At 51.2% G+C, this 139,246-nt stretch overlaps 5 protein-coding genes across 8 annotated transcripts in view; 4 read left to right on the forward strand and 1 right to left on the reverse strand.

Moving 5' to 3' along the window:
- The window catches only part of TMEM184A (transmembrane protein 184A), a 7,730-nt gene extending 6,622 nt beyond the window's left edge, over positions 1 to 1,108 (forward strand). The window contains 1 exon segment of the mRNA XM_050905945.1: positions 1 to 1,108. This exon segment is cut by the window's left edge and continues 570 nt beyond it. The gene's annotated coding sequence lies outside the window, so the exon portion shown is untranslated.
- A 3,106-nt stretch (positions 1,109 to 4,214) lies between these two features.
- On the reverse strand, positions 4,215 to 14,879 carry MAFK (MAF bZIP transcription factor K). Of its 2 annotated transcripts, none has more exons than XM_050905947.1 (3): positions 14,871 to 14,879; positions 10,312 to 10,391; positions 4,215 to 9,107 (listed from the first exon to the last, which is right to left on the reverse strand). In XM_050905947.1, the coding sequence occupies exons 2-3, from the start codon at positions 10,345 to 10,347 to the stop codon at positions 8,673 to 8,675; spliced, it is 471 nt and encodes a 156-aa protein (XP_050761904.1). In that variant the 5' UTR covers positions 10,348 to 10,391; positions 14,871 to 14,879; the 3' UTR covers positions 4,215 to 8,672. The 2 variants fall into 2 exon arrangements, with proteins under 2 accessions (XP_050761904.1, XP_050761903.1); XM_050905946.1 differs by lacking the exon at positions 14,871 to 14,879 and adding an exon at positions 11,347 to 11,392.
- Positions 14,880 to 22,364: 7,485 nt separating this feature from the next.
- Positions 22,365 to 31,959, forward strand: LOC127022380 (lysosomal alpha-glucosidase-like). Its single transcript, XM_050905935.1, is given in 20 exon segments — positions 22,365 to 22,892; positions 23,099 to 23,244; positions 24,213 to 24,378; positions 24,891 to 24,987; positions 25,997 to 26,044; positions 26,047 to 26,115; positions 26,378 to 26,496; positions 26,564 to 26,695; positions 27,475 to 27,585; positions 28,406 to 28,519; positions 28,684 to 28,768; positions 29,131 to 29,248; positions 29,611 to 29,744; positions 29,868 to 30,019; positions 30,260 to 30,408; positions 30,499 to 30,640; positions 30,840 to 30,938; positions 31,065 to 31,229; positions 31,310 to 31,456; positions 31,698 to 31,959. Coding segments are annotated over 20 exon segments (2,784 nt in total). The 3' UTR covers positions 31,761 to 31,959.
- An 870-nt stretch (positions 31,960 to 32,829) lies between these two features.
- On the forward strand, positions 32,830 to 62,343 carry INTS1 (integrator complex subunit 1). 3 transcript variants are annotated; one of them, XM_050905824.1, is made up of 47 exons: positions 32,830 to 32,888; positions 33,024 to 33,314; positions 33,901 to 34,097; positions 34,329 to 34,466; positions 35,208 to 35,367; positions 35,719 to 35,824; positions 36,112 to 36,298; positions 36,437 to 36,582; positions 36,889 to 37,030; positions 37,384 to 37,560; positions 37,804 to 37,912; positions 38,505 to 38,625; positions 39,298 to 39,375; positions 39,899 to 40,056; positions 41,256 to 41,352; positions 41,771 to 41,862; positions 42,198 to 42,258; positions 42,642 to 42,839; positions 43,099 to 43,228; positions 43,416 to 43,595; positions 43,688 to 43,837; positions 44,421 to 44,600; positions 44,790 to 44,894; positions 45,765 to 45,932; positions 46,291 to 46,402; positions 46,859 to 47,020; positions 48,228 to 48,374; positions 48,784 to 48,882; positions 49,263 to 49,387; positions 50,088 to 50,342; positions 51,042 to 51,201; positions 51,833 to 51,973; positions 52,385 to 52,565; positions 52,649 to 52,778; positions 53,311 to 53,429; positions 54,490 to 54,577; positions 55,201 to 55,427; positions 56,428 to 56,551; positions 57,031 to 57,164; positions 57,563 to 57,755; positions 58,020 to 58,147; positions 58,644 to 58,756; positions 59,348 to 59,461; positions 60,366 to 60,436; positions 60,988 to 61,079; positions 61,196 to 61,305; positions 61,730 to 62,343. In XM_050905824.1, the coding sequence occupies exons 1-47, from the start codon at positions 32,831 to 32,833 to the stop codon at positions 61,843 to 61,845; spliced, it is 6,570 nt and encodes a 2,189-aa protein (XP_050761781.1). In that variant the 5' UTR covers position 32,830; the 3' UTR covers positions 61,846 to 62,343. The 3 variants fall into 3 exon arrangements, with proteins under 3 accessions (XP_050761781.1, XP_050761779.1, XP_050761780.1); XM_050905822.1 differs by having other exon boundaries at positions 52,649 to 52,772; XM_050905823.1 differs by having other exon boundaries at positions 46,862 to 47,020; positions 52,649 to 52,772.
- A 9,623-nt stretch (positions 62,344 to 71,966) lies between these two features.
- On the forward strand, positions 71,967 to 97,032 carry MICALL2 (MICAL like 2). The gene is made up of 17 exons (XM_050906223.1): positions 71,967 to 72,130; positions 78,545 to 78,593; positions 82,221 to 82,362; positions 84,827 to 84,987; positions 85,654 to 85,775; positions 86,147 to 86,818; positions 87,028 to 87,203; positions 88,072 to 88,147; positions 88,466 to 88,581; positions 89,105 to 89,254; positions 92,034 to 92,089; positions 92,599 to 92,722; positions 93,324 to 93,414; positions 93,803 to 93,876; positions 94,221 to 94,335; positions 95,318 to 95,364; positions 95,456 to 97,032. Exons 1-17 carry the CDS (start codon positions 71,988 to 71,990, stop codon positions 95,551 to 95,553), a joined length of 2,412 nt encoding a protein of 803 aa, XP_050762180.1. The 5' UTR covers positions 71,967 to 71,987; the 3' UTR covers positions 95,554 to 97,032.
- Positions 97,033 to 139,246: the final 42,214 nt, after the last annotated feature.

Consider the following 139,246-nt stretch of genomic DNA (forward strand, 5'->3'; position numbering starts at 1 on the left):
ATGCCAGGCAGGGAGGGGAGCTGGGCTGCAGGACGGACCAGCCGCCCTCGCCCTCCTCTTACCTCCAAGCAGCGCTGAGGCCTGAGAGAAATGCTTTTCTCAGCACGGTTCTGCTCTAGTTTCTCCCAGTTTGAGTAAAAAATGATCTCCAAGGGCCCCGTGGAGAAAACCAGCCCAGGAAGGTGACTTCACTTCACCTCAAAACCCGGTAACGGTTGAAAGACGTCATTCCTTATTTTTACATCTTTTTGCCTCTCCTTCTCCCAGAAAAGCCTATGGAGTTGTGCAGAAGACCTTTACCAGGGAGGAAGAGTAAGTCATCCTCTTCTCCCTCCAGATGGGGATGCAGCTGTCCAAGCAACTCCCCCAGGAGCAGCAGCAGGACCTCAGATGGGGCTAACGCAGGGTCTCGCAGCTGCATTTCTGAGAGCGGTCAGTGACAGAAGCACTTGTTTATGTCTAAACCAGCTTATCTCTGAATGGATCAGAAGTTAAAAGAGATTCCAGCTTCCTTATCAGAGTCTTTATTAGGGAACCAGACTGTGACTGGTGGTGGTAGGAATGTGCTTACTGGGAACTGTCTGTTCCTCCTAACCCTTCGCTATTTACCGTCCCTGGGCTTTGCCCAACCTGTGGGAAGGCAGGCGGGAGCTGAGCCTGGCGGGTGACGGTGGCGGGGATAGAGAGATGCTGGGGGATGCTGCTGCTTGGGGCAGGACCGCTGGCGGGGGAAGATACTGCATGGAGGGATTCTCCTCATATCAGTGATGGAGAGCGCGCATCCTTCTGTTAAACTTTCTGGGTTTTTTTTCCCCAATTTTTAGTCCAATTTCTATTCCCTTGTTAATCAGATGATCCCTGGGAACTTACTTAGGCACTGGCTGGGCTGTTGTTTGGGGGTGGGAGCTGGGTAGCGAAAGGATGAAGGCAAGTCTACAGCCTCAGATTTGCAGTCGCGTGGCAAACAACCCAATGGGTAAGGCTTAGAGCCATTTTACACACAACTCCTACCAGGTGTTTTTTTTCCCTGCTCTTAAGCTGCAAAATGTAAATCACTACATGAAATTATTTTATTTATGAATTTTTTTCTAATAAACAGCAATTTCTACCATGGAGTGAACAAGTGTTTTCACTTAGCTCAGCAAGCAAAGCCCATGATCTGCCTGTTCCTGCTCTAATGCTGATGCTCTTAAGCTCAACGTCCTCCCTGTCCCTCGATGCTGGCCCAGCAGAAATACCTGCACACGCAGCATCCTGCACATTTTGGCATTCCCATGGCATTTGTGCTCATCTTTTTCACTCCACAAAGAGTGTGTGTGTCCCCTGCTTCCTCTCCTTGCACTGCACCTCTTCCAACCCTCGCCTAAGCTGTGGATGCAGCAGTTCAGAGCTGCTGGATCTGCTTTAGCCAAGCTAAGCCCAGACTCCAGCACCAACAAGACAACCTCTATTTATTGTTATTGGAGAAATCTTATCGTGCTGGAAGCCTGGACTCCACACGAGCAGCCTATAGCTAAGCCAATCTTGCAAGTCCCTCTGCTCCAAAGCACCACTGCTTGTACCTGCTTAGCCAGTGAGATCGCTGCCACTTTTCCTGCGATGAGGTCCATAAACAAAAGCCATAAACTCTGCGCATCCAGGCATCCATCCAGGGTCCTGCACATCCTGGGAGCAGGACCCTCCTTGCCCGCAAAGTGCAGCCTCAGTGCTCGGGGACGAGGCTGCTTGGCTTTGTAACACAGCCAGCACTGAAGCAGGGACATCTCTCAGCTGAACATCTTGGTCTTCTCCACCCCTCTGGGAGAGGGCCGGCCACAGCTGCAGGAACGGAGGCTGCTTCGGCTCCTGGGGTGAGGACAGACTGCAAAGGTGATGATGGCACATCTGTCAACGCACTCGCGGCCGCTGAGATAAAGACTTGCACAAGAACACAGCAAGAAACGTAGTTGTACTTCATTGCACAAATGATCGACTCCGGTGCATAATGGGCTGCATTCATTGCTCTTGCCAGCAGGTGCAATTCCCACTGCAGACAATAACATTTGCCTATTTATGTCAAGCCCTGATTACTGTATTATATGTAAAACAGGTCTTTCTTGCAAGCAAAAAAAGCGGGGGGGGGAAAGTCAGCTGTGACTCATCCAAGTCAGCAGTGTGATACCAGCCTGAAAGAGCCGTGCTGGGCTGGACACCAGCTGGCTGCTGCGCCGTGCACCAGCAGGCACTGCTCCCCTCTCCAGCAGGCACGAGCTTGGCCTCCTGGTCGTCCTTTTTCTTGGAGAAGGGAGAAAGGCAAGAGCTCATGGCTCAGGCTGGGTGCCGTCACGGCCCTCAAACCGTTACACTGTCAAAACGCATCCACGGGGAACAGAAATACCAACGGTGTTGTAGGCTGAACACATTCCCCAGCAGACACGGTCCTGTGCTCCTCTGCTAACGCGTCTCCTCCACCTCTGCAACAAGGACGTGGGGAAAGCTGGCGGCGAGCACACGGCTGACCTACACAGGAGCCCGGCGGTGCCTGGAGCCATGCCAGCAGGCAGCTTGGGAGGAACAGGCTTTTCTCGCTGCCAGCAGCAGGCTCCGGTGGTCGGCAGATTTGTTTTCCAGTTGTCGCTTGTCCTCGGGCTTTCCCCAAGGACAAGGCTGGGCTGGGGCTATCGGTTCTCCTGGTGGTTTTGGGGCTTGGATCAGGCAGGTTTACAACCTGCTCGTGTCGGGGATGCATCCTCACGGGGCACAGCCTGCCATCACACCCGCAAGAGCTGGGGCCGACCACACTTCCTACGAGCGGAGGGGAAGGAAGGCGGCCGCTAGCACCACAGCAGAGCCAGTGCTCTCACGCAAGGCTGCTTGCCTCGCAGGGCCCAGTCGGAGGCAGGGCGACTTCTTTTTTTGGGTGCTAGCTCCTACCAGCGAGTCCCTGGGCCCAGCTGCTGACAGGCAGCAGACTGCCAGACCTCCACTGGAGAGCAGGATTCATGCTTTTGCAGCCCTGTTCTCAGAGACTCTTCTTCCCCCAGCTCTAGGACTTTCTCCTCCCCTAAGCATAGTGAAGGTTGAGTTTCCTTTCACTGCGGAACCTCCACCTGGCCCATTCCTGATGCCCTTTTCCTCCTGAACTGATGCTCCTCCATCCCTCCAACAGACATGACTGGCTCCCCTCCCTCTCTTCTCCTCTCCATCGTCACCAGCTCCTCGCTGCCATCTTTCCAGGCAGGAGCTGAAGCAGCTGATCATGATTTTCTTGCTCAGCACAGTGACTGCAATCGCCCCCCCCGACTTCACCCACATCCCTGCTCAGCCAAGCCTGCCTGGCCCCACCTCTGGCACCTAATGACCATCCATTACCTGCTGACACACAAAGCCTTTTCAGCTCCACTTCTCTCCACTTTGCCCTACCTCTAATTCCAACTTTGGCCAACGCACCCATCTGCCTCCAAGCTATTGCCTCAACCTGGCACAGGCCAAGCGTTTTCCTCCTTCAGCTGTCCCCTAAAGAAAATCGACCACTTGGAATAGATCAAAGCTAACATGGCCCCTAAGAGCTCGCTGGCACAAGGTACCACCGCTTTAAAGCCCAAACAGGGAAAAACAGAAAGATGAAATATTGAAGCATGAAAAATTAAAGCAGTTTATTCACAAGCAGTCGCATAGGAAAGCGGTGAAGGGATATTTCACAACCCAGAGGAGAGAGGAGCATCTCTCTCCAGCACTGTGACCTGTCTCACAGCAGAGGGTCTCCAAGCCCAGAGTGGCCTTGCACACCCAGCACTCAGCATCACGACTGCAGGCAGGTGCCTGCTGAGCTATCAGTCCCTGCTTGTGCTACCATAAATACCCACTGAATATACACAAAGGTGCAGCCCAGGTTAGAACAGATAGACATGGTCTGAGCATGGGACCTACCAGCCAAGCAGCTTGGATAAGAGCTATCCCTTGAGCACGTTCCAAATACACCAAGGAAGCAGCACAGCAAGGCCTGGAGATGGGTGAGCTGGCTATGTCAGGCTGGGTCAGATGCTTTGCAAAAGCCCGAGCAGCCATCACACTCGCCTTAGCCCAGCCTGCCTCCTAAAAACACATCGCTCACCAGCAGCGTCGCAGCCGACAGTCAGCTGTATGCCGCACCGGGGACAGGCAGGCAAAAAACCCAAGGAAAACCCTCCACTGAAGATCAATTCAAGCTCCAAAATGCTGACCATAGACCAGGGCAAGTCTGAAACCAGAAAATGCTTTATTGGAAAGGTACAAAAAAAACCAGTCACTGCAGCTAAATTTACAGCAATAAATTACGTTGTGGCTGTCAAGAGAAAGTAATGGACACATACACAGGGCTATTCGCCTTACAAACAGGAATCCACATTGCTTGGTATATCAATAATTTATTTTATAATAAAAAAGCAGCACAAAAATAAATATTGAAATGAAATTACTGAGTAACCACAGAGGATAGAATGAGCTGGTGATAAAAAACAACTTAAAACAGAAGACTTCTATCATTAAAAAAATGAAAGCAAGTATCCACCATCTACAGAAACACCCCAGCAGACTGAAATACAGACGAAGGAAAACAAATCCACGTTACAAAAGTTTTTCATTTTTGTTTTGTTTCTTTTTTTTTTTTTTAAATAAAAACAATCATGACAATGAAGTTTAAATGATTCGAGAGAGAAAAAAAATGCCACCTTCTCCTCCTCCCCGGGTCTGAGCCATCCAGTGGCCTGACCGCTCTGCGCTCCATGGCATCGCGCCCGGCCCTGCCACAGCTCCTCTGTGCCAGCTCACCCGCCAGCACCGCGTCCCCTCCCTGGCCATCCCCGGAGCTGCGGTGTCACCCAGGTCTCTAAGCTTGCGCTTTGCGGTCTCCTCCGGCAGACGGTAGAGTTGGGCAAGAGCAGAGACACTGACTTGCTTCAAAGGGATCTGGAGCTGCCCTGGAGGGAAAGGTTCCCCACTCCCAATAGAGAGCACAGCAAACACGTCTATAAGAACAGAGATGTCCCTCCCAGTCCCTGCCCAACGCTTTCGTCTTCTCCTGCCTCCCACCCAGCCCGCGGTTCCCACGTCACACTGTGGATGGGGAGCAACCAAAGAAAGGCCAGGCCCAGGGGAGAGGATCCCAGCACTCAAATCCAGAGCCCCCGCTCCTCAGCAGGGCCGGGGGGGGGGGGACACGACAAATTAAGAGGGGCAGAGAAGGGAGCCCCGGCATCCAAACTACTGCAGCAAAGAGACAAGCGAGAGGTACGGCTGCGGGGGAGCGCTGCCGGAGCTGCCTGGGCAGCTCTGCAGGCAGCAGCCAGCTCCCCACGCGGCGCTCGCCCTGGGTGTCAGGCTTGCAAGTGCAGGACAGAGAGAAAAAAACAAAACAAAACAAAACAACACAACAGAAACAAACCAAACCCCAGAGGAATGCAATGCGACAATCCCAAGCTGGAGGGCCCTCCAGGGCGGAGGGTGGAGGAGCTGGGTCTCCAACGCGGTCAACAGCTTTCGGGTCATTCCTCCCTCCACGTTACCTTGCAATTCTGATCCCTCTGTGGAAGTTTAGCCAGGACATTTCATTCCCCTCCAGGTCACCACCCAGGGAGCCCTGGACTGGCAATTTCTTTTAATAAAGATTTACAGTATCAAACTTGGAAAAAAAATTATTTTTTTTTTTACGAAAAATCTGTACGATAAAATGTATATAATTATATATTTATATATATATTTCTCTCTCTTTAAATATTTCCACGTGGTCCTTATGGATATCCAATATGGATTACCTACCATGGCTATGGTATCAACAGCTTTAACAACACCCAGGCCTCTTGTTCTTTATCGAGTGACCAGAGATTTAAGTGCCTACCAGCACTAAACTAGCAATCACTTGGACAAGCCTTTGGCACCCTTCCAAGAACTGGAAAAAAAGAAATACTTGGCCGCAAGGGAAGTGCCACGTAAAGATATGTTTCTCAACTCATTCCAACAGCAAGAAGACCCCACGGAACAAAGTTTGACCTCCGTCCCCCTTGGTGCGACTGGTCTGATTTCCCCGGCGGGGGGTCAAGGGCAGCCAGAGGGTGTTCCTATCTAGCCAGGAATGTTATGGAGCTCTGGAGCTGTTTTAAAGACTGGAAGCATTTGGGCATTTTCAAGTCAACTGGCCTTTTTCATTAAAGTTTTAATCTAAAGCCCCAACAGTGCCAGGAGTCTCCATTTTGCCTGTTTTCGGAGGCACCTGTAAGGTCTGGGAAAGTTTCCAATGTCTGTGAGCTGGAGAACATGAGAGGACCGGGAAATGACAGTAACATCTTTCTCTTCCTCAGCTTCTGCTGTGGGAGTCAATAACTGGTACTGATACACAGGACATCAATCTGCCTGTTCGGAGATAGGGAGGGAGTGGAGGAGAAATGAGGTAACGCTAAGTGTCATCCAAACTCTACGTGTTGGAAAATCACTTGAAGGAAACTCCCTGCTCCCCTCCATAACACGTGGATCTGGCAGGGGTAACGAGCCTTCAGGAAGCGTTTCACTTACACCCTTTCTGGCTCAGTAAGGTCACGGATGTCAATGTTGAGGACTGAACGAGAACCAAGTCTGAGGTTTCTCTTTTCATTAACCTATTTCACAAAGGACCCTCCTGGGAAATCCAGAGACTCCGATGACAAGGTGAAAAAAAAAGAAAAAGCAAGCTAACAACTTCTTCCAAAGACAAGTAGGGCTTCACTAAATTTCTACAAACTTACTGCCATTCAAGGCAAGACAAAGCCTCAAACAACAAATTATACTGGGTGTCAGATGCCAGTTCACTGTCCCCTTTGCAACAATGGTGGCACTTGATTACTCTCTTTCAGTCCAAAACACTCGTGAATTCTCCGTGATCTTTGTTTTCTGTTCTGGAGCCCAAATCCTCTAAGCTCTTCTCCTCATCTTAAACTTCAGCAATCTCATTCTCTTCTCACCTGCGTGACAACAGGCATCGTCCATTCCACAAGTCTCTGACCTGCCCTGCAAAACTCACAGTCCCTTTTCTTTCCTACTTCAAAAAGGAAAAAAAAAAAACAAACAACAACAAAACACACAAACACCAACATAGCTATTTTTTTTTTTTTACAGTGACCTGGAAACATTCGTCTTTTCAGCGCTGCTGTGCAACAGCAGAATCTCTCCTCTCTGCTTCCCACCTCCTGCCCATTGCCGAGCCAGAAATCCCTCTCCCAAACCACTGCTCAGAGCCATACAAACGACTTCTCGATCCCAATTCTTCTGTCCCCTACACACACCAATTTTCCATCCTGCCTCCGTGCGCCTCTTGAGATAATTCACCCATTCCCAAGAGAAAGCGTCAAGTTTCAGGGTCACATTCACACAGGTTGTCTGAACACTGAGGGTTGTTCACTGTACTCTTTGGATCCCAACTTCAGCGCCTGACACGCTATGGAGAGGAAAAGACTCTTCCAGCTCCCATCCGACCTCCCCATAGCCCTTCTCTGGTCATCAAAGACTGGTGAGCCCAGCTCTCCAGCTGGGACGTTCATTGCTAACCTACCAATGCTTTTGTCAAAGAGGAGGCTCTACAACTTCTCTCCTCCCGTCTGAACGCTATTGCTCTCTAGTTACACTTCAGTGCTTTAAAAACATCTTTCCGAAATACTCTGCACAAACCCCTTCTCATAGTGCTGATCCCAGCAGAACTGTCCCACCTTCTCGCAGCCAGTTCTGCCCCCACCTGGTAATACTTGCAGCATTTTTCCTCCTCGTCTCCCCTTCTCCTCCCCGTCACACAGCTCTTCACAGCATTTACTGTGCCTCCTTCCCTTAAGCTTCAGGGAATCCAGAAAAAAAAAAAAGCTGATACTTCAAGACTGCGGATCATTTGGAAGAAATAAACTGCATAAATATACCCAATTCACAGGCACACCTTAGGGAAGGAGCTCTTGGGAAACTTGGGCTTGGAATAAAGGAGGCTGCAATGTAGTTTTTATAGGCCACACAGGTAATGGGGCATATTAAAATATGTAAAATATATATATTTCCATATTTTAACAGCATGGATTGAAAACAAAAGGTTATTCCTAATGGGTGTGGTCAGACCAAAGCATTAGTCTCCATCGTCCTCCCGCTCCCATCCACTCATAGCAGGATGAAATCTAATCCAAAAAGCCTATATCCCTGCCCGCGTAATACCAGATGGAAGCGGGGAAGGTAGGGGAGACTCTTCTTACAGGGAGTAGGACGCCACTAAAGGAAACTCTTTTTTCCATACGTTCATCTCACATGATGATTTCTACAGTCCATCTGTTTCCTGGCTCTTGAGCATCATTCACGAAGATTCCGGAGGCTCCTCAGGTATCTTCTCCCAGCTGGAAAGCTGCCCACGGCTGAGAGGGGTTTGGGGAGGCAGGGGGAAGGAGGAAGCAGATCTTGCAATTTGTACTGCATACAGAGCTCAAATCCTGGACACAAGAGGTTGATGGAGCCACTGAGTCCAGACAGAAGCAGCCAGTTAAGTTCCCTTTGTAGGTCTGGGCGGTTTTTTTTCTTTTCTTTTTTTCTATTTTTTGCACTTTTGGAAGAGAATTGTTAAAATGCCAATTCTTGACGTGACCAAGGACTCCGGAACAATGCATAAGAGCCTTTTCCCCTCCCCTCTGAAAGGCTGCTAGTTCCCCCCACCGAGGACACTAGGACGCTGCTGAAAACGGCACAGAACTGGATGAGATTTCGGCTGATTTCACAATGGTGATGACACTGGTGGTGGCAACTTTGGTCGGGGTAATAGGCCCTCGCGCCACAGTACGAGCAAAGGTCTGGAGTGCTTCGTACTTGGAGCGCAAGGCGTCCAGCTCTAGCTTCATGCTGCTGTTTTCTCTGGCCAGCTTCTCCACCTCTTGCTGCAGCTCAACCCGCTGCCTCTCTAGCTCCTCTTTCTGAGTCACACGCTTGATGCGGCAGCTGGCAGCGTAGCCCCGGTTCTTCAGCGTGCGCCTCCGCTGCTTCAGACGGATGACCTCCTCTTTGGTGAGACCCCTCAGGTGCTGGTTCAGCTCCCGTACGGACATTGACACGAGTTCATCATCACTCAGCACTGGGGCATTCTCTCCTGACTCCTCCTTTACCTGCAAATACCAACAGCACAAGGGTAGCAGCAACCCTACACGAACGGATGTTCTGGACAGCGAAAAGAGACAGGCCACCCCTCCAGCAAGGTGACACCCCTACCTGGAAAACACCCCCGAAGCACTGTAGAGAGCACACGCTCCACTAAAACATCTGGGTAAAACATGGCAGAGGTCTGAACACTGCTGTCATCTGGGTTTGGGTAACTCTCTTAAGTCAGAGAAAGCAGTGAGCCTTATGCACCCAGTGTGAACTGAACAGTAAGGTTTTTAAAGAGGTAAATATAAAGCAGACTGAAGCCCTTCGTGTTCCTTTGTCAGGACCCAGAATTCATACTGAATGCTAAAGATGACACCTTTTCCCAGCATTATGCTGGGACACCAGTGCAGCATCTCAAAAGCAGAATAGCCACTTGTATGCAGGGTTTAATTCAGCATTTTGTGGCTTTTTGTTGAAGACTGCTCATCCAAGTAGTGAACAAAACCAACCCTGCTTGGCTTCAAGGACCACAGCCTGATTTGGCTTTCCTGGCGCACAGGCCAGACTCTGAAGTTACGTGAGAAAGACACCAAGGCCTTGTGCCTTTCTCTCAAGCAGGCTTGCTGCTGCAATTATTGTCAGAATCATAGAATCATTTAGGTTGGAAAAGACCTTTAAGATCATCGATTCCAGAACCTTTAAGACATCATCTTTTTGTCTCTTCAGAGACTACAGGACATCTGGAATGAAGAGCTAAGACACTGGAAAGAAACTGCGACAACGCATGCACAACCCACGTGCAGACCGCCACCAAGCCAGTATGTCCGAGGCATTTACTGTCTCATGGATCTGAGAGACACCAGCTGAACACATCCTTTCCCCAGTGCCTCCCAGTCCCGAGAGTAAAAGTACTTCATTGACAGGCCTGGGAACACTGGTTTCAGGATGCTGCCAATACCTGCTATAGTCAAAAATCTCTTGGATAGCAACTGGGATACGCTAGCCTCCATACCATCCCAGAGACTTTTGACTTCTTTCTGGGTATCGTCAGTATTCTTCTACCCTAACCTTTCCTGTAGATAGTGGGAAACTGTATTGGCACCCATTTGCAAGAGTCTCTCAGAATGAAAAAGAACAGTCACGTACGACTGACATCGCACGGAGCACGGTTCTGCGACAGCCTCCCCTGCCACCCAGCATTGCCCACTCAGCTTTCTTCCCTACCTTTAACGCCTTGTTCGGTTTGGGATTAGTCGTCATAACCTGAGCACAGTCTTCCGGACAAAACTGCTCAGAAATTGCAACTGGAAAAACAAAACAAGATTTTCAGGTTACAGTAATCTCAGAGACGAAGGTAGGCAGAAGATACCCAATACATGGTCCAAACCCCCAACTCAACCGCCATTAAAAGAAATAACCACACAGTTGTTTAAAATACTGGGATGGATTCAGAGATCAGTTTACCCCGTTCAGATAGCAGAAAAAGAAATTTGTGTTGACAAGTGCATTGCTTTTTAAAGCAAAGACCTCATATTTTGCTATTAGTTACACTAACATTAAGCAGGGAAGACAGGGCAGGGAGGGGGGAAAAAGGACACCAGCTCCTGTCTGTAAACAACAGTTACGCTAACCACCATACACCGCCTTGCAATATGCCACCCCTTCTCAAGGGGAGCACAGAGTGCGGCCTCCCAGGCCCAGTCACTCGCTCACCTCCCTCCGGAGGAATCCCAGACGCTCAGAATGGCCTATTAGGGACTGAATTAAGAGTTACCTCCGCTCATAAAAGGCACTGAAAAGCCACAAGACAACAACTCCCTTCATTCTTATTTTGCTTATTATTAACCCGGCTCGAAATTGAATCAGCAACCCAGAAGGAAGCTGCCTGGTTTGTAACCTGCTTTCAGTGCCGTCCCCACCCAAAGGAGACACTACCAGAAAATCCAAACAACAGAAACAAAAGCCCCCGATAACAAAGCAAGGCAGGAGTTCGCCTCTCCCAACGCACCAAGACTGTTGCTTCCCGATCCTCTCAGCCCCAGGCTGCGAGAGCTGACCTGCCTGATATTTCTAGTGACGTGAAGGCATGTCCACCGACAGAGAGACCATCCCCTGCCGAGACGCTGCCCTTCACTCTCACCTTAGCCGGCAACTACACCCCTTCGATCAGCGCCTGGCAGAAAATCCACCTGCCCGCACCTCCACCCAAAACCTTCACCCCCGCGGTGACGGCAGCACGGCGATCCATCGGGTACCTACTGCGAGAGAGGTGACCACAGCCGTGCCACCATCACAGCCTCTGCCTATCGCTCCCCCAGCGGGGAGGGTGCGAGGCGCCGGTCCCCCCCTCTCCACGCACGGCGGCTTCGAGGGTTGCACACCCAGCAGCACCGCAGAGCGCGCAGCCTGTCTGGCGGGAGTCCTCTCTCTCTCCCTCTCGTTCTCTTCCCCCCCTCCTCTCCAGCCCAGCCCAACCCCTCCCCATTTCCACGTCTGCATCGTGTCACACATCCTAATCATTCATGAAAAATCCAGCCAAAGCATCCCAAGCATGATTCCCTTCTGATAGTTGCCATGGTGACCTTGGGAAAGTAGCCAAGCCGGAGACAGTCGCCATGGAAACAGAGAAGCCCAAAAGCAATAATGACTTCAGGTCATGTCTGTGCAAAGACATCACGAGGTCGTCGGAGAGTAAACAAACTCATTCATATCTGCAAACGGGGGGTGGCGGGATTTGAGGGGGTGCAAAGGTGGGGTGCAGGGACCAGTGGGAGCCACGTGGGTGAAGGTGCTGGCTCAGCCTGCGCTGCTGTCACTTGAATTTTATCAGTCGAGACACCTCATCATCACACGACTTACGTAAAAATCAAGATGAAGAGCCGGGGGGGGGGGGGGGAGAAAAATCCTGTAAATGCAAAGCTGCGAGATACTATCCTAGATATCAGGGAGTGTATTTAGGCGCCTCCTCTATTTTTAAGCCCGAGACAACACAGCTCTCCATGTCTGGAGGAGGGACAAGGACAGCCGCACAGCGCACAAGCCAAGATGCTCCGTGATGAATGGACCACTTACAGCAACTGGTGTGCGCTGCATTTTCTAGAGCATCACCAAGTCCTTCCCTCCTCTCCTCCAGCACCGAACCCCACCCCAGGCACACCTCCAGCAGCCCCTGCCTCACCAGGGCCGCAGGAGCGGGCTGGGCACGGGGCAGGGGAGCAAGCCCCAGTCCCCAGCAGCCGCCTCTGAGGGACGGGGACGCGCCTGACCTCTGGCTGCTGCCACACCGCGCGTTTTGCACAAGGGCTGACTGCAGGCGGGCAGGATCTCCTGCGAGCACAGACGCCTCTTCAGACCCCAACGCTGCCCTTTGGCCGTCCATCGCTTCCCCTCCACGCCGGGCGTTCGCCGCCCACCCCTACCTCCAGGCCGGAGGCGCAGACGTAGGCGCTAGCACGGAGGAGGAGGAGGAGGAAGGAAAAAGCTCCTCGTCTCAGCCAAACGGTCCCGGCGAGTTCAGGAGAGCAGAGGCGCTTGCCAGTGCGTAAAGGAAAGGGCCGGCAGCCCCCTCCCTGCAGAGGCACAGCGCCGCGGGCCGCGCAGGCAGTTGGTGCCATAGTTATGCAGTGAGTCACCAGCTGTTTACAGAGTTTGAGAGCTCACATTCCCACAGCATCAGAAACTCTTCCTTCCCTCGGCATCCCCCCCCCCCCCCCCCTCGCCGCCCCCATCCCTACAAGGAGAGGGGCACGCTGCCGTCCCGCTGGCGGCACTCCGCGCGGCTCAAACCGGAAAAGGAAAGTCAGAACGGAGGGGGAGGCCGACGACAGACCCGTCACACCCACCCGCGACACAAAAAGCCTTTTGATCCTCGCCCAGCCCGGCTTCAAAGCGCTTTCTACGCCAGCCGATGGAAAAACTGAACAGGGCCGCTTGGCTGCGTGGAGACGGAAAGAAATGTAAAATATCGTGGAAAACAAGAGCGGAGGGGCGAGGTTGCCTCCGGTGGGGGTCAGCACGCAGGCTCGCCTGCCACCCCGAGCAAGGCTCCGGCTCCGTGTGACGAAAACCCTTCTGGTCACCTGTTGCTCCGTGTCGTCAAAGCAACATCTCCTTACCCTGCACGTTCCTTGGCGGACAGCACAGACGCCCTCCCGCCCAGTACGGGGTCTTGTGCTGCACGCCTGTCTCCCCCTGCACACCAAAGCACCCTGGATGGGCCAGCATCCCTCCAAGATGGGCTGGGATCCATCCTATTGCACCAGGGGCGATGTGCCAGAGCCGCTGCTGGCACAGCGACGAGCAAGAAGGTTCAGGGCACCGTCAGGAATCGTGACGCCGGGCCCTCTTCAAACAAGGGTGGGAGATTGGGGTCTGCCCCGACACTAAGGGCAGGATTTGGTAGCGCAAGTGGAAACACTCAAACAGGCTCAAGTCTTGCACTCAGACACAAGTGCCAGGGTGAGTCTTATCGCTGCACTAGGTGAACCCGCAGGTGCGGTCCGGGCTCCGCTCGAAACCGATACACCACCACTCGCAACCTTCACCAACAGTCCTCCGGGGCCTCGGGCTCCCGTCTCCATATCCCCACCTACAAAATCCTTCCCATCAGGACTATTTGGGACTACTCAGCTACCAACAACAAGCAACTAAAATCAGCATGGCATCTCCCACAGTCAGAAGGCAAAACCCCACAACAAAATCATAAACCATCCCGCAAACATGTCATCTCCAGCAGTGTTCCCTAAACATGCTGCACAGGGGTCTTCTGGGACCTCGCCTGCGATTTGATTATTAGAACCCTTTTAGTCTTTACCCTATTCCTGCCCTTCTTTTCTTAATTGCGTTTGCAGCATCACATCTAAAATTAGGAGCTCAGCTTTTTGGAACAAGGACCACGTTACATGTCTATTCTGTAAGCAGTACGACACACTTTGAACGCTACATAAATAAGCGGCAAGTAGTAATACACCAACTGTAAGGGGCAAAGGCTTTTCCAGTGCAACTCCATGCTTGTCTTTAAAGCAAGTGCTTTGACTGTTACATAAAGAGCCCTTGTAATTCTGCAATAAGGTTACCCATTGACAGACCTGCCAACGCCCTCTCCCCCTCTCAGACAACTCCTATGCCTCTTGCAGCATCCTCCCAAAAACCTGGAGGTCTCCGGCTGACATCCCAAGCCTGATGGTCTCAGCTTGGACCATCTAGAAATCCCCAGTTCCTTTGCTTTGAAAGGGGAAGACAGCAGAAAGCCTGACTCAGGCAGAGGTAGGACAGAGCCTTCCACACAAGGCTTGCAATTAAGAAAGAAAACATGCCAGAATGAGATTTCAGACTTTCCACGCTACAGGGCTTTCAAAGTGCGTTACGCATTAAGGAATTACTATAAAGTCGCTGCCGACACCCAACAACTGCAGATGAACTCAAATTTTAAAACTCTTTCTACAGTGAAAGACAACCCCGGCCAGAACATGAGTGCCTGGCAGACAGCCCTGCTGGTGTTTAGCTTCCATCCTCAGACACGTACAGCAAACTGAAAACATGCAACCCTCACCGTCAGCCAGGCCAGCAACAACTTCCAGAGGGCAGAAAAACACCGTAAGGTTCAAGCAGCGATGGGGATCTCTGCCATCGCGTCTCAATTCAGCACCGGCAGTTATGCAGGGAACACTCTACTCATTCCCAAATGCGGCGATTTAATTCCCAGGCAGCTGTTTCAGTTAAATTTCTCGTTTATCCGCAAGTTATTCCCAGCTCCAGAGCGCTAGCCAAACGGATGTGCCTACCAAGGATAACATCTGAGCTGACAGGTGAAGGGAACTACGGATGCTTAAATCTTCGTCGCCGTGCCTCTGCCGCTCGGAGGCATGACACGGATTTCCAGCACATTGCAGCATGGTAGGCAGAGCACCATCCCCCTCCCCATCATTCAAAAAGCCATTCTCCTGCTCTGACAATCTTCACACATCCTGCAAGGCAGACTGACGCTTGTCACTCATTTGTAATGAGAGCGGGGAGGGACGGGCTGGTGGTGTGAATCAGAGAGTAGAAGCATATGCGAGGCAATATATTTGACATGAAGAGAGAGAAGACACAAGGAGGGGGTGAGTCACTGTTTACTGTTCTAGAGGCGCTCCACGCAGCCCTCGCCCAGCTGGCCAGCTTTCCATTTCCCTTATGGATCGGAACCAGCATCCAGCAGCAAAGAGGAGATTCAGGAACCTTCACAGCGCATTTGAGAGCTGCCAGGACACGGCTCTCTGAGGCGCTCTCTGGGGAAGCCTGGACACGGATCAGACAGTCTTCAGTGGTTTGGTAAACAACCTAGTCAGATGCTGCAGAGAGCCTGTGGTTAGGGAGCAGAGGATACGGAGTACCAGGAGGGTACGCTTCTGTGTCACCTCAGAAACTTCATGGAGGAGGTAGCTGAAGGGGAAAGGTATGCAGCAGCCAGCCCCGGTGCTGACAAGCACACAGCACTTTTTCCATCACACGCTTATAAAACGCAGTGACAAAGCTACACCAGAATTACGCCTCAGCATCACTAGCCCAGAGATGCACCTCCCCGACAGCCAAGCTGAGCCACCGAGCAACAAATGACTTGCTCAGACGCACAGCCAGATCCTGGGGCAGAGCTGGGACTGGGATTCCTAACTTCGCTGCTCCTGACCCCAAGTGCCAGCCATCGAGTCGGACGTCTTCACCGACTGCTAATAATGGAACATAACGGCATTGCTATTCAGGGTCCTGCAATATTGCAAAGCAGTGGGATTTGCTACGCAACCTGTCCCTCCGCTTGGGAGCTTAGTGGCAGTGTAATCGCTCTCATTACTGCCTTTTCCCCCTCAGTTCTTGTGTTGATGGTCACAGAGCACTGCATCGCTTGTGCTTGCTTCATGCTTGGAAGACTCTCTGCCCAAGTTTGAAGATAGCCTGAAACAATAGCTCAGACAGAAGTGGAAACTGCCAGTTCATCTCTACAGGGTGCTGAGCCTGAAACTTCCTGATAATTGAAAGTGCTAGCACCGCTCAAGTATTTCACAGCTGGATGTTTACAAAAATGATCAGCGAGCAAGCTTATCCCACAAACCCTGACTGCCGCGGGGGCCAGCGCTCCCAGCTGTCCTTTCCCTGCTTCCCAAACATCTCACACAGCTAGAGATTTTCAATACCAAGTTCTGCAGCGCATTCCACGCCATTAATTATCTTCCAATGTTGATGGAAATACGAGCGTATCAAGCTGATCCGTATTTTTCCCTTTCAGGAGGCACACAGCGGTACTGAACTCCTTGCCGCAACAGATTGCCGAGATGGGCGACGGCGCAGAAATGACATAAAACATGACAAAGCATGCTGTCCTTGACAGACAAGCAAAAAAAAAAAAGCTAACAAATTTCTGCCTCTGGTTCAGAAACACTTGCGAAGCAGGGTACAAGCCTGGCGTAATATAGCTAGGAACATTTAACACGGCTCCAGTGCAAAGCCCTGACAAGCTCAGAGCCCGCAGAAGCGGGCAGGGCGTCCTGACAGCGAGAGCCACCGCATGCCCCATTCTTGCGGCAATCGCCGGACCACCGTCTGGCACCTCCGCCGGGTTTGAGCAGAGTTAACTCCGGTGCCGCGCAGAACTGCGTGCTGCCATTGGGCAGCCGCGGCATCCATCACCTCTAGGAAGTGACTGCACGAGGAAGGCTTCTCCGCAGGCAGCACCGCGTACACACGGAAGGAGAGAGGGAAAAGCGGAGGAACGCGCGCCTGTTTCATCAGTGGGAAAAATCACAAGGTAAATTCGTTTGCTGCTAAAACCGTGACAGCACCACGGCGCAACGTGCCGGGCTGGGGCGCAGGGCTGCGCTTCTCGACAGACAGGGCTTGTAAAGACCGAAAGTGCAAGAAAAAGGCGTGCAGCTTTCCGGGGTAACACTCTCCTCTTACCAGCGGCCCCCACCTCCCCCAGTCCCAGCTCAGCTTCAGGACTATGCTGGTGAAGGAGGGAGCGGCCAGGTGAAAGTAAAAATGGAGGCCTTTCCCTTTTCTGTAACAACTTTGCCCAAAGGGGGCTCGTTCCTAATTTGAGACCTCATGGCCTGCTTTCAGCAGAATCTGTAAAAGAAATCCTCCACGGAGCAGCCCACGAGGGAGGGGAGCGGGCTCTCAGCCTGAGGAAGAGGAGGAGGAAGGAGGTCTTTCTCAAACAGACCCTGACACACTGTGAGAGTTCAGAGATCTCAGTTCCCCTCCCTCATGGCCTGGATGTTTCCCCAGCTTATGCCACTGCCTTCACCGGGAGCTCCGAAGAGGTTCCCCCACCCACCCCATTTCTGACTAAATCCCCAAACCGTCCCGCGCCCACCAGACAGTCACGCGGCAGCACCCGCTCCCAGAATGTCACCGTCCCCTTTCCTCCCACCGGCATGTCCCCGAGCAGCCGCAGAGCACCCCGTTTTCGGGGCTTCCCCCCCTGCACACGCATCCCTCCCCACAGGCTCCGGGACCAGCCCGAACACACCACACGCCTCTCCCCCTCTCGACCCAAAAAGCAGCCGTGCTCGGGGGAGATAAGCCCCCCCCCCCTCAGCCCTGATGCCCCCCCACCACCACCACCCCCCCCCAGCCCATCCGACGGGGAGCAAGGAGCCCGGCCGGCGTTTCCCGCCGGCGGCTGCTCCCACCCGATAACGCGGGGCGGAGAGCGGCTCACCGAGGCCGCCGCCACGCCCGGCCCCACCACGCTGCCCGGCACCGGCTGCGCCCCGGCTCCCTCCGTACTACAAAAGCAGCTATTTTTAGACGGCGGAGCGCGCGGCGTCACAACAGGTTTCCTCACATGTATTTTAAGAACCATTCAAAGGCAGAGGCAGGCTGCGCGCTCATCCTCGGGGGGGGAAAAATAAAAATAACAACAAGAGAGAGGGAAGCACCCCCCCCAGGCGCAAACCCGCCGTCCCCTCCCGAGGGCACCCCGAGCCCCGCGTCCCTAGGGGCGCGGGGGGGGGGAAGCCGCCGGCCCCGTCCCGCGGGCGACTGAGCAGCGCCGGCCCCGCGCTGGGTTTGAGGCGGCGGGGAAGGTGTGACCGCGGGTCCCCGGGGCCCGCCGAGCCCCCGCCCCACCGCCGCTCCCCGGGCGCTTCGAGGCGGCCGGGCCGAGGGGCCGCTCGGCAGGCGCGGGCAGCGCTCCCCCCGCTGCCGCTCCCCTAACGCGGGGCTGCCGCCCCTCACCGCCGCCCCGCCGAGGCCCACGTGCGCGCCGCCCGGCCCGGCCCGGTGCGAGGGGCGGCGGCACCACGTGCCCGGCGCGGTGGTGACTCAGCACTTTTACCTCAGCCGCCCCGCCCGCCCGCGCCCAACCGGACCCGACTGGACCCAACCGGACCGAGCCGCACCGGACCGAGCCTCCCCCCCCCCCCCCCCAATCGGCGGCAGCTGGCGGCAGCGGGCGACCGCTCCAACTCCCCCCCCCTCCCCAGCTCCAACCTCACCCCCCCCCCCCCCGCCCCCGCCCCACCGCGCCCGGGCGGCTCCTCACCTGCGTGCCGGCGGGAGCGCGCGCGCGCGCCCGGGGCGGGGGCGGCGGCGGGGGGCGGCGGCGGGGGGCGGCGGGGGCGGCGGCGGGGGCGCTGCGCGGCTCCCTCCCTCCCTGCCAGCGAGTCCCGCGGACAACAACAAGCGCGGGGCGGCCCCCTCCCCCCCGCCGCGCCGCCGACCAACCAGCGCCCCCGCCGCTTCCGGCATGGCGCGTCACGCCGCGCGTCACCCCTCACGGCCCCGCCCCGACGGCGACGCGTCACCCCCCCCCCTCGGCCACGCCCGCGCGGTTCATTCATGGGGAAGGGCGCGGGGAGGGGGCGGGGCGTCGGCGCCGCCGTCACGTAGCGGGCCCCTCCCCCCCCGGGGTGTGCAGCGCCGAGCATCGCGGCCCCGGCTGCGTGCGGGCCCCGCTCCGAAAACTCCCGCTTGCCCGGACCAGCCCCAATGGAGCGGGGCGCGGCGTGGCCGTGGGGTTTGGCACCCTCGCGCGTGGGTGGGTTTGCAGTGGGTCGGGGCAGGCGGCGGCGAGGGAGCGTGTCTTGGGCACCGTGAGGCTCTCGGGGGTGCTCAGGGGCTTTTTTTGGGCCCGGGCTCCATGAGGCAGCTGCAGGCAGGGTTTGTCCTCCTCTGCCGGCCACCGGACCGGCCTTCGCCCCGGCACTGCCGGGTCCCAGAGCCCCCTGAGCGCTGCAGCAGGGCCAAATCCTGCCCCAGGGCCAGATCCTGAACCCAGTCCTTGCTCTTTCCTTCTGCAATTGCGAGAGGTGCTAACACAACACCCTGACCCCAACGGCGTGAGTGGCATTTTGGACCCTGGGAGCAGCCAACAATGATGAAAATGCATCAAAAAAATGTAATAACGCGGGCGGTTGACCAAACCCAACTGCCCCCGTCGAAACTGGGCTCCCTTTGCTTTTTTTTCATGTTCGTAACTGAATTAGAAAGTCTGTGTCGTCCCCATGCAATTTGTCCTTTCCAGCCCCGGGGCCAAATATCCTTGTTGGAGAAGATCTAAGGGCCACAGTTGAGGCTTTGAGTAAGATCCCATCTTTCGCTGCTCCCTTTGCACAAACACAAGCTGCAAAACATGGGGAGCCCCACAACTGGCACAGCCCCACTGGTCCATGCAGCTGGACTGAGCCCTGGCTGAAGCGGGGTTCAGGCAGACGCACCTCCCTGCCGTTAAGAAACCCCTTTTATTTTTGTGAAACTGAGCTAATGAGGTTGGTTAAGGCTCCCAGGCGATGGCACGAAGCTGCCGCCCGGTGTGACTGCAACAGCGTTGGCCTTCACCGCTCCCAGATTTGCAGACTCTAGTTGAAAACCTGTCCCGGGCGCTGGGATGGGGTGAGCTCAGGGCTGGAAGGCAGATTTCAGCCATCCCTGCGGTCCTCACCGATGTCCCCAGCACGGCTACCTGCCCCTGTGCCCTCTCTGGGTGGTAATAACCAGGAGTGGTCGGAGCCGTCCTGCATCATCCAAGGTTTCTCCCTGAGACATCTGCGAGACGGTGGTCCCCAAGGGCAGGAGGGGTGGGCTGGCTACGTGCTGGGTGGGGGGTCTCACCCTCTGTGGTGACAGCCCTGCACATGGGGCTCACCAGAATTGAGGTATTTTCCTCCTGTCTTTGCAACAACATGGGTTTGACATATCACATATGGCATGGGGGGGGGGGGGGGGGGGCGGTCATGTCACCTGAAATTGCGTTTCTGGGTGAATCGTCCCATTCACAACAGTTCTTACTTTTTGTTTTCATTCCCTCGGGAAAGCAACTCTGCTCCAAAGGTCTGTTGTCCTTTGCTGCTGACCTTTAGACTGCAGTGGCCTTCGATAGTAAACAACGAGCAGCTCTCCAATCCCCCGAGAGTGGGAAAGCCTGGGCAGGGAGCGTGCAATTATATACACTCGTTAACCAGATGAACAGGAGTGCATGGGAGAAAGGACCTCTGGTGAAAACATGGATGGAAAAAGGGCTTTGTTTTGGGAAGTGTGGGGTTTTGTGGGTCTAGCCCACCCGCTGTGTGCTCAAAACACGTCCGGCATCAGGATTCCCTGAAGCCACGGTGCAGGATACAGCACAGGCACCTCTTTCACACTGCTTTGGGTAAAGTGCTCTCCCCTAAAAAGGGGGTAGAGGCTTTAATACTAAAGGTTTTTTAATACTTTAAAGGTTTTGAGACCCTGCGTGCATCCAGACTGGGGAACATGTGAAAAATCGCTAATCTCCCATATTCTCCACCTCGGGGCTTTCGAACAGCATTGAGTGTAGATACCTATATTTAAAAAAAAAAAATACGAGGCACACAAACCAGAGGAGCGAATTGCTGAGAAGCGGCCGGCGAGGCGTGTGTGGAGGCGCTGCTACTAGAGAGGAGCGGTAGGAGCCGGGCGTCTTGTAGGGTTTTTACGGTGGAGCAGGCAGAGCTGCAGCGGCTGGGAGCCCTGCCTGCCTGCCTGCCTGCTGCCTGCTGCCTGCCTGCCCGCAGCCACAATGTCAAGAGGAGACACGTGTATGTAAGCGCCTGGCATGGCCGGAGCGGGGCCCAGGCAGGCCGGGCGGGGGGGGTCCCGGGGCGCGATGCCTCCCTGTGCCGGGCTGGGGACCCCCGGCTGCAGGCGCTGGCTGTCGTGTCCCCCCCCGAATGCCACCGCTGCAGGGTGGCATCGCAGGGCGGCCTGGCCTGAGCATGGGTGCATGGGCTGGTGGCATGCTGAGGTCCCCGGGGTTCGCATGTCGGGCGCGACGGTGCTCGCCGGCCACGGCGGGTGGGTGCTGCCACCCCGGAGCCACCCACGCGTGGGGAAGCGACCGGCGGATTGCATAAGGCTGAGGCTCTGCGTGGGGCAGGCGCTGCCACTCAGGGGTGGCTTCGGAGCCAGGCCCTGGCAGGTTGAGCCATTTTGGTGGCGGAGCTGGGGGAGGGCTGCCGGGGAATAAAATCTGCTTTGGGGGGAGAGCTGTTTTGCTGAGCTTTTGCAGATTGCAGGGCGGAGGTGAGCGGGATCTGAGTGCCTATGGCTTGGGCAGGAGATGGAGAGAAGAAAGTTGTGTCTCTTATTTAAGGTGCTGAGATTGCTCCCTGCACTCAGCAGGAGCGTGGGGGTCTCCTTCACTTACAGTCTGGGGGATGTTTGCCTGAGAGGTTGTTAAAATCAGATTTTATCAGTGGGAGGCAAAGACTGACTGCATATTCCCTGCCATCCCTCGCCCAGCCCTCCCCGGGGCTAAAACCTCTGACTCAGGGCTTTGGGCGACAGCAGAGGATGCTCGGAGCAGAGGATGCTCCGCACCTCAGAGCCGCAGCTCCCAGCACCACAGCTCTGTTCCAACAGGCAGAGGGAGCTCGGTTTTGCTTGCAGCTTCCAGAAACGCTGCAGCCCGTAAATTCAGACCTGGGAAAAATTCCTTGAGGGGCCGCTCTGCCACCCCCCAAGAACTGGTGGGGTTCAGGCGGACGGCGCTTTGTCCCTTGGGGCTGGCGGAGAGTCGTGTGGCAGCGTCTCCCCACACTCCAGCAGCGTCAGGACCACCCAACCCTGGCAAAACCATCCTTTGCCGAATTTGCCACCTGCATCTTAGCCAAGGGCACAGACATCACAGTGCAGGGTGCCGAGGCGGGCAGAGGCAGGCAGGGTCTGCCTGAACCGCCGGCATCGGGAGCAGGGAAGCTGTCCTCGAGACTTGGGCAAGCTCTCCCCCTCTGACTCCTTCACGCCTGCCTCCATCTCCCCCTCACTCCAGCACCAGGACGATGAAGTCGTACCAGAAGCTGACGACGGCGGTCCCGCAGCCAGCGGCGTGCCGGGTAGAAGAGGAAGGGGCCGCCCCGACACCCGTCGGCCATGGGAAGCTGGCCCCATGGTGGGTGGGCAGCGGGCTGCTGGTGGCTGCCGTGCTGCTGAGCGCTGTCACCGTCTGGGTGCTGCGGCAAGTATCGGGAGGCTGGCCCGGACCCGCGCCACCCCCCAAATGTCTCCTGGTACCCGAAAGCCACCGCTTTGACTGCTACCCGGAGCGGCGTGTGGTGGTGACCCAGGAGCTCTGCGAAAGCCGGGGGTGCTGCTTCATCGAGAGCCCCCCTCCGGTGGGGGGCAAGCGGGGGGTGCCCTGGTGCTTCTACCCCCCCGACTTCCCCAGCTACACCCTGGAGAGCCTCAACCAGACGACGCTGGGCATGGTGGGCTTGCTGGTGCGGAGGGAGAAGGCTTATTACCCCCGGGACATTGAGAAGCTGAGGCTGGACGTGGAGTTTGAGACAGACACACGGCTACACATCAAGGTGAGCTTTCTGCTGGCTGCCCTCCAGAGCTTGTGACTGCGCTCCTGCACCCTTGCACCCTCCATCCCATAGGTGACCATCGCCTGCTCAGACCGAGTCTGGAAACTACTGTACTCCAGGCATGGCTGTATGTGGCCAATGAGCATCTCCAACCCTTTGCCCTCTTGCTTTGCTGGTCTTTAAAGTGTGTTTTCTCCCTTTTGCAGATAACGGATGCGGCCAGCCCACGGTACGAGGTTCCCCTCGAGGTTCCCCAGGCGATGAAGAGAGCGGAAAACCCCATCTACAGCCTGGACTTCTCCCGGGATCCCTTTGGGGTGCTGCTGCGGCGCAGGGCGACGGGGACAGTGCTGTAAGAACCCACCTCCTCCACATCCCACAGCAGGTGGGGGAAAGCTCATCCCACCCTCGGCAGGCTCCAGTGCACTCTCCGGAGATTTTTCCTTAGGGAAAACCACGCTGCGGGATCTCCAGGCAATAATTACTCTTCGCCTTTGTCCTTCCAGCGGTGCTCACGTGAGGACGTGGCAGCATGTGGATTCCCGGTCCCGTGGGCTGGCCACGTGCTTGCTGTGGCCGTGGCAGGGCTGGATGAGATCAACACCTCTCCAAAAACCTCCCAATGCCCTAATTCCTTGCCGGGTCCTACAGCAGCCAAACATTGTGCAGGTCCCCGGCACGTCACCAATAAGGAACCTGGTGACTCAGGGAAAGGGCCACCGAAAGGTTGTGGCTTTGCCTATTTGACCCTGCTTTTGGGTTTCCCTGGCTGTCCAAGGTGTGGGAACACCTGCAGCTCCAGGCTTTTTTGGGATAAGGACTGCAGGTGGCTTTGCTGCGCTGCTTTCAGTCGCCTCCATGGCTTTGCCTACACTAAGCTGTTGGTGAGCACCAGCGGCTGGTTGATGTATGGTCAGGGTGTTTCGGGATCCCATCCTTTCCTCCTCCTTCCCATTTGCTGGCAGCTGTGGCCTGTCCTTTACTTGGGAGCTGCTTATCAGCGACGACAGGCTGAGAAACCCCACCACTGTATCGCCTCGGTGGTTAATAATAACCTTGGTGGAAACTTCTGGTGTCAAAGGCAAGGCTGTGCTGTGCTGGGTCAGGCTGGTTTGGGCTTGGGCTGCGCCTCGCATCCAGCCAGACCTGAATTTGCCACCTAGGCCAAGGTGTTGGGGCTGGATGCGGGGTGGGACATACGCTGCTGCACTGGCCCTTGGGATGCTTCGAGAGGCAAGGGGTAAATTGTTGATGGGCAAATGGATCCCAATGGATCCCAGCATCCCCTCTTGACCCTCTCCCTCGATGTCACCCTGGCAGGCTCAACACCACCGTGGCCCCCTTGATCTTCGCTGACCAGTTTCTCCAGATATCGACATCGCTCCCATCCAGGTTCCTCTACGGGCTGGGGGAGCACCGCGGCACCCTCCTGCACAGCCTGGACTGGAGCACCCTCACACTGTGGGCCCGTGACGTCTCTCCCACGGTACCATCTCCCCCCTCCCCGCGGGGGTGCTGGGGGTGAGGACAGGGGTACCGCTCTCCGGTGCATTGGACAAACCCTGGGAAAACATGGCAGGGGGGTGGGCAGCAGCACTGGGAGAGTCAGGAGGTGGTCGAGGCTGATGGGCAGATATGTGCCGGGGAGGATTTCAGAGCAATTGCAAAATGCTCTTGGCGCTCCGAGGGCCCCGGGTGTTTTCCGCTCCACCCCGCCGCTCGTGCAACAGGTTGCGGCGAGGCAGGAGGTTTCCCCCTCGCCCAGCCCAGCTCGGTAGCAGCCTCCAAGCTGAGAGGAAGAAGCAGTCTCTCGTGGCCCTAAGCACCAGCTCTGAAACCATCCTCATCCCTCACCTTCTCCTCCACGGGGGATGACAGATGCCTGGTTAGGTGGTGGCAGCAGATGCAACTCGGGGCTATTTATTCACCCCTGGGTGATGCGGGGCTCTCCCGCTTTGCCTGGGAGCTGCTCTCTCACCCAGCATCTCCTCTTTGCAGGAATCGTTCAACCTGTACGGCGCTCACCCCTTCTACCTGCTGATGGAGGAGGGTGGAGATGCTCACGGGGTTTTCCTCCTCAACAGCAACGCGATGGGTAGGTGTCCTGGGGGACCCCAGGCCAGCTTGTCCCTGGAGGAGGACCCGGCAGGTGGGGACAGATGGGAGCTGCCAGTTCGGGAACTTGGGGCGAGAGGAAGCCGTAAAAGGCAAAGATGTGGTTTGATGGCTCCGTTATTGAGTGTAGCCATCTGTTTCCTGGCTATGGCGAGGCTCTTTAGCAACTGCCGAGCAGTTTAACCACATGCCCAGCTGCTGAGTTGCCATCGGAAAAGCAAGTCCCTCGCATGCGGGTCCGTGCCCGTTCCCTCTTCACCCGAAATGGCCTTGCCCCCAGGCCCAGCAGTGTGGCATGGCTGGGGCACAGCTGGGGATGCCATCTGCCGCCCATGCTCTTCCCAGCCGTGGGATCCGCCCGCGTGTGCCAGCAGCAGCTCCCACGGGCTCCTGCCATGTTGGGGACTGCACCAGTGACCACCCATCCCTCCCAGCAGTGGCTGCTTGCAGCCAGCTGGGATGATGCTGTGCACGCTGGGGCCCTCGTAGCTCCAGCTGCGCTTGGCTTTATTGCAGCGATGCTCCCAAGGAGGAGCTTGCGGGAGATGCAACCACCTGAGCTGAGGTTCGAGGGCTCGTTCGTGTGAAAAGCCCTTCCCAGGAAAGCCCTTGCTCCCACATGCTCACTTGTCCAAGCAGCTCTTGATTCACTTAGGAGGGGATTTTGGGGGAGGACGTGAAGGAAAGCCCTGCATGTGCTTGGTCTTTAAGTGGAAGCTGGGAGAATGGCACAGCTTTGGGCTTAAAGAGCAAATTTTTAAGATAGTGAGCTCTCTCCCTGCGTAAACCAGTGATCTCCCCGGGCTGTGATGATTTAAGCCTCCAGATGCCCATTTAGCATCCACTGAGCGCAAGGCAGGGATTTCTCCGTTCCCCTGCCGGAGGCTGAGCGTTGTGTGTGGTGCTGCCTGGTCCCTGTGGCGGGGGTCGGGGTCTGGGGGTTGCTCCCCAATTGTCACTGTCTTTTTCTCTTCCCCCCCCCGCCAAAGAGGTGGCCCTGCAGCCCGCTCCAGGCCTGACCTGGAGGACCATCGGGGGGTGCTGGATTTTTACATCTTCCTGGGGCCCGATCCCAACATGGTCATCCAGCAATACCAGCAGGTGATAGGTAAGTGCCCGCACCCCAACGTGGCCATCTGCGGACACCTTCCCCACGCCCCCATCCCTGTCTCACCCCAGCTTCACCACCGTCCCCAGCCCTCCCAGCTGGGGAGGGGTCAGTGGTCCCCAGCCATCCCATCCCCAGCCCTCCCAGCATGTCAGGGGTCAGCGATCACCTCCTTTCCCCCCCTCCCCTTCCCTTCCCATCCTTTTGAGACACTGCTGTTGTCTCGGGACACCCCATCCGTGCTCCCGCTCTCCCGCTGCAGGTTTCCCAGCCATGCCACCTTTCTGGGCGCTCGGCTTCCATCTCTGCCGCTGGGGCTATGGATCCAGCAATGAGACCTGGCAGACTGTGAGAGCCATGAGGAACTACCAGATCCCCCAGGTAACCCTCAGACCCGTGGAGGGGGGTCCGGGGACCCTTCACCCATCCCTGAGCCTCTGTCCCGCAGGATGCGCAGTGGAATGACATTGATTACATGGACGGGTACCGGGACTTCACCTTCGATGCCCAGAAATTTGCCTCCCTCCCCTCACTGGTGGAAGACCTCCACAAACACGGGCAGCGCTACGTTATGATCTTGGTACTCCCCTTCCTCTCCCCCTGTGCTGTCTTTGCTGCAGAGCCGGGATGTAAGATAGAGGCGTAAGGGATGCTCATGGTCCCAGCTGATCATCCCCAGCCCCGGGGATTTTTATCCGAGGCTGGTCCCCAGTGCTGGGCAGGCAGCTGTAAACTGCTACTGGAAATCCCCCTAATGCAGGGACCACGGAGACACGGGCCAGGTTCTCGTGCTGTGCTCCTGTCTGCTGCAGGAGTACAAGTATGACCGTGTCCCCCATGGGTGAAAGAACGGAGGAACTGTGGGTCAGGCTGTTTAACTCGTGGGTGCTCAGCTCGGGTGCCCCCGCATCCCCACGAGTGCTGGGATCTCGTGACCCAGCTGTGATCTCCCTTCTTCCCTCCGCTAGGAAAGGGGATGCGGGTTCTGCTTGCTGGAGGCGGTGGGGACTGGGGGGTCCTGGGGAGGGAAAGGTTGGGTTCCCTGCCCATTGAACTCCCGTTGTAGCCTAAGCCCATCCGTAACCCGACGTTTCTTGCATAAGCGCAAGATTTCTTGTATTTGTCCCCCTCTCCCCAAAACGCCCTAACGGGTCCTGGGGACTTGCAGAAGTGGCATTTTAGAAAACATGCCTGGAAGTGTTGAAGCAAGTTTCTGTTCCCCTTGAGGGAAACAGCCTCCGTGTGTGGGCTCTGGCTGACCCTGTCTGGGTTGTCCTCTTCTCTGAATCACACCGGTCTGGCAGGGGGAAGGGACCACAATCTGCTGGGAATGGCGCTAACCCTCTGCTCCGTCCCCAGGATCCCGGCATCAGCAGCACCAACCCTCACGGCTCCTACTGGCCTTTCGATGAAGGCTTGAGACGTGGCTTGTTCCTCAACACCACCCAAGGGCAGCCGCTCATTGGGCAGGTGAGGAGCTCGAGGGGAAATCCCAGCCCCACCGGGTTGTGCAATAGCAGGGTTGGGATTTCATCCCTCGCGCTGGAGGGAAAGCCAAGCGGCCGAGGGACCTCTCCGGGATGATTGCCAGAGCCTGGCTCAGCCCTTGGCCTCGCGTGTCACCTCCTGGTGTCTCCACCGACCCCGGGAGCCAGCCCCTGCCGCAGTGGAGGAGCCCGTGGAAGTCATATGAGCTTAACGGAGTCGGCAGTGCTGCCCAAGGCCGGTCATCTGATTTCTCTCCCTTCCCATTTCTGGGGTGAGGGGAGGTTGTCTGCGATGGATACACGCCTCCGGATCTCCTCTGCAGCGCTTCCCTCCCAGTTTGTCCTCCCCGGCTGTTTGCTCCCACCAGCTCTCCCTCGCCATCTACGAGGAGGGGGCTTTTGAGGTAGCCTGGAAACATGGGGAAAAATGAATCGGCTCAAATTCCTGGAGTAAGGCAAAGCGTGGAGAAATCACAGCTCTTCCCTGACGTGCCCTGGGCTAGGTGGTGTCAGGGCTTGTGCAAGCAGAGGCAGAGCAGCTGCTCCATCAGCTGCCACTGCCCACCGGGCTGTGGGGGAGTCCTCAGCACCCCGATGCTCCTGGGTACCATGGAGGCAGGAGGGATGCTGTGCGTGCAGCATCCAGGACTGAAAGCAGTTGGCCTGGGTTTATCTTCCGGTTTATTGCCTGTTTTACCCCTGGTCCTTCAGCATGCTCACACCCCTGTGGCACCCCATGCCCCATGACAGCCCCCCACAAATCACCTGCTCACTGAACCCATGGTTTTATGGTGTCCCCGCAGGTCTGGCCCGGCTTCACTGCCTTCGCAGACTTCTCCAACCCGGACACACACCAGTGGTGGCTGGAGAACCTGCAGCGCTTCCATGCTCATGTGCCCTTTGACGGCCTCTGGATCGTAAGTCCCTCCTGGCCCCTGGGTCACTCCCTGCCAGCAGCTCGGCTCATGCCCAGCGTGTGTCCTGGCAGGACCGTCTGTCCCTCAAATGCAGCTTTTTCAGGTCTATCCACTGATCCCCACAACCTCCCCCTTGAAATTGCTCCACAATTTTCTTTGCTTAGGACATGAATGAACCATCCAACTTCCTGGATGGGTCTGAAGACGGCTGCCCCCCGGGAGAGCTTGACAGCCCACCCTACACACCAGGTAAGGAGGGAGATGAAATACAAGGCTGTGCTGGTAGGTACTGCGTGCTTTGAGATCGCTGGCAACTGAGTGTGAGGGGGGAAGCCCATTTTTAAGAGACATCGTGTCTCTCTTTTACACCCTGAATGTCTCCATCCCTACTTGTGTGTGCCGGTATCCACGCCCAAGCCTTGCACGCTTGTCGGGGCCATGTCAGGGTGCAGGATGGGACCGTGTGCATGAGCTTTCGGTGCTGGGTTGGCAGCGATGGCTGGCTCCTGTGTGTGGGAGGGCTGACCCAGAGCCAGCAAGCGTGGGGGGGGGTCCACGTCCCCTGCACCCCACCACCACCACGTGCCAACAGGGGCTTTCCCTCCTGGCAGCTGTGCTGGGTGATTCCCTCTCTGCAAAGACGGTGTGTGCCTCGGCGAAGCAGAAAGCCTCGGTGCACTACAACCTCCACAACCTCTACGGGCTGATGGAAGCCAAAGCCACGGCGAGGTACCTGAGCATCCCGCTTCCCGCCGGCCTGGGGATGGGATGGGACAAAATCCTCCTGCTCAGGGCTGTATAGGGAATGGACAGGGATTTGAGTGCCTGACTCGAAGGGGAGATGCTCTGGCTGCTCACAGCCTCTGGGATGGGAATAACCCAGCAGAGAAGGGGAGCTGACACCACTCTGGGAGGGATGGGTGGACGAGGCCGGTCCCGGCGCTAAGCCTTTGCCGTACTGCTTGGACTGACCCTCTGGCACCGCAGGGCTGCCATGGGGCTGGACCTCTCCCTCCACTGTTGTCAGATAAGGCAAACTCCTGGGAGGCTGCTCTCACCTCCTGCCCCTGGCTCTCCCTGTTGTTTTCCAGCGCCTTAATCCAGATCCGGGGGAAGCGCCCCTTCGTCATCTCCCGCTCCACCTTCCCCAGCCAGGGCCGGTACTCAGGGCACTGGCTGGGCGACAACCAGAGCCAGTGGAAGGACATGTATTACTCCATCCCAGGTGGGTGGCACGGGCTGCACGCAGAACCCCCCCCTACCAGCACCCCCAGCTCCATTGAGCTTTCTGCTTGTTTGGAGACATCTCTGAAACTCCCTGTGCCCTGCTGACCGTCCCTGCCCTCAGGGCTGCTGAGCTTCAGCCTCTTCGGCATCCCACTGGTCGGGGCGGACATCTGTGGCTTCTCCGGCAGCACCTCGGAGGAGCTGTGCACCCGCTGGATGCAGCTCGGTGCCTTCTACCCCTTCGCTCGCAACCACAACACCCAGAACAAGAAGGTCGAGGGCAGCGTGCCCGGTGGGAGGCATCCCAGGGGTGGGATGCGGGATATAGGGTGTGGGATGCGGGATATAGGGTGTAGGATGCGGGATGGGGGATGCAGGATGCGGGATGGGGCATGGGGGATGCAGGATGCGGCATGTGGGATGGGGGATGCGGGATGCAGGAGGTAAGGGGCAGTGGGGATGCCTGGTGGGGTTGGGGATGGGGCGGCGGCTGACTCCTCGCATCTTCCCCAGGCCCAGGACCCAACCGTGTTCAGCCCCGCGGCAAGGACGGCCATGAAGGATGTGCTGCTGACCCGCTACTCCCTCCTGCCCTTCCTCTACACCCTTTTCCACCGTGCCCACCTGCAAGGAGACACTGTTGCCCGGCCCTTGTTCTTTGAGTAAGAGCATCCCTGCCGGGAGCTGGGGAGACACTTAGGCTGGATCACGGAGAAGCGGCCGATCCAAGCAGCGTCTCCATCCCGCCTCAGGTTTCCCCGAGATGTGGCCACCTTGGGGTTGGACAGGCAGTTCCTGTGGGGCCGGAGCCTGCTGGTGACGCCAGTGCTGGAGCCCGGGGTGGACTCGGTCACGGGCTATGTCCCTCGAGGCGTGTGGTACGACTTCTACACGGTGAGGAGCACTGCGGTGCTCAGCCGGGGGTCGGACGGTCCCTGCCTGACCATCTCAGGGCTGCGGGTGGGAAGCCACGGCTGAGCCCAGCAAGCCCCAATGGAGGAAGGGGTGGGGATGGCTGCTCCCCAGACCCGTGCCTGAGCCCCCCGCCGTGCCCCTGACCCCCTCATGCCCGTGTCTCTCACCTCCTGCCCAGGGCTCCTCAGTGAACAGCAGTGGAGAGATGCTGAAGATGTCGGCCCCCCTGGAGCACCTCAACCTTCATGTCCGGGAGGGTACCATCCTGCCCACCCAGGTGAGCGCCCACCCATCACCTCCCCAGGGTCTGTCCACAGCGTGTGTGTCCCCACCCGCACCTCAGCTCCCGGACCCCCGTCCTGGGTGCTTGCAACCCTACAGCACCCATGTCTTTGAACCCCAGAAACCGGGGACCACCAGCGAGGCGACCCGAGGGAATCCACTGCGCCTCATCGTGGCCTTGTCCCAGAGTGCCACTGCCTGGGGGGACCTCTTCTGGGACGATGGCGAGAGCCTGGACACCTTCGAGCGGGGCAGCTACTCCTACCTGGTGTTCAACGTCACGCAGGTGGGACACAGTGGGGAGGGCAGGGGTGGGGGGTCCCATGGCACCTGGCCACCTTGAGCTCATGCTGTCCTCTCCTGCAGAACATCTTCACCTCCACCGTCCTGCACGCCAGTGCCGAGGCCACTGAGGTCACCATTGGCACACTGAGCATTTTTGGGGTGCGGGAGCCACCCAGCAAGGTCCTCCTGAACGGCCAGGAGAAGCCCTTCTCCTACATGGACAACCAGGTATGGCACTATCTTGGGGTGCCCTGTCCTGAGGGTCCCCATCCTGAGGGTCTCCATCCCTCCTCCCCCAGCCCTTCTCACAGGGTTGGTGGCTGAGGAGGTGGGTGAGGACTCCGGGGTGGTTCTCCCACCATGTCGGGGTTCAGGGGGAGCGGAGCTCAGCCATGCTGGCTAGGGAAAAGGATGCTCTGCATCCCCCCCGCCGAGGCTGTGCTCCAAAATGTCTTCTCTCATCCCGCAGGTTCTCACTGTGAGCGACCTCGGCCTCAGCCTCAGCCAGGGCTTCTCCCTGCGGTGGCTGTGAGCGGGGGCCGTGGGGTCACCCCCACCTCGCCGAGACCACCCATCCGGGAGATGCTCAATGCTCCAGCCCTCGAGGCCGGGATGCTGCCATGGAGGAGGCGGTGGGGACTGTCACCTGCTGCCGTGCGGCCCCCCCCCTGCAGCATGGCTGGGGATGGGGGGGTGCGGGGCGGGGGCTTGGCCACCGGGTGCCCCCCGCGTGGTCCCGGGTGGGTGGTGTGGGTCGAGGTGTGGGCGCCCGCCGTCCCTGCTGCAATAAAGGCAGGTGGAGAGCTTGTCCTGGGAGCGTGACGTGGGGACGGGGGTGGTGGCAGGAGGGGGGCGAGGGGTGGGGGGTGGCCGGTTGCCGCGGGGCCCCCCACTTTCAGTCCCTGATCTCTGTCCTCCTGATTCCATCCCCCCAATCTCAGCTGCTCAATTTCGGCACCAATCCAAGCCCCCCCCGATTCCAGCCCCACATCCCAGCCCCAGTCTCAGCCCCCCAATTTCAGCCCCTCATCTCAGCCCCCCCAAATTTCAGCCCTTGATTCCAGCCCCCCCATCCCAACCCCCCAATTTCAGCCCCTAATCTCCGCCCCCCCAATCCTATCCTCAGTGTCTGCCCCTAATCCCCCCCCGATTCCAGCCCCCCATCCCAGCCCCTTGACTCCCCTCTCCGATCCCAGACCCCCCCAATCCCAGTGCCACTAAACAGCCCCCCAGTCTCAGCCCCTCCAGCCCCCCACCCTGCCAATCCCAGTCCCTTTCTGGCCTCAGCCTCCCCCAAAAGCCCCCCCACGACCCCAGCCCTCGCCCTGACCCCGGACCCCCCCATCTCCCCCATCCCACCCCGGGTTGCAGTTCCCCCCCCCCCGCCCGCTGGGGGGCGTCACTGCCTCCCGCGCCGCGCCCTCCCGCCACCAGGCGGCGCTGTCCCGCGGGGCGGGGCGGGAGGTGCCGCCCCGGTGCAGCAGCCCGGTAGCGGGAGCACGCGCCCTTCGCTTCCACCTCGGGGGCGGGGCGGGCGGGGCGGAGGGCTTCCGCTTCCGGGTGGCGGCGGCTGGTCGGCGGGGGCCTGTGCTCAGCAGTACCATGAACCGGCCGAAGGCGGCTGCCGTGCGGCGGCCTAGCGCCGTGCCCAAGCCCTCCGGTGAGTCCTGGCGGGCTGCGGGCCCCTCGCCCGGGGAGGGGGGCCGGGGCCGGGCGGGCGCGGGGGCTCCAGTCGCCGCGGGCCCGCGGTCGCCGCGGGCCGGTGCTGTCACGTCTGCCCCCTGTCCCCTTGCAGCGCACCCACCGCCGGGAGACTTCATCGCCCTGGGCTCCAAGGGGCAGAGCGGCGAGGGCAAAACCGCCGTCACCCTGCTGAAGCCGGCGCCCCCCGGGCTGCCCTCCGAGCGCAAGCGGGACGCGGCCGCCGCCTTAGCGGGCCCGGCGGGGCTGACCGGGTTGACCAAGCGCCCCAAGCACTCCTCCACGCCTCCCCTCAGCGCCCTGGGACGCCTGGCAGAGGCGGCCGTGGCGGAGAAGCGAGCCATTTCACCCTCCATCAAGGAGCCGTCTGTCATCCCGATCGAAGGTGAGGCCTCACTGCGCTTCCGCCGTGACAGGCAAGCGAGGATGGAAACTTCAGGTGACCTTTCCCTAGAGCTTCAGCCCAGGAGCCTTTCTTGAAGCCCGCACACTAACGTTTATGTGCTGTCCTTGAGGGTTTCCCTGCTGGATCTAGGGCCGAAGTCACAGTTTTGTCTCCTCTCCTGTTGGCATTGGGTTGTGTTCGTTCTGTCTGATAGCTGTTTAACAGCAGCGTCTGAAAGACTCCCTGAGGAAGCCTTTGAGTCTGGATTGTGGTACTTTATTCAAATATCTCTTTAGCAGACTCTGGATCTGAATGTTGCTTGCTTTTTGAAGCGTCATTCCATTTTCTGGTCTTTGATACATTTGCAGAGAAGCATGCTAGCACGGACCAGCTGAAAAATAATCAAGGGGCGTTGTCAGGTGTGAAACAGAACTTTTAATAGCAATTGGGTAGGGAAAAGCCATTGCAGGGGCTAAAGGCGAGCAGGTCTACGCTTTGCTTTCCTGGTGACTGGCCCTGCCAGCATCTCGGGGCAGGTTATTTTGTGTGAGGGTAAATACTGATGCCGGTGTGTTGATGATTGCAGTTGTCCCCACGGTGCTGCTGGATGAAATCGAGGCAGCAGAGGCAGAAGGCAACGACGACCGTATTGAGGGGGTGCTGTGTGGAGCCGTGAAGCAGCTGAAAATGAACAGAGCGAAACCTGATACCACACTGTACCTGAGCCTCATGTACCTGGCAAAAATCAAACCAAACATATTTGCCACTGAAGGGGTTATTGAGGTGAGGGCTGTGCTGTGTCGGGACTCTTGGGCTTACTGACGTATCATTGCTGCCAACTTGCAAGCAAAGTTGCAGTTTCTCTCAGGCCAGAGTATAATCTGCATGTCTTTGTAAATACCATACCTCTGTGGCAAGCTACTGCAATTTGTATTTCTTCTTCTAAAGCTTTTCTGTATGCTTTCTTGCTAGATGGCTTGATTATTATTTTATTTTTTGTGAATGATATTCCAGGCACTGTGCAGCCTACTCCGAAGAGATGCCTCCATCAATTTCAAAGCCAAAGGGAATAGCCTCGTGTCTGTCTTGGCCTGCAACCTTCTCATGGCAGCTTACGAAGAGGATGAGAACTGGCCAGAGATCTTTGTCAAGGTTGTTGAACCAAGGGTGCTTCTGCTGGACTGAGGCAGTGGTGGGCAGACTGGGTAAAACCCGCCAGGGTTGGGAAATGTGCATGTGTTGGGGCAGGACAGCAGCAGAGCATTTATTCCCGCTGCAGGGGAAGGGGGTATCCCGCGGCCTGTTGCCCAGTGCGGGGAATGCAGCTGGAGGAGGCAGAAATTGGAGACTGGGCCCATGCTGTATTTACAAGGCACAAAACCAGAATCTGTTGGTTTTTTTATTTTAATTAAAGAAAAATCTCCACTGGTTGTTGAAATGCTGTGGCCTCCTTTGCCTTTTGTTGCCTTATGTCTGCTCTTTTCTGAGATGCCTTTGATAATCTGTGTTGATATAAATATCACAAAGAGTTCTTACTTTCTAGTTTGTCTGTAGGGATTAAAACAGCACATTAATTTAAAAAGGCTAAGATTTTAAAAGACCGGCTTCTATATTTTGGTGGTAGAAGTTGTAAAATCTTTGCTAAAGCTTAATCAGCTTTGCTTGAGAGGGTTGGTGCCCAGTAGAGCTTGGGATGTGATGGTTTGTTTTTTTGCTCTTATGTGACTTGCTTGCAGTCATCTGGTCTCTAGCATAACGATTGCATGGATGAAAAAGTTTCCTACTTTGCAGCTGTATATTGAAAATAAATAAAAACTGGGAAAGCTCAGAAATACTCCTTTGAGTAACCAGTAAAAAAAAAGGCTTGAGCATGGTTTGTGTTCTCTTCTGCAGGTTTACATTGAGGACTCCCTTGGGGAACGCATCTGGGTGGACAGCCCTCACTGCAAGACGTTTGTGGATAACATCCAAACAGCTTTTAACACAAAGATGCCTCCTAAGAGCATGCTCTTGCATGGAGAAGTTGGACGTAGCGGAGGGGACCTTAGTGCTGGTAAGAAGATGTTTGGGAAGCGGGAACAAAGGGGTAGGGAGAGGATGGAGCCTGGTGAGCTTATTGACTGATGAGAATAGTTTGTTACTGGATGGAATCATGTAGACCAGACTGAGTTCCAGGCATTGCTTTTCCTCTCTTTGGGGCTTTTTCATTTCTAGGGGATGTTTGACAGCAGGCGGTGAAAGAGGCTTGGAGAATGTGCCTGTGTGTGATACAGTGTGAGGAGGCGACTAGTTGTGGCCTCTTTCAGTGTTGCTTGAAAGAAGCTGAACACATAAGAGCGTGAGTGAGTGATCTCTAGAAAGAGGAGTTGTCTCATGAAGCGTGCTGCATGCCGGTCTCTCTTAGGGAGTAGCCCACACCCTTCCATGACGGAGGAGGAAGACAGCCAGAGTGAGCTCCTGATTGCAGAGGAGAAAATGAGCCCGGAGCAGGAGGGCCAGCTCATGCCCAGGTATAGTGCCTCTTCCTCTCCTAACGTAGCCATGTGGCAGATCTGTCTGCTCACCCGCTCCTGCAATGCTGCAGTAGGGAGCTCCCTCTCTGCAGTAGCTGTCCTGTGGCACTTGCTAAAGCATGTTGAGCATCAGATAAAACTGGTTCCAGGAGAAAAGTGTAGATTTTGTTTGCTTGTTTGTAATGCGTACCACAAACAAAAAAGGATGCTGATCTCTGAACACAGAAAAGTGTGACCACGCTGGCTTGTGTGGAAGTGAATAAAATGCAGTTTGTGTGGCCCAGGTATGACGACCTTGCAGAGAGTGTGGAGGAATATGTCCTAGACATGCTGCGGGACCAACTCAACCGGCGCCAGCCAATGGACAACGTCTCCAGGAACCTCCTTCGACTGCTGACGGCAACCTGTGGCTACAAAGAGGTGCGGCAGATGGCTGTGCAGAGGCTGGAGATGTGGCTGCAGAATCCAAAGGTAAGGATAGAAGCTGTTGAAGCAGAACTCTTCTGGACCTGGTCTGGAATCCAGCCAGGAGGGCTGCATACTATATGCCAGTTACGTTTCTGATCTGTGAGGGCAAGCGGCTGTAGCCTTTCTGCTCTTCCTCTGCAGTTGACGAAGCCAGCTCAGGACTTGCTGATGTCAGTCTGTATGAACTGCAACACACACAGCTCAGAGGACATGGAAGTTATCTCCAACCTGATCAAAATTCGTCTCAAGCCAAAAGTCCTTCTCAACCACTACATGCTTTGTGTCAGGTGAGTGAGTGACCGGGTCTGTGACGGGAAGAGAAAACACTCTGGAAGATGTACCCAGGGCCTTGACGGTCTCCATGTCTCTGCACAGTGGTTTTAAATACCAGCTTGGACCATGGGGTGTTCTGTGTAACACTTAAATGAATTTTATTGGCCTGGAAGTCTTTCAGTAATCCTTTGATATTGCCAGACATAGGTGCTGCTCCATCCTTTTCGCTTTTGTGTGTTAAATACTTCAAAGAGAAATCAAAACAGTGGGTCTAGCTGCAATAAAACCTCAGCTCTGATACCTCTGGTCTTCCCTTGCAGAGAGCTGCTGAATGCACACAGGGATAACCTGGGCACCACAATTAAGTTTGTGATTTTCAACGAACTATCAAATGCAAGAAATCCCAACAACATGCAGATCCTGTATACTGTGCTTCAGCATAGCTCAGAGCAAGCTCCAAAGGTAGGTGTAGTGTCTTGTGTGACTGACGGTGATCCCAGAACCCCATCCGAGAGATTTAGTTGAATTGAGGCTCAAATGAAATCTTTTCAGACAACTGTGTGATCTGTATCATACTATTTTGAAATTATATTATTGCACTTGTTAGGAATAAATGGGCATGGGCATTTTCTAACTCCCACATTCTGGGTGACCAACCTTGTGGTAATGAACTTTCATGAGAGCAACGTTATTATAGTTCCCCGGGGGCCTGAAGGACAGGCATGCCACCAGCATTGTTTCCTTGTGTCTTTTCATTTTGTGGATGCGGATACATTACAATGCACTGAAAGTTTTCTCTTTCTGTATGGCCTTAGTACCTAGCAATGGTGTTCCAGGATCTTTTGACTACTAAGGACGATTACCTGCGGGCTTCACGGGCTCTGCTGCGAGAGATCATCAAACAGACGAAACATGAGATCAACTTCCAGGCCTTCTGTCTGGGTCTTATGCAGGAACGGAAGGAGGCCCAGTATGCAGAAATGGAATTCAAGGTACCACTTTCTTTGACCCTTGTGCTGCTGGATGTACCGGTGGTGTACTGGGCTCTTCTATATCTGTTTTTCTGGCTGTTCTTTCTTTTGGTCTTTGTTATCCGAGTGAGTCAGTATTTGTGTGTCTCATAGCAGCGCTCCCGTATCCCATTTCCAAACATCCATGATTGTAATTTTTGATGATGAAACACTTTTCCAGAGGGCAGCTTTGGGTATTGCTGATTCAACTCACTTTTTTTTAAGGAGCGGTTTGTCATCCACATAACTGATCTGCTAGCTGTCTCCATGATGCTTGGTATTACAGCCCAGGTGAAGGAGGCTGGAATTGCGTGGGACAAAGGAGAGAAAAAGAGTAAGCAGAACAACCTAGGTTTCCTCTGAAGATGGGCAGCTTGGTAGATATCTCCCCCTGAGGCTGGGGGAACATTGCAGCTAGGGTTAGGAAGGGGTATAAGCCTCCATTCTGAATAGAGGCATGGCGGTGCTTGCTATCGTCCTGAGACTGACAGAGTTGGGAGATGTGGCATTTGCATGGCTGGGTGCTTCTTGTTTCTGTGGAAGCCGTGGTTGAGAGGCTGGGGAAAGGGAACTGTGTGTGGAGGGGCCTCAAGCCTGGAGGGGCAGCTGTAAGGATTACCAGGTACCTAATGCTGAGAAGACAGGCCTTTGGGGTGGCACTGAAGTGACTGCCCAGATGTCGTCTTCTCACAATGCTAATTCGTCCGTGCTACATCTCGGGGTTTTGTTGCAGCGTGTGTCAGAAAGCAAAGTACGTGTGCTGTCAGTGCTGGGATGGTCAAGACTGTCGGATATACCTCTCCCCAGTTTACTGTTGATGCTTCAGAGCCCTGGTTACTATTTGCTTTTGAAACAGCCGCCCTCTCCTGCTTGGCTCCTGATGGGGCTCTTGATACATGTGTAGTTTTAACCCGTCTGTTTTTCAGACCTGGAAGTGCTGCGCTCTTTCCAGAATCAAATTGCTGCTATCCAACGAGATGCTGTCTGGTGGCTTCATACGGTCGTTCCATCTATCAGCAAGCTGGCTCCAAAGGACTATGTGCACTGGTAAGAGAGTGAGCCTGGTAGTCTGCTGTGCATAACCAGTCCCTTTCCCAGCAGTGTATGGCATATTATGAAAAACCATGCATACACCAGGGTTTGGTTAGATTTCTCTCCCCTTATCAGACAGGGAGCAGAAACTGTTTTAGCAGGGTTCAGGCTGGGCCTGTCTCCGTCTCAGGAATTCCTGCAGATGTGTTCTCTTACCAGAAATATGTGCTAATGGAAAATAATCTGATTTGTATTATTTGGGTCCAGCCAATAGGGAATTTCCAATTACCTGACCAAGCATGATCCCTGCGGACCCCTTGTTGTTCTTTTGTCTGATGTCCTCTTTCAGGCTGTATGGTTGAGGGCTCCATGGATAGTGCTGTCTTCTCTGCCTGCCCTGGAGCACAGGCTGTATCCTGGGGTCTGGTACAAGGCGTTACTGAGACAGGTCAAGCCAGCATGAATAGTAAGCAAGATATGTTACTGGAAGTATAAAAGCCCAATGCCCATACTGTATAGTCCTCTCTGTTATGATTCATGTTGTTACTTTTGCTAAACTATCTTATCTGAGGAGGTTCCTTCATGTGTAGGATGGGAAGCATTAGCAGGAGTTTGGGGAGACTGGACTGTTAAATGTGTTCTTGAGCTTCACACAGATGGTGTTTACTGTCCTCTTCATCTCTACAGCCTCCACAAAGTGCTCTTCACAGAACAACCAGAAACCTACTACAAATGGGACAACTGGCCCCCTGAGAGTGACCGCAAGTGAGTACGTGCCCCACCCATAGCTGGGTACAGGCGTGGAGCTGCTGCAGCTGGAGGCAGAGGAATGGGTGTTTTCTGGTGTTCCTTATATAGCTCTGTGTTGGAAAGGCTTGGAACTCTGCTTAGATTTTCTTCATCCGTTACATTGCCTTAAAATTGAGGGATGTTGCTCCATTCTCCATCTGTTCCTCTTCCTCCTTCATTCCTGTTCCCTGTGCCAAGCTGTTCTGTATCTTGATGCTGTAATTGTAAGAAGGGCAGCCCCGCACTGTATGGTTTCCTGGGGTGACATTAGGAAGCTCAGACTCAAGCAGGCTGAAGTGTAGAGGTGCAAGGCAATGCAAGCAATATTCTGTAAAACAACTTGTTTCAGGTAGTTGCGTTTGGAGCTGGAGACCAGGGAAGGGGTTGTAAACTAAGCTGTGACTTATCTTCTGCTCATATGAGTTCTAGGGTCTGTGGAGGGTTTCGGGAACCCTCATGTTGCTGTCGAAGCGTGATTGATGTCTTATGTCTCATGCAGCTTCTTCCTTCGCCTCTGCTCCGAGGTGCCCATCCTTGAAGACACACTGATGCGGATCCTTGTGATCGGTTTGTCGCGGGACCTTCCTCTTGGCCCTGCGGATGCCATGGAGCTTGCTGACCACTTGGTGAAGCGGGCTGCGGCTGTGCAAGCAGATGGTAAGACTGCACAAAGCTCCAGCCAGCAAGTGGTTCCTTCTGTCTGCATGTCCTCTTATTGCCACTCAGGGCTGAGGCGGCTCCTACCATGTACCAAAGAGCCTTTGCGTCGCTTAAAGCATGTTTTAGTCGTGATGGCTAAGCATTTGGCTCAAAGCCAGACACATATTGCTGTTGCTGTCTCGCTGGAGAAGCTTCTTATTTTCTCCTACCGTTTCTCCCTGTTACTAATTTTCCGTCGTGGCGTGTTTGGGAAATTATTGGTTGTGTTGAGGATGAAGGACTGTGAATAACCACCCAAAGTTTTGAGTTAGCATTTTAAAATTGAATTTAGTCCTTTATATGTACTGTAAAATGAAAGAAATTTTTAGGCCATGCAAAAATGAAAGGGCTGGAAGTTAAAGTAATTAACCCATGTATTGTATGCTCCTCCCAATTCCATTATTCAAGCACTGTTGAAGAATAGCAGTTACAAAAGCAGCCTTAACTTTTACCCCTTTTATGAATTCATTCAGCGTTTGTCCAAATTCCTGCATCCTTGGAGAGTATGTCCGTTCAGTTGAGCTATATGTGTTTGTGTTAGAGTTGGGCGGGTTGTCAGAGTTTGATTCTAAAGCATCTTATGTGCTCTTAGTACTGACTGGTTAATAGCAAAGTCTAATCCAGATCTGGTCAGTGCAAGTGGAATGAGCTAGACTTTGCTGTTGAATATCCTGTGAAAATGTGTCCAGGCTCTCAGTATAGCATGTTAAATGCTGCGCCATTTCAAATACTGGAAGACTCAGTTAAATTAGAGCAAGTCTGAAAACTTGCAACAAAGTTGAAATGCATTTTTAGTTCCTCTGAGCCCCAGAAGTTCTGAGCAGATTCACTGGTTACTTGAAGGAGTGTATCCAAGTTCTGAAAAAGATACAGGTATCATATGGGATGCATTTGGGGAAAAAACTGCCCTTAAGAATTTAAGCCAAATTGCACCTGAAAAGCTCAATATCCTTATATATTGACTTGTAGCTTTTTTTAAGTGCTGCTGCTTTTTAAGTGTTGTTGGGTTTTTGCTCCTGTAATATCATGAGAACAAGCCCACAATAACATAGTTGCTTGAAGTAAAATTTTCTTTATACTGCGATGCTTTTCTTGAAGGACTTTGCGCCAGGTAGACAGGTCAATAACTTGCTTAGTCTTTTCTTCTCCTCCTCCAGATGTTGAGGTCCTGAGGGTAGAAAGAATCCAGCTGATCGATGCGGTCTTAAATCTGTGCACTTATCACCATCCAGAGAATATCCAGCTACCCCCAGGGTAAGGCTTATCACATCGACAATCTTCTTGTGATCTAGCTCATTTTCACCTTGTGACTAACAATCCTAGCTCACAGATTTTAAGATGCTTTTCCCTATTACAATTTGAAATAACAAAATCATGAGGAAACCTTTTCAATGTCATGTTCAGGTGGGAATTTCTCTAGAGCAATTAAGACCTGAGTCATGGAATGGACTTTCCACTGCAAGCACTCTGACCTTTCTGCTTCAGAAATTTTCAGCTGAACCCTGCTGTCCCTCCTGAGAGAGGCTTTTTTTTTTTTTTTTTTTTTTTTTTAAAAAGACACTGAACTGGTGTGGCTGAATCTAAACAATGCATGATTAAGGAGAAAAGCAATCTTGAGATGGGCTTAAGTAACCAAATCTGACCACTTGTATCCGTTTGATGGCTTTTGCAGGTACCAGCCTCCAAATTTAGCTATTTCTACCCTCTACTGGAAAGCCTGGCCTCTCCTACTTGTAGTGGCTGCATTCAATCCTGAAAACATTGGTGAGTGTGGACATTTCTCAAGATACTAGTTCTGCTGCAAAAATTGGCCAAGGTGCTTTCTGCTGAAGTCTGGTTGCCTGTGTTCAAGGCGTGTGCTGGGTTGGTGAGATAACCAGAGTTAACTAACTGCGTATTCCTTGTGTGTGCAAAAATACACAGTGTGGGGGTTTGGACCAGCATGTGGCTGGAATCACATTGTCTGTGCTCTGAGAGTGGTGAGCTGTTCCAAAGTGAGTTTGTTGTGTCTCCCCCCACCTTGGAGTGTGTTAGAATATATACAAAGACCCTTACTTTTTTTCCTGTATTCCTGATTGCCCTTCTCTTCTCTGCTGCAGGTCTGGCTGCATGGGAGGAGTACCCCTCTCTAAAGATGCTCATGGAAATGGTCATGACCAAGTTAGTATGCTTAAATCCCTACACAAATCAAATAGACCACTGGAAACACATATTTCTGAATGAAGTTTGTGCCAGCTGGCTCCTTCCTTTCCAGTGGGACTGGTGTAAGATAAGCTGGCTGGCAGCAACACTGCAGTTTGAGTAGGAAAGGTGCTTTCCCCCAACAGAAATATTATAAGCAAGGGAATAAAGCTGAGAAAAAGGGAGGGATGACTGTGATGTACCTTGCTGAAAAGGTCTCAGTCTCCCTGGCACTGTTGGGAAGCTGCCTTGTTTTTTCTGTGTTGCCTAATGGAACTGAGGTCCTGGGGACTTTCTGACTCTGGTTTGTGAGTTTTGAATATGACAAGATAACCATTTTATTTTTTAACTTATTCTCTCAGTAATTATTCCTATCCTCAATGTACCTTGACGGATGAGGAGACGCGCACAGAGATGATTAATCGTGAACTTCAAATCTCCCAGAGAGAAAAACAGGAGATTCTTGCATTTGAGGGTCATCTGGCTGCTGCATCCACAAAACAAACAATTACAGAGAGCAGCAGCCTCTTGCTGTCCCAGCTGACAAGTCTGGACCCTCAGTAAGTAGCCTTCTGCAGTCTGGTGCTATCATGAAATCCCAGTTGATGTTAGTCAGGAAACCCTGCTGCTCATAGGGTAGTTGATGTGGGCAAGAAGAGCCCTGAGATTTGGTAGTCCATGGGATATGTGGTACATTTGATCCTTATCCTTCTGTTGTCACCTGCATGTAGCCCTCATGCACTACTGAACTGACTCATCCTCATCGACACCAGAGTGGAAGTATGTTTGCCTCTGGATAACTTCTTGTTTCTCTGGCAGGGGCCCCCCACGCAGACCTCCACCACATGTCCTGGAGCAGGTGAAAAGCCTGAACCAGTCGCTTCGCTTGGGCCACCTCCTGTGTCGCAGTCGTCATCCTGACTTTCTTCTGAACATCATTCAAAGACAGGTGGGCTCCCTCGATGGCTTAGTTATGTTGGGATCTGATCCCTTGTCTCTGAAACTTGAGCAGAGTGAGGGGCAAAAGGAAGCTAAGTAAGATGCAGGGGAAGGTGGTTTACTGCTCAGGAATTAAATGATCAGTATGCTGCATCTATGTTCTGCTGATACTGCATTGTTATTCTCCTGCTTCCTAGGCCTCATCGCAGTCGATGCCATGGCTGGCAGATCTGGTTCAGTCCAGTGAGGGCTCCTTGGATGTCCTACCGGTGCAGTGCCTTTGTGAGTTCCTGCTTCATGATGCTGCTGATGAGTCGACCTCAGGTGAAGAAGAGGAGGAGGGTGAGAGTAAGGAGCAGCGTGCCAAGAAACGCCAGGTGAGTAGTCTCTTGGGGATTGCTTCTGTTTATCTACTTTCTGTGCATCCCAGATTTGATTTCACTGGAAAGGCCAACTTCTTGCTCCGCAGAGACAACAGAAACAAAGGCAGTTGCTTGGACGGTTGCAAGACTTGCTCTTGGGTCCCAAAGCAGATGAACAGACAACCTGCGAGGTGCTTGACTATTTCCTACGACGCCTGAGTTCCTCCCAGGTGGCCTCAAGGGTCCTGGCCATGAAGGTGAGCAAAATGAAAATCTTCTTGACTAGGATTTGTCAGAAGCTGAGTGCAGAGTCCTAGATTCTCATGAGTCCAGAGCCAGCACAGTGAAATTGTTTCCTGTCATCCTTCTTCAGTAACTTGTCTCAATCTCCAAACCCCATCAAATGCACTTCTACTCCCTGCTGCTCAGAAGCCTTCTTTGTTCAACAGCCAAGTAGTACTTTTCTTAAGCTAGAGCTGGATTTTGCTATGTTTCCTGTGAAGTTCAGGTGTAGACTCAGCAGATCATGTGCTACATGGAGTAATTGGCAGCAGCTGTTGTCTGTGGGGAATGTAAAGGAGTGAGCGCCTGGTGCTCTACAGCATAGTCAAGGCAAGCAGAATTGCAGAGAGTGCAAAACGATTACGCTTGGAGAAGACTGAAACTTCAAGCAGGGTAGCTGTCAAGCAAACACATTATATGAGATATGAAACCTGTTGTGTGCTGCATTTGGATCGTTCCATGATGTTTGAAGCTGGTTTCTATTGTATTCAGTAGTATGAAGCTAGTGGTCCAGCTGTGGCTTCAAATGCAACAGCTGTATCCATGTGACTTCTGCAGGGCCTGTCCTTGGTGCTGTCGGAAGGGGGGCTGCGTGATGGAGAGGAGAAAGATCACCCCATGGAAGAAGACTCTGGCGATTCTGAACTGCTGCAGGGATATCAGTGGCTGCTGAGAGACCTCCCGAGGCTGCCGCTGTTTGACAGTGTTAGAGCAACAACAGCTCTTGCCTTGCAACAGGTAGGTGTTAGTAGCTGGAAGGGGTAAGTGACCAGCTTATTCTTTGTCCTACTCATGCTAAAACGAATTTGAGCAAACTGCGTGTGGGTGCGATATCAACATGTTTATATGCTTGCAGAAGAATTTTTCTTATGCTGGTGCTAGTTTTCATTAAATCCTGATTTCTAATGAGATGAATTCTCATTCTAGGCCATCCACATGGAGACAGATCCCCAGACCATCAGTGCTTACCTGGTGTACCTCTCCCAGCATGCCCCAGTGGAGGAGCAGGGACAGCACAATGACCTTGCTCTGGTGAGAGGCCAGGTTGCTAGGACTGAGGGATTGCATGGGGGAGACCCGGCATGTCTCAGGACAGTGGTAGGCATGTGACTTGCTGTACCAGCAGGATGAGTTTTTTGGGAGCATGTGAATCTGATAACTGCGTGTTTGTGCTTCTGCATATGTGTTGGAAGGCAACCTGTGTCTTTGGTATCATACCATGAAATGGTATCAGAGCAGTAACCTCCAGTCCAGCAGCCCATCTCAGATGGTATGGGGAGCGCAAGAGTGAATAGTGGTTTGAAAGAAATCCACGTGGCAGTGTTTCACAAGTAAGCAGGTGCTAAATCTGCAGTTACATGTATCTGAGGAGAGAATGGGAAGTCAGAAACCTTAGTGGTGGGATATGCATTCTCCGATAACCAAAACTGGATTTTTCATTATTTTCTTTTTTAAAAAGGTTTTGGTGATTTTTTTTTTTTTTTTTGAACAATGATTTTTTTCATTGTTCTATCTTTGGGTGCTTTTTTCCATTGCTTTTAAGGCTCATGTGCTCTTTCTACCTCCATAGATCTCTTTAGATACGTGGAGAAGGTTAAATTATAAGAGTCAGATCTGTTTCTTCAGAGAAATGCAGATTTTTACTAGGTAAATTCTCACTTTGTAATGGGGTGCATCAGAATGCAGCTGTGCTACAACTGGGGACACTGTAAGGTATCACAAGATGCATGCAAAGCACTGGCATTTTCGCTGTTGTGACAGTTCTGCTCTTGACTCTACACGCTGATCTCTGCAGTGGTGTTAAGTGGGCTGATGATGGACACTGGAGAATGTGATGCAATGAAACAGGAGGACCTGGCTGTGTTGTTCAGTAAAGACCTCATGGATCTTTTCCCCTTGCAGGATGTAGCCCGACTCATAGTGGAGCGCTCTACCATCATGTCTCACCTCTTCTCCAAGCTCTCGTACTGTGCTGAATCAGATGCAGTGCTTGTTGCTCTTCTCTCCATCTTTTCTCGCTACATCAAACGCATGCGCCAGAGTAAGGAGGGCGAGGAGGTGTACAGCTGGGTGAGTGCCTCCCTGCCTTTCTTAAGCAGGTGAAAGAAACTGGACAAGTTAACAAAAGAGAAGCCCTTTGTGGGTTACTTAGTATGTATAAACCACATCTGGTTCAAGAATTCCCTGATGGGAAAATAATTGGATGTTGCCGTAATATCAGAGCCAAATGTATGTGTACATAAAAAGCTTTTTTAACTTCTCCTTGAGTATCTTTTGTGGCCACTGTTGGAGATACTGGGCTAGGTGGAACTTTGGTCTGACTAAATTTGTCCATTCTCATGTTCTCCTTTCATCTGTATCTCTCAGATCTCATTCTCCTTTCTCTCCCCACCTTTGTTCATCCTGGGTTTTTTCTGCCTTTTTCCAGTCAGAGTCCCAGGATCAGGTGTTCCTTCGTTGGACTAGTGGGGAAACAGCCACTATGCACATCCTTGTGGTTCATGCCATGGTTATTCTCCTGACGCTAGGGCCACCTCAAGGTTAGTGAAGTGTGCTTAGATTTATTCAAGGGGTCATGGACAATACAGAGAGCCTTTCCTCTATCTGCCATATCCTAACAGGTCAGGCTGGTGTTAATCCTTCTGCTCACAGGCTTGTCCCTTGCAATACTTGTTTGTAGCTGTAAGATCTATCAGAATGTTGCTGCACAGAGAGAAGGATTTGCAGGCTTATTTTTTTGCCTTATGCAGACAGTAGGAACTATTAAAATGATGGTGTGTCCCTCCCTGCTAAACAAGAAGGACTCAGAGACTTACTGTAGTGTGAGAACTGGGCACTCAGATATGTAGTTCACATTTCCACTTGATAGTGTTTATTCCCAGGTTGTTTCTGACTGTTGAACAAGGAAGTGTTCTGGTGTATTGATTTGTATAGAGAAGGGCAGGATGTTCTAGGTGCTTATGAATATGGGAGATAATTTTGTATCCACTCTTAAGCAGGGGATGGTGATTTTTATACCTTACTGGATATATGGTTCCCGGAGAAAAAGCCCCTTCCTACTGCTTTTCTGGTTGACACCTCAGAGGAGGCTCTGCTGCTCCCTGACTGGCTAAAGCTGCGCATGATCCGCTCTGAGGTCCCGCGTCTTGTGGATGCAGGTGAGCCTGTGGGATGTTTGTTGGTGTTTCAGAGCCTCCTGAAAGGAAAGGGAGAAGCTTCCCTGCTCAAGTCCTCTGTGTGCCCAGCCATCCTACTTGGATGCCTTTGGGTTGGACCATCAGTCACTGCAGACCCTGCAGCTGAGCAGGGAGCTTGGATTTAGAAAGCAGTGTGTCTCTGGATTTTGTGACAGTCGCAGTTTAAACATACAACAGATTCTTTGCTACATTTCTTAGCGCTGTCAAACAGATGTACAGAATATGAGCTGCTTCCGGGCAGGGGATGTTATGGGATGTCCCAGAGTGATTCCCTGCTCAGCCATGATGTGTAGTTCACATACCAAGGGTTTGAGAATGGATACAACCTCGCTACCCATCAGACCCCACAGGTTAATCCCCACAGCATTAAGAGCAGAACTCAGTGAAAGCTGAGACTGAAGAGGAGGTCAGTGCCTTTGGTAGGGCTCCTTTCTGCAGTATGGAAGGCAGTTCCTCCCACTCTGATCCAAGTTCTGAATCTTGCTGGCTTTTATGTGCAGTCACTATAACTTTTAAAGTAGGGGAGCGAGTCTGTATGGATATTGCGCTTTCTGTATATTTTAAAGGAAATGGGGGACTCTGAATTGGAGTCCCATCTTTGTTACAACAATTCAGATTGAACTAAGCTATGCAGTCAGCAGACAACAGGCACAGCACTGCTTTCCATAGGGCATGCTGTGCTTGCAATGTGGAAAGCAGTGTCTGAAGGATGTAAGCTATACCTGTAGTTACTTTTGTCCTTGCACGGCTCGTCAGTGCTCTTTTTCTTCTTGGTATTCAGAGCTTTCGTCCCTTTTTTACTAATTAAATGACAGCTCTCTATAGCCAGTGATTGAATTATTCAATAATTCCTGCCTGCAGCCATCAACAGATAGGGTGGAAGTTATTTTTTAATACGAATGATTGGGTTCCTGAGGTTTTGATCAAATTAAACAGAAGATCAAATTAGCCAGTGAGTGAATTAACTGGAAGATGCAATAAGAAGGCAATGATTTGCAGAGGAAAAAAAACATAGTAGGCAGCTGTCAGACTTCTGGCTCTAGGCTCTCTGCAGCCCTGTCATTAACGTGTCACTGTGGGTCCAGCCAAAAGCACAAAGATCAGGTAATAAAGATGACCCTCTGTGGGCAATTCAGAGGTCTGAGGACTCAGTGTTTGTGTATTTCAGCCCTGCAGGACCTGGAGCCGCAGCAGCTGCTTCTCTTTGTTCAGTCCTTTGGAATCCCAGTTTCCAGCATGAGCAAACTTCTGCAGTACCTGGATCAGGCAGTATCTCATGACCCGCAGACGCTGGAGCAGAACATCATGGACAAGAGTAAGAGCTTCGTATGAGGCTGACTAGGCATTTTACTTTTTCTTGAATAGTTTTCATGAGTATCTCCTGTGACTTCCTTGGAAAAATCCAAATTAGTTCAGCAAACTCTGTGCACAGGCTGCTTTGGCAGCCTGTTGTCACTGTAGACACCTCCCTAGAGCTTGTCTGGATGGCCCTTGGCTGTATTTCCTGAAATAGAGAAGGATTTTGTGGATTGGATTGTACAGAGTCTAAAAAGTAATTTGGAGGCTACCTTGTAAAAGAAACAAGGCTTAAAAGCATCGTGTTTACAAAGCCCATAGGAACAGCAAATTCTCTTCGCTGGGAGCTGCACAAACAGCCACCAATTCTGTCCTGCTTTACTAAAGAGGGCGAGATGATGATGTGTTCACATTTTTTCCTTTTTCAGACTACATGGCTCACCTTGTGGAGGTTCAGCATGAGAGAGGAGCGACAGGAGGCCAGACTTTCCACTCCTTGCTCACTGCCTCCTTACCAGCCCGCCGAGGTACTGCCTGGGATAGCCTAAACTTCCGAATATCAAAGTTGTCTTCCAAACTCCCTTCTTCCATTGTTGTTGAGAGGGACAGGAAGAGCTGTCTTCAAAATGGGTTGTGTTGCAATATATCAGCAAGCTACAGTTAGGCACCAGCCCTTGCTAGAATTTTTCACTCCTGGCAAAGGGAGAAATTCCAATATTTTTGGAGTTTACTACAATGAGTTGTTCTGAGTGATATGGAAAAATAGGTCTTGCTCGGCCTTGAGAGAAAAGCCGCTGAATTCCTCAGTAGTTAGAGACTGTAGAGCTGAAGGTCATCAAGTGTTGGGGCTCCAGATGCCAGCTACTGTAATGGCATTTTTCTTTCTTTTCTTTTATTCCTCTTGCAGACAGTGCTGAGACTGCAAGGTCAAAATCTAGTCCTGAGAACTCTCAAGGCCAGAGCCGGATCCGGGCCTTAAGCCAGGTCCGGGTTCTGGGCCCAGAAGATGATCTGGCAGGCATCTTTCTGCAGGTACTGGTATAACCTCTAGCTGATCAGCTGCTTCCCTGCAGCAGCTTTACAAAATCTGTTTCTCTTATACTTGCATCTTCTGACCCCTTCCTCCTGCAATGTTTGCAGGCAATAAGTATGAAAGCCCTGCATATGAGGCTGCACCATTACAGCCTGGTGGAATTGATACTGGAAGGATTTTTTTCTTGTAGTTTGAACATGATGTGGCTTTTGATCATGCCTAATACTGTCAGTGCCTACTAGCATGTTACTGTCCCTGCACCTTGTTTGTTCTGTCTATAGTGCCTTCCCTCTCAGCAGTGGATGGAGGATTTGTGAAATGCTCACAGGGCCTTGGCAGCAAAGCTGTGTGCAAACAGCTTTTATACTCTGGCTTGTCTGCTTGCAGAGCCTCCCTCTCTCCATTGACTCCAGAAGGAGCCTACAGGGAATTAATTGGCCAAGTTGGTTACCTGTGTTTGGGTAGTATGGTGATTCCCCCACAGTGTCAGTGTTGATAGTCATGTTGGGGTTGCATAGATGCTGCGTATGTTCCTGTACCAGGCACTAAAATATTGAAAAAGCTGTATCAGAAGGTTCTAGTTAGCCCACAACCAGTATAATTGTACAAGATAAATAAGTCCTCTGCCTCAGGATGTTTATGGTATAGCAAGTCCTTTCATTTGCTCTCATAAACTTATTCCCTTCTGTGTCCTACCAGCTTTTCCCACTAAATCCAGACCCACGATGGCAGAATTCAAACCTGCGCCCGCTTGCCCTGGCATTACAGCAGGCCCTGGGGCAGGAACTGGCTCGCATTCGCCAAGGGAACACACAAGTGACGGGGATCACAGCACGACTTCTCCAGGCAGTAGCTGCACTGATGAACTCGCCGCATAGCGGTGCGTTGGTGATGGCAATGCATCGTAACCACTTCATCTCCTGCCCATTGATGCGCCAGTTGTACCACTATCAGGTGAGCGGTGTAAGAGGAGAATCTTTGTAGCATTTATCAAAGAGGGGTGAGGAGGAAACAAAGTCTGCAGTGCATCTGCTCTGCTCTGCGCAGACCCTCTACCTGTGTAGTGCTGGAGATGGAGCCTGGGCAGCATGACACAGAGGGACTCAAGTTGCCTGTATGTAGGCATCTGGATGCAGGCTGGCCACATCAGCCTAGCACTGCTGAGAATTGGGGCTTACATGCAGGGTTAGGTGTACCTTACCTAGTCTGGTAACTGTGCAGCGCTGTGGATTTGCAGCTGGGGGTCTCTCTTGGTTTTGGGATCTCTAGTCTGTGCTGTTTTGTAGCATGGACATGTTTGCAAGCCAGGGCATTTGCAGACAACTTGAGAGCTGAAGTCTGTAATTCCTTAAAGAAATCTTCAGAGCAGGCTGAGATTTATCCAATGAAATATCTCATTCCTTTCATCATGATGAAAGAAGGCACAGAGTTACCATTAGTTATGCTGGGAGAGGTACTGTGTGTGTGACTGAGTCTTCTGCCTTGCATATGTACACTAGAAGCTGCTGCCTTCGTTTCAGTGAGCTATGGTCCAACAGAGCAGGGTGTGCTCTACGTATTCTTGGCAGTATGCGCCACTATCTGCATCTTTCCTGCTATCTTTGTTGTATTCTTGAAGTGTATATAAGCAAGTCTCTTTTGCTGCATCCCCAGCGCTGCATGCCACAAGACACTGCCTTCTCCTCGCTTTTCTTCAAAGTCCTCATGCAGATGCTGCAGTGGTTGGAGAACCCTGCGGTGGAAGATGGTCCTCTGCGTGCTCAGCTGAAGGCCTTTGCTGTGCAGTACTCCTCAAGGCACAGGATCAGTGACGGTACTGGCATTGTGCAGCTTTGGGACTCAGAGTGGACAAAGTGGGACAAGAAAGGGACAGAAACAAAACTGCACCCAGAGCAGAAAGTGTGGTGGGCTGCCTTTTAGAGAGGTATGCTTAGGAGTAGCGAAGAGATGTTTTATACTGTGCTATATAAACTCCATGAGGATGCAAACAAGTGACTTAGCTCTGGGGGTTTGCAGTAGACACCTGGTAGCATCTCACCAAGCACAGGAGATTTTTCAGGGAAAACTTCCAATTGCTCAGGCCAGGAATTCTGTGCTAGCTGTAGGCCTGAAAGATGAACATGCAGGAACGCCTCTGGAACAAGGTCATATCATGACTTGTAGAGTTGTTTATCGTCTGCCATCTGTTGGGAGGAGGAGTCTATAACCAAGAGCTTAGGCATGGAAATGAGTTTGTGGTTATAGAGTTTTCTCTTAACCACATGTCCCTGTAACATGCAGAAGAGCTGTCAAGGGTTTTGGTGGGAGTAAAATGGCAGTAGAGTGTAGTGTGTTTGTATGTTTGAGTAGTTGTGCCCTGGAGCCACATGGGGCATCCGTAGAAGGGAAGCCTGATGTGGGGGCTGGCTCGGCCCTGTAATGCCAATGCTGTGATTTCTTTGCAGTTCGAGGTGGCTTCTTACACCTCACAGAAGCTCTGACTTTCCGTCGTGACCCTGACTTGATCAGCTCAACGGTACGTGCCATCATTGCAACCCTGAAATCGGGAGAGAAGTGTAATGTGGAGCCGGAGCTCATCAGCAAAGGTATGGCTGTCCTTCTGCTCTCCTTCCCTGTTGCAGCAGCAGGTTGAACTTCCAGCCCAGCAAGGGAGTGCCTACTGTGCAGGCTGTGGGAAGCTGCCTTCTGCCTGGATCAGAAAATGTGAACTGATCTAAACTTGGTCCTATCTTGTATCACCTCCTTCCCCTGCACTGGTATGTGGGTTTATAAACTGTGATCTGGGGCTGGGATTAAGTCTCTCGGCAAACTGTTGGTTTCCGCTAACAAAGTGAGAAATAGAAGCCTACTGTCCCAGATAAAAATGGCTTCCCTCTTCCTTACTGAGCCAGGCTCTCAGGAATGCTGGACTGATTGCCTTCATGATACTCTTATAAGGTTCCATAGCTTTCACCACATCCTGAAGTTAATGAGTGACATCTTTCTCCCTCTGCTAGTCCTTCAAGGTCTGATTGAAACTCACTCTCCGTACTTGGAGGAACTCCTGACTGTCCTCTTCTCAGCTACTGTTGAGACCACTGCCAGGTTTCCTGCCATGAAACCAATTGCTGTGGTGAGCTCCCTGTTGCTCCAGGACAAAGAAGAAACACCAGTGAAGAAGGAGCTGGACAGTTGCAGGTGAGCCTAGGCAATGATGGGAATTCACTGGCAGGTCTGGGTTCATGATATCACCACTGATGCCGGCTTTGTTTTCTCCTCAGTACTGAAGCAGCTTGGCTAGGGCCCTCCTCTGGCCTTCTTAATGACTGGCTGGAGATGTTGGACCCAGAGGTGATCAGCAGCTGCCCTGATCTCCAGCAGAAGCTACTGTTCTCCTGGAACAAAGTAAGAGTTGTTGGGTAGAGGGACTACTGTGCTGAAACCGCCTTTCTGGGGTACTGACCTGCACCTGGAAACAGGGCAAGGGGTAGTTTTATGTTTTGCCACATGTTGCTATACCAGTTCCAAAGCAGTACAGGCTGAGTAGGAGGGGATTCTGGTGCATCCTTCTCAGTGCAAGGCTTTTGTTTCATCTTATCTTTATATTTCTTCAGCTGTGTTCTTTTCAGGACTTCAGAGTGCATTACAGACACAACATAGTCCCATAACAGCCCGGCCAGCTGTGTTTTCCTTGGTATTTTTGCAGACAGATAAATAGCTTGCCCAGAAGGGGGATGCCGAAGCTAAGACTAAAACTGAATTTCATGGCTGATGCCGTGTTCTGTTAGAAAGTACTGCAGTTCAAATCCTAAATCCATGTGTTGTCTTCTGTGCTGTCTGCCTGCCTGGATTGTCATCCTTCTGTAATAGACATAGTATCTCCTACATCCACCTTGCAGCAAGGATCTGTTTATTACATCTCTTCCTTGTTTGGTCCTTTCAGGCAGGGTCCCAGGTGCCCTCCTTCCGCCCATATCTCTTGGCTCTTCTGACTCACCAGTCCAGCTGGACCACACTGCACCAGTGCATCAGGCTTCTGCTTTGCAGAAACCGGGAGCAAAGGTGAGTCTTGTTTTTCAGGCCTAGCAAGGAGTTTTGAGTTGGGTGACTCATTGTGTCTGAGAGAGAACAAACAGAAGCTGAGAACAAGAGCTGCCATGTTCCACGGTGCGTCTGCCAGGAGATGTAACCCAGCCAAAACCAGGCTTTGTGAGAAGGATGCTGATTCCAGTCATGCTGATTTGTGTACCTTGATATAAATATTACCTGCTGTTTGATGGAAGCAGCACATAAAGATTTGGCTGTGTTCTAAACAGGAAGTGCTAATCGCTGGGTAATCCATCTAGCATTGCCCTTGTTGATAATCTTTATGAACATGGGGTTTGCAAGATGGCTTGGATAGCGAACTGACAGCAGTCTCTGAACCTGGGCAGGCTCTGCTGGATCTTTTGGTTGTACTAAATTCCATTACCACTCTTTCTCTAGCCCCCTTCCTGGCATCAGGCTCCCAGTTCTGATCTCTGGAGCAGCCCTAGCTCTAAGCTTCTATACATTGCTCTCGAATACTGAACTGCCACTGTAGTAGTATCTTGCTTAAACTTGTTACACTTATGGACCAGGAAATGCTAACACCTAATAGTAGTAATTCAGGACATGACTAAACTAGCAATACTTCTAAAGCTGGTAGTATTTCAGTTTGCTTATTATTTTATTATTGATCTCTTGCTCACTAACAATTTTATGAATTTCTGCAATGCAGGATAACAGCCAGGATAGGATGTTCTGTACACTGGGACAGTAAGGTCACTGGTCTGATTATACCAATTGTTCGTGTTGATGACTGACTTCTGGCCTTGTGGTGCGAGACTCCATGTAGCCGCCACACTCTTGCTGAATGCCATTTGTTCAGCTCTGTACCCTGTGCTGTGCTTATTGCAACAAATATTTAGTCATAATCTGGGAACAGAACCAAACCCGTTCTCGGGACTTAATGGATCCTATTTTTACATTTGCAGATGTTTCTTTCTTCACAGTACTCATGATGTTTAGAGATGCTACCATGTGCTGCCCGAGGGCTGTGTTGACTCTAATTGCAAATCTGTCTTCTTCTGTCTTCTGGCAGGTTTGACCCAACTGCGTCCTTGGATTTCTTGTGGGCCTGTATTCACATTCCTCGGATCTGGCAGGGAAGGGACCAAAGAACTCCTCAGGTAGTGGTTCAGTTCTTCCAAGATTCCTCTCTGGATGGAGTGAGAGGCAATGCTTTCACAATGCCTGATTTTTCCATGGCCAAGAGGTGGCTGGAGTGATGCAGGTGCAGCATGCCAAGTTTGCTGCCTGTACCTCAGCTGGTTACTTAGCTGCTCTGCTATGTTACATGTTACAGTGGCAATTTTGAGTCCAAAAAGCTGGTATGAACACACATAAGTTTGCCCACTTGGCATTTCCTCTGCAGCAATTGCCACAATATCTATTAAAGATCTAGACACAAGGCTACAGTGGTGAGCAAGCTAAAACCCAGTGTGGGCTAATTCCCGTTTTACAAAGAAAAGGGGGTTGCATCTCTTCTCCACAGAAGAATTTCTTTGGTTTGGTGACTGAGTTATAGTTTCTGACCCATCACACATGCTGGGATGGAAGTAAATGAGTACAGAAGAGGGGTGAAGAGGTTTCATTTGGGCTGTGATCATGCTTTCCGAGCTGTAGATATGGAGCAGTTCTTAAGTCTAGTTCTAAGAGATGTTCCATTCCAGTTGGGGAAGGTGTGACTAGAAGGAACTAACGATCGAGGGATTTGGTGTGGATTCATTTTGGGTGTTCTCTTGCATTACAGAAGCGCCGTGAGGAATTCGTGCTCCACCTAAAGGCATCAGAATTGATCAGCATGGTGGAGCTGATCCTGGCTGAAGCAGAAACCAGATACCAGAACACCGAAGAGGCCTCCTGCACACTCATCCAGTCTCGATTGCCTTTGTTGCTCAGTTGTTCTCATGGGGACCTTGAAAGCATCAAAAAAGTAACGGAGTATCTGACCAGCTGTATCCAGCAGTGGGGAAGCAGGTGGGGTTGCAAATGGGGAGCACTGTCTATGTAATTGTAGTTACCTGGGCACGGGCAGCCAGGTAACGATGAGACTTGCCAGCATGTCTTCATTAAGAATACTGTGTTCCAGAGCCCGTATGAAAAGTGCACGCTATCCTCCTAGAGGTTTGGGGGAATAAGATGTCATTTTAAGTGGTACTTGGACCAGAAAGGTGACTTTAAAAGTGGAGGTTAAGAACCCTTTTGCTTTTAGGACTTCAGGATGAAATGCTTGCCATGCTTTTTCTTTTTTTTTCCAAGGCAATGGTTATTTTTAATTACTAGTTCCTAACGTGGGATTTCTTGTCTACTCATCCCTTGAGTCACTGCTCGTAACGCATCCTGCTTCTGACCATTATGATTGCTCTCAAAGCTGAATAGAGACTAGATTGTTTCCTAACAGCTACGTTAGCACTGTGGGAGGAACAGGAAGATGGTGTATTTGTGGCAGTGAAACAAACTGACCTAATTCTAACCTCGCTTGTGGTGGTGTTAGAAAAGATACTGAGTAATCTCAGTTGCCGTTGCATTGTACTGCCTCCCAGTACAGACGATGCCAGGGATCTATGGAGGGCAGGTGTGTAGAGAACAGGCTGGCTAGTCTGAATAGTTGTGCTTCTGACTACTCTTCCAGTTGGGGTGGGGATGACCATGAGTACCATGTGCAGGAACTTTTCACTGGAGATGTAAGCAGAGCTTTGTTGTCCTGTGCCCCTTTGTAACTGCAGTTTTCTAACTCCAAATGGCCTAATGATGGATCCTCATAGACTGTGGATGGATCCCTGTAGACTGTGAATGATTTGAGTAGTTCAAAAGAAGCAAAGACTGAAAAAACACTGATTCCGATTAGCGGTGGCTGCTCTTTTACATGGTCTGTTTGCCATATGCAGGAAGGGTGTAACTGATCTGATGGGTCTGGGATGTTTCCTGGTTGAACTAACGTAGTAGTGAGTGGCTGACCTCTACCTTTTTCCTTCAGCTCTGTGGGAAAATGCTGCCAGGACCTTCTGCTTCAGATATACCTGCAACTACCCGAGCTCCTTGTGCCTATGCCTGAGCTGCTTCTCACCAGTGAAGGAGCCAGAGACAGCAGCACTTGCAAGGTAAAGTTAGAGGCGTGGGAAAGCCCCTTCCCAGTTGTATACCCAGAGTGGACGCTACCTTGATGCCCAGTCTAAAAGGAGAGGACTGGCAAAATCTTCCTGGGTCACTTTGGCTTCTTTACCTTGCCCTTCTGTTGCCCCTTCCCTGCCTGCACTCTCAGGAGCAGAGAGTTCAGATGTGGTTTATTTTGCAGTGTCCTGCTATAAAATAGTATAAGCTCCACAAGCTTCTGTGTGCCAAAGGCTTCTGTAAAGCACAAGTGTGCAGGCGTCTGATCCTGCTTTGATGTCTGTAGGGACTGTGGACTTCAGATCCTGTGCCAGCTGGAACGTTGCATCTGCTCGCAGATTCTACCTGAAAATAATTTCTGTTATAACCCCCTCTGTAGTTGGAAAGGAATTGGGAAACACTGCTGAAGAGCCAGGGGCTTGATTGTGCTCTAAACTTCTTAGCTGTTTACTCATTACTTTTCTTCTAGCTCGATGCCCTGGTTCACAGATTCATTAACCTCCTCGCAGACACCAGTGACTCCAAGTCATCAGAAAGCCGCGTGTGGGATGCCAATATGGCCTGCAGGAAGCTAGCTGTGGCTCATCCCATCCTACTTCTTAGGTACCACTCTCCCCTTTCACCTCTGTGTGGCTGGAGTTCATTGAAAAGCATCCACCCTTGTCCTAGAAGGGGAACAAACTTCCAGCAGTCACGATGATTGTGACAGAATCTGCGTTCATGTACAAAAGTCAAGAGAAAGGGCAGCAAAGTCATATCTTATAATGAGGCAGCACCTCTTTTGGCTCCGTGTCTGTCTGGAAACAGTCCTCTCTGATTTGGAGACTAAAGAACAGAACATGGATGGGAAATGGGGCTTGCTGATTCTATGGATACAGGGATCAAATCCAGAACCCTGGGAGAGGAGAAGGGACGGTTCTTTCCAGGAACAGAGGTGTAACAACATGCAACTCTTTCTAGAAAGAGGCTAGATCTGGATTTTCTTCTGTTTGGCATTTCAGGCACTTGCCAATGATTGCAGCACTGCTGCATGGCCGTGTTCACCTCAATTTCCAGGAGTTCAGGCAGCAGAACCACTTGACCTTCTTCATCCACGTCCTGGGGATCCTGGAGCTGCTCCAGCCGCAGGTCTTCCAGAACGAGCACCAGGCGGCACTATGGGACTGTCTCCTGTCCTTCATCCGTCTGCTGCTGGTAGGAAAGTCCCTGCTCCCCCTCCGTGTGCAGGCTGCCAGCCACTAGATGGAGAAGCTCATGTAATACAGGGCCAGCCCAGCTCTCTCCCCTTTGAAGGGAAAACCTTCATATACCTAAGAACAAAAAAGTGTATCCAAGTACCTTGGAGAGCTTAAAGAGGAATCAGGAGATCAAGAAGCTACTCCCTGGTCCCCAGAGGAGCAGGATGGGGCAGTGCATCACTGTTTTTTGTTAACTCTCATCTTCTCGATCCTTTCTCAGAACTACAGAAAATCCTCGCGGCACCTGGCTGCCTTCATCAGCAAGTTTGTCCAGTTTATCCACAAGTACATCACATGCAATGCCCAGGCAGCTGTCTCCTTCTTGCAGAAGCACTCGGATCCACTCCAGTAAGCTTCCTTGCTCCAGTTAGCCCATGGTTAGCTCATGGACAGCTTGCACAGTCAGGCTGCCATGAGCTAATCAGACAGAAGACAGCAAGAGGATGTGACAAAATAGCTATTAATACGGCACTTTTTCACCCTTAGCTCCCTTAAGTCTCTATTGAGATGAGCAGCATATGCCTTTTTATAGGTGAAAACTGAGCCCAAGGAAGTCAGATAATGATTTCAACTCACATAATGGCCTAAATGTCCTATTGAGGCATCGTAGTGCCCTGCATTCGTTTCCAGAGGGCCAGCAGGAGGGTCTTTTCCCTGAGCGGTGGCTGCAGGGTCCCACCTGCACGTATGGGGAAAAATGCATTTGAGTTCCAGTTATGATGAAAGGAAAAAATCTCGTTTCTGCCTCTGAGAAACTATTTGCTTTAGTGTACATATATGTGCTGTTACTTGTCCTCATGCCCTTATTGCTATTGAAAGCTAACCACGCCGTCTCTTCCCCCAGTGACCTATCATCAGACAACAGTGACCTAGCAATGTTGAAGTCCCTCCTGGCTGGGCTGAGTCTGCCTAGTAAGAGTGGCATCTTGGACAGGGGCTCCGATGAAGAGAAGGATGGTGAGTCTGAGTGGGAGGAAGAGTTATTCCAGCTGGTGAACCTGCAGTATATTTTGGAGCACAGATGCTTTTATGGGCTGTATGCTGTGCTTGTTCTTTTCGTAACAGCCCAGTGACAGGGTTAGAGTGGAGAATGGCACTTGTATCCTCAGCAATTTGGAACCAGTATCTGGGATGGGTTAATTTGTTTTCCTGTCAGTGGTATCACTACTGGAGCAGAACAACAGCTCTTAACAAGGGTAAGTTCCATTGTTGTGGATTTTGCCTTCCTCAGCCACACTTAAGGATTGACCTGTCAGGAGACCCTAAGGGTACATCCACTTCTCCACTGTTTACAACATGCATGGGAAAATTATTCAATATCAAAACAGCTCAGGAAGGTTCCTTCTCTCTGCGTCAGCTGAGGGGTACTAGAAGGTGCAGTGAGGCTAGAGACAGTGTGAGAGCCAGGAATTGTATTACAGTATTGCTGGTCGGCTCATGATACACTACTATACTGGTAGGGAATACTGGACCTGTCTCCCTGTTAAAACTACGTAGACTGTCAGGAGTGACCTGTTCTCTCTCTCTCTGCCCCCCCACCGCCTCCAGATGAAGCAGCAGCTGGCTCTCTCCCCCTTGTCAGCGTCTCTCTCTTCACTCCTCTCACGCCAGCTGAAATGGCCCCATATATGAAGAGGCTCTCTAGAGGCCAGACGGTTGAGGGTAAGTGAGGACCTGTAGAGCTATACAAAGACGCAGGGCAAATACAGACATATGCCAACCCTGTTACTTATCTGTCAGCTACAGGCTAGTTTCCTGTTTCAGTCTTGTGTTTGGAAGTCTCCAGCAGTTAGGATGTGGTTTTGTTTTGGATGAACTTGTCCATAACCTTCTGTGATTCTGTGACAGAGGCTTCCTATAATGCTGTTATCACTTAGCTCAGCAGTGCTGCAACTGCCTCTGCTTTGGGGCTCTTCAAGGATCTTGTAAGTGCTCTGGGAGATAGTATGAGTAATTCAAAGAGTGCTGCAGTTCATGTCGAGCCAGGTCTGGAGTGCTGATAGGAATGCCATTTTTTTAATGATATGAAAATACCAAACTGATGAGAAGCAGGATTTTGTTAGAAATCCCCAAATGGCCTTCATGGCAGAAAATCATGTTAACCTGGTGCATGGGAACAACATGCTGCTTCTCCAAAGGTCTTCTGAAGTCACAGGTGTCCAGTGTTCAGACCTGTTGTGGTATTGGGGTGACAGTTTTCCTTCCACACTAGAAATAGGGGGAAGAAATCCTGCCTGGACACTTTTTGAAAGAGGCTTTCTGTGAAGACCTTTCAGTTACAGAAGAAGGTGTTCTGGAATTGAAACCTCACACTGCACTCCACTCCTTCCCTTGCCTATGGCATGACAGTGCTGGTGACCTCTGCCTGGGCAGGTTGGGATGTGCTGATCTGGCACGTGACCTACCTGTTCTCTTCCTTTTTGAAGAACTGCCTTTATTACTCTAGGTCTGTGTGCAGGTGGGAAAACTTGACTGCTTGGGAGATTGGATTTGTAGGGAAAAAGAAAAAGATCCTTTGCTGGATCAGTGAATTTCAGTCTGTCTGAAATTCTGTGTCTTCCACCAGACATCCTGGAGGTGCTGACAGACATTGATGAGATGTCCAGACGGAGGCCAGAAATTCTCTCCTTCTTTGCTGTGAGTATTAGTGTCTCAAACTGCCGCTGGAAGGAAGAGATTCTTTTCAGCAGAGTCTGTGTTGCACAGCCAGCTTAAGTACTACCCTTCCTCTGCCTTTTGGGTGGTTGTTGCAGCATCTTAGGAGAAATTTATCTTCAGGTAGGCCTTCTGACAGCAGGCAGTATTTACTTCCCTACCATCTTCTCTCCATTGCATACTGGGTCTGCCATCATCCACTTTAACTTCTCTTTGTGTCAGAGGAAGAATTAACCCTCTGTCCTCTTCCCAGTATTGGGGCAAGGAGAGAGCAGAACAGCTCTGTCGAAAACACTGGAGCCTAGGGAAAATTCAGCTGTCCCATGTGGAATCACGTGGAATAAGATTACAGAAGGGTGCTTTAAAGTATTCAAAAACAGGATAATCCTTCTTAGAGAGGGATTTCCTGGTTCAGCCAGTACCTGCTGGATGTGTGTTGGGCTGGACTGGTGCTGGAGGGGTAGTAATGCAAGTCTGAGGAGTTTGTGCTCCCTGGATGGCCCTGTGATCCTAACTTGTGCATCTTCTTTCAGACAAACCTACAGAAGCTGATGAGTTCATCAGAGGAGTCCTGCCGAAATCTGGCCTTTAGCCTGGCTTTGCGCTCCATTCAGAACAACCCCAGGTGAGGACCACTGGAACTTAGGCTATCCTGAGTCACTGACAGGCACTGGCTGCCCATCTTGCACGCCTGTTGATGGTGGTCTGGACTGTACTGACACTGTCATGTTTTACTCCCAGCATTGCTGCAGACTTCCTTCCCACCTTCATGTACTGCCTTGGCAGCCGAGACTTTGAGGTGGTGCAGACAGCACTGAGGAACCTGCCTGAATACACTCTCCTTTGCCAAGGTAAGTTGATGTCTGCCACCTTTGGTGCATGCTTGGCCTCACAAGGGTCAAAGCTGGGCTCCTGTGCTGGGAACAGCCTCCCTGGGAAGTTGCCAAGGGTCAGTGTTGCCTAGACCAGGCCATCAAACACGCAGGTGATCTACACCAACAGTAGCTTTGGTCTGAGCGTCGCAGGGGAGATTTGTCATAGACACAAGGGAGGCTTCCTTGAAGTAGGTTTGCTCCCTTATGATTTTCTCTGAGTTGTGGTCCCTCAAGTGATCACATACCCACGGAGCTCTTAGAGGGTGGATTGTGCCATGTTCTTACGGAAGGAGAGAATTTCTTGCACAGTTGCAAACGTTCATCCCAGTCTTGGTGGATTGCTCTTGCTTGCATGTTGGAGCTCTCGGTTCAGTCCTCATGCTGTCTTTCCCTTTCACAGAGCATGCAGCAGTGTTACTGCACAGGGCCTTCCTGGTGGGGATGTACGGCCAGATCGACACCAGCTCTCAGATTTCAGAGGCCTTGAAGGTTCTGCACATGGAGGCCATGATATGAACATGTGGTTCTGGGAGCTCCACTTCCAGAGGAATTAATTTAACTGGACTCATCAGCTGCATTGAAGCCCTGTAAGAAGACTGTGTATTTCACCCCATGTGCTGGAGGATCAAAGAGGTGATGTAGCAGGCCAGACTGTGCTGGAAAAGGAGAGTGTGCTGACTGAAGATCAGAAAGGGGCAAGGATCGATCTGTCTGGCTAAGATGTCATTATTGTGGGAGGAAAATCTCCTGAACGTTGTGCCACACAGGGACCACTTCCTTTGTGGGGTCTTGGGGCAGTGGCTGTCGGTTTGTTGTTTGGGTTTTTTTGTCTCTCCAAGAAGGCAGAGCTGCTGGGAGAGCAGAAGGGAGCGCTGGCCCTTGCACTTGAAGTCTCTGCACTCTCTGTGTTGGAGGGAGCATGCAGATCTGTGCAGGGGGAGAGACCACTTTGTTTTCTGGGGGCAGGTGTTTGTGGGTTTTTTTCTTTTTTAATTAAAATTCTCTTTGTTTCCATTGTGCCATTCTCTGCTCTGTGCTGCCTTGGGTGTAGCTTGACATCCCTCTCTCTCTGTTCTTCAGCCTCTTGTTATTCTAGACAAAGCATCTCTGGAAGACCTGTCTCCATGGCCAAATGCTCACAGAGCTATCTTGGCCTTTTACAGGATATGCAGGAAATGGGAGGAGGTTTAGAAGGGTCAGTGGGGTACCATAGATGAGTTTGGTCAGCACCAACTGCTGACAGGACAACTTTTAAGAAGTTCCTTAGAAAACTTTTCTTTAAAACAAATAAAGCAAACTTCTTGGTACATCTGCAAACATCCCAGCAGCTGGCCACTGTCACAGTGGAGTCTTCAAACAAGCAGCTGGGTTTCCTCTTTGGGATCTGCCAGTTCCTCCCTGTGACTTTTCTGACCACTGCTCTCTGATCCTTGTCTGCTGATAGGGGTGATGGCTTATTTGCCGGCTGTCGTTTGAGGACAGAAAAGGAGGCATCTTCCTTCCCTCTGCTCCAGAGAAATAACTGCTGCATATGCTCGTTCTCCAGTCTCGCTTAATTCTAGTCACCGGTTTGCTTTCACGTCGTTTGTTTCTCTTCCTCTGGCACTCCACTTGTTAGTAGAGAATCTTTGTAGTATTCTAAAGACAAAGATCCTGGAGGAATTTTGTAGATAGCTGTAAATAAGTCTGTATCTCCTTGCTGCTGGCAGCGACAGTTGTGACCTCATGGGTGGCCGGGTGGAGAAATATTGTCCATTCTTGCAAATGAGGAGTACCACAGCTAAGCACTTTTGCTAATGTGTCAAAATATGAATGAATGTCCAGCTGGCTTTGCAGAGAGATGGAGAAGAAAAGGGAGAGATCTGAACCTCCCATCAACTGTAAGTAGCCTTGCCTTTAAATACAGAGATTAGAGCCATCACTTAAGGATGCAGCATGCTCTTTTCCTCAGCAGCATCTGCTTCGCATCCGGAGCCACTACTGTGGCAATTAGCTACATATAAATTATGTGGAGGAACAGCTGAAGAAGATCAAGTCAGTGAAATGGTTTTCCTGAGGGGCTCAGTGACAGCAGGATTAACGCCTGTCTAAAGGGTTCCCAGTGCGATTACTGGCTCCTCTTACCTTAGTCCCTTATCAGACATCATTAAGGTACTGCTCAGTTTGTCAGAGCAGGCAGGTAGTTCTTTTGGTGTTGCTGTGGGCCTAGAGCAGCTGGGAACTTGTGGGACTGGCTGGAAAAGGGCTTTTCACAGGACTTTGAATCAAGGAGCAAGGAAAATGTCTCAAGACTGTTACCATGCAAAGACAGCAAGTCAAACAAAGTAGTGGTGTTTTGGTGAAGGTTCTCCCTGCAGTTGGGGCTTTCCAGAAATCCTGCTTAAGGGCTGCAACTAGAAACATTTACAGGCAAAACCAAATTGCATGGTTGGCCCCAAATTCTACTCTGTCTGTCTGGTGATGCTTGCTGTGAGCAGACCAGCTCCAGGATGCCTGGTTCAGAGGAGCAGGGCTTGCTTGGATGTTGGCAGAACTACTTAATGGTGCCTCAGACCAGGACAGCCAGGCTTTGCAGAGCAGTGTGGAAAAGATCTCTGAGAAGGTGGAAGGAGCATCTTTTTATCAGCAGCTGCAGAAATCATCTTTTGGGAGATCAGAAAACAAATTCAAAGGGAGGGAACATGGGTGGAAGTTACTCTGCAGAGCTAGGCCTTCCCATAGATCTCCCAATACAAAAAGCATCATCTATCATTTGTTGATCTCTCTCCTTTTTGTTGTATTGAAGGTTCCTATGATGCATTTGCTCTGCTGCCACCCTCTGCTTGGACCAAGTGGAGCTAAGCAGGTTGCCCTGGCTTAGAGCACATCACTAAAGGGCTGTCAAGGGGCGCCTGGCTGTGCAGAGACAGCTCAGGGCAGGAGCCCGTCCCTCCTGTCTGTGAAGGCAGCCATCATAGCTCTAAAACAGTTAGCAAGAGCGTTACTGATGCCCTGACACTCGCCCGCCTTTTAATCAGCACTCTGTAACTTTCATCTCTGCCTGGCCGAGCACCTTCTCTCCTCCCATCCCTGCTGAGCTGACAGTGTTATCCTTCACAGGTCTGCCGGGCTCCTCCCGGGGGCTGGGGCCATCTCCTCTGTCTTCAAGGAAAGCTGGTGCCTTCCTCAGAAGAGGAGCGGTGAGGAGGTTTGCAGGGTTGCTCCTGGCCAAGCCCGTAGAAATCACTGCTCCCATCTGCGTTCCAGACAACACATCCCAAAGTGGTGCAGAATCTCTGCTTAGAGACTTCTCTACCACGATCTGCTGTAGTCAAGAGCTTCTTGGGAGAGCCATGGGCTGCCAGGGCTGGTATCTGAGGGAGTCCACATGGGGCTGGGGAACATGCTCAACACTGGCTCGTGGGGAGGCTTTTGGTCTCGGATACACTGGGAATCCCATCCTAGCTCTAGGGGAGGCACGATGGGGAGGGGAAAACTGGCCGCAGGCTTGTTCGGCATCCTGTGGCTGCACCCAGCTCAGGGCAGGGCTGGCCCAAGCCCTGTGCATCAGCTGGCCCTGCTTTGGTGCCTGCACCACTGGTGCTGGGCAGAGGTGGTAGCAGGCCGGGGAGCAAAGGGAGCCCAGGAGGAGCTGGGCAGTCCTGGAGCAGCCGAGGGGCTGCAGGGCCGCTCCGCTAAGCACCGGCTGGCAAGGATGGGGCAGGAATGCAGGAATAGCTGAATCCAGGCTGGGAACAGGCCCCAGCGTGCTGGGGTGGAGGTAGTGGCATGGTGCAGGCAGGCTGCAGCGGGACAGCCGAGGCTTGGGAGGAGGCGGACGTGACACCTCCTCACCCATGTTGCAATGGCATTCACATCGGGTCCTCTCAAAGCCCAGCTGCTTCCCCACAGAGGTGACCAGGTCCCACCTCCATACCCTGCAAGCATCAGGGGATCACAAATCTGCAAACACCAGGCGCCTCTTGTGATGGTTTCCTACTGCAAATTATTTCTCTCTGCTGCAAAGATCAAATGTTTTTATGACGTGTGATCAAAACATGACGTTTTTATGACCCAGATGTGGCAGCCTCGGGAGGGAGATGACACTTGTCCAGCATGCACATGATGGACCTTCACTGCCTTGGCTGGGCACAAGTGGGCATCTCTAACCTGACCATACGCTGTTCCTGCCAGGCCCAGTGTAGCCTGGAGTGTGGCCCCCGGAATGTGCCCATGCCCTGGAGCAGGGTTGTGGCTGTTTGACCCAGCTCTGGGCAGGCTTGTGCATCCTGGGAACCGTGAGGGGTGTCCTGGAGCACCACGTGAGTTTGGCCACGAGCAGGGCATGACTAACCAGGGAGGTGCCTGCATGCTCCTGACTCAGTGGCAGCTGCCTGTGGGGCATGCTTGACATTGGGGAACTGGAAGAGTCCCAGCACTGAGCTCAGAGGCCAATCTGACCGACCTGCTACGTCAACAGCAGAAACGCAAGGAGCGGTATACAGGTAACAGCCAACAAATGGAATTTAATGGTTAAAGGCACCGACGTTTTGCCAGCCATTAGGAAAGAGGAAGAGTAGGGAAAGAGAAGCCTCGCTTTGCAAGGGGCAGCATGCAAGAAGCCTCGCACAAAAAAGGGAGAGGAAAACTCCATCTCCATTACTTATTGCCTGTGTATAAATGTGGGCCGTGGAGTCTATTCCCAGGACTGCTCCCCAGGGCCTCGCCATCCTCTTCCTCCAGCCAACCTCATCTGTGACCTCCATCAGTGACAAACACAATCCTGGCCCTGCCTGCCCTCAATTAACTTCCTTCTGGCCATACCACAGTTCAGGATGGTATGATTCACGCTTAACTCGAGGAGTTGTTCGCTAAAAGCTAAAAATGGTAAGACTTTTGTTAGCTTTGGGTATGTTAAAGCCAGCCCCACACCAGCTAAGTAGCCTGGCTTCTATAGGGGTAGCATTTGCCTAAGGTGGACTGACTTTTAAATCTCTGCATTGCCTCTCCATGTATTTAGATAATTTGGCCCTAAAGCAGCAGAATATAGAGCTTGCATTTTACCCTCCTTTTAAATTCAAGAGACCTCTAATAATATATCTGCCTGTCCTGTGTAGCTGGTGGTGTCTTGCCTTTGGGGTTACCCTGTTTGCATGAACAGCATCTCTAACACAAGAAGATATTGGGCAAAAAACGTCAAGACCCCTAGCAATAATTAAAAAATTCATTAAGCTACAATAGGCCAGTCATTGCTGGGTAATTATTAAGCTGTAAGAATTGCTAATTGTCTTATTAGCATTAAACAATTATGCAAATAATGGAAAACATACCATAAGAGTAATAAAATTACCTCCCTTTCTCTCTCTCTCTCTCTTTCTTTTTTTTTTTTTAAGACCAATAATGAGATTTAAAATCTAAAGTGATGCTTATGGTTTTATTGGGAACATCTTTGGAGAGAAGTGAGACCTCTAAGGGCACTTAGCACAGGGTGAGTAGGACATCTTGAACCATATCTACCACGAGTCGTCTTGCAGAGCTTGTAGTGCCCCTGCACCAGGCTGGGCCCCCCTTCTGCACCCACCGCAGCCACCCAGGCAGCCACAGAGGGACACGCAGGTGCCGATGGCTTTGGAAGACCACGCAGTGGTCATGCTGCTAGGCCAGGACTGGAGAGGGTGAGTTTGAATTTTGTACTATCATAGACTTCCTATGGGAGCCCCCATTCTCCCCCAAATAAAGCATGTGGTGCTTCAGGTTTGGTCTAGGTGAAAACAAGGCAATTTGTAGTTTTTCACATCAATTCAGCGCAAAAGTGGAAAGTTCTGGCCTTTAAAGTTATGCTGCCTCAAGGATTTTATTACTATCAAGTTAGTACCCAGAGGTAAGAGCCGGCCTCTCTTCTGGGTGAGGTTCCAACTGGATTTCGGAGGTCAGCAATAAGCTGAACGATGAGCAAGTGCCTTTGTGTTCCTGTGAAACGAGAACAAGACCTCATTTACTCATACTGCCAGGAAAAGGAGACTTCACTTACTCATGTCCACAACAAGCCTGGAAGAGGCAAAGTGCTTCTTTGCTTCAGCATGTTAACATTGTTAATCACTAACAAATATTATCAGTTTTCCAGGCTTTAAACTCTGCTCTGCTGATAAGACACAGCATTTCAAAGCAGCCAAGCCAGCTCCTGCTCCAGGGTGGGTCCTGCTCCCATGGTGATGCCATGATAGATATGGGTCACCTCACCCAATCTCGTGATCCAAACAGGTTTTGATCAGCAAAACACACCTTCACTTTCACTTTCTGATCAGAACGGTGAAGTTTGCGGCTCTCGGAGGACCAGACGGAGCGTTCTGCCATGGCAGTGCGAAGATCGGGGATCATCACTGCCTGTTTCAGCTTCCTTGGAAGAGGAGGGGAAGTCACCTTCTGAAACAAACACCATCCCCAATCCCCTTTGAGAGCTGCTTTTAGCTCCCTGAGACTCTCTGGTGACCCACCAAGCAGCTGTTGATGGCCTTTTCTTTTTTCCTTCTCACCTGGTGTGTAGGATGCAGCATCTGAGCAGTCTTTCATCCTTGTTGCCTGGAAGTAACTTTCTGACATCGACCTCTAGCCTGTCCCTCACCTCACTGTTCTGGGGGACAGGAAAGCCAGCAGGTCATCTTGTGGCAGGCAGGAGGGACAACAAGGGGGAGAGACTTTTTTCGTTTTTGATGTAACATTGTGTTATACCCGGGTGACAGGACACACTTAGCTCTGATGTTCACTGTTTTTGGTCCTTTGAGGTTTTAGGATAATGGATTTACTATTTATGAGCTGCTCAGAGGCATGTGTCGTGGAGAGATTTACCAAAGTACCTCTTTCTGTAGCTTCACATTTCACTTTCATCTTCTTTCAGTGGAAATTCGTGTTCAGACTTGAATTTTGTAATAACTTTTTTCCTGCTACTTTGCAGGTCAAACTAGCCAGACTCCGAGGAGAGGCGGGTATCATGCGGAAGCATTTCTGTGTGAGTAGCTGTGAAATTGTTGGAGCTTTCTTTTCCCTGGCTTGGGTCTTTCCATCTCTGTGGAGTCAGCCTGGCTGCCTTCTGGGAAGAGAGAGCTGATGAGGCATGTTACTGATGAGACGCATACTTCTTCCTTCTCGTTTTGAATCCCTCAATTTAATACAAGCCATTGGCAAGGGAACGTTTGAGAGCTCTTGGCTACGACACACACTTCCTATTGTTGGGAGTGAAAAGCCCCGCGTACAGCCTGCAGCAAAATTATGAAGTAGCTCAATGTGATCAGCTGATTTCCCACAATAGTTAAAAGATGTGATTTTTCTATGATGTTACGCACCCTTATGAAAAAAAACCTGCATCACTTGATTCTTAGCTTCACGAGGCCCCACATTGTCTGATATAAGGAATCGAGCCTTTCCCCCTCCCTCAAGTCCTCAAGCTAACAAACGTTGGTTATTTTTCTTTGAGCTTTAGGGTGGTCCTAGTCATAGATTTAAGATTTTTCTCTACTAATGATAAAGTCTAGGCTGCTGCATGTTGGAACCAGGATAAATCTAAGAGGTAATGGCAGAGGGTGATCCCCACTAGTCATAGTCATAGCAACCATCAGGAAGCACTCAGCATTTCTCCGTTGCAGTTTGGTATCTAGGAAGAGAACTGAAAAGGACTGTGGAAGAGAAAGAAAAGGAGAAGTGTCTGTAAGTAGAGAAGAATAAATCAGTCCATGTCTGTGGACTGCTGCTCTCCAACAAGCTTCCAGACACGCCTCGGGAAGGGATCTAGGGGAGCAGGCACTGCGCTAGCAGGACGCGCTCTGCTCCACGAGCCGGCAGTGCATCACAGGTGGGAAATTTCACCCAGCAGCACTGGGAAAAGCTCAGTGAGTGCAGGCAAGGTCCACACAACAGGATGAGGACATAAAAGGCTCCTCCAGGGAAACGATGTAGAAGGGAAAAATACAGTCCAGAGTAAGGATTTGTAAGCATCATCCCACGTGGAACATCCTAGGAGAACAGCGGTTGTGGGTAATAGGTAGGCAGCTGCACAGGCAGCTCTGCTCCCTTCCTGCCCCGCTCCTCCCTCCAGTGCTTGTTAGTTTACCTGTTGGTGCATTAAAGACTCATCATAGCTATAAACTCCCGCAGAGCTCTCCTTAATCACCAACTAAGAACACTGCACAAGTTGCTGATGTCTATATTTTGAAAAGCCATTATTGGGCCAGCAGTAATACTATTACTGCGTTAGCTAACTCCTTCAGCGATGTCATTTTAATCACCTTAGCGTATAATGTGGACCTGATTCTTATGGTGTACCAAGGGCTGTACCTCCAACCTAACCCTCTCTTGGGATGCACGGCTTGGAGCCAGCAACTAATAGTTTCTTCTTCTGGTGTCTGCAAGCCTGGGTGCCTTTCTGATACGACCGTCTCGGTCAAACACAGATGACCGGGCTCAGTGCAGGGAGGGACGAGGTGAAATGTAGTGGCCTGTGATACACAGAAAATCGCAGCTGCTCTCCGAGTCCAGCCTGGCTTTCCGCTCCATGGATCTGTGTCCCCTGCCACCCAGCCCCAGCTGCCCCTTCCCAAAGTGCAAGGTAATGAGAAGGGACTAACCACATCGACTCATTAAGCCGGGTTTGTTAGAAGACAGATTGTCATGTTAAACAAATATATTTTTAAAAAACTAAATATCATTCCCTGGGCCGTGCCCCATCTGGGCCATTAAATCTGGAAGGGGTAACTACAGCTGTGTCAAAGCTGAGCTCAGAAGCTGATTTTCACTATTTGTACTACTAGCAATTGGCAACAACTCCATGTTCAAACATCATTTTCTTCTCCTCGTTTCCCAGTGCTGCATGATGTAGATTGCAAGCACGGCAGGGGGATGCACACTGCTAAACAAAACGGTCTTTGGGACTTACAAAAAAAAAAAACCTCACAAATGCATTTCCTAAACCCATCGCATCCTCTTTATTCCCTAAGTTACCTGATGACAGAGGATGGGAAGGGCTGCCCATCGTTAGTCAGTTGGCTTTTTGTAAATTATGCAAATTTTATCAACCTAATGAAAAGGTGGTGTGGAAATGAAGTGGGACAGCTCAGCTTTCAGGGCTCCAGCGCTGCCAGTTTCCAACTTGCAAGAAAGCAAGCATCTTTTTCGGGGGGGGGGGGGGGGGGGAACCAACTTTGAGTTAATCCAGCATTTCTTTTGATCGGTCTCTTGGTAGTCTGATTAGAGTGCAGATGTTTATGCTTTCCTTCACAGAATACATGCGGTACTCGAGAGCAGGCTCACCGTGCCGTATTTCCTCCTTGCCACACTGTTCTTGTTACGGTTGTGCAGCAACATATGCTAAGGCCTTATTACAAGGGATTCCTATAAATGGCATAAAGGATTAATAATGTATTTATAACACAACTTTGTTTTAGTATAAAGTGATCTATAAATTTGTAATAAATGTTTTATAATGTTTTTGTAGCCTGTTATAAATGATAAATGGGAGACTATAGATGCCACATCAAATATTCATGCTGCATTGTGTGCATTATTATGCCGTTACTGTTCAGGAAACCATTAATAATAAAGTGAATGGAGATGTAAAAGTTGCTGACATGCCCAGAAAGCCATTTATAATGAAATGTATAATCCTTACCATAAAGTAAATACATTGGGCAGTGATTGTTGATGAAAAGGAAACACACTGAATTATTTGTGAGGTATTTATATATTAATGTATATTATCCATATCATGTCATAGAAATGCCATTAATATATTACATGTATTATTAATTATTTTTACCTAATTTATAGGCAGCTCTTAAAGTGTTACCTTGTCTCTTCGGCAGTTTTGTCAGCCGCACGAGATCTGGTGAGTTATTTTATGTGATGTGTGTGCCCCGGGGCGGCCGTATGAATTGGCGATCATGGTGCTGCCCCTGGTCGTGGCTAGCCTTCCTGGCTCCCTCATCCAGCCACCCTCCTCCTCCTCCTCCTCCTCTGCGGGGACCGGGAGCGGAGGCGGCTGCAGGTGATGGTCGACAGGCTGACGCCTGACGGGCTGCCCCAGGCCGGGCAGACCCTGTGCCTACGGCCGGCCTCCCTCCTTCCCTAGCCACGATGAGGCCTCTGGGTGGCCATGCTTCGTCCTCCCTCCTCCTCCTCTTCACGTCTCCCCTGTGCGGCTGCCCCGTCACGAAGGAAACTTGTTTTTTTTGTGTGGGTGCAAAGGAAATTTCCTTTGTCCCTACGCAGAAGCCCAACGTGTGGGATCCCGTGTCGCGACAGGGCCGTGCCAGGAGAACCGGGGGTGCTGCTGCCCTCGGTCCCTGTGGAGAAGCAGCCGCCCCCCCCCGGCCACACACGACGCCCCGCAGCAGCCGCCCACGCAGGACCGCCGGTCACGTCCAACACACACACGTTTTCTGTCATTTCTCCCCCTCTCCGCCAAGCTCGGCCCCGCGGCTCGGCGGAGGGAGGCCCTGAGGGGCCGCCGCCGCCCGCCCCTCGCCCGCCCCTTTCCCCGCCTCCTCCCCGCCGCGGCCGCCCGCCACACGCCGGCAGCCTCCGGCTGGGCTCGGCACGGCCCGGCGAGGGGCTGCCTCCCGCCCCGCCGAGCCGCCCCGGGGTACGGGGCCTGCCGCCGCTGCCGCCGCCTCCCCCGGCCCGTCGAGGCCATGGCGGCCATCCAGAACCTGCAGCTGTGGTGCAAGCAGCAGTGCGAGGGCTACCGCGATGTCAGCATCACCAACATGACCACCTCCTTCCGCGACGGCCTCGCCTTCTGCGCCATCCTCCACCGGCACCGGCCCGACCTCATGTGAGTACCCTCGCTGGGCGTCGAGGCCGACACGTGGGCTGCTGGCTTGGTGGGGGCTGAGACCCTCCGCTCGCGGCCGAGGGCCCTCGCTGGGCTGCGGTCAGCCCGCCGTCGAGCTGCGGACCCCGGGCCCTTCGTGCGCCGTGGGCCCTCGCCATCCCTGCAGTTGCAGCCCTAGCAGAAATCCCAGCTCCTCCTTGGGAGATGCTGTGGGCCGGCGGCTGGCGCCAGGAGCTCTGCTAGCACCCACGCTGAAAATCTCTAAGTGAAGAGCTGCGCTCTCGCTGCCTATGTGCTTTTTTTTTCCCCTATGTTTTTCCTTTTTCCCTTTGCTTCCCTCTGTGGCTGAATTATAAATGTTTTAAATGCGTCTTTGCTATTGCAAAACAAGTTCAGGCACTGATTTTTGGGAAAGCGTTTCCTTCTTTGCTGTTCGTGTTTGCTTAGGCTGGGCTTTCCTTGCTCAGCCCGACGGCAGCTCAGCCGCTCACGAGTCGGGAGGCGAGGGCTATTTAAACAAAATACAATAGAAGGGCAGGGCCCGGCAGCCGCTGGATTCCTGCACATCACTCGTTTTTCCCATCTAGAGCTCTGTCTGTGGGAGGCAAAATGCTTTCCACCCCTTGCTGGTGCCACTGCTGGTGCCCCGTGGGTTTTGACCTCTCCCTGCCCAAATGTTAACATCTGGGAAGGTGAATTGCTGAAAGGAGACGTAGATCCTGCTTCCTAGTTGTTTATTTTTTTTTTTTTTTTTTTTTTTTTTTTTTTACTTCTGGGCTCTTTGGACTTTAAAGTGGGGGGGTTGAGGGGGGAAATCAAGGCAAGGGAGCAGTGCAAAGATCGCCCAAGAGTTTTGGTTTAAGTGTTAGGTGTCTCCCAGTCAGATGCGTCGAGCTGGTAGAGGACCAGGTTGGATTTTCTGTACTGCAGTTTTCCTCCTGTTCCTTGGAATTCTGCCTTTTTCCTCATGCTCCCAGGACAGCCTGCCGCTTGGGTTTGTGTGCAGAGATCTCTCTTACAGGTGTCTCACTTCTGGTGGAAGCCCAAGGAGAAGATCTCCTCTTGCTCTCTCTCCTCTGTTGTCTTGAAACTCGGAAGAGGCAGGAGCAGGCTTGGGCAGCGGGAGGTTAGTGCAGGAGCTTCAGGCACGCTGTCTCTGTAGTCCCCAGTGCTTGGGCAGTCACCATGGTGTTGCTGTGTATGGCTTCCTGACATGCTTTCGTGTCCATATGACTCCAGATATTTCCTTTCCTTCCTTTGATTCACAGTCCCAAAGATACAAAATACCAGGGCAGAAAGGTTGATGTGACCAGGAGGTGCTCGTAGAGGAACTGTGACTGCTTCCTGGCCGACTCTGCAGCTGGCCCATCAGGAGCATGTGTGTAAATAGGGGCTCAGCGACTTGAGAGCTAGAACAATCCTGTTGATCAGTTTAGCGGGTTGTTTATAATCCTTGAACTGTGTATCAAGGGTTGTGGATAGACATATCTTAAATAAATTCTCCTGTGCTGAAGAGGGAAGATGTTCCTTGTGGCGTCTCTCTCTTCCCATTCATTTTCTTTTACGATGGAAATTCTGCCTGACTTTATTCAGGACCTTACAGAAGCTCTTTCTGACTTGGACCAGCTCAGCAAAGACTGCCTGAAGGTTAAAGTAAGAGAAGCTTTTATCGGTGACCTCCCTCATCAGTGTCAGTGGTGTAACGCAGGAAAGCACCAGGTGTATCCTTGGCTGGGCAAAGTCCTGCTGGAAGGAAATTATGCTTTCAAGTGGTTGGTGGCCAGGGCTGCCGGGTGTCACGTGTCGGATCCTGGGGCTGAATACTTGTGCGGATTCTCTATGTATCTGTAAAACCTTCTCTGAGTGTTGGTGCAGGAGCCACCGGCAGAGAAGTGCAGCTGGGTGCACGTGTGGCTGTGACTCCTGCTTCCCAGGGGCTTGAAGTGATTTATCCTCCTCCCCTTGCTTCTAGCAAAGATCCTAGTTGAAGATTAAAAGCATCATACTGAAAATAAAACTAGAAAAGGATAATTGGTGTTTGGAGCGCTCGGTGTGTTTGCAGCAGCTCTGCTATATAAATCACTTGCAGAACACGGAGTTTTGCAACAGTGTGTTTTCCGTCTTGGTTCACACAAATGGCATTCTTGGGCTGAGTGCAGGGGATTTCTCCTTGCAGGAGCCTGAGAAATTCCCAGGAAAAACTTCAAGCAATTACGAAACATGCTCATAATCACAGGCTTCTCTTGTGGGGTATGTGGCTCAGAGGACAGGCTAGTGAGGGTCTCTCCCTGCTTCCTGTTTTCTTGCTGGAAAACATATGGAAAATATGATAACTTCTCTCAAACTTGTCTGGTATCAGTTTCTATGTTATCAGTGAACAGGGCAGGCTGTGTAAAATTAGAAATGCATTTCCCACTCACTTCCCACTCACACAAGGATGTTCTGGGCGAGTGGAGACGCACGCTGAATTACCATGGAAATTCATTTCTCTTTTGTCCCAGCTGAAGAGTGCTTCATAGCCAGCCCCAGCCAGGCATGCACGCTGTGTCAGGCAGGTCCCAGCCCATTTTCTGGGATGATTGCGGAGCCCTGAGGCTCCTCTCATCAGAGGGACGTGAAGCCTTGCGGCAGCGTGGCGGGAGGCTGAGGTCGGCAGCTGCTGCGTGTGATGGCGATGGCTATGGCTGTGCAAGCTCCAGCCACGGTTTTAGTGGCCTTGGCCTGATAAGTGAGTTAGAAGAAGCAGGGGAGCCGTGCACACTCGCTCAGATATTAATGCCAGATGTCGAGGAAAGGTTTTGATTAAGCTCCTTCTCTTCGTCTGGGATCTTGCTCTTTCCCAGACTGTGAGCTGGTGTTCGGTTCAGCGTTCTGGGAATCAACTGGTTGTGAAATCCCCGTTGGCGGCTGAGCAGCAGCGGGTGCCCATTCCTCCAGCAGCATTTCCTGGGCCGCTGTCAGCTCAGTGGGGCAGGATGAGGCCGACAGTCGCCGATACGGACGGGGAGGGCCCTGGCCGTGCTGAGGACGGGTTGCCCGCAGTCTCCATCTCCTTAGCAAAAGGCTGGGGTGAAGCAGAGCTGCCGCCTGCTTCGCCTCCACGGGATTGTGGTTTGTGTGACAGGCATAGGCAAGGGGAGGATGGTTCTGGGGTCAGGGAGTCTCGTCTGTTGTTAGTCACCCCCAGCAGCACACTGCAGCTTGCCAGCAAGACCAGAGCAGTGTGGAGCAGGCATCGCTGAGAGGAGAATGAGCGCATGGGGGACATCTTCCACCTGGGATTCCAGGCCCTGTCCCCTCTCCCCAGGTTGTCTGCACCTCCGGAAAGAGCATAGCTGAAAGGTCCTGTTCCCAGCAGAGCACACTGGATTTGAACCCTCTGTTCAAGGACTGTGAGCAGGCAAAGGGTGCTTCACTCTTTTTCAGTGATCCTTTTGACTGCACATATTGTCTCTAGAGAAAATAGTACAACAGTGCTGAGAGGCAGAAGCTTTTCTGGGACCATCATGGCTCTGGGACTTTTTTTACTCCGTCTGCTCTGAGGTAAAGTTTCCAACCAAGTTAGTGCTTCCAGCAGCAGCAGCAGAGATTCCTCCTATGGAAGCACATGTGCTTGCAAAGGACTGTGGCGTGCTTTTCGAGCGCTGGGTCTGTGCAGCTGGAGCAGTGGGTGGTCACGGAGATTTGCGGGCATGAGAAATGCTCAGCCACTTTTTGCTAAGAGAAGGATTTTTTGGGGAGCTAAAAACTTCGCTTCTATTCCTGTGCTAGTGAACTCAACTCTGATTTGTTTCCAACACTGGAGGCCCTCTCTTGGGTCAGATTTATATTTCTCACCTCTTCCAATTAATTCAGTTGCCTGTGTTTTCTCAGCGGAGAACTCCTACTTCTCCATTTCTATTAGCTTTGCTTTCTTAGGATTGCATTGGTCCAGAGAGCTTTGATATTCCAAGATAGGAGATGCACCAGCAAGATCAATTTCCAAAAGATTTATGTGTAAGCAGTTCACCTGACTAGCCAGGGAAGGAGTGATGCTGAGAGGGCAGGAGACTCTTGAAATGACCAAGTAACCTGGTTGTTTGCACTCTCCTTTGGGGAACAGCAGGGGATTTCAGACATTCACCATCAAGAGATTCACCTTTTTAGGTCTCTGTTACATGCCATGCAGTGTGAAGCTGCACACACACTACCATAGCAAACAGCATTCAGTGTGGGAGCAAAAGGCACTGACCAACAATAAATAGGTAACTCCAGTATGTTATGTCTTACAAAGGGGAGCTGGAGCTCCCCTTTGCTCTTGCAGGTGTTTTCCTGCGTTCAGGATGTCCCTGCTACAGAGACTTTATTTGGGAGCAGAACCGGGAGTGAGGCAGAGCGCTGCAATCACCTCCTTCAGCTGGCTCTTAAAAAAGCTGATTTTCTTGCCTGACACAAAACAGGATGGTTGTAGCTATTGTTTCACTGAAACTTTTTTGGCTTGTGATTATTTTTGTTGCTCTTTTTAATCCATTGTCTCAGGGAAGGGAAATCTCCAGGCAGGAGCACTGCTTGAAGAAAATCGTCTGCAAGTCCTTTTGATTTTGCACAGGAAAGAGTCTATGATTTATAGGTGGGATGTGCCTTGTCTTTACGTGCTTCTTGGGGGAGTTTGACCTTTGGGTCTTATCTGTTGTTCGTTCTCTCCTTATCCCACATAGCAATACCAGATGTGGGAAGCGGGGAGGAGGCATAGGCTGTGGCATGATGGACAAACCTGTTTGAAGGCACCTCTCTTATTTATGATGTAGTGCTCCACTTTCTGTACTAAGTAGATAAAGGACCTGGCTTGCTCCTTGCTGTTACAAGTCATGGAAAAAGTTCCCCTGCTGCGATACAGATCATGTGTTTGTCTCATGAATAGGTCACTGCAAGCCAGTTTTGCCCTGGCTTTCACATGGTTATCCTGGCTCCTCTCAGAGGTGAGGGACTGACTAACAAGGGTAGGTCCACATCAGTTATAAAGGTGCTTCGTACAAAAATGCAAAGTTGGTGCTGTAGCCTTTTCTGTTTATCAGTGAAAATTTCCTCTCTGATATCAGCCTTTCGCTTAGCTCTGTGCCAGCAGGTAGAAGGACTGTAAAGTGAAACGGGGTTATCGGAAAGGAACTGACCCTGCCTGCTTGCCTGGACAGAAGGAAGCAGTGTTGGAGAGCAGGGGTGCCAGCCAACAGTCAGTTTTGTATTCCCAGTTTAGCAAGTGATGGTCAGTTTAAAACAAAGCTGACTGTAGCTGTTTCCTGAGTGAGGGACACACTCTGCTATGGGTAAGAAAGCACGCTGTGTTGCAGCTCTACTTCCAATAGCACAAACTCACTCTCCCCCATGCTTTCTTGCCTGTCCTGCCAGGTCCCAGTTTCTGAGCTCCCAGCACAGTGCAGGGAGAGGTGGCATCTGGGTTGGACCAGAGAGGGGAGAGCAAATCTGGGGAGAGGGAAAGAGGGAGGTGATGTCCGGGGACAGCAGAAGGGAAGAAGGATTGTTGACTTTGGCTTGTAACTGCAAACAGTAATTGTCTCTTCCTTTTCAGTTATTGGTTATGATTACCAATCAAAAGTGACAGCCCTAGGGAAAGGAGAATAAGAATTCTACAGGCAACTTTGGTGTTATCAGCCGCGGTATTGTGTTGTAGGCAGAGGTATTTCTCAAGCAGATTCCTGGTGCTGGTTTTGTGGAGCTCTGCCAGAGGAGAAAAGAGGATTTGAAACCAGGACTTGTGTGCTGGTGGAACCAGCAGCTTCTGAAATCAGAGGATACGGGTGTGTCAGAGAAGCGTGCAATACATGCAGCGTCTGAGGGATCCACACTTCCTTGGAACTGAGATCTCTCTGTGTGGAGACAACTTGCAAGACGGGAGAAGAGCATGGATGTGACGGTTTGGAAAGTACTTCCAGGGAGAGAGCGTTGCAAATCTGGCTGGCAGGCATCAGTGTATCTTTTTGAGATGGGGAAAGGAGCAAGGCTTTTTTGGGGGAAAAAAACCCACCCCATGAGTTAGAGGTTCCTCCTGGCTGTCTCGGCAAACCCCCTGAATCTGCATGGGATGTTTTGGCATCAGCATGTCCTGTCCGCAGGAGGCTGCAGGAGTCAGCCCTGCAAGGGTAGATGTGCCAAAAATGTGTTGTGCTGCCTGTGGGCAGATGGCTGTGCCTGCTGGGTCTCCTGCACGTCTCTGTCCTGGGAGGTACAGCAGGTCTGTGGCTGTCTCGGACGGGATCTGCCACGCTGCTCCCTCCAGAGCATCTCTGAGAAGGCAGGGTGGGAGGAGGTGCTCTGTCCCCCGAACCAGTGAGGCTCAGAGAGGTTCGAGAAGCTGGAAGTGAAGCAGCTTGCTCTACATCACCAACCTGAGATTTTTCTCTTCTTTCTGTATTTCAGAAACTTCAGCTCCCTCAGTAAAGAAAATGTGTACGAGAACAACAAGTTGGTAAGTGAGTTTTAATGTTTTACTTTTGGTCTAGTCTATGATCTGGCACCTTGCTTATGTGGTTTAGCAACAGAAACCCTGCAGATGCAGTGTGCTGAGCGTGCCACATTCAAATCCTTTGCCTTATTCTGCATGCATCTAACCTTCTGATTTGAATGGCAATGTCCAGGCTTGCTGGCTGCTTGAAAGCACCCTCAGACTGTTCACACTTCTTCGCTGGCTGCACAGTGATGCCTGTGCCCAGTGTGTCCTGTGGCAGCAGGAACTCGGACAGAGATGCTGGAGGTCAAAACATGGACATGGAGATGTTGAGTACGTGATGCTCCTGAGGGATGGAGCAGGAGCTGGGAGGTAGCTGCTGTGAGAGGGGAAGCGTAGGGAGTCTCCCCCCACTTCTGCTCATTCCCAGTGCAAGGGATGAAGGCTGCTGGAAGGTGGAGACGTCCTAAAACCTCATCCTGCCTGGACACTTCACTCCAGGATGGGATTTGAGTTTTTCGTGTTCTCTCCACGAAGAAAGTGGGCAGGCCAACCCCCTCCTGTGCTGGATTCAAGCATGGGGTTAGTGCTCCAAGGAACAATTTTTCCCTCCCTCTCTCCCTCACAAAGAGAGAGGCAGCGGATTAAAATGCTTCTCTTCCCTTGGCATCACTCCACACAGCTTCGTGGCTGCTTGGCAGGAGCTCGGGATCTGAACGAACCACGGCAGCTTACTCTTGTCTGGACTGGAGGAATGACATCCTCTGACGCAGTGAACCATCTGAGGTGGTCCTTGCCTCTGGGAGAGCTAAACTTGCTCCCCGCCACGCTCCTTAGCTTCCGTTCCCCTTCAGGCCCAGCCATCTTCACAGCGCCTGTGGTGGACCCCCCTCTCCCCAAGCTGGGGCTGCAGTATGTGAGCAGTTATTCACACTCTCTGGGGTTCAGCCCTGCGTGTTCCTCTCCTCTAGGTGAGATTCAGACCAACCGGTTTTGCCCTTGAGGTTTGGTATTTGGCAGGCGTCAGGGCCTCTCTGCCGTGGATGGTCATCCTGGCCAGAGTGCTGTGAAGCCCTGAGTGTGGCTCCTTCCCCCGCCGGGCTGATGGTGCCTGCTCTGCTGGCAGCTTTGCTTGTCTCTGGGAAATGAGCTGTACGCGCTGCCTCCACTGCTTTTATTAATGAAAAGCTTCTTTGTGCTTCTCATAAAAAGAGTTGCTCCCCTCCTTTGTCGCAGCCTGTGTTTCCCCCGCCACCCTCCATTTCTTAGTTTCTTTTATGTCCTTCATTTTGCTCTCTCTTCCTTATTCCACCTGCTGTAGGATGACTTCTCTGCGTTGCCCTTTCACTGCTGGTATCCTGCTGCCTTGGCTGTACCGTGAGCAGGGTTGACCCCTCCATCTCCCTGGGGGCTCCTGGGCTGGCCTTCCCCCTTGGACTGCTCTCCATCCTAGCTCCTACACTTTCTTGCTCTGGCTGCCCTTGGGATACGAGTGGGTCTGATTTCTCCCAGTGCTATTCCTCTGCTATTGTTCAGACGCTTCTCGATGCCTCGCTATTCAGTAACTTCTTTTCGGAGGCTGTATTATTCAACTAAAAAATTCTTGTTTGGGCTGCAATTTGCCATATAAGGTCTTCTGCCGAGGAAGAATGTGTCACTTCTCAAGTGCCAAAAAAATCAACCCCAAACCCTAGAAAAATTTCAGTTGGTGGCATTTTTTTGCTAAAGATTTCAAAAATATATAAAGAGGAGAAAGGTTTCTAGGGGCCTTGGATCCAGTTCTTTCAGTGCTAATGGATGGTGGCATGGTATAACAGATACAGTAGTAGCCTGTGTCAGAGGAAAGCTGTGCCTGGCTGGCTCAGATGGCCTTGAGCGTATCACTTTGCCTCCTCTACGCAGAACGGGAGCAGTGGCACTTACCTCCTTTGTAAAGCACTTGGAGTTGCACAGATGAAAAATGTTATGCAGAAATAACATGTTGCTTCTTTCAAGGCCAGCCTGAGCAGGCAGGTAGAGGAGAAGGGCAACTGGGCCATGTTAGGGGATGATCTTGTTGGATCTCCAGGCCAGAGCAGCTCCCAGGAACACGAGAATGCTGTAGGCACAGGGGATGCTACATCCTAATGCTGCTCTCTGCATTGCTCACCTGGTTCTGGCCAAACCAGCTGTGTGCATAGAGCATCCTCCTCGTTGTGGTCCAGGCAGCCCCTCGCACTTGTTCTGCGCCTGTTGCACTGGTCTCACCCATGGCACTGTTTGGCAGGAGGTGGCATGACCTGCGTTCCTGCTAGAGTGCACGCCGGGAATGTCCAGCAAGAAAACTCCACTGGTCAGACCAGTTGTGCAGCCAGTACAATGAGGAACACTCCGAAGAATATATTAAGTACCAGATTATGAGACAGGCGAGTGCCAGGCTGGGCTGGCAGCTGGGACGACGCAGCCGGAGGTAGCTGGCTGAGAGCATTTTTAATGTCAGCTCAGTTACATTTTTACTGGGATACCCAATGGAAAAAAATGGTAATTATCTTGCTGAAAAATAGTGGCTTTTTGTCTTTTCTAAGCAGAAATGGTTGGCTTGTACACCAACACTGTTGTGTGTCTGTGCCAGAGGTCAGATGTGGAGGGTTTTAATACGTTCAAGTCTTTCTTTAACCCTTTCACTGTGGACTTCAGCAGTAGCCTTCCTTGTCTCTCTGGTCCTGCAAGTGCTGTTTTCCTTTTCTGTGTTGGCATTTCAAAGGGGATGCTCCAAAGGGGGAGGGAAAGGATTTTTTCCTATAAGCCAGGAAGGAAGAGGGCTGGAGAAAGTCCTTAGCAAAAGCCCTACACTGAGTTGAGCAAGGGCAAAGTTGCTTTATGGATGTTGCAATTTTTTTTGTTCTCTAGTAAAGGCTCTTGTTCAGAGGCAAAATAAAATAACTTTTGCCTCCTTTATCTGACTTTGATCCTGCAGTTTCAAAGCAGAGGGCACCACGAAGAGGAGTATTTGCCGCAAATACGTGTTAGGCAGCATGGAAATGGTTAAGCTGGAAGGGAGCTAGGTATCAGGAATTCTTCTGCATTATTCCTCTCTTCCCTCTTTCTAGTCTGGGAGAGAGACCTCCCTCCTGCAGCCCAAGATTTCCTTTTTTCAGACAGGGAAGAGCAGGCAGTAGTAGGCAGGAAGCTTTAACATTTGCACAGCGCTCGGAGATAGAAAGCTGCCTGCAAACACCTACCAGCGCACCGTTAATTGGGGAGCGCTCCAGGTTGGGCTGGAAGCCTGGAAGCGAGTCTGCCAGTCTGGACTGACACATCCCCTTCTGCCAGGCCTCACTCGCTGCAGCTGTGCGTATCCAGATAGAGGCAGGCTCGAGGAAGAGCAGGGGAAGCCCAGGTGAATTCCTGTGCAGTGAGCTATGGCCAGCTTGCCAGGCCAGATTTTTGGCTCCCTGCCTGAATTTCTCAACGTGGTGGCTGGAAGCCATGACTCCGTTGGTTCCTGTAACGGCCGTACAATGTAGGAGTTAAACTGGTGCAGCTGTTCCCCAGTAGAGTTATTACGTGAGTGGGGCTGTTTGCAGTGGAGTTTCTTACTTCTGATGAGGAGCAGTTCTGCTGCCTGGGCTGGACAAGACACCCTTGTTTTTTGTCTTCCTTCTCTAGGCTTTTCGAGTGGCGGAAGAGGAGCTGGGGATCCCCGCCTTGCTGGATGCAGAGGATATGGTTGCTCTGAGGGTACCAGACAGGCTGAGCATCCTCACCTATGTTTCCCAGTATTATAACTACTTCCATGGACGGTCTCCTAGTAAGTACCACATTCCCTGGAGGGGTGGGAAGGATCAGGGCTTCATTTTGTGCTTTCCCTTGCCTCCTAAGAAGCTTGGAAAAGCAAGATAGACTGCACAGAGGCCTTTTGGTACCGGAACTATTTCAGTGGGGGATCTGAACTCTTTACACACTGGCCTACAGTAGCACCAGTGCTTTTGGAAGGGCACAGGGCCATGCCTTGTCTTTAAAACTAGTGCCTTAAAATTTAAAATGCAATCTAAAATTTCATACGGTCCAGCCAGACAGGAGCACTGAAGGTTCCCCTCCATGGTCCCCTTTCCTTTCTCGAGCACCTCCATCCCTGCTCCAGTCTTTGCCACACCAGAAGGCTGGTGAGAACATGGAGTCTAACAAGGCTGAGCTTGTCTGTGAGGCTGTGCCAATGGAACAGCATCGATGGTAGGGCTTGTACAGCACAGCAGTACTGATATAAGGAAGTAGAAGAAAATGACCCCCTTAACTGGCATAACTGTGATAGCAATTCTTTCAAACATAAAGCAGGCCAAAGAGCTGCCAAGGCATTATATTCACGTACTGGAGAGCTTACCTGGGCTCACAGGAGCATTATTGTAGAGTTGGTTTCTATTTGGCTTTAAGCTCATACAAAATGAAATAATATGATAAACCAATTTCACAGGTTCCTTCAGAGGAAACTTTAGAAAGTGGGACATGAATGACTTAACCGGTTAAGGTGAATCTAGATGGAGAAGACAGATATGTATTGAAAATATCCTACATCTTGGAAAGAAAGCACAATTCACTCTTAGAACTGCCTTTAATATCTAAACTCTTCCCCCTTCTCCACCTCTTCACACATTTAAGCATGCTTTTTATCTCCCTTCACAACCTCTTCCCTCCCCGCTCTTCATTTTTTATTTCTTGTTTTAAAACCATTCTGATTGAAGTCAAACAAATTCCATCGTGTTTGTGCCAAGTGGTGGGAATCTGAGTCCGTATGGGGTCTTTACCCCCGAGCCCCCAGCATCTTGCCTACCACATCACCAAGCACAGCATATTTTTATACTCTCCAGTGTCCCACAAAACCCTCCGGTTGCATTCCTGTTGCTGGGGTGAATGTGTGTGTCTGAAAATGAGCCCAGCCAGGAATGTGCCCTCTGACACCAAGCAAACTCCTAATACCATCGTCCTGCCCTTCAAACGGGCTCCAGCAGGACCATGAAATAAGCAGGACGCAGGAGGCCAGAGAGGGTAAGCGGCCAATATTTTATTGAGGTCATGCATTTACAGAAGAGTAGAGCTGAAGCCACCCGTCTTTGTGCTGGGCTTTGGGAATTCAATAAATGGCACAAGTGGGAAGTGAGGGGGCAGCCCGAGTCTAAACCGTTTGCTGGGTCGGCTGTCAGCAGTCCACTGGTCACTGCAGTAAAAGAGCCCTCGGTGTTTATTTGGATAGCTAGCTTTCTTGAGAGAAGACTGCTGGAAACTGGGCTTCCTCTCTGCTCCCTGCCCAGACTTTCTCTGTATTTACTGAGAAGGGTATAATCTCTTTTCAGACGGGTGGTCATTTAATTGGTTGCTCTTAAAGTGAAGCTGCGGCTCAAATGTCCCACAAGGAACACAGAGATACCTCATTTAGAATAGGAAGTGGCACAAGAATAACATCCCCATGAGACAGATGAGGGGTCTTGTCTGTAAAAACTGTGCATGAAGCCTCATTTCCCAGGGAAGTCTCCCTGCACTTCCCAGGGCATGGAGCATCATTTCTTGCTTGACTGAAGTGTGTTGGAGATTCTCTTTTCTCCGTTTGTTGTGAATTTAGATGGTTTCTCTTTCATCTGCAAAGAAAAGAGGATTGGGCATTTGCAGACTTCTTGTGGCAAGTTTTGGTTTCCACGTCAGCGCCACCATGGCACCTCCAAGTCTTTGTCGTTGTAAAATTACCCATTTTTAATGGTTATTTCTGCATTCGACAAGCCTGTTTGCTCCGTGAGAGTCCCAGCTGGGATCTGGGGTGGACACCCACAGCAGTGAAGGTTCAGGGTGTATAGGAATTCTGGAGTACAGCAACTTGAACAAAGCAAACCCTCTGTGCTCCAGCTCCTTAGCTGTAATACCTAACAGCAGTGCCTGTTTCAGTTGCGATCAATTCCAGCCAAACTGTGGGCCAGGTACAAACCAAAGGTCTTGTTCGCACCACTGATGGATGGTGTTTTGTATTTTTCCACTTTTTCATTCCCCTCTGTGGAATTCCCTGAGAAGAAAAAAATCAGCAGTTTCAGCTGAATGTTGGTAAAATTCACTTGTTGGGTCTTGCCCCTCACTCCACTACAGAACTGCTTGTGAAGGAAGCCTGTGTCTCCTTGTATGCTTTGCATGTTAGCCATCAGGCACCTCTGGATCTTCTTATATTGTAAATTAGTCCTAAGCCCATGGGTTTTCCTTATATTCCCTTAAAATCTTCCCTTCTTCCTTTCATCCAGTTGGAGGCATGGCTGGAATCAAGCGTCCTTCCTCTGAACCTCAGGAGCAGCCTCTTGGGAAGAAAGCTGTTGCAGAGCCTCCTAAGCCAGTGCCACCAAAACTGCCTCCTGCCCACCCACCAGCCAGAGCTAAGCCAAAAGAAACCTCCCCAGTCACCAGGGTAAGAAATGTGTTTTGGGGTGTTCTTTATACCTTAAATCTGTTCAGTGAGCTAGAGGATTAGGCTAGTTAAAGGCTCCTAGTGGTAAGGATTTAGTCTCTAAATTTTCTGCTCACTATGGGAGATTTAATCCAGAGGTGTGGTTACTGCACAGATTCAGGTGGGAGTCATTGGAAAGCCATCAGTCAGCTGGGATTCGTCTAGTGGTGAACAGGACATGGGTGCCTTAGGACACAGCTATGCTGTTCCTAGATCTTGGGGATGGAGATTTTTAACAGAATGTATTATTTTTGCTAGAAAACATTGATAAAATTCTTGGAAACAGTTTCAAAGCAGAGTAGGGACGAAAACAGGGTGGAAGAAGGGAAGCTCCTCCCTCCTCTTCCCAGCTAATTCAAATCAGAGACCTTTGCACTTCAGTTTCCCACAGGCAGACAAAACACCCTGGTCTTCTGCCTTTGTGGGAACAAGTCCCCCTTACTCTGTCCTCCCGAGGGCTGTTCCGCTTCGTATGAACAAGGGGTTAGCAGGAGCAGGGATTTCCTGGCTATCACTTCTCTGTCCTGGCCAACCGGCTGTGCATGCCGAACGCTCGCCTCGCTGGGGGATTCATAGCTGTACGCGGGGCCACGGTGCTGCCTGCTCACCCATTGCTTCTCCCCACAGAAAGGGGTCCTGGCAGAGAGCGGGAATATCCCTAGCAGCAGCTGTGGGATCTGCGGGAGCCATGTGCACCTGGTGCAGCGCTACTTGGTTGATGGGAAGCTCTATCACAGGAACTGCTTCAGGTATGGCTTTTCAAAGCGGGGGCACAGGCCTGTGGGCCGCAGAGGGGCAGCCTGGTTCCTTTGGGACTGGAGGGAGAGTGGTGGGGGACGTTTTTTTCAGAGTGGAGGCAACCTGGGCCTGCTCTTGACCCGTGCGTAGGGGAAACTCTTTGCACAGGTCTGTTTTCATCCACACCTTTCCTACTTCAGGCTGTGCTATCAGCAGCTCCTGTTTTGGTGCCTGAGGAATGTGCACAAGGGGTCTGCTCACTGCCAGTGTGGTACCTTCACCCTCCCTGTCCTGACAGTGGAATTGTGCCTGCACAGTCAGCTGTGTGTCAGTGGCCTCCCAGTGCTCTGGAGGATGTTTTCTGAGACTTTTGTATCCACAGGTGCAGGCAGTGTTGGAACGTGCTTCTTCCTGGAAGCTACAAAGCTGGGCCTGAGCCTGGTACGTTCATCTGTACCAGCCACCAGCAGCCAGACAGTGTCCAGGTCTCCGGTCTCCACAGCACCGGGAACAAACCTGAGAGTACCCCAGCCTCTACTGCTGCCAGGGCATTCCAGAAAGCAGCAGAACCCAAGAAACTGGAGCAGGTGTTGAAGAAACCCAGCCAGGAAGGCCTTGCTAATTCAACCAAGCCATCTGTTTCATCTTCTGGAAGCTCTGGCTTCAAAAGTGTAAATACTCCATGGTCCTCTTCAGCTGTAAATAAATCAGATGACTGCAAAGGTACCCCGTTGGGAAATAAAACAGATCACCATGAAGGTACCCCATCAGGGCCTCTTCGGACAACCTCCACAACAAAAACACAGCAAGCCCGAGAAAATTTTTTTCGGTCATTAGAGTCCTCCAGCAATAAAACCTCTGACACTAAAAAACAAGTTCCTTCTTCTCATGGCCCTAGTAAAACTGCCTCTGCCAGAACCACTACTGAGGTCAGTCCGGTGAATGCTGAGAAGGATCAGGCACGTAACCATATTATACAGGCTCTGGCTGGATCAAACACCTCTCCAAACAGGCCAGGAGGTCTCAGTTCCACTGGCTCCTCAGCATCCAGCAGGTAAGTACTATTTCTCTTTCCCTTTTTACTCCCAAGATGATCCTTGGGATAACTTGGAGAAGTCCCTGCATCTTTCTTCCCTTTTCCCTGACTGCTTTTGTGGCTGAGATTTAAAGACACGTAGAGGGACTCATCCAAGTCTTTGGAACAGAGGCCAATAAAAAGGTCCGTCCTTTCAAAAAGACTCACTAGGTTGTTCTTTTTTGCAGTGGCAAGTTTTCTCCCACCAGTTCTCAGTGGCAGAGTCCAGCTCCAAAAGCACAGTCCAGCAAAACAGGGTACACAGCACTAAAACAGGAAAAGATTACAGACCCTCTGCCCAAGAGCCAGGCTGCCAGCAAACCTGTTGACTCTGTGCACAAGCCAGAGTCAAAAGGCATCAAAGGTGAGGATGACTGATTCATATACAGCTCTGCCTGGACACAGCATGCCAGGTTTATGCCTTTCTCTTGGACCAGTACAATGAATGTGTCAGTGACTCCTGTACTTTCTGTCTGTACCACCACATAAGGGTTTTCTTAGTTCTGGGGCTCAACACACCTCCATTTGCCCCTGTGCAATTGCTCCCTCTAGCATGGTGAGTTTTTCTTCTCTGAGGATGTCCAGGTATTTGAAGTTGTACTAGCTGTCATCAAATGTTGAGATCAAGGTGGATTTCAGAGGCTTAGGTAGACTTTCCCAGATGGGAGACCTTGCCAGAACTTCAGAATGATTTCGTGGTTGCGGTTGGGGCTCTCCCAGCCTCCTTGTCTGTTTTGAACTGAGCTTCCACGATGGTGACTGAGCCGTGGGCCAAGGGATGATGTTCTGGGGGTACCCAGTGTCTCAACCACTTCCAGATGGCCTGTCTTTTTTTGGGCCAGAAGCAGTATCTGTCTGCAGTTTGCCGTGAGCTTGTGGGTTTTTTGTCTCTCCCCCTTCCTGCCCCATCCTTTGGTGTCTGAGATCTGAGCTGTTTGTGTTATATTGCTGTTGAACATGCCGGTTCATTTACACTGCGGCTGTGTTTTTGTAGCTGCATAGGTTTTAAAGCATTTGAGCTGAAAGGGGCAAAATGCCACTAAGGTTATTTACTACCTATTGTATGTGAATCTGTCCATGTTAAACTTGTTGAACTGGTGCTGGTTTGCTGCAATAACATCATAGTATCTACCCCAGTGCATGGCTTACCTCCCAAGATCCTCCTGAGACTCAAATCTGGCTTGTTTCTTTTTATTGGATCTGATATTATCTTGCTATGTTCCTTTCTTTAGGAAGTATGAACGTTGGTGAAGACAAGTCTGAGAGCCCAGCAGAGTGGAGATCTCGGTTGAAGCCTGTAGCCAACAAGTGAGTGTCTTGGAGCCGGTGGGTCTCTGTGACAAGTGAATGGGGATGTCCGTGCTTGCACCTGTGTTTGTTGCTGCAGGTCTGTGTGCACATAGGAGGGAAGAGCTCCTGTGTTTTAATGCTTCTGTTTTCAGCAATTTGATGGAAAAGGCAAAGGCTTTCATTTCTGGGGAGGGAAAGCATATTTCAAATTGCTGGACTCTGATTAGAAAAGTGTGACCATCCCAGGTGGAGATCCAGCCCAGGATGTCCAGAACTCTTCCTGTGGACCATTCTGCGAGAGGGATGGTTTCCTACCTTTGTCTTTCTTCTTTGCAGAGACCAAGGTGGCTCTAAGAAACCTACTGATAACTTCCAGGTGGGAACAGGGAGCCCAGCACACAAGGAGACAAAGCCAAGTCCATTAGTTGTCCCACCAGCAAAGCAGGACTCTGGTATGAAGGATATAAGCTTTGCCTTCATTTTGCTAGTCAGGCAGGGGACAGGCATTAGTGCTGCAAGGCACATGTAAGGAACAAGTTGGTGGAGATTGTGCCTTGCTTTCAGGGATTTTTGCTCTCTGCACCTGCTTTGGCCCTGTGGTGCCTTTATTTGGAGAGCCATCCTTCCCCAACAGAGGGATTCGGTCTTCACAGGGTGCCCTTCTTCTGCGAGACAGCTAGCAAGATTTCGCTTACTCTCTCTTGCATAAATGTGTAATGGTGAGAAATCTTGGTGATGGTTCACAACCGTTTATTCTTCTCCTCCACCCTTCTCTTGTACTCTGGCCTTGTAATCAGTGGTTTCTCCCTGTTTCCTTTGGGCTTGTGCCCCTTGCTATCATCAAGAGAGGAGAACTAGGACTAGAAATGAAGGTGGCTAGTGGTGAGTGCCAGAGATGCTGGGCAATAAAGGGATATTTTATGAGATGAAGTTCGAAATTTCTTACCCAAAACCTGTCTGTGCTTCTTAATCCAGCTTCATCTGGTGGATTCATGAAGAAGAAGTTGATCCCCAGCTCAGATCTTATCAGGAGCTGTCAGAATTCAAAGCAAGGCTGGGAAGACCCTGGGGGCTCTGCCAAGAAGGAGGAAGAAGGCAACGAGTTGAAGAAAAGCACTACCACATGTAAGGTCTTTTCTGCCTGCTTAAAGGCACTCTCTCCTCTGCACTGTCAGGGAACAGCCTGAATGGTCAGTATGGGAGATGTGTCCCCGGGTTTTCTGTGGCTAAGCCTGTGGCTGTTGTCATGGGGGAAAAATCTGTGTCGTTAATTTTTATTAGCCAGCTTGGCCTAAGCAGGAACCAGCCAGGCCAGAGAATTCAGTGGGAAGGGAAGAAATTAAAATAGGGATTTGTCAAGGTCACTGCCCTGTCATTCTTTAGACTCAAAGCTATGAAGAGGACCACCTCCTAATTTGGGGAACTGGGATCAAGTTGATGTCTCTGTTCCTCTCCAGTTGAGTGGCTTTGGGAAATGAAAGGAATGCAGAGAACTGTCAGCCAGAGACTCCAGCTGGCGGGACCCATGGTAGCAGCAGCCAAGGCTGCTGCTTCTTGGACTTTCAAAGATGTCCTGACCAGTTCTGAACGGTTTGTCCCTACCCTTAATCCAGTTTCTTACTCCTGTATGTTCAACCACAGCTTTACTGTGTACCTCTCCTCCTTTGCCCAGTTGTCCTTGCTCCTACATATCCCACCACAATGCAAATGAAATTTCCTGGAACTAACCTGATGTTTGCTGCTGTCCTGTTTGCTCGGCTTGTTTTCCTTACCCCATCTGGCTCTGTCTTATCTGTTTGGACTCACAGCAGGGCTCAGCCCTGACTCTGAGGTTTGTCTCTGAGCAAGCAGCATGGGTCCTGATGGCTCGGTGGCCTCCTGCTTTAGTATTTGTTAGCTGGTTCCAGCATTGTCCTTAGCCTCCACCTCTGACAGCTACGAAACATTCAAACTCCAATTGTGTTGTCTATTTTAAAACTTTAGCATGCCTCCACTGCCATCATTTTCCCAAAATTTTCCATCTCCTTTTTCCTCAGACTCAGCCACAAAGTTCAGCATTCCATCTTTCCCAGGAAGCGAGCTGTTAAGATAAGGGAGGCTGGTTTTATAGCCATCTTTCTAGAACTTAATGATTGCTGTTGGGGAGTGGCCGCTATGGGAAACTTTCCAAGCAGTCTCCCCCCATTTTTCACATGCGTGCAAGTCTGCCATCTGAAAGGCTGTTCCCTTGCTGCTGTCACTTGGCAGCCTGTGGGTTAAGGACAGACTTGTTGCTTCTCTGTGTAGGTCTTTACCTCAGCACTCAGAGAGTCGCTGTGAACAGTCAGCTGCCGTGTCTGCCCTTAATCTGTGTGTGTTGCGTGGGGCTGTGGATGGTGAGCATTTCTGTAGATCATTCATTTTCTTTGGTGTAGGTAGTGTTATCTGTTGAGAAAGGAGGCTCCAGGGTTTTCTTGCCAACTGTCCTACTTCCAGTTTGCAGGCAAACAGCCAACCCATCCTGTGTCTGTCAAGACAGAACTTGAGGATATCAGGGGATATCAGACCCTGAGCTGGTCAGGAGAGTGTCGTTTTCCTAGCTGTTCCCCTCCAGTGACCTTGGTCTGCTCATGATCAGTGGTGCAGCTTTCTGCCTTGGTTGGAGGTGCTGCAGAGGTCGCTCAAAAGGAGCCTGGAGATGCAGGGCTGAGCTGGGAGAGGGACGTGTTGCTCAGGCAGCAGCAGCAGACTGCTCATGGCAGGCCAGGTCCCTCTTGGAGGAACCTTTAAGAGAAGTGTGAGTCGCAGGTAGTGTACAGGGCAGCAAACCGACAGCATCCAGAGGGAAGAGTACCCTGACAGAGGCCAGCAGTGCAGGGACAACATAGCTGATTGCCACATCCAGCGTCTTCTCCTTTTGCACTCTTCCTAGAAAACGCAATAGAGCAAGGACTGGACAATTGGAGAGCTGTCCTTGAGCTCTTCCTCGAGTCAGCACCAATTGCCAGAGAGACTCATGAGGCTCCCCTAGTCTGTCTGTCCTGTCTTTCTCCTTGTGTGTGCTGAGCCTGCACCGCTGCTGCCTTTCTTACAGCCATGCTCTTTTGATACTAGAGTTTTCCTTCCTTATCACATCATCCACGTACGCCTCTGTTCTCTCTCTGTGGTAATTATCCAGCCCAGCCCCTCGGGTATCCGAATACCTCACACTCTTCTGTAGTTATCCTTGCAGCACAGTTGGGCAGAGGAAGCTGAGGCACAGCGGAACAAATACACATTGCTTAAGGATTGATTTTAATAGGTGTCCAGGGCCTAAATAATGCTGTGTAGCGGGGCCTAAGGGACTTCTCACCTAGGAAGTGTTTTGTGGAAGGAATTGAACCTTAGTTTCCTGAGACCTATGCTAAGGTCCCCTAGACCATCTTTGTTTCATCAGTATTTACTGATACTTCTTTGTACAAGAGTAGTAGAGGGGCATTTTTAAGTATATCTTGGTGTTTCCTGCGACAGTAACCCAGTATTTCTGTTCTATCCTTTGGAAGCTTAATAAGGGGTGGCTTTTGCCACAATAAAGATCTTTGAGTTTTAAAACAAGATAATGAATGAACATGGAAGTTAATATTCTCGGGTGCAAGTTCCCAAGTCACACCTGAGTTAGGTGACTGCCTATGCCCTGGGGATGAAAGCAGCACCCTGTGACCGGAGGGTATCTGAGTGTCCAGCCACGAAGAGTAAATCAGGCTGTGCTGTTTCCTGCAGACACAGCTCTCACCGTAGCCAGGCGTGCCGATGCATGCGTGTCGTCAGTGCCCTCTGTTGGGTGTCAGGGACCTGTTGTGCTCTCTGGTGGTGTAGGCACTGTCCCACACCACACAATTAATTAAAGTTTGTTGTGGCGTTCTTTGGGTTTTTTTCTCCCTTCTAGTTAAACCCTCTGTTCCGAAAAGCACCCAGAGCCCTGAAGCAGTGTCCCCAACCAAGGTATGGCTGGAAACCAGGTATAAGGGGAACAGGCTGGGGTTGTTGGGTATCCTACTGGAGTGCTTGCCCAGATATATCTCAGTTTTTGTCTTATTGGGAGGGTTTATTTGAATTCCCAGGGAAAGGGTGAAAGGCTCTGGGGCAGAGACAAGATGGAGAGACTGCTGGTTATCTCCCATGCAGTGGGACAATAGAAGCTGGAATAAGACAGAGCCAAACAAAATTCTGGTAGACATTGCGTCCACCAACAAAGGAGGGAGAATGTCTGTGGATTGACAAGTGTGGGTAGACGTTATCACTCACAGCGAATATATCACAGCACTGTAACATTGCAGTGGCCACCACTCTGTTATGAGCAGCCAGCTCTGCATCCCTGCTGACTTGGCCCTTCCAGGACATGGCTCTGCAGTTGGGCTCCTTATGTCATGTCCCATCTCTGTCGGGGCTGTGACCTCAGCAGGCAGTCTGAGGGCACTGAGCTGTATTTGGCCCTGCATTTGTTTTCCTAGCTGCACCCAGACTACCTCCCCGAGGAGAAAATCCAGGAGAAGGTGCGTGACATCGAGAAGCAGCTGGATGAGCTGGAATTGAAAGGAGTGGATCTGGAGAAGCAGCTGCGTGGCTGCGAGGGAGGTAAAGGAGACTGGGGGCCAGCTCTGTTACAGTGGGGAGGTGTGAGGCTCGTGTCCTACCCCTGGGCATTCTTGGCTCCATTTCTAGGAGCTCATGCTACATGTGAGACACCAGGTTGCCAAAGTTACCTGGTATAGCAAGATAAAGCCCTGGGAATTTTGAACCCTCTATGGCTGTTTCCTAACCTATTGTTTGAGCAAGGTCTTGTGTTTATTTGGCTGAAGATCAGGGAGTTTTGGGAGTGGAAGGCTGCTATTCATCTGGCTTTTGGATCCTAAGCCAGACTGGCCGTCATGGCTGGCTCCAATTTCGCAGGGCTTGGTGAGTTCATTCAGAATGGCAGAGTTGGGCCGGCCACATGGAAGATGAGCTGGGTGCCCTGTGGCAGAGTATCTGTGAGCAGCTTCCTTGAATCTGCAGGGAGTGATCTGCATCCTTTCCCTTGTACCCAGGAGCACCAAAGATGAGCTGTTTTCACTTGAGGTTGCCTATGGCTCATATAGGTTATCCTAGGCTCTCCCTCAAGTGATTGTGTGTTTAAGCCACAGAGACTGAACTGATGCAGCTTCTGAAGGAGTCTTGCCCTTTGTGTCCTTTGCAGATGAGTCCGAGGATGCCCTCATGGTGGATTGGTTCAAACTGATCCATGAGAAACAGCTGCTGCTCAGACAGGAATCAGAGCTGATGTACAAGTAAGTACAACCAGAAATTCGCCCATCTGCTTGTGCACTTCACCTGTGAGCAGTAAGCAGGGAAGGACAGGGAACATGGCAGCCCAAAAAATAACGTGCCAATTGGTGGGATGAGGGAAGGCTTGAGGACAGCTATGGGAGAACTGCCAGCATCCTGAGGTATTAGCTGATGGGCCTTTGAGCACTGACAGCACCCAAGGTCTGTGATGAGTTTGTGGGGAGGGAAATCTTACAAATATGATGGAGGAAGATTTCCCTCGACCCATCTGTACCCAGGTGGGTCGGGTACGCCCAGCAATGCAGACATGAGGCTTTAGCACAATATGAGAAGGGTCCAGCCCTGGGGCATGGAGGGGCAGTAACTCATCACTTCTGTGGTTCCTTCCAGGATGAAACAGCAGAAGCTGGAGGAGCAGCAGTGGAACATTGAGACGGAGCTGCGACACCTCATGAGCAAGCCAGGTAAGGACCGGCTGCACTGAGAGTCCTGCTGGCCCCTGGCTGTCTGGAGCCCTCTGCTCTGCATGTCAGACCTGGGATGTCCTTCAGATCTGAATGACACTGCCAGGGATTGCAGTTTCACTGCGGGGTGTCTCCTGACTGCGCTGTCGAGCTGTCAGGTGCAGACTCTCTGTAACATCCCACCCACCCATGCTTTCTGAGGGGATGCAAGATGTGCCCCTGAGCATGAGGATAATAAAATTTGTGCCTGTGAGAGGGACTTGCTGGAGCAGGGTGGAGGCAGGAGCCACAGCAGGGAGGTGCTCACCTGTAGCTATGACATGGGCTTCTCTTGTCTTGGGCAGAGGAACTGAAGACACCCAGGGAGAAGGAGCGAGAGAAGGAGCTGCTGGAGTCGTACCTAAACACGGTCAATGATCGGAATAATATTGTGGAGTGCCTGGATGAGGACAGACTCAGGTGAGGGCCCTCAGATGGTGGGAGATGAGCCAACACCAGGGATGATTTCCATCATACTTCCTCTGCTGCCCAGGCTGTAGGGGTGGATGAATGGCTGTAATCCAGACTTCTGCTCCATGAGAGGTGGGTGGTGACCTGTCACCAACCGTCTTGTCCTAAATGCTGCTGCCATTGCTTCCTTGGCAGCTGTTAGAAAGTGAGATCAGGACTGCAGCCATGTTCAGTGCTCTCTCAAGCTAATGCTGCTCTGAGGACAAGGGCTGTGAAAATGTAGAAGGCCGGGGGAAGAGAGGGAGAGGCTGGAGATGGGGAGGACAGAGCAGCACGGGAGCTGCAGGAGTACTCTGGGAACATGAAGCCAGGAATGTGTTCGCTGCTGCAGCAAGTGAAAGAACAACTGTAGCTGAGAGTTGGATCAAAAGAAGACTGCTGTATGAAGTAGCTGGATTTGTGCCTCCGGTTGCTGAGAGCAGCCTCTGTTTCTTGACCTCAGGGCACCGACTCCAGCTCGAGGATTCTAGTAATGCCCAGGTTTTTGGCTCTGGCCTTGCCCAGGCCAAGGAGATAGTGGCATGTTTGTCCCTGATTGCAATGCGAGCACCTCTGCAGCACCCCAGGCTACTGATGTCTCAACCTTTATTCCTCTCCTGAGGTGTGGTGTTGTCTCACAACTCACTGAACTCGGATGATTCATAGGCCAGCTGGAGGAAGGGCTTCCCTGCTGCCATGCTAGACTAGCACAGTCTGGAAATCCCCGCACAGGCCCTTGCTTTCAAGGGAACCAGATGGAATTTGCTAATGTTTAGGACTCTTCTAACTTCCCCCCCCCCCCGCCCCACCCCTGCACCCTTCTCAGAGTGTGCTATGGAGGTTGGTCATTTCTGACTGGGGGAATAACGGTAGTCTTTGCATGGTTTTCAGTGTCTACCACCTTGTCCTGAAACACGGCAAAGTTTTCTAATGCTATGCTGTTCCATTACAGAGAGCGAGAGGAGGACCAGATGTTGGCAGACATGATCCAGAGGTTGGGTAAGGGCCCTTTCTACTCTTATGGAGCAGCACTGGGTGGCACTGGGGCTGTGGGTCTCAACCTGCTCTGTGTCTGCTCCCTCTCCTGCAGATGGATCTCTCGAGAGCCAGGAGCCAGAGAAGAAGAAGAACAAGTTCCGCTTGTCCAAAATATGGAAGCAGAAAAATAAGAGTAAAGCTCAGGAGTGATGTTACTTTGCCCAGTGGCCCAGAGAGGGCCATCAAAGGTACGTTCCTTCCTCACTGTTGCTTTCCTGGAGTCGTGCAGGACTGTGATGAGGCTCCTCTGCTCCCTGACACGGAGGCTGCAGGTTTGCAGACCAAAGGGACAGTGTGAATCCCCTCTGGCCCTGGTATGGGGCCCAAGGATGCCTTTCCCAGAAGATGGACTTCTAAGACTGTTTTCCTTCTTTGGATCTAGCTCAGAGCTGGCCTCAGCCTCGTTGGCAGCTCAGGAGGGCAGGGCCAATTTGCCCATCCACTGCTCGGGTCATTACAGTCCTGAATGCAGGAGCATGGCACTGCGTGTCACTCCACGGTGCCCCACTCGTGTCAGCCAGGGCTGCACCAAGGATGCTGCGCTGGTCTGCGAAAGGGCCATTCTCCCTCCCTTCCTCCCTCCCTGTGTGTGCTGTGGCTCTTTGGCCAGGATCAGAGATGCAGAGAGGGAGGTGCTATGGCACAAGAGAGATTGAGGGTCTCCCCCTTATTACACCAGTGCAAACTGGAGCTGCAGGCCCCACAGCCGGGGGGAGGCAGAGAGCAGAACCACCTCTGTATCTGTGGGGTGGGATGTCCTAGACCCAGAGCGGTTTCAGCAATAGTGCTCTGTTTCCAGACCTCCTTTTGGGAGTTGCTATAGGCTGGTTTCTCAAAGCCATCAGGGGTTGCTCACTGCTTCATTCCCTCTGTGGGGGAGATTTGTAGCTTCCTTATTTCTCTGACTGCATAGTGAAGCAGGGTTTTCATTGTCTGTGGCCCATCCTGCTGAAAATGAACAGAAGTCGTCTTTTAACAACCTGGTGCTAACTGGGAGCAGAAGGGAATTCATGGGTTTTCCTCACTCATGAGTCTTCTGCATGGGACCAATATTTCAATTCCTGAGGCTCCGTCCCTGGACAGCCAGCGCCCTCAAGGGGTGCTGCGGTTCACCTTGGTGAGACCAGGAGAATACGAGCAGGTCCTGGGCTATTGGCAGTGAGTCTTTCTGCTCTTCCTCAGTCCAGTGACTGCAGCCAGACACCTGCCCTGTGTGGCAGAATCCTCTCTTCCTAGTCAACCTGGGGAGCAGGGATGTAGACAGGCAGGGAAAGATCAGATTAATTTATGATGCCTCTAGCTCTGGTATGTGTGGACTTCCCTCCTCCCTCCAAGCCAGGTACTTTGAGGTTTCTCCGGGTCCTGTTCTCCGGCAGGGCCTAGGATTTTGCACGGAGGAGGTTTGCTGCCCGCTGTGCCGGGTGGCAAAGCAGAGGCGATGCGTCCCTTACCCACGAGGTGGCAGTGGGACTCTCTGTCCCAGGCAGCCCGCCCTGGGCACCGCAGGGGTGTGCTCGGTGAGGTACCAAGTGCCCGAGGGGGTTCCTGGTGCCCACAGTGTGTGCCATGTGTGTACATATGGTGGGTCACCCTGTACCTGCATATGCTTTTGTCCAATAAAGAATTGCTGGAGCAAATCTCAGAGTCCCAGCGCGAGTTTGGGCGTGGGTTACTGGGTGTGGGCTGCCCTGGTTGCTGTGAGCACTGACAATCCCGCTCCGGAGCTGTGAGTGGTAGCAGGAGCTTGGCATACCTGTGATGGAGAGGCTCCCCTGCCCAGAGCTTGCAGGCCAACTGCAGGTCCTGGGAGAGCAGCAGCACCAAGGGGTTTCTCAGTGATTTCGTTTACGTGTCAATCTCCCCCCAGCTCTCAGGTAAGTGCATTTTCCCCTTGCTGCTTTAGCATCACACACATCCTCAAGCCGTGTGGGATCCCAGCCTAGCCAGCTGTCGGGGGGAGAAGACGAGAGGCAGAGCTTGTTCTGCCATAGTTGTACTGTGGCATTGGTGACCCAAATGGCTGAACCACGTTTCATCAGGTAAAACACCGATGGAAGCGCTGTCACCACACTCCGCTCCATGTTGGTCTGTGCTGCCCCAGAGGGCAAGACAAGCTGGTTTTGGGGGACATGCTGACCACAGGGGCTGGCGTGCTGTGCCTTGCCATCCCGGTCTGCTTGTTGGGAAGCTCTTTCTTTCCTGGGGCTGTCTGTAAACATGAGGGGAGGGAGGAGGGCCCATCTTCTGGACCTGGACATTAGCAGCAAATCCCCAGAATTAAACCTGCCTGCGTGGGCTGCCACCTGAGAGGGAGGGAGCTGAAACTGCCTCTGCTGAAGGAGAGAAATACCCTTCCTAATGAGTGGGTCCCCCCCTTCTACAGCTATCCCAGGCTGTCGTTATTGCTGGGCTTTCATCTTTTCAGGCTCAGATTCTCCAACCTCAAGAAGTTTAGTCTGTATGGATTTGGGGGTGGCAGCATCGTCCAAACTCATCCAAGCCTTCCCTCTCCAGGAGACACAGGGCAGTTTAACCTTCGCCCATCTTGAAGGCAGGCGGGAGATGGGTCTACGCAGGAATGTGATCACAAGGCGCTTAAACAACAACCCCTGGGGCCCTGCAGTGGCAACGAGTGCATGGTTTGACCTGCTGCAGGGTTTGCTTTCGTGAGAAGGCCAACTGCTGCCAGAAAGCAGGCACTCGTTACACCTGCTAGCTACTTGCTTACCTGCCTCCAGGAAGAGGTTTTGAAGGGAAAACTCTGCTGCTTCTCCCATCCGGAGTCTGTTGGAGATGGTAACTGTGGTCTAGGGGATATCAGGCTCACCTGGAAATGCTGTGTGCGTTTAAAAGGTTTAAGTGGTCTCTAGGTAGAGAAATATTGAGACAGAGCCCCAGCCTTCCTTGCCATGCCACCAGGAATGGGAGGTTATGGGCTGGCGTGAGGCTGACTTCGAGACTGATCTCAATTATTTCTACACGAAAGATGAGCAGATAAATAGGGGAGTAGTGATCCAAACACATCCGGCCCAGAGACCAAAACTCTTGTGTGTACTGATGTCACGCTGTCTGGTCGTGGCCAGGGTCTACCGGTACCAAGCCCCGTACAGCCTGCTGCAGCCCCACGGCTCCTGCACACCCAGACAACTGCTGGTTGTGAACATGAGGACAACCCAGCTTGTTCCTCCTTTCTCTACCTTGAATTTGGAACTCAAAGGATTTGCATTTCCACCACTCTCCTAATCCAAGGCTTGAAATGAGCCCTAGACAAACTAAGCTGTTGGCTAAGGTGGAGAAAGGGAACAGCTTTTTTCCAACTGGCTGCTTTTGGCTGAGCCGATTCCCCTGCCTGACCCCCGTTTGCTCTCCCAGCGCAAGCAGCTTTGCTCACCCCGTGGAAGTGCTCCAGGAGGCAAAGCAGAAGGATTTGGCCTTGGGACTGAGTGGGGAGGGAGGTGTTGGGAAACCGGCTCTCGGACGCCTCTCCGTAGCGGTCACCCCTGAGTAATTAGGCAATCCAAGCAGGCACCCTCCTGTAACCGAACAGGAATCAAATTCCTCTCTGTTCTCCGTGGGAAAGGACTGTTTGTGCTCTGCTCCAGCCCCATCAGACACTGAGCCCCGAGGTCAGGCTAGCAGGGGGTTGACTGATACGTTGCTGTGTGCATGTGGGTGTCTGCATTTCGGTGATGACTGAGAGCTTAATTACTCTGCTAGGTCAGCTGCTCCACTTCCAAAATGGTTTTAAGGGGGCTGAGCTTCCTGCTCATTTCCTGATGGCCTCCAGTTGGGTTCGTGGCCTCGCCAGCTCCTGGATACCTGGAGTGCCGCCGCTACTTTCTTTGTAGCTGAAGAGGAGCGTGGGGGCTGTATGGGGTCTGGGAGCTGCACCCCTCAGCCTCTGCTGTTTAGAAGGCCTTTGGGGGTCCTTCTGCAGGCTTGGGGTGACGAGGAGGCTGCTGTCTGCTCCAGCACTTCAAGACTTGCAGATGAAGCTGTGATTAGGCAGTGTGTGTGTGTATGTCTCTCTCTTCTGCCGTTTTCTTTAATTACAATCTCAGAGGTAATTTCTGACGCATCATTAACAGTTCTGAGTAAACAAGGGGAATTCTCCAAATTATTCGCCATGAGCACAAAGGGAAATTGGCTTTCATCATCTCCCTCTTCATCCAAGGAAGAAGCTGATCTGCAGTAGGCACGGGGAGGAAGGGGGCATCGTGGCTGCCCTCAGATGCCTCCAGGTAACTTGAGACGGAGCAGCAACCCATCCAGTTTATCCAGCTGACTGAGAGGCCAGCTCTGCCTGCAGCTTTTTGTCCCTACTGCTGAGCTAAGTGGCTGGGGCTCATCGCGGTTGCGACCGTAAATGCACAGTGCCTCTTGCGTATGAGAGCTTTGGGTGCTGCTTTTGAGTGTTCACCTCCCATTTCCAGCTGGATGAATCGGTACCCGAGCTGCTCAGGAGACAGAAGAGACCAAAAGCATCCTCAAGGCTGTGTCTCGGCGTGGAAGGTGACACCCCGGTCCTTGGCTGTTGGGGTGAAGGGTAATGCCTGAGGCCAGAATGGGGTTGGGAAGGGAAGGAAGGAGCACTGATATGGAGGGATTTGGGGCCTGAGAAACTAGGTTTGGTCCAAAGCAAGAACTCAAAGGGATGCTGGTGTGCCCTGTGAGAGCAGCAAATGTGCCTGGCAGCTGGGGTGGGAGGAGGTGGCTGGAGAAGGACCTCTTTTTGGGAGTCCATGGGAGGGCATTCCAGCCTAGTACAGGGCTCGAGGGAAAGGGGCTTTGTTAGAGGGGTGGCACATGGAGCTCAGACGAGGCAGTTGCACCCATTGGAGCACCCACACCCCTCCCCACCCCATGCACCACGCTGACAGCCCCTTCACCCACGCTCCGGCACAGTGGCAAAGCGTCTGCGGCAGCAACTCAAGGGAGCGAAGGTTATTTATATTCATGTTGCAGCTCTGCCAGCCGTGACTCTGTTATCTGCCATGCATGAATATTATTTGAATACAGAGTTTGTCGTGACTATTCTTCCACGTGAAACGAGGGATTTGCTGTGGGATGGGAGCCCTCCCTCCAGCTGTCAGTCAGGAGGGGTTTCCTTTTCCTGTCTCGTTGGAAGCCACGTCCCCAGCAAGGTGAGACAGTGGACACTTTTTCTCTTGTTAATATCCATGTCTAATCTCCTCTCAGAGGGGCCCTTTGTCCTAGACTGTAGCCAAGATGAGTAATTCAGGGATAGATGAGACGCTATAATTGGTTTGTGACAAATTAAAACATTTTTCCTTCGGAGCTGAGAGCAGGACTGTGGTCTGGAGCTGTCAAGCGTCACAGGGGAGGGCGATTTTCGGAGTAAGCGCATTGCAAATTGGCTCCAGATACGCCTTGGAGTCTGAAATTAAACTCCAGCTGGTGACTCTTCTCAGTTGGGGTTTTATTTTAGGGGGGGACAAAGGGAACATATGCAGGGAGGGACAGCCTGATCAATAAAGAGAACGTGACTTTTTTTTGCATCATGCAATGAGCTGGGGACCAGAGCGAGCCGTGGTGGGCATGCTGGGGAGCACCCAGAGGTGTGATGGGAGTGAGCAGGCCAAGAGCTGGAGCCCACCATTGCCTGCCTCTCCTCCACCCTGCTCTCAATGGTTTCTCCATCACATCCCAGCAAGGAAGGACCATGACAGAAAGTTGCAGCTCACACCATCTCCTCCCTTGGTCGTGAGTGGGTGCCAGGTATAGAACCTCTTCAGGAGCTGCAGGCTAGTCCTTGCCCTGTAATACTTGTTTTCCTGGGCTAAGGAGAGTCCCTCCTCTACCTGGAGAGCAGGGGACCAGCTAAAAGTCAGGAACACAGAGGTGATCAGGACAGACAATTTGATGAAGTACTTGGTTTGACCTCAAGGTGTTTATGAGCTGGCTTTGGGCAAAGGGGTGGAGGTGGGAGGAAAACGACTTCCTGATGCAACTGCTCGGCACTGCTTAACAGAGAGTGCTACAGCAGCGGCATCTCCATCTCTTGCGATGGAGATGGATGGAGAATGAAGGAGTGCACAAACAGCAGGCTTGGGAAGGACATGGGTCTGTAAAGGGGGTTTAAAAGAGGCAAGAGGAGTCACCATGTGGGCTGGTTTGTGTGTAAAAGGTGGTGGGGAAGGAAGCTCTGAGATGGGAAGAGTGGACAAAGTCCAGGGAACAGGGGTGTTGGGGCTGGGCCTCGCCAAACTGGTGGGGTGGAGACCACAGGCAGGTTCAATATGGGAATGGGTCAGATGAGTGGAAATGAGGCCTTGAATTGTTTGCCTCAAGATTTTGTATCTGATACCGAAGAAAAAGGAGGCCCAAGGAAGGGGTGCCATGAGTGTTCTAGGGGGGCTGTATCTCAAAGTGAAGGAGGCAGTCTGGAAGAGAAACTTGTAGGAATCAAAACAGGGAAAGCACAAAGGCTGTCAGCGAGTTGGAAGAGTTCAGACCTTGGAGGTGTTGAGTGAGGAAAGGAGGAGGCAATCTGGGCACCTCCTAGATATGAAGAGTATAACTAGCAGGCCACGGTGGCAGGATGATGGTGACGCGGAGCTGGAGGACTTGGAAGGAAAGATCACGGGATCTAGTTTAGCAATGGAAAGTGCATAGATGCAGCAAATCCTGAAAGGCAGGATCAGATGGTGAGCTGTGGCTGGTGTCACTGGCATTAAGACGTTAGCTAATCCGGTTTAAGGGGATAAGCCCAAGAAAAACTGTGGAGACCTAAATTGGAGCTTGTCACTCTCCTGTGGAAAGCGGAAGTGTGGAGGAGGAGGATTTGCTGAAAGAGCCCCTGGGTGGTTGGTCAGAAACAGAGGGCGGCTGGAGGAGGGCTCTGAAGATGAATGGTCAGGAGGTATCGGATGGGAAGGAATGACAGGAGTCACCAAAAGCTGCACGGGGTATAGAAACCATCCGCTGTGGCAAGGAGGGACCATGGGACAGCCTCTGTGAGGGGTGGCCAGGGCAGAAGATGATCTAGGGGGTGTGGGAGGGGAATGGATGGGAGAAATCAGGGAAAACCTGCTTAAACAGAGATGCCTGGGACTCAGTGCAGTGAAGGGTGTGCCGTATTTCAGAATTCATACTCAATGTTACCATCTTTTCTTACTGTAAGTGTGATGATGTTACAATAGAATAGCAAAAGGATAGAGCAAGTTCAATTGTCTTGCTGATGAGGGTAAAATAAATACTTAGCTGCATACTTTTTATCAATATTGCTGGATATATTTCAGTGCCTCCCCTGTCTCCTTTTTGAGAGTTTGTAACTGGAAATTACAAGCTCTGGAAGAAATCACTAGTCTAGTTTCAAGTCAATATGTAACTTCCCTCGTTACAGTTTGTCCAGGAGCCGCCTGGGCTGCACAATCTCTCTTTTAATAGCTGACCTATAGCCCATCCTATTGGTGAAACTGGTAAGGTAGCAGCGAATCTACAGAAACCCAGTGATTATGGTCTTGGAAGCTTATACGATGCATATCAAAGCCAGTATGTGAATTGCATAAGTGTGATGTAGGTCTGGCACTAAAGTGATAAGAGTCATATCAAGGGAATAACTTAATTAACTGGTCTTGATCAAAGAACTATATGAATTCAATAGCCCAGTTTTCAGCACTAAATGATGAAGTTTAGAAAAACTGTACTTGACGCAATTATCAATTTTCCTGTCCGAGGAGCTTTGAAGTGGCATTAAGAAGGGACAGTCTGTTGTTCCATTTAGGACAACTTTCTCCCTCCCTCCAGTGATCAGGAGGCAGAGGGGCTCCCTCTCCTTTTCAAGTGCTCATTTGAAATGGTCTGAAGCATAATAAACACTGGATGCCAAGGGGAACGGTATCTCGGCTTTCACAAGTTAATTGTTTCAGACGGTGTAAAACAGGACAAAGAGCTGTCCTTTCCCTGCCAGCCAGACAAAAATTCTTAATTTCCCTATAGCTTTCATTTTGCTCAGGATTTTGGAGGGGGAGTGGTCCCGTTTAACTTCCAGCGGTCCTGGACCTTTTGGTCCCTGTGGCATGTCTGCCCAGCTGCATGCTGTTCAAACAGGATGCTGGGTATGAGAACAAGGAAGGAGTTAGGCTGTAGAAAGGCTTCTGGAAGTCTTTAAAATACCAAATGCCATGTGTGTTTATCCAATTTGGATGTGTCTATACGTACCACAGTGTTGGTGTCTGTCCTGCAAGTTGGATTTCTGTGCTGAACGACTCTTTGGGCCAAAGGGAGAGGGAAGCATCTGGCCAGCATGAACCACAGTGGTCCAGACTCAGAGGTTTTGTCCAGCTGAGCTCTTCTTGATGGGTTCCTCAGCTGCTGACTCGCACAGGTACTGGAGCTGGGTTTGCACCTTGATTAGTGCCTACAAAGCATTGATATAGTCTCTGGAGGATATACACAGAGGTGTCCTGCCACAACTCACGCAAGCTCAAGGAGGTGGATTTGCCCCTGCTAGAGGACTGATGCACCCCAATCTGACTGCAGGGAGAGAGGATGTGCAAGTGCTCTGCAGAGTGAGAATATCCCAATCCCTTCCTTTGAATTTGCTCATAACCAGCAATGAAGTCCATGCTGAAACACTAAGTCAGAGAGCAGATGATGTCCTCTGTTAAAGGGGCATCAACCCATGCCACAGATCAAGGGACAAACAATCCTGGAACACAGAGTTATGTTAAGTTCAATGTTTCTTTATTTTGTCAATGTTTGTTAAAAAAAAAAAAGATATTTTTAAAAAACAAGAAATCAAATGCTGTAACATCATGAGGAATAACAGTGAAAGTCCTTTGGTCCAGGACTAAAAATGGTGTCACGGCTAGTCAATGAGGTATCTGGCTGATGAAATCCACCCCGTTATGGAAGCTGAAGTTCAACCTTCTGCACAACTTCACAGCTATTTTAAGGGGGATGGGGGGGCGGGCAGCCCTGCACTGCACCCTGCATCATTGCACGTGCCCTCCTCTGTTTGCTGATGGCTCCTCTCCCCTCCTTCGTGTCCAGCTGGTGTCCTGGAGACTCACCCTTCTGCTTAGGTAGAGTCAGTGCAGGAGATGGTTCCTTTCTCCACTGTTACCTTGGCAGACCTCAACCACGTCTTCCAGAGAGGTGGGCCGATGCGTTTGGATATGCCTCCTGGAAAAGGATACCTAAACCTCATTCATCCATCAGTGACAGTGATGGGAGAAAAGCCCTACTGCTTCCAGCTGCTGCTACCTATGGACAGACTTCCCCACTCTTCTCCATCCCCTGGGCACTGTGTCCTTTCCACCGGTGAGTACCTCGTTCCCAAGGCAGGGAGAACTGGGGATGTGTCGTGTCTGCCAGGTACGGTGTGAGGCTGCTGTGAAAAGCTGGGAAGCCTCAGAAAGGCCCTTGGGAAGTCGGGGATTAATTCAATTTCCTTACGGCTCCAGGACTTCCCGCTGCAGAACACAGATGGACTTTGGTTTTGCTCTCTGAAATGAGGTGATTCCTCCTCCTGGGCAGAAAGAGGGAATGATTTCCAAAGGCAGCAAGCCCAAGGTCTGCTTGCTTGGGTCTTCCCCAGAATAGGACCGAGCGATGGAGGTGGGATGATTCGCTCTCCGAGCCACACCGCTGGTTTTTCTCTAGGAGGTGGAAGGAAGCTGGGTGCTGGTAGCCGGGAGGCAAAGCTGCAGCTGGCCACGCCGGCTCTGAACAGCGAGGGCAATTAGAGATCAGAAGAGCTGGGGTGGCATCGTCACATTTCCCTGCTGCCGTTCTGGAGGTGATAATATAATTCATATCAGAAGAGTTAGTGGGCTGAAAATGAATTGGAGAAATCAATCCAGAGGGTATAAATGAATTAGCATGTAAATGAGGACACTTGCTCTACATAGTTTAATATTGCCTGCAGCTGTAAATAATTCCAGGGATGGAATCAAAAGCTGCAAACAACTTCATTTTTGTGCTCCTCCCCCGTCCAGGAGCACCTGCAGCTACGACCGACCCACCCTTGCAGAATCATTGCATTGCAAGGGAATTAAAGGAGATGAGATGTATATACTTCCCCCCCCCCGATTGGCCATTATTTACAAGGCTGCTGCTCCTGGTTTCGTGCAGCAAGTCGCTGTTTGTGCATGCACATGGCAGTCCGAGCGGCAGGGAAGGGGGAGGCGGGGTACTGGCTTGCGGTGAGATCTCATGCAGCTTATCACGAGCCATCCCGCTCACCCTGTGGTGGGTTGACGTGTGTGTGAAATAGCAATTTCTCACCAAGACCTGCAGCATGAAAGGCCTTGATTGGGGTGAAGGACTTACCCCTCCTGGGGTGTCTAAGGGTGGGAGAGGTGGGTGCTTGGAGAGCAGGAGCCAGCCAGGGGGAACGGCTGCTTAAATAAAAGGGTGCTTGGAGCTATCTGGAGAGATGGCATTTCCAGGAGAGACAGAAAAGCGTTTGCACTAGAGGCACAGTGGGACTTTGAGTGCTGTGTACAGTCTGGAAAACTGGAAGAGGTGCAGAGAGGGGTCATTAGAGCAGGGAAGGCATCGGAAAGCCCCTTTATGAGAGGCCACTAAACAAGCACAGCTTATTTAGCCTAACAAAATGAAGGCTGAGAGGAGATGTGATTGCACAGGCAGATAAACACGAGGGAGGGAGAGGAGCTAGTTAAGCTAAAGGCCAATGTTGATACCAGAACATGCAGATACAAACTAGTCATGAATAAATTTCAGAGGGAAATGAGATGGAAGTGTCTAAGCGCCAGAGCAGAGACTATGGGCGAGCGCTGGAGAGTCTACGCAACCAGGCTGCTCTTGCAGTGGTGTTTGACTGTAAAATAGGATTATAGGAGCAGGTCCCTCGAGATCAGGCAACTGCGTTTTGTGATCCAGGAAGTCCTGCCTGTTGCCAAAAGCCCCTTTAATATTCTGGCAGGGGAAGGATGCAGATCTGAGGAGGGCATATGTCTCGTTGAGTGACTCCGAGAGCGGTTGTTGAGAGCTTTTGGAGTGGTGCTGATGACAGGAGGTTAAAGATGATCCTCGACAGTCTTTTATCAGTGCTTCCCTCTTGTTTTTGACACTGACGGATCACTGAGTTCCCTCTTTCATCAGGTTGGAGTTTCAGGTTCTGCACTAACTAGATCTCCCAGGTGGACTGGAAACACTGATTAAGATGGATAGAGTGAAAGCAAGTCCATTAAATTGTTAATAAAGAATATTACACACACACCTTAATCTGCAGCTAGCCTGACACTTTATAAAAGTACATTAGGATATAATCCAATTGAAGCCACAATATCGAGAACATCTTATCTCATCACAAATTGAAATTATATCATATTCCTCATTTCTTAAATTAAAAAGCTAAAACCTTTTAGTTTGCTCTCATATGCTTGTGTAAAACTTAATCAGTGGTTTTAACAACATTATTTTTCAATATGGGCCATTTCTGCTCTCATTTATTTACAAGAGAGAACTTCCTGGTAGGAGAAGTGATTCAATTTGCAGGAGGATACATCAAGCACTTAAGGATTTTGTAGGGATTGATTGATTATTTATCGTGTTATCTTGCCTGGAGACGTCTGATATGCCTGTGCTTTTGCTATCTCTCATTCCACCTGATGCTCTTCCTTTGCGTCTCGCTCCCCTCCAGTGCTAAGGGCGCTCTTCCCGCACGCGTGTGCCTGCACGAGTGTGTTGGAGGCAAAAGGGGTCAGGGAAGGCAAGGCTGAGGCTGTCTCTGTTGGGACGAAGATGCTGGACTGGGCAGATATGAGAGATTCATTTCACTGGAAGACAGCACAGAGATAAGAGAGGTTAAAGGGTGGTTTGAAATTCTGCTGGATTTTAACCACAGGCTGCTGCGCTGCTCAGCCGTAGATCTCCAAGTGCGCCAAATATGTCCTTCCTCACAGAGGAAGGAATTGGGGCACAGAGAGGCTGTATGGTTTGCTGGAAGTCCTCCCAGGAGCAGAAAAGAGCCCTGAAGGGCTGTCAGCCCTGATTGGTAGCTGGTCACCTTGGGCCACACTTCCCAGGGTAGCCGTAAACACCTTCAAGTTGCCCAGTGAAGCGCTTTGCAAAACCACCGTTGTCCCTACGCTTGTGATGAATCTGGTGACCCAACAAGGCCAGGCTTGGGTTGTGGAGAGGAAGGGGCTGCCTCTTCATGCTTGAAGGAAGCTGCCTCACAGGGTGGGGGATGCTAATTGTCTCCCACTGCCTCGCTGTGGCAGGAGGGTTCGTTAGCGATGGCATGGCCTCCGTGGAGGTGCCAAGCCCGAGGCCAAAGGGGAGACACGCAAGGTCTCCATTTGAGGGGGGATTACCCGCAGGAGCCCTGCAAGAGGGCTGCAGCTTGAGCTTCGTCTTGAACGTTGGCCGCTCTTTGGTGCTGGGGCATGAGTGGGTGAAGGAGGGATGCTGCCCACGGGGGCTCTTGGCCTCACATCCCTGGTGGAGTTTTGGGGCATTGGATATAGCAAGAAAGAAAACTTTTTTCATTTTAAGCAAGAAAACAATGACAGCAGAAACTCCAACCAAACCCTCAACTGTTTGGACCGTGGTTGTCTTTCTGGCGGGGGAGGCACTGGGAACAAGGACATTTGAGATTTATTCTTTTCGCTGCTGCAGATTTTGGCAAATTGCTCTCCCTGCCATAGTTTTCCCTGAGCAGTTTGAGATCAGCTGGGTTTATTCTTTTATGAGTATTGGAGTGCAGGAATTGCTCTCTTCTGGTGAAAATAAATACAGAAATCTTGAATCACGACTCCAAAGAGAGACGAGCTTGCAAAAAAGCACCATGCTGGAAAGAGAGTACGTTTGGTTTGTCTTATTTTTCTTCGGCTTTCTGGGCTTCTAGGGTTCCTGTTGTAGGGATTTGTGCTGGTTTTGGCTGAGATGGAGTTAATTTTCTTCATAGTAGCTAGTATGGGGCTATGTTTTGGATTTGCGCTGAAAACAGTGTTGATAACACAGGATGTTTTAGTTACTGCTGAGCAGTGCTTACACTGAGTCAGGGCCTCTTCTGCCTCTCACCCCACCCCACCAGCGAGCAGGCTGGGGGGGCACAAGAAGCTGGGAGGGGACACAGCCGGGACAGCTGACCCAACTGACCCAAGGGATATTCCAGACCATATGATGTCATGCTCAGCATATAAAGCTGGGGGAAGAAGAAGGAAGGGGGGGATGTTCGGCATGATGGCGTTTGTCTCCCCAAGTAACCGTTACACGTGATGGAGCCCTGCTTTCCTGGAGCTGGCTGAACACCTGCCTGCCGATGGGAAGTAGTGAACGAATTCCTTGTTTTGCTTTGCTTGCGTGCGTGGCTTTTGCTTTACCTATTAAACTGTCTTTATCTCAACCCACGAGTTTTCTCACTTTTACTCTTCTGATTCTCTCTTCCATCCCACCCGGGTGGGAGTGAGCCAGCGGCTGTGTGGCGTTTAGTTGCTGGCTGGTGTTAAACCATGACAGGATTGCACCAAGATGACAAACTAGAGAGGTCTGAAAAATGGAAACACAATCCCCTGACTCCAGGAGCTCAGACTTAAATATCAAAAAATACTTCAGGATGCACTTGTGACTGCTGATGGAGCAGCTGACTCGGTGAGCGTGGAGGTGAACAACTCCAGAGCCCCACAGAGCCCTGAGGTCCTGATTTGCTGAACCCAGTGGAATAAATTCCTGTATAGGATGATCCATGTGCATGGGCCCCTGCAGAATCAGGGCCAACATTTGCGAAGCGCTGTGAGATGCTTGGATGAAAGGGACTACAGAAGAGCAAAGTATTACTTTTTCATGATTACTGCAATTGCTATCCTTGGGGCTGTCCAAATGTTGTTGTTCCAAGTGAAAATATAAAACCCTTTTGGCACGTTTCTTTTTTGCGTTGTGATAAATAGAAATGCAGGAGGGAAAAAAAAAATCTAACAGTGAGAGAAGGAAAGCAGTCCCTGTGCAGTTTGTTCCACATCTCGTATGTCTCTGACTGCTAGCTGTAGCGATATTTAGAGGGAGTATTTAGCCAACCCAGTGCACAGCCTCTGGAGTACCAGCTTCTACTTTGGTCCATGCTTGGTTGAACCTTTACAGCAGCTTTATGGTTTTTCGACACAGCATTTCAGGAGAGGCTTTGATTCTGGAGGATGCCAACTGCGCTGAGTGGGGCTAAGATGATTAATCAAATTATTTGAAGGGTGTTCGCCAGAACTGGGAAGTGACCAGTCTCCGTCCTAATCTCCGGATTGAGATGTCAAGCCGGCCTCCAGCTCGGAGCACTGAGCTCGCCAGGAGGCAGAGGGTGGAAAGAAATCTCCGGCAGCGAACAGGCTGGCAGGGCTGCCCATGGTGGGGAGGGATGCCGGCCATCAGGGGCTGTGGGGTGGTGCTGCTAGGTGGGCTGGGTGAGGTTGTGGGGGCTTTGCACATCAGGAAGGCCAGACAAAGCTTCTCCAGCTGCTATGGAGCAGGAATAAGGTGATGGTTGTGCCTCAAGCTGCCTTCCACTCGGCTGTGGGGAGGGAGGGGGAATGGCCGGGATGTGCTGCGCTCCTGCAGCTCCTGACTGGCCACAGGGTATGGGCTCCTCTGCTCCCACCCCAATTTTAGGTCTTTGCCAAGCAGGATGGATGAACAAGTGGCCTGGCGTGAAAGAGACACAAGCACGAAGTCATTTTGAACTTGGTGCAAGTGTCAGGTGCTTAGAGGAGCTGGGGCTTTGGTTGAAGTTTGCAGGGGATGGCTTAGGGTGGACGGCGTGGGACTGCGCTGACAAGGCTGGCAGAGGGCTCTGCGAGATGAGAAACACAGTGGGGAGCAGGGACTCGGCTCTGCTGATGCGCTTTTCTCAACGGGGACCAGATGGGTCCGTTGCCCATCTGCTTTTGCTTTCAGTGAGTATTTGGATTTATCCACAGTTAAAGATAAAGCCAGAGCACCCAAGAAGGAGAAGGCATGTGCTGCAGCAGCACAGCATGGAGCAGTCGGGGCTGGGTTGAATGCTGTGGGGTTAAGAGGGAAGCCACCCGCATGGCGACAAGGGAACGCCTGCTGCCCTCCTTCCCCTGCTGCCCTCCTTCCCCTGCCTGCCCTGGGGCTTGCAGGCAGATGGGCTTTCCCTAGAGCCAGGGCGAGCGCTTGGCACTGCTGCATAGGGAATTGCACGTCTCGACTCTGCTTGCTGGCTGGCTGGGTGGCCGGTGTCCCTGCTTCCACGTGAGCCCCAAAGCGTGCCGGGATCCCCTTTGCAGCACAAGCTGACGGCGCCTGGGGCGTTTCATGGACAGATGACCTGAGCATCCTCACTATCTGCCCTCCCTGGCATGCTCGATGCCACTTTCCTGTCCACTGCTCAGTTCTTCCTCGGCAAACACCTCTCCTCATCTCTCCACTTCTCTTCCAGCCCCGAACCGGGGGGCACTCGCCCTCGGCCAGAGCAGCGCCGGGGCCGTGCATTTGCAGAGCCCCCGCTCGCCATCTGCGCGGCACAGTGCTGGCAGACGCTGGCTCCCAGCCAGGCCACGGCGGGTCGAGCTGCCGGCAGCCCTCAGCCACTTTGCCGGGCACTCGGAGCCCGGTGCCCACGGCACCGCGGTCACGTGCGGCCATCAGCTGATGGGGAGGATGACTCAGCCGGCAGCTGTCGGGCCCCTAAAATAATGACAAAAACAATTAGCAGTCCAAGCAGTAGCCTCTCCTTAATTATCTCCTCCGAGTTTAATTAACTAGCTAAATTATCAGCAGTAATGTAGGCATTAATTATGTCAAATTACAGTGTAAAAATCACAAAGTGTGGAAAATGTCAATTCAGCTGTGCTCACCTGCCGGGCTGAGACAGCGCCGGTGACAGAGGCTCAGCCCGGCGCAGGGGAAGGGGCTGCTCCCCCTCCCCGGGGGATCGGGACCCCGCCACGGCAGCCTCGGCAGGACCCGGGGGGACACCGACGCCGATGCTGACAGGAGCCAGTGGCACAGTTTTGGTTGGGAGCCCTTGGGGGCTGCCTGGACGGGTGCAGGAGCGGGCAAGCGGGAGTGTTTTGGCTCTGGCGGAGGGAGGGGAAGGAGCGTGGCTCCCCAAACCAGATGGCTTGGATGCTGAATTATTAAATTATGAATATTAATACAAATCAGACACGGAAGAGGTAATAATTTTGCTGCCCTACAGAAATAATTAACATAATTTTGATAAATTACATGATAAGAGAATCTCAAAATTGAGGTAGATTTATCTTAATTAATATCTTGGACTTGCTCCGAAAGGTAAATTGTTCCACTGGGGACTGGGGAAGGGTGAAGAAGGGGCCCCTGGCTCCATGAGCCGGACCCTTCCCGGGGTTAGCCAGGGGGGAGGATGGGGCAGCCCCTCCAGGCTGCACCCCAGCCCTGGCTCAGCCACACAGGGAGGAGCGATGTCGGGGTTATTGCTACCCCCACGGGGACGCCAAGTGACTGATTTCAGGTTGCATGGGTCGGTCAGAGAGCAGAGGTTTGAGCTGGCATTTCCAAACTCCCGTGTACCCAGTGCCACCTCTGCTGGGCTCTGACGGGCGTTTTGCTGTGTCTCCGTGGAGGCAGTGCTGGGCATGCACCGAGGCTCAAGCCTGCGGGATAAATGGCTTCACCAGAAACTGCTGCCCGAGTGCCCCTTGACTTCGCTTCGGGTGCCTCGGCTTGGGCACATGTGCATCGCAACACACGTGCCTGTTGTCTTCATCCATCTGTGCCGCTGCACGCACGCGAGGGTGGTTAGTGGCTTCTTGTTTTCACAATTCATGCAATAATGTGGGCGTCTGCCCTTGTCTGTGTCTAGCTAAGGGCTGGGCATGTCAGTAAAACCTCATATGCTTTCTGTGCTTGCACACGCATGGTTTTTATCCTTCCCAGTGTATCCTTAACACCTTCATCCACACACCGGAGACAAGCGCGCTGCAGAGGCGGGCAAATACCCCTCCCAGGGCCTGCAGAGCAGTGTCTGTGCTGCACATCTCCGACAACACCGCTCCAAGGGACTGGGGCAGGGCTGCATCCCAAGCAGACGGAGACACACCAGGCAGGTACAGTGTGTTTGTTTTACTGCAGGTGAACTACCAAGAACTGCGCGTGGCTGAACCAAAGTCAGTGATGACATCCCAGGGTGGAAGTTAGCCTGGAAGGGAAGGGGACGTTCAGTTATCAAGTGATTTGCTTCACCATCCATCATCGTGGTGTTGGGCTGCTTTGCCGCTGCCCCACATCGTTTTCCTTCAGCTTGCATGACTCCAGAGAAGCCCGTGTCCCTCACCAAGCGTGCGTGCAATGAACGGGCAGTGCCCTTCTCCTTTGCCGAGCCGTGGTCATGGCCAGGGTCTTTGTCTTGGTGCTGCTGCTTATCATCAGCTCAGCCTGCAGAGGTGCGAATCTGCCCGAAAAGGGTGTATGGATGGGGTGTGGAGATTGCTTTATTTTGCATAAAATTTTGTACTCAAATCCCAGAGTCATCCAGGAGAGTGTAACCTCACCCCTTCAGCAGAGGTGCAGCCCAGAGCAGACTCGGAAGCAGTGACTTAACCCCTGAAGCAGTAGACATCCCCCAGGCATACGCAGTGCATATGCTGGTATGGATATGCGTATGGACATCATCGATAGCTTGTGGCATCAAAGCTGCAACTCAAATTACAGGGCTAATTGCAAAATTAAAGGAAATTATGCTTTACTATGACATTTTTGCAATACCAGTTCAAGCAATCTAGGAGAAGACATTATCCGCACATTAATGGTGTCCATTTAAATGTCCGGAGCGGTAGCTCCGCTGCAGTTATATCTGTAGCCTAGTTACGTTTCAAGTATGTGTCTGCCGAAAAGGCTTATAGCTTGGTTACTTGATATATTTCTGACACGGGTGAGCGGGAGGAGTGCGAGGAGCAGCCAGGAGAGGCTGTTCTCAGGAGGCTTCGGTCTTGGTCTCGAGAGGTTTTTAGATTCACATCCATGCGTTTGCCAGCTTAATTGGCAAAAGCTTTAATTTTTCAGAAGGGTTAGAAATCTTGTTGATCTGTTCCCACTGGCAGGATTTAAAGCCTCAAACACTTTCCTTTTTCAAAGAGCTGTACAAATGTTAACTAATACAGCCCCAGTTAAGCATAATCTCTAGATGGGGAAACAGAGTCACATGCTGCATGAGTCCCTTAGTCTGCATGGGGGAGCTGCTGGGTCTCTGTCCCGTGCTTCATCCAGAAGGTGCTGTCATCTCTTCCATGCCTTCCCCGCTCTGCCTGATCCCCTGCCCTTGCTGCTGTAAACCCAAGCTGTATTTCATGTTTTTTGGCTGGGCAGAAAATAATGGGAAGAAAAAACCCAAAGCCACTGACTGCTGTGACGCCAAGGCATAGGCTGGAAGCAGAGGCTTGTCATGATGTGGCAGCATTGGTGCATCCAGGTGAGACTGGAGATGGTGCCCAGGATAATATGGGATATTCCTGGGGCACAAGGAGCAGTAGGAACCAGTATTGGGAATACCATTCATGGAAAATACACAATAGGAGAGCCTTTGCATTACTGGAAGCTTTTAAATACAGAGTGAGTGCCACAGCCACAGGTTAAGTTTTTTTAAGGAGAGTCAGTGCTGTTATGGAGCATGTGGGCCAGCACCCACTGCGGTCACCCTGACACTCCTTCTGCTCCCCACCCAGCTTGCGGGGTGGCAGAAGAGGGAGGTTTACCTTGGGGTTCACTCTTGCATGGATCCCATCTGACGGTCGCTGCAGCTGGAGCTGTCGGCAGCTCCGGCAGCAAAGAGGGATGTGAAGCCACGTGTCTGGACAGTGCTGGAAATCCTGTTAAAACAAGGGCACCCCGCTGAGGGGCACTGAATGTGGCTCCATGCCACCCGCCACCTCGGCTGGGTCCTGCCGGGGCTTGTCCAGGTTCACCGGCTGCTGGCCACCCGCTGCAGCCGGCTGAGCAGCCCTTCCTCGCACGCATACTGATGGGCACCCAGCTCCCGTGGCAGGGTGGGTGCACCTTTGGGCTTGCACATACACATACCTAGACATTTTCCTTGCAACAGCAAGTTAGAGCCCGGGCTCTGGTGTTGCAGGAATACCCCATGCGCATTGCGCCGCACAGCCCCGGGAGCGTTTTTCAGCCGGCGAGCCTCACGCTGTGTGTAGATATATGCATGCACACACGCACGGACGGATGGATGGGCACCAATGCCCGCTGCATCCAACGATTCAATTTGAGTCCAGCCTTAACCCCTTCACCGCTGCAGGAGGCATATCCTGGGGCTCGGTCCCATCGCGAGGGGGGGACACGCTGCCGGTGGCACTTCGACCGAGCCATTGAGATGGGAAGGATGTGGCTGGCCCTGGGGGGACGAAATTGTTCAGCTGTGTCCGAGGTAGGGGGTGGAGAAAGGAAACTGAAGCCCAGTGTAATGTAGGGCACAAAGGAGGGATTTTAGGAGGTCTGGGTGGAAGGAGGGTCGGATGGAGAGTGGGGCTGGCAGGACCCCTCCCTGCAGGCAGCAGGCCCCGAGCTGTAGGAGGAGGGTGTGGAAGGTGGGGGAAACTGAGGCAGGGAAATAGGTGGACACATATGGAGAAGGGCGGTTGTTGGTGTGACTGCCCTGCTTCTGCAGAACAAGGACAAGGTGTGGGGGTGAAGGACGTTTGTATGGGGTGAAGGAAGCCAAGCTGAGACAGCAGGAGAGCGCAGGAGCCACCCCTACACGTGCACACACATGGGTGCGAGCAAGACGTTCCCACCTGGGAGAACACATCCATGATGCAGAGCTGGTGGAAGCCTCATCCTTCCCCTCCTCTTGCAACCTCCCCTCTGCTGGGGCTGAAGGTGGGGAGACTGGCTCTGCTTCTGCCTTTTGTGGTTGCCATTTCCACTTTGTTTCAGGTTTCTCCTCTGTTGGGACTTTGGGCCTTCCCGTTCCCCAGTAATTATGTAATTACTTCACAACATGCTGCAGGAATAGTCGGGGAGATGGCTACAGCTAGCACAACAATGGTGACAAGTAAAACATTAATTTCTGGAGTTCTTTTAATTAATTCATCAGGAATCGTGCTGTGCGGGATGATTACGTTAAAGTGTTTAATTACAAATTTATATGTAATGATGCACTTTAATTACTTTGGACTGGTACAATATTATTGGGCCCTTTTCCCAAGATTCCTGGCACTGGGTTTGGGCTGCGCATAAGCAGTGCCATGGATGCTTGTGCCTCTAAATTATTTACATGACATGGGAGAAATCCAGTTCTGATTGATGAGAGCAAATTCTCCCCTTAGCTGAACGGGGGCGAGGGCCGTGGGGAATCCAGAGAAGGAAGGTCAGCGTGGCATGTGTGTGTCAGGCAGAACATCAGGGCATTTTTTGTTGGAAGAATCGAGGTTAATCTGGTGGAAACTGAAGTGATAGAGAGCCAGGCACGATAAATATTTATCAAAGGGACTGGTGTCAGGATTCTGGTTCACCGATGCAGATATGTCCCGGATGGATCTCACGAAGCAGCACGAGATGCTGCTGCAAACAGTCCTCGCCAAGCACGTCGGGTGTTTTTTTCCAGCTCCGCTCCTTTTGCTTGTCCCTCTTTCCTTTGTCTTGCCTGTCTTTGTGTGCACGTGTGTGTGTGTGCATGCACACTCATTTTCTTTCCCTTTAGGCTCCCATTCTCCCCTCATCCCGTCTCTGTTTGCCTCCATGCATGGGGAGCATCTGTCATTCTTCTTTCTCCTTTGTCAGCATCCTCCCAGGCTAGACGGAGCCCACAGGGGCAGCCACGCTGTTAGAAAGGCCGGTGAGCTACAGTGATTCAAGTTAAGTTTGAGGCTGGCCGGTCTTTAAGCTGCTCTACATGCAAAATAACCAGTTATGTAGTGCAGATATTTGTGTGTGTGTGTGTGTATATATACATAGCTGCGCTGCACAGAGTAATCTGCAGGGCAGGCATTGCCTTGCTGTCGTTCGCAGTGTCTGGCATACAGGGGTCTGGCAAAACCTGTTTTGTTTTGCTTGAGTTTGGAAAGCAGGATCTGGCAAGGAAGAAATCAGACGGTTTCCTCTTAAAGAGCAAGGGAAAGAGAAACCAGCTTTGGGTTTGTTACACTGATGGATGCTGGCTGATTCACCAGTGAGGTTTGGTGTAGTGTTGCTGACGCTTGTCTTGCAGTGGGTTTGTGTCAGTATAATTGCAACCAGAATTTGCTGGCAATAGCAGCAAATGGACCCTGTGACATGCTCTGCTCCACTGCAGCCAGGACTTCACGTGCTTATTTCTTGTGCAGTTGCACAGACGATGCACTGCTTTGTCTAGGACTGCAGGGTCCCGAGGTCCAAGCCATTTAGTTGTGTTACCTGGCTTTGAACTCAGTTGCAGGAGCTGATGTTGCACTGTCTCTTTGTGTGGGTGCAAGTTGCTTTTATTGGTGACCTGGTTTCTGGTGGACCTGGCTAGGAAGAAATGGGAGTTTTCTTGGGAGATGGCAGAAGACGTGCCGGGGCAGAGGCAGGCGATGGTTGCCCTCATGGCCAGCACCCATTGCCTGCTCTCCGGAGCACCAGAGCTCAGCAGCTGCTTTGCTGCAGTTGAGTTGAGCTTCAGACCTCTGTGGTGGGCACTGCAGCCATCTCATCTCCCCCGTACAGACAGACAGACTGAGTTTCAGAGCTTCGCCTCACTGCTGGGCTCCAGCAGGTTGGTAGGTGAGAGCAGCTTTGGTGGTTTCATCTCCTGGGGGAGTCAGCAGTGGGAGACTGTGTTGACTTTGCCTTCGTTCATTTTTCTCAGAGCTTTGTAAGTCCTTATTGATTTGTAGCTATTCTTTTTAATCTCCTCGTCTAGTCTCCATCTCTCCTGCCTCTTCCCACCTTGCCTTGACTCCTCCTGAGCTGCTCCGCCATCTCAAAGGCATATTTCATCACAGCAGTCCTGTAAAGGGAGTTTGTTCTCCCTTACTGGGTCAGCTACAGGGGAGCCCAGGTTTGGGCGGGTAACGCTGGAGAGCTGCCATGGGAGGAGGAAGATCGGGACATGGACCAGGAGCAGCCAACAGCAGAACAGAAGGGGATTTAACAGAGGGAACCAGAACCCCTGTCTGCTCAGCTCTAGACCTAGAACATCCTCACCTGCAGAAATGGAGTAAAACCAGATCTTTTGGTAATCTCTGGATGGCTGCTGCCTGGACGCATGTAGCTCAGATGATGCCCAGTGACAGCCCCAGGAATATTAGTTGCAATTCAGTCTATGGCCATGGAGAGCTTCATGAGGAAAGAACAACACAGCTCCTACAGGGCTTAGATGGGCAGGAGAGCTCATTGCCAGGGTGACTGGGCATGAAACTAAATGGAGAAGGGTATGGGCTCACTGGGCCCCATCTGAAGCGCTTGGTGTTCATCTGCTGGATGATCAGATCATCGATATGTGCAAAAATGGTGGCAACACAGGGCGCTCTAAGGAGCCAGTCCCTGCAAGGTTCCCCATACAAGAGCTCACAGCCAATGCTGTCCATGCTTGTGCTGTCAGCTGGGTGCAGCTCCCGGGATGTTCATTATCTTCTGAAAGGTGTCAGGGCTCTTACAAGAGGCGGTGTAGCTCTTTTGCCATTAGCAGGGATGGCAGAGGGGTTCGGATGCCCTCCTGGCAGAGCAGGCAGTGGCTGGTCCGATTGACGCAGACCTGCAGCCCAGGGAGGCTGCGGCAGCATCGGTGGGTCATTTCCTAGTATTAATTATGGATCCAGATTTGCAATCCAAGCCTTCCTCTGAGCTCCTGGCAGTCACCGCTCATTGAAGATGGAAAGGGGCATGATGACCGTATCGTCCAAGAAGATGTAACGTAGGGCACGTGGGATAAACCCTTGCAGTGCGGGGTGCCCACCCTGGGCAAGCAGGAGGCTAACAACTGCTGAGCGAGAGAGGTCCTGGAGAAGCAAGGCCATTCACCTGGGCTTCACATGGATAAGCAAGTTGGAAAGAGTCCTGCTGGGAGCCAAAATATGCATCGCCCTGCCAACTCACAACAGCTGCCGCTCCTGATGATGCTATAGCTGAGGTGAGGGGAGAAACCCCCTTTTTTTCCATGGGAAGACAGGGTGTTTGCAAGCCCAGCTCATTCTAGAAAGTTTTGTCTCCTGCATACCCCCTGCTGTGATGGTCAGGCTTTGCAGAGGCTGTCCCAGCAGATGCAAATGGTCCCTCGCTGCATGCAGAGGGGAGCGAAGCACTTCTCCCCTGCAGGCTTCCTGTGCCCCTTCCCTTTGCAACTGCGTCCATAAGATGCAACTGCATTTTGGCAGGGAGTTGGGAGTGCCGGACATCTCAGCAAGTGCAGAAGTGCTTCTTGCCACAGCTCGGGTGTTTCAAAGCCAGAGCTGGTCCCAGCATTCGGCATTGCACGTGCTGGGTCACGCAAGCCTGTTCCTGGCAGTCTTCAGAGGGAAGGGTTTTGCGAGCGATGGTGGGAGCAGGGCTTTCCTGGAGGGTGGGTGGGAGACGGGGGGCCAGCGATCAAGGTACAGGCAAAGTATGTGAGCATCACGAAGAGCAAACCAAATGGACTCATGTTCATCCTGAAATCCTAGAGTGGGACGTATCCTGCATGTGTTTGTAGTAGCCATAGATTCTGCATGATGGAGTTTGTTAGACTGCCGTGCAGACTTCGGATGTCCCTTTTTCTTTTTTTATTCACTTTGACATTAGTCCAGATATCCAGAAATGGTTTTAGTGCTGGTACTTACCGTGGGAGGAGGAGATGGAGTGCTGCACAAATACCCCCCTCTCCCAGGTGTGCTGTGCTGGTCAGAGGCACAGGGCAGCTTTCCAGGGTGGACACCCCGAGCAGAGATTCATTCTGCCGTAAATAATTCCCGTTTGTGGCTTTTCTTCTGCCTGTACTGGGCTGGTTCAGGCACTGGAAGCAGAGGCTGCTGCCTCGCAGCGATGTGTTGGAGCCCCACGCGTCGCACCGTGGACGGCTCCCTGCGGTGCCAAGGGGCCTCCTGGTGCCACCTCCCCACCGCCTGATGCTGGAGGGGCTGGGGGGCTCCTCAGGGGCCATGGAGATGATGCCTGAGCTGTTCTAATGCAGCTGAGCATTGCCGAAGGCTCCCCTTTGCATGGGGTCAGGCTCCCGGCAAGAAAATGCCCCTTACCCCCCAGTCCCTTCTCCGAGCCCCGTCCCCAGCGGCATTGCGGCACCTCGGCCATGCCGAGCGTGCCTGGCTCCATCCGTCCGGGCTGTCGGCTGTGGGGAACGGCTCCTCGGGCAGCAGGCCTGCCAAGGCCAGATGGTGTTTGCGAGCGGCGCCAGGTCCCAGCTGAGCGCTGCCCGGTGAGACGCGCGCAGAAGCTGCCGCCGCAGCCGGCGCTGCCAAACCCGCGGCATATGCTGCGCTCTGCCCTACACCTGCCGATGGGCAGCCTCCGCGCGCCGCTCGCGTGGTGCCGGCGTGAAGGAAGGGAGGAAAAGCGGCAGCCCCATCTGGAAGGAATTTAGCGGATAAACAAGGGCAGCAAAACCCGAAAATGAAAAAAATCGGAAAAAGAAAATGGCGCAGGGGGAGCCGCAGCCACCCCGGTAAGGTCATGGGGCGCAGCGGGGTGCCGCGGGCGAGGGCTGAGCGGCACCCAGGGGTGGCGGTGCGTGGGTATGGGGTGGCTGGGACATGTCCCCCCCCATTTGCACCAGGACCCTCCTTTGCCTGTGCGCAGCCTGGGACTGGCAGCCCTGCCACATCCCCAGCAGCCCCAGCAAAAGGTGCCGGGAAACTGCTGGGGGATATTTAACTTCTCCTTCTCAGGAGATAACCCCAAATGATCATAAGCAAAATTGATGGGAGAATATACTTCCTGCCTACTTTGAATTTACTTTGGTAAACTGTATGCACTCGGGACTCAGGTCTATAATTTATTGAAAGGAACCAGAATGGAAACCAGCTTCATACTGTGAGTAATTTCTAGCATCGCTGTAATCTATCACAGGGAGACAGGGCACTTTGTTTCTCTGAAAAATTATTTTTATAGTTGGCTTAGTAACAACAACAACAATTATTATTATTAATATTAATAACTACTTGTGTAAGGCCTTTCACGCATGGTTTAGAAAGTGCTTTGCACATGGGTCAATAGGTGTTAGCTGCATCTCATGGGAAGGGAAACCGAGGCACAGATTTAGCCGCTGCCTTGCTTAGGCTTACCCTGGTGTGCAGCGTCCTCACTCCCAAAATACAGCTTGGACCACTGGATGCTGATGCCCTTCAGGTATTTCTAAAATATTTGAGGGTTTAGTAGTGATGAAGGAGAAGATCAGGAAATTATTTTCTTTAAAATTTGGGTCTACTTGCATTCAAAAAATCATTGAGAAAACTCCAGAAAGAAATCACCCTTTCCCTGCCATGGTGGCTAGAGCCGATGTGCAGGTTGTCCCCCGCGTGTTCCAGCTCATCCCCTGGGAGAGCACAGAAACAAGCACAACATCTCAGTTCGGAAATAGTGACTCAAATATTTCCTTCACTTAGTTTTAATGTAAGGGAAGTAGAAAATTTTAAAAGCCTTTGATTTCCCCCGACTGGCTCCCCGGTGCCTGGCCTGTGCCCCTAACAAACACCATCGTCTGGATTGTGAGGACAGCTGCCTGGATGCAAAAAGCAGGACCCATCCTCAGCTGCAGCGGTGCCAGGGCTGAGATCCGCAGGACGCCGTCCTTAACTCACCAGCTTGGCTCATTAAATAACGTGGTGCCACTTGACAGGGATCTCCCCAGTCCCACTTTCCAGAGTGGAAAAATGCCGTTTCTGGTGAGAGAGCAGCAAAGACCTGCTGCTGAAAACGCACCGTGTGCTGGGGATGGGGGGAGAGCCCCCAGCCCAGCTCCTGGGGCAGATGGACGTGGATGGGGACACCTCAACATCACCCTCTCTCATCCTCTCCACTGCTTAGGCCACGTGCAAACTAAACGTGGTTGTTCTGGACACGTGTGAACTTACTGTAATTTAGAGAGTGAAACTACTCCAGGTGGAAATTGCATTCTTCTCTGGAAGTGGTGTAAACTTTCTATCCATACATGGTTCAGGACACTATTTTATCTGTAACCAGAGAGCTCTTTGGCTGGACTTTATCCCTGACTCTTTTCACTTCTTGCTTTGTAGCAAGAATAATAATATTTAACATTTATGGAGCACTTTACATCTTCAAAGCCCATTTGCAGGTATTAACTAATGAAGCCTTGGGCCGCTCCCATGAGGTGGAGGGGCATGGCAGCGTTATCTGCATTTGCAGGTGGAAAATTCAAGGCAGGAGAGGAGGGGAGATAGGGCTGGATCAGGACTGGAGCCTGGACTGCCTGCCCGGCCCCAGGCAGCATCCTTCAGTGCCTCGCTGTGGCCCATCATCTCTGGGTTCACTTGCAAAATGTTCACCTCCAGTAAGAAAAGTGGGGGTAAAAAAAAAAAAAAAAAAAAAAAAAAAAATTTCCCCTCCATTAGGAATTTTAGCCTTTTTTGCCATTTTTTTCTTTATTTCTTTAGCATTTTTTCTTTATTTCTTTAATGCAATGAAAAATGTTCAGAGCAGGGCCATGTTCCTGTACAGCGGTGATATAATCTGCATTTGTTCAGAGCCACTCAACCTGAATCATCCCTGAGCACTGAAGCTGATGTGCAAGCAATGCACGGCGATAAATCCACCCACCACCTCAATGTAGGCACTTCCAGTTAAAACGCAGCAAGACAAGCTGGGCGCAGGTGGGGCAGGGCGAGGGCACTCGTTCCTTTACCCAGGCACACATCGAACTGAAGCCTTTTCGGAAGATGCTCATTTCTGCTCAGTTTGCTGTGCCGAAGTCGGATGTGTAGGATTTACTGTGCAGGTACGTAAGCCCCGGACTCATTTTTCCTGTGCTGTTCATCTGTCCAGGGTTTCTGGACGTCGGCAGTTCCAGCAGGGTCATGCAACATCTGCGTATCTGTGAAAAATTCACCCTTTTCCACCTGGAAAAAAATTCCAGGAAGGTGTGTTGGAAGAGACACGGCGCGTGGTGGTGGTGGTAGTTAATTATCCGGTATCCCGGTGGGACTGAGCTGTCACCATCACCATTAACGCTGGAGAAGAACAGCCACGAGGAGGGCAGCGCCACGGCCCCGCTCACACGCAACGCCAGGCATCAGATGGAAAAGCAAAGCGTTTACGCTGCCAGACCCATCATCTCTGCCTGCAGAAGTTAGAGAGGAGGGCAGGCAGCAGCTTGGGGAAACCCGGGGCGCACATAACGTTTTTTTCCCCCAGTTTTCTCCCATTTCCCAGGACTTTCGAGGGTTTTGCTCCATCGCGGGGGTGAGGAAGCCAACAGATGGCACTGTGCTGTTTCTGGAGGAGCCCAGCCTTGCTGGAGGCCAGACACTGGACGCCCAAATGCTGGAAAAGCGTTGCACTTCAGGGAAGTTTCTCCCCGTGCAAAGGCAGAGGCGAAGTCTCCCTGTGGCCCTTCCTCCACCCTGAGCTGCTGCTGCTTTGGCCCAAAGCACGATGCAAAGCGGATATGTTTGTACACAACCTCAGGACATCATCTGTTAACAGGAAAAGGGATGCAAAATCATCCTGCAAACCAGGTGAGTGTTAGAAAAGCTCAAATTCCCATCGAGAACATTTTTCTCCCTGCATCCTTTGTGGCAGGCGCAGGCAGATTGGACGCCCTCAGTGCTGTGCCGGTGCCCGGCTGAGGAAATCAATTGCGGGGAGCTGATTATTTTGGCAGGAGGCGCAGGGTTCCTTGGGAGCACGGCTGGATCAGCCGGTGGCCCTCATCTGGAGATTGACTTTAGCCCCGGGGGCTCCTGCTGTTTGGGACTGGCGGAGCAGAGGTGAGGGATGGGGTGATGCTGGGGTTGGTTCCTGGCAGTAAAACTCTGCCTGTTCTTTTCATCAAGCCTCCCCTGTGCAAGACTGCCCTTTATTTTACATGTCCCCAGTTTGCACTTGCTGCTCTAGGAGCAGAGACACACTCATGGCTCCAGCCATAGATTTGTGCCTCGTAGCAGGGTTGGGTGGGTGGTTTGGGGTGAATTATCCCCACTGTTCAAAATGTGCCTGTTTTCCAAGCTGAATCTCTAACTCCTTTCCAGTCCAGTATTGCGAAGTCCTGTGGAGCCATTCCCCAGTGTTCCCAGTCCTACCTGGTGAGTATCGCTGTCATCATTGATGTGCTGGGCTCCCTTGTTTACAGCTCCTTAACGAGCTTGCATGCCCTGAGATCTTTTCTCCCTCCTGTATTGGTATCGCATCCTCCGTCCAACAGCAAATATCTGTGATGGGGATGGGGAAAACTGGGCTCCAAACCCAGCGTCAGGAGCTGCTCTTACCTGGTAGATACATCAGAACAGGCTTAGCAGTCAAGGTGGGGGAAACTCAGAAACATGGCCCGATTTTCTTGCCTTAAGCCGCAAGACCTTTTCTAGCGAGCAGGGCCAGCAGTGATTGCACGCCACAGCTCCGCACCCTGCGGTGCCATCTCTCCGCCTCGCCTTCCTACAATTTGCCATTGCTCTTTTTCCTCCCTCCCTCTTTTAAAAACCCTCTCAAGGTCCAATCCAGCAGAGGTATGCAGCGTTTGCCGCCAGGTCCTGAGCATCCCCGTCTCCCACGGAGCCCCCGCGCACCCTCCAAGGACGTGCTCGGCATCGCCGCTGTGCCCGGCCGCCCCCGCACGCGGCGGGCTTGACCCTGCTGCCATCCGATGCCGCCTTTCAAATTGCTGAAGTCAAATTAGGGTAAGTAGTTATATTAGGCTGACCTATGCCTTGTCAATCTTTACATCATTCAAAGGCAATTTAGCCTATTCATTCATAACAAGAGACTATTGATTGAATAATCTCTGTTATTAGCGTTTGGGTAGAACTTGCTCTTTGTTTTATTTTATTATTGTTTTTGTTGGTTAGCTTAAACCTGATTCTGTTTTGCCCTGCTGTAACTGCCACTGCAATTATAGTAAAAAGTATGAGCAGATACTTGATTAAGCCTTGCAGAGATTATTACAAAGCGAGGCCTCTTTCCGAATGCACATATTTCAGAAGAAATAGCATAAAGAAGCATGCACGTGTGAATTCCTAGAATCTGCAAGCACAATTTATCCTTGCAGGTCAATAGCTCATATTGTCTGCTCTGCCAAATTGTTCAAACATATATAATGCTCTCAAAACATTGCTTAATTAGATTCTAGAGAACATTGACACACAAACAAAAGATATTAATATCAAGGATTTCAGCATCAAATGTAGTTTACACAGATCAAAGAACATTTTTGGTGCAAAGAGGTTATGAATGTGACAGGTTGTTACTCCACAAGTGAAGAATATGACAAGAGGGGGAAGCAGTGATCAGAGAGCAGAGCACAAAGAGGAACGAGTACAGACTCGTGAGAGACATGGGGAAGATAAAGCTGCAGAAACAGAGAAAAAGGAAGGTTACCAGAGAGGCAGGGAAAACACCTTACAGAAAACTGTGACAGACTCTGTGGCAATACTCCCTAAAATGGACACAGAGCTTTTTGGGGGTATGGGGTTGTGAATTGCAGCTGTGGGGTAGGATGAGATTTGTCCTCTTTCATAGGGATGGCATATTAAGAGCAAGATCCAAAACTTGAAAATGTGTTTGTAAGCAAAATCTTCCTTGAAATTAACAGCTACGGTTTGAATGGAGACTTGGTCCTTAGCTGGGAGCCTTTTGTTGCTTAGCCATTTGATGTGGTCTGTGTTGCTTGAAATGGGATGAGGCAGTGAAGAGGTGAAGGAAGGGGATGTGGAGACGAGCTGGAAGAGTCATGAAGTGACAGGTCGAAGTCAGAGGTAGGTTGTCGGAAGATGTGCAGTCCTAGCCAGGCCTGGGATCTTGGGGGGCAATAAGATAGGAAAGGGGACAAGTATTGTTAACAATTGTCTGTCCTGAGTTTCACAAACGCTACTGAGAACAAGTAACATATCTGCATATGCCCGGTGTGGGGGAGATTGATGGTTTCCTTGGGATGTGGATGTCCTGTCCCCATCACCTTGAAATAGCTACAGGGTCTGGGAGCAGCTTCGTGGAGCCTCAGTGATCCTGGGACAAGCAGGACTGCCCCAAACCTGCAGCCTGAGTTGGGAAATTTTTTAATCTGGTCAACGGGATCTTAATTCAGCTCATCCACAGCACCTGGAACAGAAAATTACTCTCCAGTGGCTACCTGGAGCAGAAGCAAGGAGCTGGAAAGAAAACATGGGAAATGGATGTGAGGGTAGGCACAAAGTAGCAGGCCAGGAAAACAACCAACCAGCTAAAAGAGCAAGCCAAGGGGAAGTCAATAAAATTGACTTAAAATACATATGAATGAAAAAAAATTAATAAGCCAAAGCTGTATTTAATGTCAATATTGTTGTAGTAGTCTGAGAAATCATGAATAAATAAAAGCAGATGGTGGATTGATCATACAACACCAAGAAAGGCACTTGTGAAGAATATTTTCTTCTCAAGGCACACAGACTCATATGTGTGTTTCTCGTTTGCTTTAATGGGAGTCATGTTTGCAAACTCCTGTGTATTGAGAAACAGGTAAACCTCAGTGGTTAAGGCTTGTTTTGACACAATTATTTCCTTTTTCTCCTGGAAAGTATAACTTCTGTTTCACAAGTGTTTCACCTGCATATTATGCTATATATCACAGCAACCTGCCCAATCCACTGTAAATTATTCAAAAATATGCTGACAAATCAAGGACTAGCATTTTAAAGCGTGGGTAATTTGCAGCATTATTGAAGAGCACCCTCTCACTTCAACATTTCCCAAAAAGCCCTAAAAGCAAACTGTCCCTGTCGCTTCTAGCAAGGGAAGGATTATCCTCATCCAAATGCTGGCTGAGCTGCTGGGACCTGCACCTTGGTCCTGAGAGATGCTGAGTGCTCTCAGAGCCAACCTCATTGAAGAAGCTCAGCTCCTTGCCCAACTTTACATCTATTGATATTTCTGCGTGGATAGTGCATCATAATATCCCATTTAAAAAATTGGGAAGAGAGGAAACTGCATCACAACGAGCTACGTATTCGTGGCACAGAGGGCTCACTATTAGGCCCTATTCCAGAAGATCGTTTAAGCATGCACTTTCTGAAAAATCTTATTTTTATTAGGCTTTTTCATTAGGTAGGTCCTTAGTTATACTGCAGGTGCAGAGGCCAAGCAATTTGTCTGTCTGTCTGTCACTAGATCTCATTGCCATGGTATGAAGCCTTCAGAGACCAAAATAACATCCTTAACGTCCCTGTGAAAGTGCATTATTTGTCTTAAAATGTAACTCCTATTATTAAAATCAAAGGGAGGTAGTACAGAAGTGGCCAGGTACAAAATCATCAGAGTATGTTCAATTATGTGCCATCTTTATCCCAACTTTAACTCTCCTCATCGACAGGAAAAACAACAACTTCTGAGTTTCTTCTCAGAGAGTTGAACATACAGTTGTGCCAAAGCATGGCGTGGGTGACGCGTCCCACAGTCGCTTCGGAGGGGTAATCAGAGAAGGGTGCGGAGCCGGAGCCATGAGAAGAGCAGCGAGGTGTCCCTGTTGCATGGAGTTGCTCAGTTCATGGTCACTTTGGGCCACTGAGCAGGAGCGGTACAAACTGGAGAGGGCTGGTGCACAGCTCAGGAACAGGACTGCTTCAAGAGCACGCTCTTGCTATCTGCTTGTACCTTACTGACCATGTTTCTCTGTGCCTTAAGCAATTCATGTTTAGAAAACCGCTGTTGTAGCCTTCAAGATGGGTTGCTTTGCATTTTGATCCCTTTCTGAAGCCATGGAGCTGCCAGGAAAATTTTGTCTACCTGAAGTGAGTTGTTGTGGAGCACCCGTACATGGGATGGCTGTCGCAGACTTTGAGAGATGCTGAACTGCCTGCTGATTATGGTCTGATCCTGTAGACTTGCTCTTTGGTCCCCAAGACGGTGCAGAGAAAGCCAAGAGCCTCTTCATTTATCACTGTCACAATTTGCATCTTCTTTCAAACCTGGTTTTGTAGATCACAGCCCAGGCGTTCTTCTGTTTGCATTGTGCCTATTACAGTGAGATCCAATTTATGGCTTGTGCTCTTCAAGTGTTTGACAGTTCTGGTTTATCTGCCCCAGGAGTTTTGTTTTTCCCCTGGAAATGATTAGGTGGTTGTGAATTGACATGAGGAGCTATCAGGAGGAATAGGCAAGAAGAACATTAACAGTCTGTAGAAAACACAGGAGACCTATATCAACAGGTATTTCAGAAAGGCATTAGGGGAGTTATTCTCAGCCCCTGCTAGAGGAAACAATTTGCAAAGCTATCAACTCGACTGCCACTGGACTTTAACCCAGCTTATAAAGTCACGTATGATCCAAGTGTCACACATGCCCATGGCAGCCATGTGGCCGGGCAGCCTGTGGTCTGCTCAGCCTGTGCAAACCTTGACTGCGAGGTCCTGGGTGTGCAGGCTTATGGGATCAGAGACGGAGGCTGCCTCTGCCTGTAGCAATGAAACCAAAATTCCCAAAAAGCAGCAGTCAGGTGCAGGACAGACTGTGTAATACTGAATTTGGGAAGAGTGGCTGGAAAGCTGCCTGGCGGAAAAGGGCCTGGGAGTGTTGGTCAACAGCCGGCCTAATATGAGCCAGCAGTGTGCCCAGGTGGCCAAGAAGGCCAATAGCATCCTGGCTTGTATCAGCAATAGTGTGGCCAGCAGGACTAGGGAAGTGATCGTCCCCCTGTACTCGGCACTGGTGAGGCCGCACCTCAAACACGGTGTTCAGTTTTGGGCCCCTCACTGCAAGAAAGACATTGAGGGGCTGGAGAGAGTCCAAAGAATGGCAATGAAGCTGGTGAAGGGCAACTTGTGCTAGAGCACAAGTCAGATGAGGAGTGGCTGAGGGAACTGGGATTGTTTAACCTGGAGGAAAGGAGGCTCAGGGGAGACCTTATTGCTCTCTACAACTACCTGAAAGGAGGTTGTAGTGAGGTGGGGGTCGGTCTCTTCTCCCAAGTAACAAGTGATAGGACAAGAGGAAATGGCCTCAAGTTGCACCAGGGGAAGTTTAGATTAGACATTAGGAAAAATTTCTTCACCGAAAGGGTTGTCAAGCACTGGTACAGGCTGCCCAGGGAAGTGGTTGAGTCACCATCCCTGGAGGTATTTAAAAGATGTGTAGATGTGCTGCTTAGGGACATGGTTTAGTGGTGGACTTGGCAGTGCTAGGTTAACGGTTGGACTCGATGATCTTAAAGGTCTTTTCCAACCTAAATGATTCTATGATTCTACGATTCTACAAATCAAAATGCTGCTAAGTGTTGGCTACTCGTGGCTGTGAGCACCCTGAGCTGGGGAGCACCAGCAGTGTAGGGACAGGAGACCCTTGCGTTAAATCAACAGGTAAGGAGATCCAGTCTTCCAGTGAAAAAGATGGACCAGTCCCTTGTGACAAGATGCAGACACATAACGCGAGTAGGGAATGGCGCTGCCTGCCAGGCAGAGGTGGAAAAGGCTGAGGGGGGATTTGGCTGAGGGTTAGGAGATCCTGAAGGCAGCAGATAAGCTGGACGCAGAACAGTCATTCACCAAATCCTGTAATAGAAGAATGAGGGACACTCGATGAAAACAGTAAGAGATTAAGTTTGATATAGATAAAAGAAAGCACTTCTGGACATGACAGGGAGTGAACTTTGGGAACTTGCTGTCACGGGAGGAAAAGGGGATTAGACAAACTCATGGAAACAGCTTTATAAGAGGCAGCTAAAATCCCTGGGCAGGGATGCACCCTCCAGCATCCCTGCCAAGAAAGCTCAAGGAGCTGGAGAGTGCGAGGGGGATGGAAAGTGACCCGGTAGCGTGCTCTCCTTAAACACCAACTTCTGCTGTGCCCGTTGGAGACAGTGTGCCAGGCTGGACATCCCGCCGGGTGGAGCCAGCCAGGGCATCCCATTCACCGAGCTTTCTGGCATGAGCATTTCTGCTGCAGTGCACAAACACCAGCTTGCACGGGGGCTGGCACGCTTCCCATGCTAGGCGTGCGAAGGCCATCGCCCTGCAGTTTACTCTGCATCAAGGGGCAAGCAGCACAGCTGGTGGTGGTGGTGTTCACCCCCCATCCTCGGGGCAGGGGGCTCTGCCGTCCCCCTACTCTCCATCCTTCCCGTGCCGTTATGAGCCCCAGCGATGGCAGCTGCCCAGAGAGTACCTTGCCGCTACAACATAAGACACATGGATCAATTAACTCAGTTGCTGGGTTTCGCTTTTGAATCAATTAACTGGAACTGAAATTAACTAAAAATATCCTTTGCTTATTAACAGACTGAACTAATTGCAATAAAAGGCGGAAAAAAAAGAGAAACACAGAGATGCTATTTGTCACAGTGAATCTCTACCCTCATCGTTATTGCAAATATTCCTCGTTTACTAGGCGGACTAATGACTCCACAACCTCCAAATCGGTAGTGTCATCCTGTGATGAGGCGGCTGCGTTTCCTATCATCCCCAGCACATCCTGGCTCTGTGGGGCTGGGATGGGGCCTGGCTGGAACCCACTCTCATCTCCACCAGGCCTCCTGCCCCTGCTGCTGTGCCGGGCCTGGCGGCATGCAGCCCTCTTTGTCTCGCCTTCCTTCCCTTTGTTTCTGGCTCCAGTTTATTGTTTGCCTGGTTTTTCCTTTTTTGTTGTTGTTTGCATCCATCTTTCCTCTGTTGGCCTTTCCTTCCTCTTTCCTTCTTCATGCATGCCCCCACCCCATCCCAGGGATTTCCATCTGTCCCCCCCAGCCCTTTCTTTCTTCCCGTTGCCACCATCCTCTTCCCCTTCCCTCTGTCCGCAGTGCTATCCCGCTCCTTCCCTCTGTCTTCCCAGCTGCAATTAGAGCTAATCAGATACCTGAGCAGCTCTGCAAAGCTATTAGTGGCTTCCCGCTCATCCCCGGGGGGAGGTGAGCGGAGCTGGACAATTAGGCTTTTCCATGCAGCCCCCAGTCTGATAAACACAATAAACAACACGGGGCAATGGCCACATCTCTGCCACTGGTGGGACCACGCTGGGCACGGCCCAGCGACCATCCCTGGCCACGCTGGTTGTCCCACGGCGGGACCTGGCACATGGGATGCTCCCAGGGAGCACGCCCGGCCGCCCTCCTCCTGCCCCTGCTCCTGCCCTTGCTCCGGACCACCCTGTTTTAGGAGCCTGGGGGTTGTTTTGGTGGGGGGCGCAGCCTCTGCTGCGGGGCCGATGCGTGGTGTTTGTTGCAGAGAATTTCCCTGCTTGCTCCGCAGCCCGGCGCACCCCTCCTGCTGCTGGATCTATGAGCTGTGTGTGTGTTTTGTAATTAAGCAGTTAATTGCACTGGAGTTCTTGATTAGCTTTGGGGGATGGTAACGTTCTAGCAGGATGAGATGTTGTGTACAGTTCAGAATCATTTACAGAAATTGGAGCTAATTTTGCTGTCTGTGCTTATTACTGCATTAATTTAATTTGGGTTGCTTTTAGCTCATTAACACATCTAATTAATTCGTTGACATCACTATTAAGATGTCTCTTTGAAATTGGCGTCTCCAGATAATCAGGATGGAAGAGGCTGACAGATCAGGCGCGAAGCTGACTGGGAAAATGGGGAAGGGAAAAAAAAAAAGGGACGACTAATGAATTTTCCATCAGAATCGCACGGTTTGTCAGAGTTGGTATCAGAGAGGCAGAGACAGAGCTAGCGAGACAGAGAAAGGGCATGAGAGAGACAGCAATGGTAAAGGGAGACTAGTTCTTTCAAAAATATTATATTTGTTAGGAGAGCAAGCAAGACGCATGAGAGGACAATAAATATTCTTTAGTGAATCGACATCAAGGCTGCATATTTCTTAGTTAATTTTCCTCTCTCCCGGGTTTTCCGTTGCAGCCTTTTGGCTGTGTTCATTTTTTTCCGTACCACAAATGATTTTGTAATACCAGTGCTGGGGGCTGTGAGGGACCGATTGGGCTGGGGACCGTGCGATGCCCCTCCTGCCGCTGCGGGTCCTGCTCTGCCGGGGACGGGGGAAGGCTGCGGGGATGGGAGACCATCCGTGCCCCGTTCTGCGGCGAGTGCGGAGTTCAGGGGGTGGACGGACAATTGCAAGCAATTAAATTACAGTCATTTAATGAGTTAGCACATATCAGCAGAGCCTCGGTATCTGGCTGTATGCCGGCCCGGCTGCGTTTGTGAAATAAAACAGCTTAGCTTAAGCCTGCCTTCGCGGTGGTTGTAGCCAGCAGAAGAGAGATGTCTTGTGGGTTTGGAGGGGCGGTTGTGGCTCGCTGGATTGGGTGGAAAGTCACAGCAAGACCATGCGCTGGCCCAGCAGCTGCTGGTCCCATACGTGGACAGGAGACCCAGAGCAGAGGTGGCTATGGGGCACCCGGGCACCCAGAGCAGCCCACCTGCCACCCTGGCTCTGTGAGGAGGTAAAAACACCCTTCGTGACATTCGCAGGTGACATTGAACTGGGAGCCTCGGACACCGCTGGAGACTGGGAAATCATCTGCGTGGGAGCAAATGTGAGCAAACCCAGCAAAATGAGGCTGGCAGCAAGGAGGCAAATAACACCTTCCCCCAGGCAAGGTTTGGTGCCCTTGTCCAGGGCGTAAACTCACAGCCCATTTTTGGGTGGAGCCGTGAAGACGGTGAGGTGTCCTGAGGCTGGGTGGTAGCAGGGCTCGGGGACTGTCCCTTGGCAGGGGTTGGAGTTAGGTGGGCTGCAAGAGAGCAGGGAGAGAAGAGGAGCCAACGTTGACCTTGCTCCATGACACAGGTTGATAAGGATGCAGCGTGTGCTTAAAATGACCCAGAAGAGCTGCTTTTCTGGCTGCAGGACCCAGATTTGGAGGGCTGATGTGCAAGGGAAGGGGTTGGGGAGCACAGCTGGCTAAAGGCACACAAGGCGGGTGGGAGGGTGGAGGGTTTGCACAGAGGGCAGAAATATCACAGGGAGAATAAAACCAGAAAGGCACAGGGGGGTTCCTGTGTGAAAGGTGAGAACTGGGGGAGTTCTGGTATTAGAAATATTTACTAGAAGGCGAGGCAACACTTGAGGAGCAGATGGGGAAACACTGGACAGGGACCCTTTCCTTTCTCTTTAGCCCCTTTGATGCCCACCTCTGCAAGGCGCTGAGCCTGCAAGCACATCCCTCAGCACACAGCCGAGCTCTCCAGCCTTTTGGGTTTTCACTGTTCTCATATTATTTCCCTGTTTCCCCCAGATTTGCCCAGAAGCGCCTGGTCACCACGGTGCAGATCTGGGAGCTGGGAGCCTGAGTGTGGCCATGCTGCCATAGCTGGGAAGCTCTCCCCTGCTCCAGCTCCAGACACATCTTCCCAAAATCACGGAGGTCCCAGACATGAGGGGAGGAGGGAGCAGACACAGGTATGTTTTGAGGTTGATTATGGTTTTCTCCTGTAGATAACCCCCATCCAACTGCAGAAAGACACAACCTCTTTCCGTTCCATGTTCCCTGTGACAAGTGGGACAGGAACAGGAGAAACAGCCCCAAAACCCACTTCACCCATGGTTTTAGCCTTGTTGGATTCACAGACCTCCCAGGTTTTCACGATGCATGTGCAGACCCCTCCATATACTTAAAATTTGTGCTGACTGACAGCAAACCAGCTTTTCTCAGTTACCTTCCGCAACCCCTGATGGGTCCCTGTGGAGTCTGTAGGCAACACATTGAAACCACCAATCTAGTTAACTCAGCACACTCCCAACTGCGTACTGGAATGTGCCAGCCAGCATGCTTGTTTCTGGAAGCATTTTCAGTGGAGTTAGTAACGTTATCTGGGCTACAAACATAATGTTCCCTTCCCACCATCCCTCTGCCCCTCTCAAGGGAGATGCAATGTGGATGGAGGCAATAGAAGGAGCACTTTCACTGGGAATAGCTATCCTGCAGAAAGGCTTTTGTAAAATGGCTTCAAACTAATTGATTTTAAAAGAGAAGAAAATCTCAAGTTGCAGTAGGAAGGTCGTTATGGAGGGAGAGGATGATTTTAAAGGGTCTGTGCATTGCACCTGATGCCATGGGTGGACCTTGAATGCTCTGAGATCAGTGCACTGCCCCTCTCGCTGAACACGGGCAGGCCAGCCCCGTGCCCCTTGCTCCAGGGACATCCCTGTCCTCATTAGATTCATCGTCTGTGTGCCCTCTCAGACTGGAAAAGCCAAATGGAGAAAGCAATTTCTTCCTCATAGCAATTACAAGCCTTGCTGAGAGTGAGAGGCTGGGCGAGATGGTAGACAGGAGGGCTGGACCCTGGGAGAGGAGGCTCCAAGGTCCCTCCAGGCAGGGTCTAGGTGGTGGTGAGGTGTTGCAGAGACGAAATCTCCATTATTACTTTCTTTGCTTTGCTCACACCTCACTTGGGAGAAGCTGGTGGTGGTGGATGGAGGTAAAGGAGAGCCAAGACCTTCCCATTACAGAGATAAAGGTGGTTGAGCTTTGTGTTGTGCACTGTAGGATGGGTACAGGGAGGCTGTGCGCTTTGGCCAGCGTTGTCAGTCTTGGAAACACGTGTCATATGTAGTCATCTACCTGGGTTTCAAAGCTACCAAACCAGACCGGGACCAAATTATAAAAGCAGAAGCCTGATTTTAAGAGCCTCTTTTCTGGCAGTCTTGGTTTGCCCCACTGCCATCAAGCTGAAATGCCTGGGCTGGCAGCACCACTGGTGCTGTTATCTGTTCTCCTTCCCAAATGGAGATCAAATCCTCCTTTCAGCCCACCCCAACAGAGAGAAGCACAGTATCATACTGAATGCACAGTCAATCTGAAAAGCCATAGGAGTGAATTGCATTGGCTTCCTGGGATTCCTTGTCCAACAGCCATGCTAAAATGGAGCATGTTTGTAGGTCTCTTCTCCTACCTGTGATTTGGGAGGAAAAAAACCCAAGAGTATCCCCACATCCTCAGTCTAACAAATAAACCCAAGCAAATCTTTCTCCCCTGTGTCGCAAGGCTCTCCCTATGAGGAGCACAGGGCGATTTACTCCAACACGGAGCTGCAGTTTCCACCTGGGGAAAAGAAGTTTGCTCAAATTTCTATTCAATTTCATTCAAGGGAAGAATATTAGAAACTCCACTCTTTAGCACTTCATTAAACACTTTAGTTTAATAGCATCCTCCAGGGAATCCCAATCTGGACCACGTGAGCCAAGAGTAAACAGCTGCATCAATTAACCCCATCATCTCAAGGGTGCTATTAGAAGGTGAGATACCCTTAGAAAGTGCATATGCCTGCAATTAGGCTTAAAATACTTATGTGTCAATAGCTTTAGTTATTTGTGCTCTCTGCTATTGATCTTGCTTATGTTTTCCACATTAAACAGTCTTTCTTACTTCATCAATAAATTAAGTGCTGTTTAGATTTATTCACTTTTTCTATTAAATGGTGCAAACTTCTGAGCTCCTGACCCCGGCTTGGCTCTATCTGAGATGAGGGACTCCAACCCTCTTCGCTGGCAGCTCCATCTTGCTTTTGTTTCAGGAGCTGGGGAAAGCAGCAGTGGGAAAACACATGGAGGAGCTGCCAGCCTGGATTGACCATTAGCAGAGCTCGGGCAGGGCAGAGGAGGCGTTTGGGCTGGGTTTGCTGGATATGCCACTTTACGTGTTTGTTTTTCCTGCCTAGGCCAGATTTGGAGGAGATCTTAGAGAAGGCCAGCTTTCGACACCATGAACATAACAGAAAGAATTGAGTTTCTGCCACACAGGGGTTTGAGGAAGGGGCAGGATCTACAAGGCCATGCAGAAGATGAGGCTCTCTCTGGCTTTTCTTCCCAGTAAAAGGCTTTGGGAAGAGCTTTAAATCCTCTGAAATGGCAAGCAAGCAGGCGGGGAGCAGTGCTGCCAGCAGTCACGTCACCGGGAACTGGTGGGGTGAGATGAAGGGCTGGTCCTCTCTTTTTCCTCCTCATATTTTCCATCAGCTTCATTACTGATTGCAGCCTCTTCCTTCCGATTATTTGGCCCAAAACCAGGTGTGTGCATAGATGGAAATGTGATGGTGCTCAGTGTTTCTGGCTGGAAGCTGGGACCGCTCTGGGACATACAGGTGTTCCTGGGTATCAGAAAGATGTGAAATGGTGGAGAGACCTTTGCCTGCAGAGCTGGTTGAGAAGAGGGCTTGAGGAGGGGGAGAGTTTTATGATAGTTTCTTTTTTGTAGCCAGACTTTTAAGTCCTAATTCTTACTCATATGGGAGTGGACCAAGGCTGGGGTCCTGCTGCAGGATAAGTGCTGTGCTGAGGGCTGAGCACACTGAGCAAAACAGCAGCTCTTGCCAAGGGCTGGTGGCATCGTACGCTGAAAATATCTGTTGTCCTTTTCATTCTTTAAGTTCTTCAAGAGTCTTTGCTTGTTTTCACTAGCTCCCCTTGAAGACCTGTTGGCTTTCTGTAAGGAAATTGCACAATTATTTTCATGGAAAATAATTCTGGACGTAATTCTTTTTTTTTTTTCTTTGGTCATCCTGGCTTTTCTGTGCTATGCTTAATGAATGTTGTGGTGTTTCATGAGGCGCATGAGTGAAAAAAAGGAAAACTTAGAGCATTTAAAAGAACAGTCTTTCAGATAGTTTGCATTGTTTAGTTTGCTGCTCCCCTGCCCGTCTGGTGTGTATGGGTGCATGCAAAATTTTATTTTTAACCACGCTCTCCTGACCAAACAGAGGCCGGCAGGCCCTTGTTGTTACAATTAAGCCATGTGCTACTTTCCGTAACTCATTAGCCCTTTAGTTTCTGGATTAATTCAATGTGCAAATAATGTCACAAATTGAATATTAGTAGACTTCTATTGAGGATTAAGCGGCAGTAAAAGCATATCACTGTGTCTTCATTTTGCTTTGCACGACTGTGGTTTGTCCAGCGTAGCAAGTGGTTAGTTAACTACCCGATAGCTCGCCGCCTTCTTTCCCGTACTGGTTTTTCAGGTAATAGCCCAGCTATTAGAAGAGAAAAACAACAACTGTGCATGTAAAAGTGGGGGTATGCAAAATGAATCTCCCTATTAGCACTGCACAGTGTCCAAACTCTTTTTTAAAGGAGAGCTTTGCAAGAGGATGGCCCCAGCTCTTGTACAGTTGCTCCCGCAAACACACAGCAGCGCTCAGTCGACAACAGCCCACGGTTAGCTAATGGGCTGTACTTGCTCCGAGTTAAACACTTCACCTGTGTCATTGCATGGATTTTGCAATTCATTTTATCGCCTCTAGTTCTCTGCAGACACAAAATTTGGGTGGGATTGCTTAAACCAGCCCAGGCATCCCTATTGTTGCTACAGAGATGAAGCAGAAAAGAAGGCTTTGGAAGGGGTGCAATGTCCCATCCCAGCCAAAGATCTCCATGGGGGTCCCAGCACCTGCCCCCGAGGGTCTAGTTGTGGGTTTGGGACCCACGGTGGGCACTGCAATGCCAACACGAGCCCAAAGCTTTTAACTTCAGACGTATTGGTGGTGTCAATGTAGGGAGAATGGCTCCATGCCACGAGAACTTTCAGGGCATTGCTGAGCAAAATGGGTGCAGCTTTCTTTTAATGCACTGAAGTGGAGGCAAATTTCAATCTAATAATGTAAAGCAGCAATAACCATTATAATTAATTTATATAAAAGACATTATAAAATTACACTTGATGCATTTAAATCCCATCCAGGAGCAGTGCTCGTTTTCCAGTTAAGCTATGGGCTGTGCTAAGGCAGACGGGGAAAGAGGTATTTCAATATTTCTTATAATTTTATATTCTTTCTAATATCTCTCATGCTAATTTCATTATGCAACACAGTCAGCACAGTGATGTAATTATTGAAAAGTAATTTTGCAATAAATGGATTTAAATGTGTTCGAGTCCATTGTAAATTCAATCTCTTGGTAAAGGTGGATTGAACAGGCGGGAAAAAGGGAGCAGGGACATTGCTGGGTGAAAGCTGAGAAGTCCTGGGCATCCCATGTCGAGCATCTGCTTACACCAACTAATAACATCCACTTCAGATGGAAACCGCTCATGGAGCCGGCCTCCCTCCCCTTGAGCCCCCAAAGCTGCTGCTTGCAGAGGGCACTTCCAACCTTCACGGTGGGGTAAATTCCGGATCAGTCAAGTCTCCTCCTGGAGCAAGGCACTGCTGTTGCTGGGTGTCTGTGCCGCTCTTAGCAAAGTGGGTCCTGTGTGGGTGTCTTAGTCTGGATTAAGGGCTCAGTTACTGGGCAGGGACATAAAGATATTCTTCTGCATAAGACATGGGAGATGTGATTTCTATTCCTCGCTCTGTCAGAGACTTCCTGTGTGATACTGGGCAAGCGGTATATCATCTCTGTGCTTCCATTTCCTCATCTGCACAATAGGGATAAAGAGTGCTTCCCCAGCTCATCGGTGAAATTAATGTAACATATGTAAAGTGCATGTATATCCCCAGATGAAAGGTGCCATTGTAATAATATTCAAATTATTATGGAAAATAGATAAAGCGACCAACCCCTGCTAAATGATCGTCTAGCTTTTCACCAGATTCATGAGATCCACGCAAAATGTGATAAGAAAACCTCAGATGTCAAGTGGTTTAGAGTCAGACTGCTCATGAAACAGAGCTGGCTGTGCCTTTTAAGTGGAGGATGAGATAGTGAAGAATTTGGGGCTTGGAAAGTTGTTGCCGTGGTTAAGCTGTCCCAGTTTACTGGATGCCACTGTTCATCTAGAGGTGAAGCCTGGGGGATACATCGCCTAATGTCCAAATCAGGACCCAGGAACCCTTCGGTGACACTGAAATCAAAGTGATAAAGCAGGGCTGTTTGTTTTTTCTGACCCTACTGGCTGCATACAAGTTTGGGATATCCCAGAAAGGTCATGTGCGGATGGAGGTGACAAAGGGGAGATTGAATGAACTGGCTTAGTAGGAATATTTAACCCACAAGGCTTATGTTAGACCCTTACCTAGAGGTAGAGGAAAGCTCCGGTGTCACTTGTAGAACCTTAGCGGATACTGCAATGGGAGGATGTTCAGGTCTAAGTACCAAGGTGATGATATCTCTTCTCTGATGTCCTTTATGCATCTCCCTTTTCCCACAGTATCGCTGCAAGGTATGTTTGGGCAGCACAAAGGCCTCTGCCCTATAAGCAATATCCATGTTCTTGGCAATAGGTTTGTATCCGAGCAAGGCTGGTAGCAGGCAGACATTTGTCTGTTTTCTCTGAAACAAATGCACCTCCTGGAGTTTCCTTCCGTTGTGAAGGAGGTGCTGGCTTGGCCTCCGAGAGAACCGTGTTGGGGATCACTTGAAACCTGAACTCACTGGAGATTTGACTCCGAAACTGCTGTGCCAGTCTCTTCTGGCACCATTGTATAGTTGCCCAGCACCAAATGCTCAATTATAGACAAAATTGAATTTACAATTTGCTTTTGGGCAATGTGTAAATTGGCCCTTCATTGATTATTAATGAAGTGCTAATTGCTCTTTGCAACCAATTTTTATGCAAATGCTATTAGTGCTATTTGCACAATCCTGCAATTTACAGTTTTACATTTGCAATGGCCTGGTGAAAAGATGTGAAAAGATGACAGCTTGTCCTAAAAGAAAACAAGAAGGGGAGGGGGGAGGCAACCGCAAAACTTGCAAAACTTGGAGTAGCAAAATAACACAATTAGGAATGAGAAAACGTTTTAAAAAAAAACCCGAACAAACAAACCCTCTCTCTTTATTGATTGTTACAGATTCAGCGTTGACAGGGGTTGTTCTGAATGTAACAGGATCCCACGGCAGATGTAAACCAGACTCCAGGCATTTGCTGTGTGTTTCACCGCGGAGGTCAGTGTATGAATTTGCCTGTGAAAACATTGATGCGA

The sequence above is a fragment of the Gymnogyps californianus genome, chromosome 15, assembly GCF_018139145.2.
Source record: "Gymnogyps californianus isolate 813 chromosome 15, ASM1813914v2, whole genome shotgun sequence".
NCBI classification, from domain to species: Eukaryota; Metazoa; Chordata; class Aves; order Accipitriformes; family Cathartidae; genus Gymnogyps; species Gymnogyps californianus.

Bases quoted from the DNA above. Each gene is read 5' to 3' on its own strand.
- INTS1 (XM_050905824.1), top strand. From the start codon at position 32,831: ATGAACCGGCCGAAGGCGGCTGCCGTGCGGCGGCCTAGCGCCGTGCCC. The intron at 49,388-50,087 runs GTACTGGTATAA...GTGTCCTACCAG, and splicing joins TGGCAGGCATCTTTCTGCAG to CTTTTCCCACTAAATCCAGA. The intron at 58,148-58,643 runs GTAAGCTTCCTT...CTCTTCCCCCAG, and splicing joins AAGCACTCGGATCCACTCCA to TGACCTATCATCAGACAACA.
- MICALL2 (XM_050906223.1), top strand. From the start codon at position 71,988: ATGGCGGCCATCCAGAACCTGCAGCTGTGGTGCAAGCAGCAGTGCGAG. The intron at 92,090-92,598 runs GTATGGCTGGAA...TTGTTTTCCTAG, and splicing joins AAGCAGTGTCCCCAACCAAG to CTGCACCCAGACTACCTCCC. The intron at 92,723-93,323 runs GTAAAGGAGACT...TGTCCTTTGCAG, and splicing joins GCTGCGTGGCTGCGAGGGAG to ATGAGTCCGAGGATGCCCTC.
- MAFK (XM_050905947.1), bottom strand. From the start codon at position 10,347: ATGACGACTAATCCCAAACCGAACAAGGCGTTAAAG. The intron at 9,108-10,311 runs GTAGGGAAGAAA...TGGTATTTGCAG, and splicing joins AACCGAACAAGGCGTTAAAG to GTAAAGGAGGAGTCAGGAGA.